The sequence below is a fragment of the Strigops habroptila genome, chromosome 6 (assembly GCF_004027225.2).
Source record: "Strigops habroptila isolate Jane chromosome 6, bStrHab1.2.pri, whole genome shotgun sequence".
NCBI lineage: Eukaryota > Metazoa > Chordata > Aves > Psittaciformes > Psittacidae > Strigops > Strigops habroptila.
The window spans coordinates 19,106,330-19,250,508 of record NC_044282.2 but is presented as its reverse complement, the minus strand read 5'-3'; the positions used below and the strand labels follow the sequence as shown (position 1 = coordinate 19,250,508).

Here is a 144,179-nt window from a genome sequence, read left to right as displayed (position 1 = left end):
AGCAGGCTGTTTCATGATAACAACTCCTTCATTTTTCATGTAATTTCATTGCCTTTTCTCTAAATCTGTTTTTGTCCTGGTAACTGGATTTCATCTTTTGGTTTTGTCTTTAACCTCTGTGTTCACGTAGAGTGCCTGCAAAAATTAAATGCTAACTAAATGCAAATATTAAATAATAGCAATAAAAAAAAAAAGTAAGTGGTTTCTCAGAATGTTATCTATCTTGCCTCCAAGATACTCTGGTCCAAGAAGTTTATGTGATGACATCATGTTAACTTAAGGACCCACTTCCAGGATAGCATTTGTTCAACTTTTCTTAATGTGTTTGGGCTCTCTGTATTATCAAAATCTATACTACTAGCATTGTTTTGACAAGACCAAGTTCAATCATACTGCACATCAGCAGTACATCTGTTATGTCTTTTGCTTTTAACAGAACAAAATTTATTTGCTATGACTACAGAGATTCTGGGACTTAAGTTTATCTATCTACATACTTAGCCTACAGGCCTACCTACCACATTTTCTTTGGAAGCTGGTAAAAACCCACAAGCAATATCATAAATCAATTAGCTATTCTTAAACTGTTGCTCTGAAAAAAACACTACAAGGTGTCTCTATATTTTAAATGGAAGATACAACGAAGTATGGTCTTTGTAACAAGCTATCCATGGCCAAATACATGCTAGATGAACCACAGGAAGTCTGGTTCTAGGATATAATTGAATGACCCAATTTTCCATCTGTTATTAGGATGTTGGGCTCTTAACACATTGTAATTAATATTGACATCTTTGACACTAAAAATTGAACAGCATGAGCTTTGCTTGAATGTCCTAAATTTTACAGACTTTGATTTTAAGCAGGTTTTATATATCTCACTTGTTTGTTAGGAAAAGGTTATCAGAACTAGATAATTGATCCTGAGCCTGGTGAGTTGAGCACCCTACTAGTGGCACAAGTCAATTTTTAAAATGGATGCTGTCCCTTGTCATCCATTTTTCATAGCAACTCATTATGAAAGTGAGTGAATATGCTATAATCATGACACTTATCTAGCACCTTGCCCAGCAGAAATGAAATTAATGGGAATATTTACAGAATATTTGGACTGGTAAATTACAAGAAATCGTATGTGTTAGTCCACACTTGCCTGTGTTCCTCAAGGCTCACTCAGGTATGATACAGTGGATTTTTTTCATTAACTATATATATATCACTGCACTGATTGCTATATGAAGCCTATGTTCTCGGCCTCCTAGGCAAATGCATTTTATAATTTTGCTGTCTCTTTTTAAAGTGACAAATGGCTTTGTGAAGATAAGCAGGATAAACAAATGTAGCTTAAGTTATTTATTTTAAAACATGTTAAAAGAAAGATCTAAAGACACAAATACATCATGAACATGTAAGTATTGATTAATCCATTGAAGAGTCAGTGTTAAGGCATTCATTAAAATTCACTGTATTAAAAGGCAGACAAGGTTGCCTATTCTTGAATGAAACATTTTTTTTTTAGCTTCTCATTAGCAATCTTTAATCCTATTTCTAAACCGCTATCAATCTCTCTTTAAAGCTGTCAGATAACCACCAAGTGGATGATAAGAGGTTTCATCAGTTAATTCTCTTAAAATTCCTTTTAAATTACCTAGATGACTCATAATTACAATTGACTCCATTTTTGTCTGCTAGCTTAATTACAAAATCCTTGCACTGTGTCAGTTTCCTTAAAGATTTTCAGATAACTAAATTATGGATAATTTTTGTTGTAATTCTGAAATAATTGCTAAAAAATATGGATTTATTTTTTTTTTAAAGTTTTTGAAGATGTAACCAATCTGCTTGTTTCATACTGGAAAGTGTTAGAAGAACTTGTGGATTGAATTTACTCATATATTTATATCTCCATCTGTTGAAGATGCAGATATTTTCTTCGTGCTCCTAAATATCTGTAAACAAAATTTTTGGTTTAACTTTCCTTGTAATAGTTTTATTTAGTATATATTTCCAGTGGGATCTTCATTACAGTGTTTGATTTCCTAACAGGCATTAATATTTATATCATTATAATGACCTCAAAGAGATCGCTTTCCAATTTACAGAATGGAATAAGTGATGCAGTGAAAAATGAGTTGCCTATATATAGATAGAAGGTCTGTGTATGCAGTTAGCAGCCTACTAAATCCTTACTTAACCTGGGTGGATTGTGGTTACATGGCCACTTGAATACAGCATAAATTCAGGTTGCTGCCAAAAGGAGAGATTCTGTTCTTTCTGGGTGGTGTTTTTTTTGGTGGCCGTATAGTGAGAAGGATCTCCGCTCCTGCAGAAAATGAACTGAGAATGTAAAGGAGGCAGGAAACACGAGTTTTCAGCTCATGAGAAGCCTTAAGTGAACTTTGCATTATCACAATGATAACAATCTAGCAATGACAGCAATTTAATCTCCCCATATCTTTTTACCCCAAGTTGAGCCAGAAATACTACAAATGCACATTTCTGTACTTGAAGGGAACTGGAAAATGATGCTGGGTTGTGTCAGTTCTAGCACAACTCAAGTAACAGGAGGCCTGGTCCTGGCATCACAGGCTGGGATGCCTGTTCGACTTGGATGCTGGCCAGCCTTCATATGCACAGTTGTCTTGGGAAGAGGGGTCCTGCAGCAAGTGACCCCACAGCATCCCTGCTAAAGAGCACCCATAGTTGCTCTGCACGCTTTCCCTGCCTGCAAGGGTATCAGGTGTTCAAGTCAGCCAAATCCTAGTTTTCAGCTCTGCTCATTATGAGAATTCAGTTCTCTCTCGTTTGCAGCTGTAGCACTGCTGTGAGTGGGGAAACTGCAGCAGAGCATGGGAAAACCCATGATATGTGCTTGGGTTTGGGACAGAAAAATACATTTAAAGCATCACCACTTTGGAATGGCTTGAATCAGGATTTTCCTTCTCTGTACCATCTTAAACATAGTACTGTTTTCCAAAGTAATCATCACCTATCACTATTTCAATTCCTAACTTGCATAGGAAAGTAGGGCATGTGATGGAACATAGATATTCACATAGTGGAACACAGATATTCACAAGTACAAATAGTATACATTCCTGGGGAAAAGAAAAAAGAAAGTCTCTAACAGTGCTCAAAAAAGTATGTTGTTAAATTGCCTGGAGGTGCAGTTTTTCAGATCATATTTTTTGTTGTCACTTTATGTCTCCTTTTCCCTGGTATTTATTCTTCTTCCTTTATCACTGTAAGAGAGAACTGTGAACTGTGGAAAGCTCACTTTTATTCCATATCTGTTTTTCCTTAGTATCTTCAGATTCTGCTATTCAGATTCTCTCTGAGATGGAAATGTAGCAATACATATTTTTTTTCAGTAAGGACCAGGTGCCTCTCTCGAGTTTATACTGTTTTTCCTGCTATTATTCTCCTAGCTTGAAGAACGGTTCTTTACGTTAATATGGGTAGCCTTAGTTTTTCTGAAGCTATATTTCAGTTTACGCATAACAATGCTATATTTGCCAGACAGAAAGGAAAATCTGTGTCTCATTTATGCAAAACCAGACAAAATAGTGACACCTTCTGCAACAGTAACGTAAAGTGCAAATCATTTTGCAGTTGTCCTTATGAGAAGGTCGGAGTGTTACTCTGTGTTTCAGTTTCTGTGCACCGAAAAAATGAAATCAATACTAAACAGATTTAAACTCTGGTAATAAGTGGCTCTATTAAGTGACACAGAGAAATCTTCAGGAAATATGATCCGCCAAACTATTTCCACTTGCAATGTAGACATGTCAGACTCTGACCAAAGTTGTGTTCACTCCACCCAAATCTGCCTAACACTATAATCATCCATGCAGTTTTCCATTTCAGAAATCCTGATGTTGATTCAGCTTACACCAGTCTGATGTAATCCTTATGGTCTCAAGGCGCCTGTTTCATAAATCAAGCTTTGTGCTAAAAACAATTTGTTCATAATCAAGATTCAAGAACATGATCCTTTTTTATTCAAACAGTTGCTGAGCATCCCCATCTCCCAGGAGGATATTAGCTCTTTTTCAGCCCTGCCATAGATATTCTGGAATGGAAAAAGAGCCCTATTGCCCCGTATTCACAGAGCTCTAGATAGACCACAGGCTAGAGAGAGTCGGGAATTAGACTTCTGCATAAGCTCTGTATTTGCAACATGAGCCAATGGCAACTGTTGTGGCTGCCAGGGCATGGGACATCTCTGCTACAGAAACAGCCAAAGCCTCTGCCCAACTGTGATCTTGGAAGGGAAGGACCTGAAAGTGCATTTGAATTTTCATGATGTTTCTTATTACTTCTCTAGTTAGAAACATACAGGAGCTTCACCTTAGAATGGCAACAAAGGGGAAGACACAGGTTAATGAGATTATGCGCATCACCTACAGAAATAACATGCAGAGGTTGACCAGCCCTGAGTCCCTCCCCACCCGTCTTCCTTTTTCTCAACCCCTGCTTTTTCTTTTTCCCTTTTCATTTTTTTCTTTTTTTTAATTCTTCCTTAATTCTCTTATTTTCTTATTCTTTCTTTTTACCCCCCTATTTCATTCATTTTTTTTTTTATTTTAATCCCAGTAAAATTCTATCTATCTGATGTACTGTTCTGTCTGTGTTGATATCTGTTTGCAAGCTGCATTTTGTCATTTGTAGATTTTCCTCTTTATCCTGGGATGCTTGTGCTTCCTCTACTGTGAAGAACATTACATTCATGGAACATTTATTTGGCACTGTGAAGACAGATTTTTGTAGCTGCTGGGCAGGGAGGGAGTTAGAAAATGAGAGTGAAAAGAAGAATCAACATCTAATAATCTGTCTTCATCTTCATTTTGTTAGCTCAATTCTGTGTAAGTATCGTCTGGGGAAGATAATAAGTGAGAAAACATGCCATGAAGGGATCTCCTACAGGAGGGGTTATTACACGATCAAAGACCTATTAGTGAATAGAACTGGCTTGGTGTTATTTTCATACTTACTCTAAAACTCTGCCCATATCAGTGGCAGGGCAATAAAATCACTGAACTGCAGCTGGTATTTTTAGAGGCGTCTGACTCACACCTAAACATTAAAATATGTAGCTTTATATTTTCATTTGGGTCAGCAAGGCAGGAACAGATGTAATGGACCCTCTTGTTATAAGAATTTTAGCTGCCGAATATGTGGTTCTCTTAATGGTCCTGAGAAGCTTTCCAGATGTGAACTGAAGGGGTGATATCAAAGAGCAGAGGAAGATAATGTCGGATATGGGATTGCAACATGGGGAGTTCTGGTTTAGCTTGGATCATAGCGGATAAAACTGCTCTTTGTGAGAGAATTACCACAGGAAAGCATGCTGAAAGCATTTAAGCTCTGACTTAAATGATTTGAACAGCACTTAAAAATCTGTTCTTGAACCTCATTCCCCGAATGCAAAACAGCAAAGATCAAGAAAGCTCTGTTCTACAGGTTATCCAAATAGAGAGGTTTTCTCATTCCTGTTTTTAGCCTTCTGTTGTTAGGCTGTACACAATCTTAAAGATGAGCCATAGGACAGAAAACTTCTCCAGCTTTTGTTTTTAGCTTTTAACAACATAATCTGCATACTGTTATGAAGACAATATTTTCATATTATACTCTTCGCATTTTGTAAACACAAATCATCCATGGTTGACCTTGTCCTTGACGTTTTTAGTTCTCTGAAATATTTCTGGCATATGCTTTTTAAAAACAAAGGGTTGGCAATTGTGTCCATGATGCTTGTTCTGAGAACACACAGTTTTCTTCTATGAAGCTTGTCTGATTCCAAAGAGACATGTGAAGGCAAGTGAAAATATGCCACTGAAGCTGTAGGACAGATACCTTTTCTTGGGGAATGATGCTGCACGGAAGACAGCTGCCAACTGTAGCAAAATTGCAGTGAAGAACATTTTAGTAGCATAAGGAAATGCAGTATCCAGATCTATAAGAACAAAGTAGAGAAAGAAAAAGAAACAAACAAAAAAAGAGTAGTATTGTCTCTGCTAATTCACTTCATGTTGGTTTTTAAGCTTCCAGACTAAACACTGTATAGCAGGGCTGTATCCCATGAACACGACTGACTAAATACTGGACAGAATCTTTTACCTTCTCACCTCTTCTACCAGAGTGAGAATAATCTCTCTTTTATATGGATCAGTTTATTGCTGCCTCTACAAGCTAGCACACAGAAGTCATGTGTTCCTCCATTCACTAGTTCTCTTTGCTTCTTTGCAGAATGGAAGGATAAAATGAAGAGCGTTCTTTGCTCTCCTAAGCGATTTTGATTTCCCCTTTGGTCTCCTATTCATCCAAGACAGGACCGTGACAGTGTAATCTTAAATCATCTCCCTGACAACTGTAACTTAACAGAAGCTGAGAAAATATGACACAAATTAGTTGTATTAACATTTAAAGCTGGAACAAACCACTTATATTATTTTCCTAATTTTATTAGTCCTAAGTCTTCTTTTATACAAATACAAGAGAACAAATGGCTTAATTTGTCAATGTTTTAGTCTACTTGGAATTTGCAAGCTGAGTTTTGTTAAAAAGTTTGGGACAGTCTCTGACAAAAATGACTCTTAAAAGTGAAGACCTATGCTCTGCCTTGGGCTGACAAACGGGGTTTTACAGGGTCTGACATAAAAGGTTGCAGTTATAGCACTGAAACAAACTACAGGCAGTTTAACAGGTTAAGAAGAGGGAATAAGAGCTTGGTGAGTGTTTGAGATTACTAGAGCTTTGAGAATATCCTTCAGACTATAAAAAGCTATCAACACTCCAGAGAACGTAAATATAAACCATGACAGTGAAAGTGTAAATTAAAAATGAAATTGGCAACAATAATCTACAGAGTTTTGGGATTAAATATTTATGTTGTTTACAGAACCCGACCCCCTGCTAGGTCTTTTAGAGAAAATATAACAGACGTGGCATTTTTTCTTACTGCATCCTCCCTTCCATTTTTCTTGTCTATCGTTGTTACTGGAGCCTTGGAAAAGGAAGATGTGATGGAACTTGCTGAATTCTTTATGTCTATCTTGATATTCCAGTGTGTATTCCAATGTATGTGAAGGTATCATTGGAAGAATAATTAAACAGTCAGAGTAAGACACCAGTTTGCTAAAAGGTTTTATTTACCTTTGTGTGCAGCATATAAACTCAAGTGTGTTTAGACCGTAGGTATTTGCAGGAGCCATTTTCTAATTATTCCATTTACATCCAATTATGCTTTTTGTGGACTTCACTGAAACAATTACCATAACCCAGAGAACAGCCTTTTAGTTAGCTACACAAAAGTCTGTTATTATCATTCACTGTTAACAGAGGCAAGCTGAGAAAATGGCAACAAAAATAACAGCAACTGCTCTTGTGACTTTGTGGAGTACTGTTTAAAGGCTCCCTTTGCGTGAAGGTTATTTGCTGACAAAGTGCCAAATCATCAGGAAAGTAAGGGAATAAATGACACAGATAATGGTTGAACTTGGGTATTCTGAAAAATCAGGCAGACGTACACATGCAATAACCAGAATAGTGCCAGGAGGCAGGCTGGTGACTTGTGAAGTTTTGTTTCCTCAATACCATGAACCAGTCGACGACTTTACATGATGTGCACACCCTGCTGAACCCCAGAAAATGTAAAATTTCAGCCCAGTTAATTATGGGTTTAAAGCTGCAATATATTAAAAAAGAAACAGCAAGGACCTGACACACAATGTGAAATCATCTTTGCTCCAATTTCCCATCTCTTCGAAAAAAAGAAAAGGTATGGAAAAAGATGGACTGTCTGAATAGCATATAACACAATGAGTGTAATATCCTAGGTTGTTCTAAGTTACATTCTCTGTGACAATGAACAATAAGTGCTAATATTTACAGACCGCGACGGTGATTATTCCATAAACCCCCCACTGTGTGCTTGTGCTTCTGCAGCTTCCCTATCCAGGCTTGCAGCACTAACCTACCAACCACTCTGACCTTCCATGTACTTTCTCATAATGCAATAAGGTAATTAAAAAATGCTAATGTTTGAGCATTTTATGTGTTGTTAGGAACAGTAAAACTGTTGTTATCTATAGCAAAGAGTTAATTAAAAAAATTGGTTATTGGGAGGTGCACATTTTCTGTCTCGGGATCAAACGTTATGTCCAATGACCCAAGTGAGAGGGTTGAGTTTTGCTTCAGTGCCTGTAACTTTTAATGAGGCAGCAGAGAAAGCTAAACATAAAGGATATACTTTAACTTTCACTGTAGCAGGAACAAGAAATAGTTCTGTATTGGTTAGCTAGCTGATGTAGAAAGACAGTTTGCTCTAACCATTGAAATACTGCTACTTTCAGTAAGGGCACACTAAACAACAGGATTGTTCTTATGTGTTTGGTTTTTTTTTTTTAATAAAAAGTTTTCTTCTGAAGCATAAAACAATGAAAATTGGACTTTTAATAGCTTTCTTAGTTATAACAACTGTGTGTGCGTAGCTAATCATGCTATCCTATACTAAAAATCACTGGCAGGTGTTACAGATCCTCCTGCTTTGTTTCAGTTGGTGATCACACAGCCTGTCCCCATACAGTGTGTCCCTCCTTGTGATGGTCAAGAGCCCCTTTTTGTGTTTGTCTCAAAAAACCTCAAAAGATAGAAGGAACTGGCAGCTCGTTACCGCTTGGGCAAACGGGGGCGGGGAGCTGAGCAGGGATCTTGCTCCGCGAAGGTCGGGGATGTTTTCCTGTATTGTCTGTCCTGAGGCCGCGAACATCAACTGCCCAGGCAACAAAGTGCACGCGGACAGCGGCACAGACACTGCGGCGCCTGTCAGGGCACAGCTAACTGCGTGTTGGGGGTTTACCTGATCCGTCTCCCACCACCTGGAACCTTCCAGAACAGCTCACACCGCATGGGCAAGCGTGCAAATGAGTCTCGCCTGTGGGAGGGGTCCAAGAGACCCGACCTCATAAAAAGACATCCAGCGTGCAGCGGTGTGGTGTGAGCTCTTTTGTTTTTGGTTTCAGTGTGGTTACTGACTGCAGGGATCACAAGGACTGCAACTGTAAGAATTTCCACTCACTGACCGTGAAGGCATCGCTGGATCCACGGGGTGGTAATTCTGCTTCTCAGTTTTCTTTCCTTCCTTATTTGTTTTCTCTTTCTACTTGTGATCTTTTATAAGAATAAGAACCTGCCAAGAATTTTGTTCCTCCTGACACAGTTTTAGGGATGGTTATAATAAAATTAATTGTTCTTTAATTTTTCAACCTCTGAAGGGCCTGTGGTGTCTCCTGTGAGCTGCTCAGAGTGTGGCAAAAGATTAGCTACCCCAGACCCACCGCTCAGTATGGGACACTATCAAAGCCAGTATGTTCCTGTGGTGCTGGCTAGCAAGAGAAGGGGTTTATTCTCACTGTAATTCCAGCTCTGTTTTCTGGCACAAGAATAACGGAATTCTGTTACGCAGAAATACTGCCTGGGGTTATATGAGCTCTGCGAACTTTCTGGTGATGGAGGTGGGAGAATCCCCATTTGTGGTCAGTCTGTGACCTCGATTCTCATCTGTGAGTGCTCCAGTTAGAGGTGAAGCGGCAGTGGGGCCTGGCAGGAGAGGAGGAAAATGAAGGTCTATTTGAGAAGCCTCCCTTTTCCTACGGTCAGAGCTCCTTAAAATAACTGCAAGCACTGTCTTGCAGACGAAAAGAAAATAAATCACCATTTCTGTGTCATCTATTTACAACCCATGGTTTGAAATGTTATGAAAAATCTCTGAAACACAAAAAGAAAAGAAGTCTGAATCTTGGTATTGGAATTCAGCCTGTGACACATTTTAGGAGGTTCTACAGATTATTCCAGTAAGAAAAACATTCCAGGCACTGTAACGTGTTAATTTGTCAGTGCTGGACCAGAAAGCTGGTCGTGTTTTTAAACTTAACACATAATTCTAACACAAAGTTATGTTACCTATGCAAGAGTTTTTCTCTCATATGTAACAGGATTGAAGGTCCACAGACATCAGAAACACTGACTGAACACGGTCTTTGTGATTTTACACTAAATAAAATACATGTACTTTTCTATTAACCATCAGAAAAGAGAAAATCAAGCAAACCAAGGCTAATAACAAGGTATAGTGAGACCCAATACTGAAATATTCATATATGAGTTGTGATATACTAGGTTGAGGAAATAAATTAGGAATTCTGTAAATATGATTTGACTCTTCCGGCACAGCATAAGGAGAAAAGGTAGCTATGAAGAGTGTAATGCCATCTCTTTTAGTTTATAGTGTGAGGGACATAGGAGTGATTTGTGTCAACAACTCGGAAGTCTTAGTGATCATTATGTGGAAAGAATATGATAAATGTCCCTGTCGACACCACAGTGAGAGGGAAAGAAGAGACAAGGGAATAATTCCCTTGGTTAATCACACAATTGCTAAAAGAAATGCATTGTTCCTTGTTTGGTTGCTTAGATGCTTTTAAGGGGTTAGGAAACCTGGAGATGTATTCTGTTATAGAATGTTGTGGAACCTATACAGTGAACAAATAACCATATAAGAAGTGGAATGTGTGAGGGCTAAGATGGTGGTAAGACTCGTGATAGACATCTTTAATGTATATAGTTCCTATGTTCTGCAAGGTCTTTTGCAAGGTCGTCTAACAGGCATTGCAGCATACCAGCTTAAAACCGGTTGGGCCGGTTTTGCTGCTAGCCGACGCGGGAAAAGTTGGAGACACGCCTATTCCTGGAAGATGTATAAACCAGGAGCGGGAACTGTGGGGTGTGCGTCTTGGTGGGCAGAGACTCCCGGCGCACCTAGCGCTGTTTGCTTGCCTTTATTCGTTTAATAAATTCTAAAAATCCTATTTGGGACTCGATTATTTATCACAATAGCTAGGACTTAACTGAGACCTAAGGACACTAAATTTCAGCAGAACAAATTTTGGAAGTGTGCACGAAATGATGGGTGAAATTGAATGATTTTGAATAATGGAGAAAAATTTAGTGTTTAGAGATAAATTTCTTAAGCACAGAGATTATGCATGCCACCTAGCAATAAACATAGTGAGCAGTGGGTATTATGCTGTTATTTTCCTCCCCCCCCCCCTTTTTTTTTTTATAGCTAATGTAGATGAACAGGGAAATGAAAAAAATGTCCAGCAGTAAGAAAGATGCATACAGTATGTGAAAGAAAGCACAGGAAACTGTTAAAAAATTGGCTAATTGTCTCAGAAAAAGAATAGCAGATAGGGCAGATACTGAGCAAAACTTGAGATTTGAGTATTTGAACTGCCTTAGTTGTATAGAATTCCTGTGATTTTTATCTGAATTTTAACACCCTAGTGAATAATTGCTATTATGTTGCAAAAGACATTGCAGTAACCTGTGTTACCCTTTTGAGGATTTCTAGGCGTTCAAATCAGATGTATTTCACTCAGCTGATGAAGAGCTGATTTTGGTACTTTCAAAACTGTTTGTAAAGCAGTATTATTTTACAGCAGAAACCTTTCCAAGAGATGGTACAAGTCCTGAATTTCCAGCGCCTAAACACTAGACTACATAATCATTCTTTTTCTTGTTCTTCCTCTTTCATTTGAGCAAAGAATCTTGATTTTATTTTCTCCTTTTAAAGCTTCTTCTGAGTGAAAAAGGGATGAGACAGAAGAGGCTGAAGGGTCTTGCTTTCAAGTTGCATTATTTTTGCTCTCTGGACTGTCGCATATTCGGGAGTTAAGGGTTTCTTTTCTCATAGATCTCCAAATTGGAGATTTAGAAACAGAATTCAGTAAGGTAGTGTTAAATTCACGTTTTTCATATGGAACATTCACATTAAGCGCCTACAATCTGTTTTATGTGTATCCTGTATGGAATGATGGGCTTATGATCTCTTTGGTTCTTCCTCTGGGACTAAAGGCTTTTCCTCTTCCTAATGCAGTTAGATTATTTTTTCTTTTCCCTACTGATTTTTATGCTGATATATGGGTGGTTCTGCTTGTTCATTGGAACATGATTTAATTTACTTTGATAGGACTTCATCCTGGTTCAACTGTGAGACTTTGAAGTACTATCTCACAAGAGCAGCAGTGCTACTCATTCAGTGTACTTTGTTAGAAGGATTAATTTTCAACTAACATTACATAACTCTGTCGATGGTCCCTCCTGAACTAGTCACCCTATACTCTTTTGAAACCATTTGTTTTCCACAGAAGTACTAGGGCTTTAGAGGAAGACTAAGCTTACTAGTTAACACAAGGCTGTCTATGCTGCAAGTAACAGCTGATCAGCAGGTGCCTCTCATACTTGGTGATCCTTCACTTTTCTTGATGACGCATGATGAGAGCATATGATAACTCATAGCACCCATGTGCTATGCCGTTAAACAGAGAAAGAGATTAAAGTGAAAGATGAAATTATTCTCAAGTTAATTGAACAGATATGGTAAATGAGAGAGTAGGAAAATGCAGTACATGCAGAAAGCAGAACAAGATCATACTTAGCATTTTAAAAAGGAGTACAGTTTAGTTAAAAGGTTAATTTATCCAGCTCTGTGTCCAAGAGTTTAAAAAAAAAAATTCAGTGTTGTTAAAGAATTGTACTAAGATTAATTGTACTATTTTAAGGAGTTCTGTACTGTTCAGTCTTGTGAACAAGTAGAAGTATGATATCATCAGATACAGTAGGTGCTCAAGAACATTGGAAATTCTGGTACTGGAGGAGCTGGCACAACATTTCAACACCTGTCAAGTGTGTTTGATAGCTGTTATACCAAACATGTGACCAGTACTTTTTTGAAGAAACCTGGTAGTTGTTTGGTTGACTGACTTCTCCACAGCTAAGAATTACTCTGCTGCTCAATATATATATGTGTAAAAATATATACCTAAATATTTTTATGTAAAATAAAATTATTGTACAGTGTTGTGAACTTATTTATAGGTATCTTGATTAAACAATTAACCCTTACAGCCCTTGAGGAATTTTATTCCTTTTTTAATAGTCTACTGTAGGCTTTATGGATAGAGATTTTGCTTCCAGATTTCCAAGCTAGTTGTGTTAAAATTAAACCCTTTGGCTACATTCATACTAGTAATTTAAGAAAACTGCTTCTGAGCGCACTAGAATATAAAGCTCTCTGGGTCTAGTAGTGTTTTGGGTGTGCTGTTAATACTCTCCTTCCATAAATCCTGATCTTGATTGAGGACTGGAGGGAGGTTCTAGTACAAAGTGGTATCTTGCTTTAAAGGAGGACAGCTTTGTGATGGTTGTTCTCAGTGCCAGAGGCCTGTCTCATCACATGTTTAATTAATCCAGTTAGTCTCCAAGGCTCTTTGTATACTGGTAAATTAAAGTGATGTGCAGCTTTGTATTATACAGTACTACTCACAGTGGTGTGGCATTCAAGTTAGTATTGTAATACAGCCATCTAAGTCTTGAAACACTGATAGGCTTAGAGTAAAATTTGCAAAACTCTAGATACTTCTAACATATCCATTGCAGCCTGCTGTTTTAGTCATGGTCTTAGCATGAATATTCTTATACAGAAAAAACGCAGACTACATACGCAGCTCCCTTCCATGCTTTTTCCTTATTCTAAAGAAGCAGTGCAGGATGTGGAAAGCTTAAGTTCATGTGCCCCTTCTTTCTGAGGATATGAGTTGTCCTAGAAAAGTATAGCCATGAGACTAAGTAACTTGGAGGTGGGAGGGGTTTTCTCAGACTATTGTGTTGAAATTTTTCAGTTCAAGCTGCCATAAGAATAATAACTAGAACCATATTGAATGTCCTGCTTACTGAGTCCTGCTGCAGAGTGCCATTTGTCTGATGAGGCAGGATGAATGACAGAAATGGGAGAGAGAAAGGGAAAATTTAACTTCAGTACTGTAGGGCACTGCTTCAAAAACTAGTCCTCCGTATTCCCTATCAAGGCGTAATGAAGTGGCACTTTCACTGGATAATGTAGCTCAAAAAAGATGAGGCAGGTTTGGAGAAATATTCTTGAAAATACCTGTCAAATATCTAGCCCTATAAAGAAAACAGGATTAATTCCAATTTTTATAGTACTGCTTTGGTTGAAGATATGAGGTAGTGAGAGTATGAATATATGTGGTGGTGTATATTTACGAAGAATTAAGATAAAGCTGAACACCAAGAGGTTTGTTGGATTTCTCTGTTTAGGGGTCTATATTCTTTTATTAATGTAAATCTTGCTAACTGAAGCCTCACTGAAAGTCAGTGAAATGTAGTATGCCAGGCAAGTCTTTTTAATGGATTTAGGGTCACTAAATTATAGCACAAAGTCAGACATTAGAACAAAGAGGAATATTGTATCCAAGCTCAAGTTATTTGAAATGCTTATGCTGCTTTGTAGTTATGTTTGAGATATATCTTATTATGGGGCATTGCAACCCGCAATGCTTTCAAGAGATGATGTGGCATCCTTTAATTCTTCTTTACTATAGCTAGATGCCATAATATAGTTCTAAAGGCTAAAAGAAAAGCAGTAATAATTCTGATGGTGAATAAAGCTGTACTCTGGTTTTATTTTGCTTTTGTAAATTGAATTTTTAAAGATATGATTCTATAATCTTCTTTCATGGGAATGTTGCTTTTCACATAGATTCTTAACTGTATCATCCAAGAATAAAATACCACTTAGTAGGTATCCGGACTCTAAAATACTCACTGATTAATAACCAAATAGAAGCTAAAGCTCTAATAACAGCAAACGAGCAAGATGCCAGCTGGAAAAACAGGGCTTTACCAAAATATACTCCTAAACTCTGTTTCTCAAGTGGTATGCATTATCTTTTTTTTTGTTAGAGTATATTTTCAGAGCACCCCGTGGTACTTCATACCTGCCAAGGTTCTGATAGATGTGACAATTTTTTTCTTTTGGCGAGTTCGAAACTCATATACACATATGAAACTTCTATATATGAAATATTTGTCTCCTTGTAATTTAATTGCTAATTTGAAAAGCTACATGAACATAGATTATTTCTTTAATTAAGATGCCATGTGGTTTATTGAATATGGATTGACTGATTTCAGGAATTGATTAAATGGCTTATTTAAAAAAAAAAACCAAAACTGAAACAGAACTTAGCATTTTGAGGTATTTCATTCAGCTTAGTACATAAAAATAACCTAATAATAAGGTATATTTACATTGAAACATTGCAGAAGAATATAATTGTCAATAATGTTGAGTAAAAGTGTCAATGATTGCTGAACTGTTTATGATTAGTCATTTTTTAATGATGTATAACTTTTCTGTGAATGTTACTGGATTAGGCTTGCAGAGCCAGCCAGTCAAGTGTGTCTTCTTTTATTTGATTGGGTTCTATTTTGCTACATCTCCAAAACAGAAGCAAAACTATTTTCTTATGATAAGAAAGCATAAATTCCTATTTTCTACTCAAATAAATACAAAATCCTCCCTATTCAAAGGAGGATCTTTGTGAAGATCCACATGAGAATCCTTATTCAGCAACTTAATGATTAAAGCTTTTTTTTGTTTTTAAATCCTGTGTAAATGCATAGAAGTCAATCTGACTTCTTCAGTAATTATAAAAGCACTTTGATGAACGAGTTTAAATATGTCATCAAAATGAAACAATGTTTTGTTGAAGACAAGCTTCTCCATTGGAAATGGAGAACATATTCAGAATTCACTATATGTTGTGAAGCAGGAAGTTTGTGAAAGAACTGACAGCAAAAAAAATAGAATCCCTTGAACATTTTCCTGCATCAAATGATACAGTACGTTCGCATGGTATTTTTCTCCCTTATTGTCCATTTCCACTTGTCTATCCCATCTGTCACTAACAATACCAGACATGTTAACACCTCTGTTTTATGTATTCAGTTGAGGTTATAACATAATTCGCCCTTCATCATCCATGTCTTGCTATAGAGCAAAACAAACCTTTTTGAAACTACTATAAAATAAAATCTGCCACTCTATGATTGTTAATATTCTAAAGCAAGATACTTTTCAAATAGCCAGAATAAATTCTAGTGTCAAATACAAGATGGTTATTCATGTTGAAATTGTTAACTCAGGCATTTATAATACTGAAAACATTCTAGGTGTGACTGTCTATAGAATATATCTGTCATGGACAGTAAAGTACACTTGGAAATACGTGATTTGGAAAACAACAGAAGTTTCCAAGATGAAAGCTTCAGACAGAGATGTGAACCCTATGGGCAATATGCTTTCAAGTTTGAATGGATATGCCTCATTCCTGGAAGTGTTCAAGGCCAGGCTGGACAGAGTTTTGAGCAAGCTGATCTAGTGGAGGATATCCCTACCCATGGCAGGGGGGTTGGAACTAGATGGCCTTTAAGGTCTCTTCCAACCCAAACTATTCTATGATTCTATGTCTCTCTAACTAGGGATGCTCCTGTGTCTGTGCTTTAGTGGCAGCTACAGCAGCAAAAAAACCACAAAGATTGTCTGATCCAACCAAGCCACAGCAAAACCCAATCACTTAAAAGTTTTGTTGAAAATACTAGTTTTCTTACATCTTTCTTGGATGTTACTGTTAAGAAATTCTGTATTTTGTAGGCGTGTTGTAATATACAGACTTCTTGCAAGATACCAGTATTATTAAAAGAGATAGTCAGACTGAGATAAATTCTGTTTCTACAGAAGGTAATGTTCCTGAGTAGTCTCCCTTAGCTTTCATACAACTTGACCTTTTCCTTAGAACTGCAAAGAAATACGGATCATGCCTGGAGTACTGGCTTTCTCACTGCACTGTCAAATCTGTCATTGTCTCTGTTGTTCATGGCTTTCCTGATTTGCAGCTGGCTAATAACTGGCCAGTTTTATCCATGGCACAGTAATTGAGAACAACAGATTGAAAAATGGCTTATTTCTTTGTACCAATGGCGCTCAGAACCTAACCATCAGCATAACATAAAAAAATCAAAATTCTCTCAGGATGTTGTACTTTTCTTTAACTGTGAAATGCTCATTGTGACTAGCATTCCCAAATATGAAATGGAAGTAAAATTTCTGAATCTATTACTTTTTTGGGGGGGAAAAAATCAGATTGTTTGTCAGGCTTGTGACTTCAAAGGTTATGCTCATAATTTGGAATGAGTTTCACAGTTCTGAATTACATAAATTAAACTCTCCTCTGGGAAAAAACATAGGCAACTGCAAGAGCTAACTGAAGAGCTTTTCATAGAGACAAGGAATGTGCATTTAGAGAAGAAGAGCAGTACCTACGGGTACAAACACAACCTAGGATTTCAGGTACCAAAGTCTTTCAAAGCAATTTTAACTGCTTATCTGTAAGCACCATCTACATCAAAAAGGTTTGCAAACCCAATAGAAAACAGAAGGCTTCACACTTCCAGATTTTAGGTTGCTTTCTTTCTTTTTTGTTGGCCTTGTTTAAATACTGTGGCTGAACAGTACACCAATAAAACGGCAGCTGTTCTACAGGTACTTAATGCCAGGTAGGGTTCCATCATAATGTAAACATGGATTTAGGGAGAGAAAGACACGTGGGAAGAAAGAATACTCAGTATACATAAAAGAGGGAGCAAATAGTGCAAAGTAAGGTAATAAGAACAGAGTGCAAGGTATGGAAAGAGGGGAAAAGACAGTGCGGAAGGCAGAGTGAAGGTTAGAGATACGAAAGGGAACAAGCAAATATGCCAGAAGCTGCTATCTTCTTGCACCAGAGAAAAGTAATATTTTCCAACTTGGCTAGTAATTCTGTTATGTTTAAGTGGTTGGTGTATGCTTTTGTAACTTTGTGATTGGTTTCACCAATCACAATACAACCAGTTGCCTTCAGCCAGTTCTACAAAAGGTCTAGCTTGTATCTAGGCTTAAAGGAATGTTATTTATATCATATAATTCTGGTATTCAGGGACCTCATTGTGCTACATACTCTGCAATAGTAGAACTAAATCCAGGTTTTTGGAGCTGGCTGTCTAGTTAGAGAAGAGACATTAAGAGCAAAAGTGACAATAAAACTAGAGTTTAATCATCAGAGATACTAGCAAAAGTAATTTTAGTAGAAATTTATAAATATGTGACTCAACAGAATTTAATGGAAAGGCTAACTCTCCTACCTACAAAAAGAGATTTTGTCAGAATTGACAATGATTTATATATAATTAGACAGACATAATGTGGCTAGAAATCGAAGATACAAAGGAATAAGGGAGACCTTCCTGTTAAGTCATGATGTTCAGAATAGACCCCCTTGCTTTCTAAATTCCTGATGGAGCCTAGGTGCAGCTGGATCTAGTCCTAGTCTCGGACTTGGACAACTGTTCATATCTAATGGAATGTGAAAGGGAAATTGAGGTAGAGGGATTGAGGGTGAAAAGGGTAAGAGAGACCCTCCCATTGAGTCATGAGTTTCAGACTGGACCACCAGAAGGGGGAGGGAACATCCTCCTGAGTAGAATAAATCTGAAGATTAAGACTTGCTGCACTTTTTGTTTCTCTGTTACATCAATTCTCATTGTAATAGTAAGAACACTGAAGTCATATTGCTGTCAAAGACATATATGAAGCCTGTGTATCAAATACATATATATAATATATAAATTTATCTTACCTCCTAATATCATCAAAATCTGTTCACCTACTTAAACACACAAATAAATAAACAAAAGAGGTGTCGTGACAGTGCTTACTGATATTACTGTTCACACAACTTTTCAGACATATTTTAGCCTTTGGGAAAAGAAACAAGCCATTATGAGTATTTCTGGAAATTTTTCTCTATGTTCTTTTTATTTTTATCCTGATGAAGTTGACTAACAACTCCATACGCTGTGACATCTCTGTGGTAGGCTTTCAAATTTGCGTTAGTCAGAAATGATAGTTTAAGGTTCTCTGTAGTAAGCTACAATTTCACTCTGGTAATAACCTGTTTAAAAAAATCCAACATAAAGATTCCGCAAGTTACTACTTTACAATAACGTCCAACTATTCTTGGCTATTATTTCCATTTAACTCATTTAACATCCTTCTTATCTAGTTTCAGTCAACAGTGACTTTTGTTGCTGTTAAATCAAAATATGGTTTCAGCTTCTATCTGCATTCCTCTCATAGCAGGTTTTCGATTCCTTATCCAAATAATGACTCACTGGAGAAAAAGATTTACCTCTGGATCATCTTTATTATTTACTTGTATTTCAGAAATAGCTTGAGTGCCTACTGAACTGGTGCCTTTCTGACTAGGACAGCTTCATTGATTTTCATCATGGTTTCCCTGCTGCTGTTCAGACAGTTTTCTCTACAGAAAATGCTTTTATAAATCCCTTTCCATGACTCAAACCATTTGTAATAGATATCTTAATGACAGTTTTTTGTATATACACAGATTGATGTGGGTAATTAACAATGATGATGCATTTTGCGAGCTAAGTAAGACGAGGTTTTGTGGGGTTGTTTTTTTTTTTGAACTAGACTTCCACAGGATTTCTCTCTTAAGGAATTCTTACTCTTTCTCAGTCCTCGTAGACAGTAACAGTCAGGAGTGGGTATTTTAGCATGAATCATCCTCTTTGTTCCCAGCTAATTTTATACATATATTTTGCACAGAAAAAGCCAAACATCTGTGACAGCAACCCAAAGGTAAGACACCAGTATGTGAAATCCCATGTATTCACGTGGAATACGGAGAGAACTACTATGTGCATCAACATTTTATAATTTGATAGATCATCAGCAACCTGTTTTGTCAATTTTTGTGACTAAGCCTCTGAAACTGTTATATTAATTTTATTAGAGTTTTTTTTTTTTTTTTAGGAAAGAGTCTGTGGTAAGGCAAAATAAAGTGACTTTTTTTTTTGAGAGCTGCTATAAGCACCATGCAGTCTGTCAGCAAAGACGGTGAAATTTAATTGCTGAAAACAGGCAAATATTTCTAGATGGACTTAATTACAACTAATACTGTTATTAAATATTGGAATGCCTCAGACTTGAGTCAGAAATTAGTGGTGTTAGGTCAAACGTACAGGTGCTTCTTTTCAGGGGATTTCAGTTACTACTCTAAAGTAGTCTAGAGGTACAGTGAAAGATACATTGTTTTAAAGCTTGAGTGGTATAGAAGAAACTTGCTCTTGTTCACTCACTTTTTGGTTTTGACATTTTGCAATGTTGTGGGGAATGCTCCTTACATATAAACCAAAGAACAACTTTGGAAGTGGTGGAATCTGTCAAATAGAGTAAAGAGAGCCTCTGAAGCCCATTGAAAAAGGACTGCCTTGTCCTTACTTCTTTCTTCCAATTTCCATGAAAAAATAACTGAGACTCAAAGCTGTGAATAAATTGGGATTTTGATTCGGGTAAAACCAAGTAAAAGCTAGACTGTAAAAGTAACTTGTTGCTGTGTTTGCACTTCCAGCGTGGAGCCTACAACAGGCTTAGTAATAATTGATTAGACCACTCATAACCAAGTTTTTGGTTTTTTTTTTTTTCCAGTTGGGAAGGCCTGCAAACAGCTGTCTTTGCAGCTGATGTTACTGTTTCTGCTAGGCTGGAGAGGCTTTTATCCAAGCTGGTTGGCTCAGTCACATTTTCAGCTGAGTGCATCTTTTCCATAACCCTCAAGACTTTCCACCAGCTCACATGCTTCATCATTTAAGTGATCCTAAATACAGCCCAATTCTCCCTTCAACCTTTATTAATCTAGTTTTGTGATTTGGGATATGTCTCTTAACTAGTTTTATTGCTTTTCAGCTATAATAAATTTTATAACCCTGTAAAAAATCATAGAATCATAGAATTATAGAGCAACCCAAGTTGGAAGGGACCTCAAAAGATAATCTAGTCCAAACTCTAAAAAAAACCAAACAACCAACCCCGCAAAAAACCTTATTTTAAGCTCTGACTGTTACTATTATATTACAATAAGGCATACATGAAAGTTGGAAAGTAACTATGCAAGAGGCAAAATTATTCTGTAATAAAATCTTCGGTCTCATTGAGCACTGTCTCCTTTACAGAGAAATGTAAATATTGTGCCTTAAAAAAAAAAAAAAGTAAAAATTACAATATCAAAATTACATAAATGCATAAAATGAAAACAAGAGCAACAAAAGGCTGTATAAAAACATGGATTCTGTAGGCTTTCTTGGATTTTTTTAAAATGTGCTTAAACATTCAATATGAAATAATGAATCTCTGATGGAGTTCACTTTAATGTCAGTAATGCTTTTGCATGCATAGTCCATGTGGGAGGTACTTTTTTCTGCTGGGGCAGGACTGGAGAATAGATAGAGTTGTTATACAGTATGAGATTCTTCAAGGTTCAAGAGTTCGAGCAAACAGTTTGAATTAAAATTATAGAAAAAGTTAAGCTTAATTCATAACAAAGTTTCTCTTAAATTTATCCTTGCCATACAAATGGGAAATAAAAAAAAGGAAAGATTAGTTGATGAGAGCATTTTACACAGGGATGAGAAAGCATACTCACAGGTTTAGATTTATCAATCCCAAATGTATTTCTAAGGTATTTCTTCATATTCTTTATGGATTTGAGTTACTGCATAGCCACTTTACTGATTCTGTCTTATGTTAAAATGTTGGAAAGCTAAAATATAATACAAGTTACAACTCTAGGGAATATACCTGACAAGTTCTAGTATCATTGAAAGTAAATTTGGGGCTGAAAAATAATATTCCCTATTCTTTGCCTTAGGCTTAGTCTACATCATGAAGATAAGGCACCAAGAAATTTTTGGTTATTGCAAAATATAATAGTTTCTGTTCCATTTTCTTCCTCCCCTGGTCCTTAAAGCAAAGAGCTGGTAGACACAATAATCTGGTTTTGTAGCTGAATAACCTCCATTTCTGTCAAGAGCCCTTTGGGCATTTTAACAAAAATATTACTAACACTTCTAAACGATTGATCCACTAACTTTAATACCAAAGTTGTTACCCTAAACTTACATTCAAGAAGTAGAGCTCTAATTGTGAGAACCATGACAGTTTCACTTTGTACTGTCAGTTAACACTTTCTCTATATACCATAGTAACAGCAAATTCCAGTTCCCCAGTTTTTATTAAAGAGCTTTAAGGCAATTTTCTGCAACAGGTCCTCAATAATCTCATGACATGGCCCTTCAGGAGCTGAAAGCAATGAAAATGTTGTCAAGATGGAAAACCTGTAAATGAACTAACGAAGCACCACCAACAGCCCTATTTGAGACCTCATATATTACAAACATATACTAAAAGTGATACGAAACTTGCAGAGGTCAGATTTATAAATTTCCTTGAGTCATTACATTACTAAGGTTAATCCAGATGGATAATTCAGAAGTACTCTAGGCGCTGGGTTTGTACAGGTATAGCTATGAAAAAGTCATTTACCCACAACTTTGTATTGCTTCAATGTCCTTTAAGAGTTTAGAATAGAAAGTACCTCTGGTGGTTACGTAACACTATTTAGTAAATGATGATTTAAATGGTTTCTACTCAATGTTGCCATAGTTACATTAAAAAGATGGCTGTGTTTGAATACCGTCTTCTGGAAAAAATTTATTTTTAATTATCTTAAACAGAAATACTTGATACTTTTGAAACAAAACTTTTTAAATTAAGATTATTTTTTTATTTCAAAATCTATTTACATAGAAAGTTTTGCGAAGTTTTTATTTCTTTAAAGTGTTGGCAAATTTAGCACAATCCTGGGGTTTTTTATATAATCTATAAAGCATTTTTGCTGTGTTCTTTTTCCTGTAAAACCTGCACATATTATTTGACATGGATGTCTCTGTGGATTCCAGATTAACAACACAGTATTCCCAAATTTTCCAGAAGCTCAGTTTTCACTAGATGCTAGATTTTGTGTTATTTAGGTATACTATATTTTTTTTGTAACACATCTGTGTTGCTAATCTTTTATACATTTTAAAAGAAATCATTGAAAGGACACTTTCTACTCTTACTACCTCACAGCTCATGATTTGGTGCATGAAGGACTTTGTTGTTGTGTAGCTGGGCAGGCTGAAAACATGCAACACAATAAATGGTAAGCCTCTTTCATCTCAAGAAAGGATGCTAAAGCTTTCTTTCCAAAATTTAAGAGTCTGTAAGTTCTAAATCAAGTTATGAAAAAAACCTTTCCAATCATTAAAATATCCAGTCAGAACCAGTAAAAGTAATGGAAAAAAAAGCTCAACCCATACCTCATTGGCTGTTGAGAAATTGTTTGTAAGACACAAGCTGCCTAACATATTAATTCCCACTAACAGGTTTGCAGAAAAAAACCGATAAAAAAAATAAATAAATAAAAACCTCCCTGCTTCTGAGAAATATGTATTCAGCCTGAAAAGAACCTTATACCAAAAACTTACTGACAAGTAATTCACTTGCTCTCAGTGTAAAAATCTCATCCGCATTGATGATGTAGTAGGCTATTATGCTGAACTATTTTAGAATTTCAAGTGTCTGTGAGGCTGAGTCCTTAACAGCAATTTATCATTCAGTTAGGCGGTTTTTATTTTTTATTTGATATTTGTGTTTAAAGTAACTTTTCTATCTTTCAGACATATGCATTCTTCCTCTGCATACAGTGTCCTAATCATTTTATGTACATCTGATGCAAAAGAACTAATAAAGTTTAGTGAGGAAAGCTATGCTCACTTTCAAACCAGGGTGGAAATTCTGATTTTCCTCTATAGAAGTGTCCTTACTTATGCAGGTGACATTTTCTTGGAATTCTGGAAGAGAGAAAGGCCTAAATATTTATCCCACTTATACCTGTAAATTACTTGAGTAAATTAAAAATATAAAATATGTATAGAAGTCTGGCTTTGATTCAGTGTATTGGAAACTTGTCTGTAGCCATGTTGACTGATTCATGGTGAACTACTTAGCAAGTGACTTGGGAATAACAGTATGTGTTTCATCATGTTGCTTTTCATTAGTTTATACAGACCAACTTATTGGGAGTTGCATAATGGCGATTACAAAGAACAAAAAAATAAATTGCTAGTGGATATTTAGGAAAACATTGGCAATTGTTGAAAATAGAAAAAAAACCTACTCAGAAAAAAACGTTAAGCTGTTTTTTTTTCCTGTTTATGATAAAGGAAATCGTTACCTGCCTTTGCTGATGAATGTTTATTGATAGCAGCAGGTAGTCCAAACCTCTGGACTTTTATTAATAAGAGCTCCTGGCACTACTGACTTTATTTGAAAGAAAAATAGAAATAAAGAAATATCTGTATTAACACTTTCCCATTTCACTTGTTTGGTTTTGAAAGGTGCTCTTTAATTCATTATTTCAGACTGTCAAAGGAATTTAGATTAAAGCATATATGAAAGCTAGGACCTTAGCTCCTGGACCTTTTTCCAAAACTCACTTTCATTAGTGGCAGAACTAATGTTAACTGCTTCCCAAATATATATGTTTCATTATTTTCAGTAAATATGGTCATCTTTATTCCAGTTCCAGAAATTTTTCCAGTTTAGAAAGGATCTCTAACTCAGTCTCATACTTCCCTTAACTCAGTCTCTCCTCATACACAAGTCATATCTAAGTATTTTTTTAATTATTTGCTTAATGTTTTTAAGAAGTTAACTTTCCTGTTCAGACGCAAAGCTACTGCTCTATTCTGGGATCTCATTAGCTCAACTTCCCTGCTTTACAGATGAGAAAGAGACAAACAGGGAGGTGAAATGAGTTGCCAAGAACTGCCTGGACAGGCACCAAGCTACCCAGTAGTAAAGCTAGATACAGAAATACAGTCATGTGGAGGGGTTCCTATTCTTTCCCACCCAGCGCTGCCTGAGTGCTGGTCTGTATTTCCCATTTATGCCATTATTACTAAACACTTGAATCATAATGACATGTATTTGTCAAGTCAAATAAATGTTGATTTGTTAGGTTTCAAAGCTTTTTTTCCTCCTCTTTCCCCTTGGAACAGCATTATATCTGTGTCACAAGAAGAATGAAAACTTCTTTCTTACATTTTAACTGGATTGACTAAATATAGGCTTCCTATACTACGGCTAAGTTGTTTCACAATGAGCATGCACTATTCCATTTCCAAATTACATACTCCTCAATTTACAATGATTTAAACCTCAAGGAATGGCTTTCATTGCTTCTGCTTCATTGATTGCTTCTGCTGCATTCATTACTTTGGGTCCCCATCCAGATCTTTTTATACAATAGATAGATACCTGGAATATTTTTTTTGTACCTATTTTTAAATAGATGAGATACTTAAAAATGAAATTGCAATGAACTTGTATTTGTTGTTCCTTTTTCAGTGAGTTAATGTTATCAGTGAGGAACATAATAATTTTCCATAACAACATTACACGGTTCTGAATATAGAAGTAGTAAGGAAAGTACTGAACTATAAAAGAACTTTTCTATAAATTACAATCCGTAAAGTTTTACTCAGCTTTTTGTTTAGTGAACAGTTATCTTGATAAATAAAAAAAAAATCCATATTCTAGTATCTTGCACCAGTGTAGAGTTCTTTATTCATATTTAAAAAAAAAATGACCATAGCTTGCCCTTCCTGTGGAGTGGAGCTCAGCTCAGTGCTGAAGTACAGAAGCTCCTCTGTATTCACCTAAATCAGCTAGCTGCAGAATAGAGAGGACCAAAAGTCTTACTCTTGTGAAAATGCACAGCGGACAGTACATAGGGAGAAGACAGTTTTTGTCTCCTCCCTACAATATGTCAAGTCATTTCAAGTGTATATATGAATAAAAATATTTTCAAGAGAAAGTGATAAGAAATTATATCTGCCCTTAAGATAAACTGTGATTAGACAGCAAACTATAAGAGTGTCTGAGCTCAATCTTTAGTACTTTCACAGAGCAGCACAGTGGTTTTGTATTTTTAAAGACAGGGTTTAATCCAGTTTTCCTTTTCATACTTACCTAATTTAATCTCATTTTGTATATAAGGTTTTCTCTTTGATGGTTTGCTCTTTCCGGGAGAGCTGATATATGCACAAGGAAACCAACATACTTTTCTAAACTGAAATAGCAAGAAATATAAGCCAGAGAGAGAGCTTGAAAGAAAAGCACTTAAAAAGTTTGCAACTTCTTCCTCTTTCAATAATTTTAACATGCTACCCATCACACTGAAGAAAAACAGAATTGTGTAAAAAAAATGAAAAGAAAATTGGTTTTATTAAAGCAGAATAAAATGTTCTGACCAAGTAAACTCTTACAGATATGAAGAGCCTTAACAACTTACTGAGTTGAAACATGTTAATAAATGATATATAGACTTCTAAAGCTGAAGTTGATTAAAGCCATTTCATGTATGAAATAATTTTCTCTTACTAATAGTTTTTTTTTTTTTTTTGAAAGAGCAGTTAAATTGTGTGCTTTTTTCATTATTGTAATTATAGTACTGAGGAGTTATTCATTTAATAATATTGAGATACGCCAATTCATTAGTTCACTTAAAGTTAGCAATCTAATAATATGTCCCATACAGCAATCCATAGTTTTCATCCTTAGGGAAAAAAATCAGGAAAATTCAGTTATGCTTTAAACTTGGTATTCAGAATAAAAAACCCATTCTTCTAAAAGAAGACACTAAAATCTAGTTTTGCAGTCAATTTCTTCTTTCTTTTTGGTTCATTTCTATTTTAAGTAACTGTTTGCCTCTGTCTTTTATTTCCCTGAAAGGTTATGAAATCAATAATAAAAAATGGTAAACATTGCACTTATTTCCTGTTAAACAGACTTCTAGAGCTTGCAGCACTAATAATTACACCACATCCTGCTTCTCATTTTCAATTGTCCTGTTCCAGAGCCATTTTGTGCAACACCTAGAGGGGTACTGCTTGTAAAGCTTGATTTTAAATACAGCACAGGAAATTTATGACACTGCTCTCTGCACACTAAGCTAATTCAAAAGTTTACCCCTGTCTGCTCATCCAGTAGTAGCCAAATAGCACATAAAATTTCAGATACAGCCGAGGTGACTCTGCTAGTGCCCTTCCAAGTGCAGAGAGTTAAGAGAGTTATTCAGATTTTATTTTTGAACAGAGGATGACTTCTAAATTCTACCAATTTTGGTAGGAAAATTAGGCACCTCTTTTTCAAACTTTGAACAGTTCAAATTGATTAAATCTTGAGAGTATTCTCATCTTCCTAATTCAAGTTTATCAAAGACTATTATTCTACCTAGTTTTAGGATGTTCAGTTTAAAGTTTTGCTTTGCTTGTTGATAATAACAAATGATTGTATGAAAAATGTGGAAAAGGGAAATACTTTTTCCGAGAATTACAGTTTTGTACCTTTTCAGAGTTTAAAGTCATTGCTGTGTTGTACTTTGTTTTTCTTGGTGCTGTATTGAAAACAATTAGCAGAACTACTCTATCTTAAGAGAGAACTGTGAAGTAATAAATGCTTCCTGTGCTGCTAACAGAAGAGGCGTTGGAAGGCTATTTGTTTTTGTAAATAATGGCCAGAATAAATCACTGAGGAGATAGAATAGTTTTACAGATTACCAGGTTGACTTGTCAGAGGTTTGTTTTATTGACTGCTATTCATGAATAATGTGAGTATAAATTAATATTTCATATTTAAAAAAGCATGTGATGTTCTTTATATGCAGGAGAAAGTTTTGCAGGCAGCTGGAAAGCAAGCTTCAGGAGAACACCTAATTAATTGTTTTTTCCTATCAAAATTATCAAAAGCTGGTAGCGTCCAGCCTGAAGTATATGTTCATTCCCTTATTTCATTTTTAAAATATATACTAGATTGAAAGACATGAACTTTGAGACATCTGCATTCTCCTGTAGGTGCTACCAGTAATCCATCAAGAAAGATCCTTTCAGAAAGTTTAGTAACCATTAAATCACTTGAACGGTTTAAGATGTATAATAAATAAATGCAATGTAGACTTAAAAGAATGTAGGACTTAAACTGTTTTTGCAGTTGCTTGGGACTTTTTCTCTGTTTGTTCAACTGATATATAGGACTGGAATAAATGGTCCATCAATACAGGACTAGCCTACATTTCAGAGACTCAGTAGTAGTAAAAAAACCCCAGAACATTTCATTATGATGAAACTATTATATCTATGACTGTTAGGAGAAACATGTTTTTACATTCAAAAATCATCAACACCACAAGAAAAAAAAAAAAAACTGGATTGGGGGAGGGTGGAATAGTCTTTGTAACAGCATCCCTGCATGGCTCACAGTTGTAAGTATGTGCCTAGAATGAGGCACTGGTAGATTGATAGACTTGTAGATTGATAGACTCTGTAAGGATGCAGGTCTCATGTTCCTCCAGAGGAAAGCGTAGTTCTGCCAGCTCCTGTATTAAGGTTCTCAGGATGCAGTTGTGCTTGTGCCAGAGCCTCTGTTTTAATTTTTCTTCTTCTAGAAGCTAGGTGTTTGGAACACTGCTAGAATAGAGTTTTTAAAGAGGTAGTTCAATGCTTTGCTTAAAGAAATGTGAAGAGAGCATATATGACTAACAGTGCTTACTAGAACTGCCCACCCTAAAAATAAAATGAAGAAGTAGCACCGACAAATATGCAAGTCTTACTGCGGGCCAACTTCCTATAATTTTAAACCTGACCAGGCATTTTAAAATTATTTATTTTGGCTGAGAGATACTGTGTCTAAGAAATTACTTTTTTTTTTTTTTTGTGGTGGTGTACTGAGAATGGGCTGTAAAGCATAGCATATTTTTTTGATGTCTCTGGTTTCTTACTGGCTTCATTAGATTTATTGGTTGGAGAAGACAAGTGCATTCTGCTCCAAAGTTTGTTGTTTGTTCACGTGTCTTCTATATATGCCTTTGCATATGCTGTACTCCATGACACCACATGTAAAATGGAAGACTAGAAGCCCTAATACGCAGTTAGCTGATAAGTAGGTTGGCCATTTACTGTGTCATAACATTGCCTCCTCAGTAACAAGATGACATATGACATCATCATGTGAATCTAAATTATAGTGATGCGTCCTTTTGCATCACCAAGGGGAGTGTGAGAGAGTTCAGAAGTCTGGAAGCGAATGTATACAAGAGTAACTCTTCCTTCTTTATGACATGTTTGTTCACTTAATCAAAAACTTGTGAAAACATCTGATATGTTTCTTACTTGTTTCTTTGAATTGCTCATCCATAACTGTGACAGATAACCCTTTTTCTTTTTCCAGGAAACTTCACATTGAAGAAGTGAGACCTATTCACAGTTCAGACATACTGTAAGTAATTCTTACACTGTTACAGTGTATGCCATATATCAGGCATTGTACAACATAGAGCGAAGTTTTACATCTGCATGGTGACATCTTCATCTTATGCAATTTATTTTCTGGTGTCTTTATAGCCAGGCATACATCTCTGGCTCTTACGAATCTTATAGAAAAAAACCACAAAAAACTGACCAAACCATGTTATTGTGATCAATATCCAATATTATCAATAATAATACTGGATAAAGCTGAGTTAGATGCTGGGATGTCTACAGGAATACGAACAATGTCTAAATGGTTAGAAATGGAAAAACAGGAAACAAGGATTTTTTTAGATCTATTTCTTATTCTGCTACTGATTCTGAAGATTTTGGACAAATCTTTTTAAGAGTGGCTATGAATCTGAAATAGACTAGAAAAAGAAATAACCCAATTGCAGTATTGCATCCTGTCATCTCTAAGACCTGATAAAAATACAGATTTTTAGAGTGAGGATGTCTTGTCACTCTTTAATATAACTCTCTGTATTTCTGTGTATGTATAAAATAGATTTGAATATAATACTGTGTCTTATCATAGAGATCTGTTTTCATTTCTGAATGTAAAATATGTTTAACTTACGCTCATGAGTAGTAAAACCCACTCATTTTAAATTTATGGCATATATGAGAAGGTTATGAATTTGCTAACATAACATCTTATGGTTTTACCAGCTTCTGGAATTTGCTATACCTAATATAAAACATGAAGAATTATATTTAAAATAAACTAAAATGAGAACTTGAACTTATATCACAGATTATTTTACCAGATGTGAAAGGCAGAAAAGACCGTTATTGGTTACTTTTCTGATACGTATAATATAACCACAGAATACCATCACTTCTTACCCCGTAACTAGTTGATAAATAGAAATATACCTGTCAGAAAAGGTACTAGTCTTCATTTAAGCTTGTTAGTTCCACCCTATCCGGAGTCTGTGTTCAGAATTAGGGAATATGTATCATCATGACTACAGCTAAGTCAAACATGTGTTGTAACTGCACACAGATAGCCAAGATGCATGCCAAATACAAGCATGCACATGTCCTTTCTGTCTGAGAGATATACCATTTTATTTTGTTTGTTCATTTAAAGCCTGAGAAAACCTAGTAGCTTCAGTTTGAGGTACATGTGTCTTTTAGACTAGTATAAGGCAAAAAAAAAAAAAAAAGCCTTTCAAGAGAGATTTCCTACCTTCTTCACTTCTTGTCATTTTAAAGATACTGTGCTAAATATTTGAATTGCTCACTCAGCAGGCACCATTGTGTGCAGAAATAGCTGGCAGTGCAGCCAAAATATGTAAGGGAAAAATTAGACGAAAGAACTATCCTACTTCCCTGAGCTGACTGAAGAAGGAAGCAGTGGAATATTTCAGTGGTAATTTGGAAAGCTGGAAATGGCTTTAGTTAAACAGATTGTCAAAGTTCTGTATAGAAAGATTTTTCCAGAGTAAGTTTCAATGGAATGAGGAGAATACAGATTCCAGATGTTCTTAGTGATCTTAATGATCTGATCAGTCTTGCTGCTAAGGATCTGTGTTGTCAATGTGGCAGTAAACTAATCAAGTTTGTTTGCAATTTGAAAGCTATTTAGGTTTTGGAGAGTAAACAAATTGTGGTGATGATCTATACTGTGAAAAAAAACAAAAAAATCTGACTAAATCTACTCACGGGTATTTTCCTAGCCATTGTTCTCAGAAAGTACTGACTGATAGTTAATTCTGTTTGACTCAGTTCACCTGAAAAGATGATCGCTTTTCTTTGTCTTACTTCTTTAGATTTTTAAAATTTTATTTTTTCAGGTTGATACATTTTTTCTTCTTTTTTTTTGCAATAGCTGAGAATGTTGTTCTTAACTGAAAATAAAATCCCAGAAAACCCCAAATCAACTAACTCCAAAACAAAGAAAAACCCCTTCATCAGTGAATTCAGTGTGCAAGCAGAAGTACTATGTAGCTATTCTACTTTAAAGGAAGAAAGGAAAAAAAAAAACTTAGCCCAGCTTTTGAGTTTGATGCTTGGGTAATTTTCTAATTGTTGAAATGCTGCTCCAATTATCACCAAATGCAAATATATAACAAACATGTCATTTCTTGATGATGATGACTTTATTCTATCACACTCACACAGTTGACCACACTTTCAGCAGTAGAGATACTGACAGTTAAATAGTAAAAAGCCAGTTATGAGACCAAAAAAAAAAAGTCTTTGGTAATCCTGAAATAAAATTCATCTATTAGCCAATGATAATTTTACCTGAGAAAATCCATAGAAGCTTCATTTAGGCATATTTTCTACAGTAATGAGCTTTAACAAGTCCAAGTCTTAAAAACTAGCAAAGCCCCCCAAAACTCCTTCAGCTCTCCATTAAGTCTTCTATCAACATTTCCAGTATGACAGTGAAAATCATTATATTAAATATTATCAAATACATAGTGAGAGTTAATTCTTGTTGACAAAAAAATTGAAACTGAAATGGTAAGTATCTGAAAAACAAGCCAAATATAGATAACTCCTTATTCATAAGACACAGGTAATTCACCCAAATTTTACAAAATCCTGCAGGTAAGCTTTAGAAAAGATATGGATTAAACCCATCTCTGTGTACCTTCATCTAGTTCCTTACAAGCTTATGAGCTGCAGCTGATCTCTTTGAACTTACCTATGTCTACTCGAAGGCATATAAAATATGGTTTTGCTGTGTTTTTAAGTTAGATACCATATAATTTTCATAACAATTTATTGTTGCAGAGGAATAAATGAATACTGATTTTTTTTTTTTTTGAGACATCACATATCAAAGGTACAGGTAATGAAAGAACTTCTTTGGTGTGTTAACGAGGATCAATGATAGATAAGCAAAACCAATATTAAATCACAGAATCACAGAATGATTGAGGTTGAAGGGCACTTCTGGAGGTCATCTCTTCCAACCCTCTTGATCAAACAGGGTGACCTAGAGTCAATTGCCCAGGACCATGTACAGACACCTTCTGAATAGCTCCAAGTGTGGAAACTCTGGAAAATACCCAAGCAATTTCTGCCAGTGCTCAGTCACCCTCACAGGAAAAGAGTGTTTCCTGAAGCTGTGAAATAAGAAAAAGGCCTTGTATGTTCAGAAGCTTGTAATTTTTTCCCAGCTATTCTACAAATACAGTATCTAAACCCAGATGGTTTTCCAGATGCCTTGAAAACTATTTTCATGCTAAAACCATTCTAATACCTCCCTGTTAAAACTGTTGTTTGGTTTCGGGTTGGTTTTGTTCTTTATATTTTCTGTTTTCAGTTTTTTTTCTCCCCTAAACCAAGGTTATGGATTTTGTTCAGATGATCTCAGCTACTCTTTCCATGCCATCTCCTTCTCCATATGACCCTTCAGAGAACAGCTATTGACTTGGACAAGCTGTGTTTGAATGTATGGCTGTTTAAATAATACATGCCTCCCACTTTAGTTCAAAGATGCAAGCCTTATCTCACTTGGAATTTTCTGCTGAATTTTTATCCGAAACTCAAATGTGTAATTCCGGCACTTTATTACTAGCTTTTCAGACTCCTGTCAGAATAATGTTTTTAATGGAACAAGCCATATAGAAAATAACTTCTAGCATTTTTTTTAATGTGGAAACAAATACAAATCCTTCCAGTACTCAGCCCTAAGTGGAGATAGTATCTGTCTTTAGAAATAGCTGCTTCAAAGAAGTTTAGAACACATTTGCGTAAACAACTGTCAGATTGTTTATGTTCAAGGAGATGAAAATTAGTTGCAAAATGCCATGTGGGAAGTTCATATGGTGTCCATAGGGATATAGAACTTCATAACTTGGATTTTACATAGAATCGTTCAAAGGACAAATTTTAAAATAATATTTCCCCTCCCATTAGACTTAAGAGCAAGGGCACATATCAGCAGAGTATAAATTGCTTTTGTTTGCTTAAATTCTGCTAATAAAACTTCCCCTAAAGGGGTGCACGTTTAGTGTAATTAGGTAGTTGGCTCCTATGGTAGTAAATGGAGCACACAGCAGAGGAAAAGGCTGTGTTTCACAGTGTTGAATTAGAGATGCATATCAGATATGCATTCAGTGTGATTCACTGAAATTAAAAATAACACTCTTCTCTCCTATTTTGCAAGCTGATCAGGAAAAAAGAAAACAAAATTGGGTGGGGGTGAGGAGGGAAAGGCACTGATGGGGGACCTATCCCAATCATGTGAGTATTACACATTTCTGTGAGGACGACAAAAAAAGAAACTATAAGGCTTGTTGAATAGAGAAGTTAAGTATATTGAATTGAAAGGAGACACCAGAAAGTGAGCTTCGCTTACAAAGGTTTTCTATAGGGGAACGAGATCCACCATGGCTGAAGTGGTGACATCCCAACAGTAATAGACCACTGCAACATTTTGGGTTATATTTAGGAGGAGCTTGTTCAAATAGGAATCGATTTGAGGAAGTACTAAATATTTGAGGAAATACTAAGATTTGAAGATCACTAAGTTAAAAAATAATTTTTATGAATTTTTAGGCTTACCCTATTTCCTGTATGAATTGTTCAAGCTTAATATTTCTCTAAGTTATTAGTCTAGGAGGGCCATTTGCCTAAAATATCACATAAGGTAGGATGGACCATATGTTTGTCACTCTTCTGGTGTTTCACAGGCCATAATCTGCTCTCAGACATCAAACAGATGTCGTATGCTTCCATGAATAAATTGAGGTTACTCTGGACAATGTTTATGCTGCATCTTACCATACATTTTATACCTGAACAGAACATTGCTGCAAGAAAAATGCATGTGGATAAGTATACATTCTAGTTTTAATTCAAACTTCAGTACACAGGAGTGTAGGTATATTCTTTCTGTCTTTTAGAAAATGATGCGCATCAGTGTCATTTCTTCAGAACATTCTTTTAAACTGGAATAGAAAAAAAGAAAATACTCTTTTTTGCAAATATTAAAAAATTAACAGAGGCAATAGAATGATGTATTGCAACTAAAAAGGTATGGATCAATAGTGAAGAAACGGATAGCTGAAAATGAAATAATTTTAAAATTCATCAAATGATCTGCAGATAGGAAGACTGTGGAGATGCCTAGGGAAACCAGGGCTATTTTTGGTTACCTAAACAAATACTGATCTTTTTTCACAAATAACGGTGTTGTACTATCTTTTAAACAGCTGTATTTTGAATAAAATTAAATTCCATAATGCCAGTACTTACGAAGTGCCAAACTCTGATTTTGATTGGATTTGTTATGATCGTAAGATGTATCCTTTTTATAAACTTCTTTTCCCCAAACTAAAAGGAAGTGTTCTAATTCTCTTTATTAAAACAAGTACAAATTCGAAATACTCTTAACAGCTATAGAACTACTGTCTTAGCTGATGAACTGAATCTGCTCGAGCCTGAATTTAATTTTTTCATCAGTTTTGTCAATTGTGCAGTACATGGTGTGTACCAGAATGTCCGTTTGCATAACAAAGTTCTTATCAAGAGCAAGATGACAAATTCAGCTGTATTGAAAAGAATCACTATATTTACTATTATTCATGTACAGTCATTGTATGTGCATGATTTATGATGATATAAAAAAAATTTTGTCTTGGGTCAGTAAGATATAAAACTCGAAATTGTGAAATCATTAATCTTTGTAGGGTTTTTGCTGCTGTACCTGTTCTGTGCTGGATGTCTGTTCTAGTCCTTTTGCTGCTTGCGGTCTGTAGATCTCTCACACAAGTAGATGACTAGAGGCACAGTTCATGAATGACTAGTGTGGCAAAGCAGAAAGACTTCCGAATTTCTCTGGCTTATGCCTTGTGCAAAAGATGAGCCAATATGATAGACACTATGGACCTGGCACCTGTCTTTCTGGGGAAAAATACAGATTTGGAAGATTGGCCCTCAATAAACATAAAAAGGCAAAGAATACATGATAGTTTCATAGCTAAACAAAAATAACTGATGTGGGATGAAAGCTGAAATATAAGTGTAGAAAAAGGCATATGACAAATAAAGGATTCATATCAATATTATTTAAAAGATCAGCCAATAATTATTAAAGAACAAACAACCAAACTCAAGCATGTTTACTCACCAGCCAAAATTAGACTATAGCTGTAGCCCAGGGCAACGTTATATTTCTGTGCAAGTCTGCCAACATCCAGTTGGATCTTCAGTTTGCAGCTGTCCATGATGCCCTACAGTGATAAATGAATACTTGTGTGTTAAATTGGAAGTGCAGAAAACTGCGTAATTTAAACCAAAATTAATAAATAAGGATAGCCTTAAAAATTGCTCTTTGTATAAAATCTGTAGCTTGGAGCTGCAATGATAAGCTTCCAGTTATTTTTTTTAATAGTTGTAGCTTGAAAGCACAGCAGCTAAACATGAACATTGTTTTGTTTGGTAAACCACACATTTCCTTTCCTTAATTTGTCATCTCATGCTAACTCCCAGATATGTATTCAAATGCAGCAGTTTCTCCGACATGTAAAAAGTGTCACTGGCCTTCTTGGAATAAAGGGCATTTTTTACACCTCAGAAATGTATGCTACCCGAGACCTTTAAAATCTGCTGTGTGATGTGCCAATGGCTTTTCTTGGAGGCAGAATCATTTCTGCACCATTGTGAAGAGAGTCCTTTGGTCTGGATGCATTTTGTCAGCTGTCAAGCTCAAAATCATAGGGTTGCTTGCATATTGATACAAAGAAAGGACCAAAGGTGAAGCTTGATTGTTGACTTTATTGTCTAATAAGACTGTGCAAGTCAGGAGTGTTGGGGTATGACTGATCATTACTTTTGAGTCCCAGTTAGCATCAAACTGATCTCCTTTAATTGCTTTTTCATGTGATGCTTTGGTGATTAAGATACGTGATGCCTCGAGGTCTTAGATGAAAACCATTTTTTTTAAGGAGTGTCACTTTGCTAAATGGTTCCATCTTTTTTAAATTTATATTTGACTTAGTCAAACAATGCAGTTTCATTTATCTTCACTTCTGAAAGACGTCTGCAGTCCCTGAGTTTCTGAATTCATTATGTAAGGTGAATCTTCAAAAATCAAGTCTTGAACAGGATGTGCTGCTTCCAAAAGTAAGTCTAACTACTCCCTGAAATTGTTGAAAAAAAACATTAAAGAAAAAGAAACCCTTCTATGTGAGTGTAGGGAGCTTCACTTCGTATCATTTCTAATGTTTACAACATAGCTTTCTCGCATGCCAGTGGAGGAAAAGAAGGCGTTTCTAAGGTATTCATGTGTAAGGTTTCAAATATTTACTCTAGGGTAGCATTAATCACGGCTTGAAACTTTCTCTCTTGTGGCCATGAAAGCAGCTTAGGCTTTCTTGCATAGTGGTAGACATGTAGAAATTCACATCTGGTCAGATGAATTTGGCCTCCAGTTTTCAAACTGAGAATAGTTTTAATTACAAAAACCTAATAGGCTGAAAAGAGCTTGCTCATTGTGGGAAACTGGCATAGAGCCTTCTGACTGTTATTTTATTTTCAACTCGTCTAATATAGTATGTAATATTTGAATGTGTAGATGGACAGTAAGAGTCTATAAATCACAACATCATTATTTTCTGTTTTAATCTCCGGAGAAATCCTTAGTGCATCATGTGGTTGCTGAATATGTTATTTGGAAGCTGAGTTTCAGTACTGATGCTTAGGGGCTGAAGGAAGTTCATTTTAAATATGTAAGGTAAACATGCAAACAAATACCGTTATTCAATAGTTATTAGAAAATAAAAAAAAAATGTGACTGTGAAATCATCTTAGACAAATCTGTCAATCCAGCAATGTTCCAAACATGAAATACAATCTTTAATTCGTTTCAATGTGAAATTAGTTATGAGTGATGTTCATTTGACAGGAATGGATATTGATTCGGTACATTCAACAAAGACTGAAAATCCCTGATGAAACAGGGAGTCTTTGACATCATCTGGTCTGATAAAGACAGGATTTTGACAGCTTTAAGCCAGTTTTATTTAAATACACTGTTGAAAGGGGAGCTAGCTCTAGAAAACACTTGAGTAGATTCAGAAAGCATCCTAATCCCAGCATTCAAGGGAGTGTGGAACTAGCTGCCAAAAATCAGAAACGTTGTAGACTAAGGAGGAGAAACTTTGCTTTTAATTTTTTTTTATTTTATGGAACATTAAGCCATTAGACTTCTAGAGAAGATAGACTGGTCAATTTAGTTATCTTCCACTTCTGTAGGAACAAGAACTCATCTTCTAGGAGTAGACTAGTAAACTAGGAAAAAAGAAAAGTAAATGTTAATTTAATGCAGAATTGCCAAGAAGTGAATTAATAAAAGAACTGTGAGATGTGCAAAACAAAGGTTGTTTGAGGTTGTTTGGGGTTTTGGTTGTTTTGGGTTGCATCCCGACTAGAAGAAAGTGAAGCAGGAGGGCCAGGAGACCTCCATGGATGGACAAGGAGCTGCTGAGGAAACTTAGAGGGAAACAAGAAGCTTATAGAAGGTGGAAGCAAGGACAGGCGGCCTGGGAAGAATATAGGAGCATTGCCCGGGAAGCTAGGGACCAGGTTAGGAAAGCTAAGGCCCAGCTAGAATTAAGTTTGGCAAGGGATGTAAAAGATAACAGGAAAGGATTCTATAGATACGTAGCAAATAAAAGACAGACGAGGGACAATGTGGGCCCTCTCCGGAAGCTATCAGGAGAACTGGCTACCATGGATTTGGAGAAGGCTGAGGTTCTTAATGACTTCTTTGCCTCAGTCTTCACCAACAAACGCTCTGACCACACCACCCAAGTCTTGGAAAGCAAATGCAGGGACTGTGAGAATGAAGACCTTAGGCCCACTGTAGGAGAGGATCAGGTTCGAGACCATCTTAAGAACCTGAACGTGCACAAGTCCATGGGACCTGATGAAATCCATCCACGGGTCCTGAAGGAGCTGGCGAATGAAGTTGCTAGACCACTGTCCATCATATTCGAAAAATCCTGGCAGTCAGGTGAAGTTCCTGATGACTGGAAGAAGGGTAATATAACCCCCATTTTCAAGAAGGGCAAGGTGGAAGACCCGGGGAACTACAGACCAGTCAGTCTCACCTCTGTGCCTGGCAAAATCTTGGAACAGTTTCTCCTGGAAGACATGCTAAGGCACATGAAAAACAGCGAGGTGGTTGGTGACAGCCAACATGGCTTCGCTAAGGGGAAATCCTGCCTGACCAATTTGGTGGCCTTCTACGATGGAGCCGCGGAACTGATGGACAGGGGCAGAGCAGTTGACGTCATCTACCTGGACTTGTGCAAAGCGTTCGACACTGTCCCACATGACATCCTTGTCTCTAAATTGGAGAGACATCAATTTGATAGATGGACCACTCGGTGGATAAAGAACTGGCTCGATGGCCGCACGCAAAGAGTTGTGGTAAATGGCTCGATGTCCAGTTGGAAACCTGTAACGAGTGGTGTCCCTCAGGGATCGGTGTTGGGACCGGTCCTGTTCAACATCTTTGTCAGCGACATGGACAGTGGGATTGAGTGCACCCTCAGCAAGTTTGCCGACGACACCAAGCTGTGTGGTTCGGTTGATACGCTGGATGGAAGGGATGCCATCCAGAGGGACCTTGACATGCTTGTGAGGTGGGCTGATGCCCACCTTATGAAGTTTAACCAAGCCAAGTGTAAGGTCCTACACCTGGGTCGGGGCAATCCCAGGCACTGCTACAGGCTGGGCAGAGAAGAGATTCAGAGCAGCCCTGCAGAAAAGGACTTGGGGGTGTTGGTTGGTGAGAAGCTTAACATGAGCCGGCAGTGTGCGCTTGCAGCCCAGAAAGCCAACCGTATCCTGGGCTGCATCAAAAGAAGCGTGACCAGCAGGTCAAAGGAGGTGATCCTGCCCCTCTGCTCTCGTGAGACCTCACTTGGAGTACTGTGTACAGTTCTGGTGTCCTCAACATAAAACGGACATGGAGCTGTTGGAGCGAGTCCAGAGGAGGGCCACGAGGATGATAAGAGGGCTAGAGCACCTCCTGTGTGAAGACAGGCTGAGAGAGTTGGGGCTGTTCAGCATGGAGAAGACAAGGCTGCGTGGAGACCTGATAGCAGCCTTCCAGTATCTGAAGGGGGTCTATAAGGGTGCTGGGGAGGGACTCTTCCTTAGGGACTGTAGTGGTAGGACAAGGGGTAATGGGTTCAAACTTAAACGGGGGAAGTCTAGATTAGATATAAGGAAGAAGTTCTTTACAGTGAGGGTGGTGAAGCACTGGAATGGGTTGCCCAGGGAGGTTGTGGATGCTCCATCCCTGGCGGTGTTCAAGGCCAGGTTGGACAGAGCCTTGGACCACGTGGTTTAGGGCAAGGTGTCCCTGCCCATAGCAGGGGGGTTGGAAGTAGATCTTAAGGTCCTTTCCAACCCTTACGATTCTACGATTCTATGATCCTTTTGTAAATGTCTCATATGCCAGTGCTAGAGGTCTTGCTAAGAAATGAGAAGAGTTGGAATGACAATCGCCATATATCCTTCTGGGCCTGCCCCCTCCCCCATCATATTTTTGTTGATTATCCCAGTTAAAAAGCTGCTGAATTAGCCATGATCTGGTAACGTGTGAGAGCAAACAGTATACATTCCATTGTAAAGTAGGAAGTAATATCACACAATTATGAATAGAGGGTATAAGCCATATGGACACAACAGGGCATTCTGTCTTTGGAAGCAAATTTTGAAAAAGTTGTCACACATAACTTGGTTTCAGTGCAATGCTAGAGTAGGCAAAGATGACTTGTTCCTTTTACCTATTCTTCCTGCCTGTTACTTCATATTCCTCCTACTATTCTACTATTTAATATTTTTCCTATTATTCTACCTGTTCTTCCTATTATTCTATACCTAGTCTTCCTTTTACATATAATTGCAAATATTTACTAGGAGAGAAAAAAGTTATAATACTAATATAGTCTGTTTTATTGGAATTCTATATATAAATTAGATGGTAACACTGCAAGAAGGATATTGAAACAGTTAAAGAGGTTTCAGAGAAGAGCAGTGAAAGTGATTAAAGTATTGGGAACTGTGCCTTAAGAGAAACTATCACAAATCAATTTAGCTGCTAAGTAAGTCATCACAAGGAGGATATGATCACATTACAAACACCTGTATGGATGCAGAAATCTGAGGAAACTGCAGTTAACCATAAATTCCAACACTTGTATTGTTTCTACTGTATTTTTGTCTTAAATGTCATGTACTAAACAAAAGAATACAAAACTGGATGAGATAGTAATTTTAAAAATTCATAAATTACTGTGTAGGTATTTTTAAAGAGAACAAGAGAATGCCAGTGGTGAAATTTTTTTTCCTATAAAGTTTCCTGAGAGCTTGATTTGCAGCTGAGTTATTTATTCAGCCATTTAAAAGCTGAAAGCAAGAGAAAAGAGAAGTTATTTATCACTTGACAAATTGAATCTCAAAACTGGAGATCATAATTTTTCATCTGCAAAAATAAACTAAACAACAACAAAAACAAACATAGGAAAACCCAGAACACAGAAAAGAAATCCAGAATCTTGAAAAGATTTTGAGGCACCTATTAAATAATTGGTCAGGTGTAATGAGAAAAATGAGGAAGAGATTCATCTGAAAGGGCTGTTTATGTTGCTGAGGTATAGAAATACCCTTTAGTTTCTAGAAATTCATTCAATTTGGAGCTTCAGCTTTGCTTTTGCAGCACAACTTTTCTAGTGTGATGCATTCAAATTTCAAACAGGAGATCCCAAAGAAGTGACCACGGTTGCCTATGCAATAAGGGAGATTAGCAATGATTCTCTGGTCACGGAGGTTGTTCCTAGGAAGTGCTCCAGGTGAGATGCTCTGCCAGTGGAGCTAGAGACCGCTGTTGGACACATATCTGTCACCACGGCTGCTTAGGAAGCAAGTGTAAAAATTCAATCACAGCACCTTGTGTATGAAAAGTAATGCTCAACCAGGCAGGCATTATAGAGATTAGGGAATGATTTTATGTCTGTCTGTGAAGAAAACAGAAGTCTGGCTTGCCCATAAAATAAAAGATGTAACAAGTTTTCAAAGGCAAATGAAAGCTAACCATATAGGGCTACTGATAATACGTGCTAACCAAGGTGATAAGTAATCATTGAAACAATTCTCAGTAGTTACAGAATATTCTTATAAACTCTAAATTTTACCCAGAGGGTTGTGTTTCTCTAAAAATTAAGCTTTATTTTAAACTAGCTATTTGAGTGAGGAACAGAATCATAAGGGTAGAAGTGAGAAAATTCGTGGGTTGAGATAAAGACAGTTTAATAGGGAAAGCAAAAGCAGCACACACGAGCAAAGCAAAATAAGGAGTTGATTCATTACTTCCCCTGGGCAGGCAGGCGTCCAGCCATGTCCAGGAAAACAGGGCTCCATCATATGGAATGGTTACTTGGGAAGACAAACACCATCACTCTGAACATCTCCCCTTCCTCCTTCTTCCCTGCATCTTTTGCTGCTGAGCATGATGTCGTATGTCATGGCATATCCCTTTGCTCAGCTGGGGTCAGCTGATCCAGCTATGTAACGCCCAATTTCTTGCGTAACCTCAGCTGAGAAGCAGAAAAGACTTTGATGCTGTGCAACCACTGTTCAGTAATAACTGAAAAACCAACCTGTTAACAAACAACACTGTCTTCATCATGAAACCATAATGTAGCCCCATAGCAGCTACTATGAAGAAAATTAAATCTGTCCCAACCAAAATGAGTACACTTAGCAAGTCAGAGTCATCAGAACATGCTTGGCTTCAGCTCTGTCAATATAGTGCTGGGTTTTGGTTTTGTTTTTTTTTTTTCCTTATGTTTATTTTTGCAGAACTAAATTTCTAGAAGAAATTAAATGCATAAAACAATTGTTGAAAGAAGGCATGGTTCAAGGATATATAGGAGCCTCTGGTGAACTGGCTTGGGTGCTGTTCTGGCCACCAGATTGTTTCCTTCTGCTCTGCAGTGGAACTATATTGTGTTGATCCTGTCATTTGTGGTAGAGGAATAAAACTACTTTAACTGAATTTTCAGTTGACAACAGTTGTTGAAGGCAAAGGCCTTTAAATCGTGAGAGAGGTATGCTACCAGTTCTTTTCCCTTCTTCTCCTTATGCTTACAAATTTTGGTCTTAATACCATTTATTTTTGCTGGTGTTGTCAAAAAATGTTTCATTAATTTGCATCAACTAAAGATTCCCCTTAAAGAATCCTCTGAAATTAATAGGATTTGATTGCTCATAGTTCTACATGTAAGTTAATATGATCCAACAGGCATTGCTTCTGTACATAAATAAACAGTGTGAAATTATAATTACAGCTAGTAAGTAGAGCAAGAGAAGCAAATTCATCTAATATTCCTGCAAGCTTTATGTGTACTTTTTTTTTTTTTCTCCTCCTATTAATTTCATTTTAAACACATAATTCTTTCTGCTCTGGCAGTACTACCAAGCATGAGGGAGCAGTGAATAATGCTGAATATGGTTTGGAATACATCAATGTTCCGTATATTAACGTGTCATAGAGACAATTCTAAGCAAGCCCAAATAAAATTGAATGTTACTTAACCTTGCCTGGTCCTCATGCCTAAGCTGATTTATTGATATGCAGCACCACAGTGTAGCAATAGGGCAAAGTTTTGCAGGTTTAAACCATTCTAAACTTCTTTCACCCACTTAGGTACAGATAAAAAAAAATTGGGTTTGGTGAGTATGGTATTTTTTATGCATTATTCAGTCATGCTCCTCCTAATGTGAAGCTAAATAGCAGTGATGAAGAATCTGTATTTTCTTTGCTGTTGTTGCCCATCAGGTCAGGTAGAGCCACTTAGGAAAGAGACTGCCCTTCAGGAACAAACATAGAATCACAGAACCAACTCAGTTGGAAAAGACCTTTAAGATCAAACCCAACCATTACTCAGAACTGCCAAGACCACCACTAAACCATGTCACTGAGGGCCTCATCTACACAGTTTTTGAACACTTCCAGGGACGAGGGACTTTGCAGAGTGTGGTGGAGCAGGCACTTACTTCTTCAGTCTAGGAAAATGAGTTGTCAGAATAGTGAAGGCTTGAGGTGGAGCTGGGGGGAGCTTTGCTGAAATGCACTCCTCGCAGTCAGAGTAGGCTTAGTTAAAGTATGCTTAGTTTGTAGAAAGGTGGTGGCAGATCTACTTCAAAGGTTTGTTTCTCAGGATATCAGAGAAAAACTTTGGTATCAGTACTCTACAGTTAGACAATTTATCAATGCATATCCACTCCACAAATTAAAGCTTAAGCTATTTCCTGAGCTTGAGCCTAACAATTCATCAAGCAAATCTGTAAAAACATTCTACAAAATAATGGTTACTGTACTGTTCCTTATCATTGTAAAAAGCTATGATAGATTGATTTTAAACTAATTAAGTTTTTGTAATCAAACCATTATCTTAGTCCGCAGTCTACTAAAATCACATGAAGCAAACAGATGTATTAAACAGATCTTTCAGCCTGTTACTAAGTGTTGTCCAAAGAACTATTGTGAAACTCTTCTGCAGTGTTTTTTCCAGACAATTTTTTCTCAGTAATTTGACAGTATAATAAAGTGATTTGTTCAGGGATGATCATTCATTTATAGAAAAAATAATTTGATTCAAGATTGTCAAAAGTGACGAGCTAAACAGACTTTGATAAAATGTGACTTCAAAAACTCCAGAAGAAGCTAACTTTAAAAAGTGAGCTCTTCATATCACGAGTGCACTCTTCAGCTCCGAATTCCTCAAGCTTTCACCTTCCTCTTAAGGGGACTTCTAAAAGGAGCCAAAATTAAGATGGCTGTCATTCGCAGTATTCTTGAATGCAGAGTGGGTAGAGGAAAGTAAAGATTCTTATTGGCGAATTACATTGGATTTGCATTGTATCCTGATCTGAGTGAATAAAAATAGATACACAGAAGACTTTGCAATTTCAGAGCAAAGAACAGTTTCAGTCAGCGGGGGGAAAAAAAGAAGAAAAAGAGGTTGCTCGGAGCTGGAATTAGGGAGGACTGCTGAAGTCTCTGCTCCTGAAGGGAAATTGTTCTCCTCTTATGTATCAGCAAAAAGAGTGGAGAGAGAAAGAGCTCTGCTTCAGAACAAGCAGATTTGCTGTGAATCCAGGTTGATTGCAGAGCAGTGACAAAGGAGTGGAAGCAAAATCCTGCCCTGCTTGCTGAGTGAAAAGAAAAAAAACCAACAGGAAAACTGCAACAGCACTTTATCATTTCACCTTTAATACTTGATTGTCATTCTTTGCACAAGGTCAAAAGCAAAGGGCAGTGAAATCTGGAGGAGATGGTAAGTGTTAAGTGGTGATTGTACTTTAACTGTGCTAACTTCAAAATGGCAGTATGTAGCCTCCCAGTATATTGAACACTGTGATTCAGTGGAAGAGAGCTCCACAAATGTCACCCCAGGATCCAATTTACAGAAGGAAAATGGGGAAAAAACATCATATGGAAATTTATTCTGCCACATTGCTGGAGCAATATGGTAGGGGTTGTCATTCATATCAAGACAAGGCCTGCAGAAATAAACTAGATAAAGATTATCACAGTTTTATTGAACTTACGGATTAAAAATATTTTTGGAGGTTGGTGGTTTGTTTTGGGTTTTTTTTTTATATGTTTATTGTTCTGTGAAGATCTGTTGAGTAACATGGAGATTATTACTGCCCCAGTACTTTAATTTCATTATTTAAAAGGTCCGTACAAGATTTTTTTAGCTGAAACAGCTCCGAATTGTCATTAAAAGGTTAGGTACATTAAAAGGTTAGTCTTTTTAATAGACTTTTTGGTAGCAATAGGACACAGGTTAATGGTTTTAAACTGAAAGAGGGTACATTCAGATGTGACATCAGGAAGCAGTTTTTTATGAGAGGGTGGTGAAACACTGGAACAGGTTGCCTAAAGAGGTGGTAGATGCCCTATCGCTGGAAACATTCAAGGTCAGGTTGGATTGGGCTCTCAGCAACCTGATTTAGTTGAATATGTCCCTGCTTACTGCAAGGGGGTTGGACTAGAAGGTCCCTTCCAGCTGAAACTATTCTGTGATTCTGTACTTTCATAGAAGTATTTAATGATTTTCAAGGAGAGCATGGGAACCCATGAGGTATGAAGATAACAGAAAGAAATACTGTAAGAACCTTGGTTCTGTTCTCTTAGCTGTAGATAAACTTCGGATTAGACAATGCAAAGACAAAATGGGAGGTTTAAAAAGGGAAAATATAGAAAGAACAAAAAATCCAATACAAAAGTCCATTTTTAAAACAGTAGAAACACAGGATAAGCTTGTTAGCATCACTGAAGTAATTCATAACCCTTTTAGTAAAAACTTACAAATAACATTGGTAAATACTCAAGCAATTCTGAACCTTCAAAATCTTCTGGATATATATAATTTATAGTAAGCGTGCTTGAAATTTGAAAAAAGCCAATAATAATAATTAGTCCCTTTTAAATATTAGTTCTATTTGCTTATTAATTTTCAGAATAGTAATTTCTTATCTAACTACCCATCTTGGTCAGTATGTTTGGTAATTATACTGAAATAAAAGCCTTCTATATATACCAGACTGAGATATTTTTTTTTAGAGAGGCTGGATACAGCAAAAGGAGGGAAAGTTGGTTTCTTGTTCACAAAAATTGCTGAGGTTTAAGTTGATGCCAGGCTCTTCAAAGAGAAAAAAGAATGGTACTAGACTGTGTCTGAAAAAAATGCACATTTTGGGGATCAAAATTACATTAGATGGAAGAATACACTTAATATATTTCAAATGGTGTTACTTCCCTTCTGACTCAGTGAAACTGAAAACAAATTCATTTTAAAGTCAGTTGCATCCAAGGTTAGTCACATGGTCTGTGGTGGGTGTTTTCATTGATTGCGTAAACAGAAATTGAATGTATGTTTAATATAGTGTCTTTGTCCCCAGGGAAATCCCAAGGAAGAACATTTTGTTCTCAAGTGCCCTTTTCAGTTTACAGCAGAAACCAGTGTGGTTGTTATTCTAAACATCCACTGGCAGGATGGAGGAGAAACAGAGAAAACAGAATCAGCTTAAGAGAATGCAAATGCCCAGGGTTGTAGATGTTGGCATTGATACTGTGAAGACTTGCTCCAGAGCTTTACTTTATGCTTTGCAAGCATTCCTGGTAAATTTAGGTGAAACTGTTCAAAGGGCATAAAGTTAAGTGAAGATGCAAAGTTTTGCAGAGTAATGTGTTTGGTTGCCTGTTTTTGTTTTGGTTTGGTGGTTTGGTGGTTTTTTCCCCAAGTTGCAGCAGACCATTAGAGTGGATGTCTGATTGAAAGGGCAATGGACCTACCTGATTTAAAGCATAGCTTTCCTTTTTCTTCCCTCATATTTGCACTTCTTATTTGTTATGAAGTGTATTTCTGTGGGTTTCAAAGTAGCTTTTTCTTGATGAAACTTCGTCAGCATTTATTGCTTTGGGATTTTTTTGCAAGCAAGATTTCAGAAGTATTCCAGTAGAAGTATAGTTTAATTATTTTAGAGTCATTCAAATTATTTCAATATTAACCAGAAGTGGTATTAATAAATTTTTAAAAACATTTCCCTCAAATTTGATGCCAGTGATAAAACCAATGAGTCAATATATATCTCTTCCAAAACCTGAAGTCTAGAACTTGACTTAGAGTTGCCTAGTTTCTTCTTATATCTGTATAAGTGATAACTAGCGGAGATACAAGATAGGCATTGAATCCCAGTCTGACTGACTGAGCTACCCTTCTTGGATCTAAATATTTTTTTAATGCATTGAGACCTTTCTTACTAAGGTGACTGTCCTAAATAACGTACACTGTGGATGTTAGTTGGAATGAATCATACTAATATATGTCAGTTGATACTGATGTTCATTGACAATGGCAACACAGTTCTACAGGCTTCTGTGAAGTAAAGGAGGGACTTTTTCTGCTTTATTCACCTCAGAAATACTACATGATATTGTAAAAACGGTTATTTTGTAAAGCTTTGAGCATAGCTGTCTTGTCAGGTAGGTTATTAGATAGGCTAATAATTGGCTAGGCATGTGTTTCAAGCTGGTTACCCATCTTTGGTAGTTGCATTTCATTTTATGTAGTACACACAGCAGTGTACACAATACACAAGGTTAGAGTGGTTACTCTTGCCTGTAATTGGTAGTATTAATCACATTTTTGGGTACATACTGCTTCAAGTGAGAAGGCTTGCAACAGGCTAAGAAACTACAAAGCTTTTCTCAATAATTGTAATATTTACATCAGCTGCTTTATTACTAGTGATGTTTTTCTTGTAAACTAGACATACTAGAATAGAAAGTAAGCATACGCCAGACGTATCACTACAGCGAGGCCCTGCTCAGATTAAACACCACCTATGGCATGTTTAAGTTTACTTTCCTTTTTGGCTTCAGTTGCAGTTTTAATACCTGAGATACCTATCTTTATTCAGCAAGCTGATGAAACGTTTCTGTGTAATTTTGTTTAGGCAGTTCTGCTTTCTTTACACTTGCTTGTGGCTGTGTTTCAGGCAAACTTCAGGAGATGGATTGCAACATGTAAGCCTAAAGTCTCAATCAGGAATTAAATTACCTTCTTTCAATATCTGGACATATAATCAGCAAGGCAGCAGCAGCAGCGACTGAGCTAAGCCTGGGGTTTGAGCTTTAGATCCAAGCTGTACAGGGGGTTCTAAGCCTAGGGACACCCAAGCAGTGGCCCTGGCAGCTCTCAGCAGCCAGTCAGGAGAGCCGGGGTCCGGAGCCAGGAGCTTATGCGGGAGGTTTAAATGGTGCTAAGGAGCATGACGAACAGGACATGGCATGAGAGTTTATCTCTGTAATCTGCAAGTTGGGTCCATACCTCAGGAAAGTACTGAGTGTTCTGGGTTTCTGCCACACTGGTGGGCACTGGACTTGGAGCCAAAACCACCATGTCTGCAGAAACAGCCCCTGAGAAGTAAGACGCTTCTACTCAGAGCTGGTAAGGAAAGAGGTATCAGTACGGGTGGTAGCCTACAATGAACACCCAAATACCTCTTCTGGGGAAAAAACTAGTACCTACACAAATTGTGCACAGGTTGAGGATCTGTTGCATCAGGTAGCTGAACTACAGGGTACAGTTGATAGGCTGTGCAGTATTAGAGGGGCTGAAACAGAGATAGATACATAATCTGAGAACTCCCTTATTCCTTCTGGATGAAAAAAATAATTTCTGTAATCTGTATTTTATTTCAATTTACATGTATTGCTTCTTATCCTCTTTTTGGAAATAGATTATTCCATTTCTCTGTGCGTCAATCTTTACTAATTCTTTAATCTTTATCTTCCCTATATTCCCTTATCGGTACTAACAATAGGAATTTTTCTATTCCTTTGTAGACTTCTGATTGTGAACAATAATGGAAGATAGTGGGTAATGAAAGAGGCATAGTGGCCTGACCTAAACCTGAGGAAAATGTCCTGATCCACTTGAATAAGGAAAAAAAAACCCAACAATTGCAGTATGGCAGATTCTGATGTGAGAATTTGTTTATAGAGATCTCAGCTCTGAAAGTCTTAGTGGGGTCAGTCTGCCTGGAAAGGTGACAACTTGTATGGACAGCACTCTTGTCTTCTTTTCCTAAGAAAAGGGAAACATTTAGAAGTGAAAAATGAATCTTCAGGTAAAAAATAATGTAAATGCAGTTAAGAAGAAATACCAGTATAGCTGTGTGTCATACATGTTGCAAGAGGAAAAAATGTCTAAAATTTCATTTGATGGAATAGGAACCAAGAAAATATGGTAATTAATGGAGTAGAGACATCAATAGCCACATAGGTTGGGAGTGAGAAATATTATTTTGATTGGGTTAAAGAGATTTGGGATGAAACAAGTTTACTGATAAAGGATAAGAAATGGAAAAGTAGATTAGGAAAGAGAACTGAAAAATTAACAATGCAGGGAGAACTCAATATAGAACTGATGGACTGAGAAGCACTTTGTTGTAATGAATATATTTAGGGTGAGAATGCTAAGCTGATAAATAAGGCAAAATAAAAAAAACTCTGGTGAATCGCATGAGATCAGCCAGAATGAATCTGATAAACCAGTGGTAAATACAAGGGGGAAGATGCTCTGGGTGAAGAAAAAAGCTTGGGCAACAAAACTTTTCTTTTGCAGGAGTAAATAGTGGATTAATTCGGGTACAAATCATAGAATCATTTAGGTTGAAAAGGAACTTTAAGATTCAGTCCAGTTGTTAACCTAACACTACCAAGTCCATCACTAAACCACGTCCCTAAGTGCCAGATCTACAAATCTATTAAATACCTCCAGGGATGGTGACTCTTTTACTTCCCTAGGCAGCCTCTTCCAGTGCTTGACAAACCTTTTGGTGAAAACATTTTTCCAAAGATCCAATCTAAACCTCCCCTGGCACAACTTGAGGCCATTTCCTCTTGTCCTGTTGCTTGTTACTTGGGAGAACAGACTGGCACCTACCTCGCTACAACCTCCTTTCAGGTAGTTGTTGTAAGAGACTGTGTCAGTGAAAATACAACCGAAGAGACAGCATGGTCGAAAACCGACATTGCTGACACCACTGCCACAGCGGATGTTTGTGCAGGATGTTTGTCTCAACATTGCTATGGCAGGAAAACCACTGACACTTCGGAACAACAAGGGGGGCAAACTCAGAGAAACTCAACCAAACCGCTGTGCATGTGGACAGACCCAGGGTCAAGGAGACCGAGGGGCCTGGAGGCCCCTGAGGAGTACCTAAAGCTTCTGGAAGACCCCTAGTGATGGTACTGGGCATGTGCACCACTGCTGGGTGGAGGATGTGGTTAAGCAGAACAGGTGATGACAAGTCTAAAAAAAGAACAGCACCAACCAGCATCGAGGGGAACATTTCCCCCGCCAGACTTGGAAACTAATCGGACTGTTAGGATGGTGCAGCCCCGGGGTGGTAGCTGTTGCTGTGAACTCTTTAATTCTCTCCTCTTGCTTTCCTTCTTTTCTCTCTTTATCTCTCTTTCTATCTCTTTGGAATTTGCAAATTTGTTGTTGGGCAAATAAAATTCCTTGACACTTGACTCCATTTTGAGTCTTAATTCTCTTCCCGAGAATATGAGCAAAACCACACTCTGACCTTTGACCGGCATGCAACAGTACGCAGGAAACAACTGGTATTATTAAAGACTGAAGTGAAAAAAAGCATTAAGTATCTCAGCCTTTTCCTCAGGCTTTTTCACTTTGTTTCCCCCTGTATCCAGTAAAGCATGGAGCCCTCCTTTTGTTGCTCATGTATTTATAGAAACATTTTTTATTGTCTTTTACTGCAGTAGTCAGGTTAAGTTCTAGTTGGGCTTTGGCCTTGCTAATTTTCTCCTTGCATAACCTCATAACATCCTTGTAGTCCTCCTGAGTGGCCCGCCCTTTCTTCCAAAGGTCAAAAGCATTCTTTTTTTTCCTGGAGTTCCAGCCAAAGCTCTCTGTTCAGCCAGGCTGGTTATCTTTCCCGCTAGCTGATCTTTTTGGCACATGGGTTTGGCCTGCTCGTGCACTTTAAAGATTGCTTTTTTGAAGAATGTCCAGCCTTCCTAGATTCCTTCATCCTTCAGAACTGCCTCCCAAGGGACTGACTCAACCAGGTCCCTAAACAGGCCAAAGTCTTCCCTCCAGAAGTCCAAGGTACCAGTTCTTTTTATTTACTTCTCCAAGAATCAAATGATGTCATTGGTGATCGTTACGCCCAAGGTAGCCTCCAACCATCACAACACCCAGAAGTCCTCCTCTGTTTGCAAACAACAGATGAAAATGGGGGCTGAAGAAAGAAGGAGGAATAGAACAGTAGAATTCTAGAAGGTGATGAATAGGCTTTCTAAGTGTAAGTTAAAAGAGGAGGTGAACCATGAAACCGAGAAGAAAAAGTGAAAGAAAATTTTAAAGAAAAGAGAATTAACAGTGATATGTAAATAAAGAGAAAACTCCATGTCTGTATGTGCAGGTGTGTGTATGAATTCTTGTATGTTTAAAAGGAAAATTATTTTAAATTGCTTTATCTTCTCCTCTTAAAATGTCTAAATGGCTTAGCAATTGGACAGATCGAATGAAAAAGATGTGTGTGTTCAGGAACTTTTACAATTACAGAAAATAAAAAATAAAAAGCTCACTATAAAAAAAGTGACACAGTATGTATTACTTAGACCATAATCAGGTGACAGTATGCTTTTCAGAAACCCCAAGTTGTAATGTATACTGTATACTGCAAAATAAGTCTTTTCCACTTCAAATTGTTTTGCTACCTCTGTGAGTGGAAAAGGCTCCTTAGCTAAACTGTGGGCTGGGGTGTTTTTCAGAGAAGAATGTAGTGATATTGCTGAAGGCAAACATTTTTCCTGTTGTCAAGCCCTTTGGCATAATGTGTTCACCGTGCCAATTTCTGCATTGTGCTAAAACTCTTTTTCCCTCTCTAAAGCACTTTAGAGAGTTTATGTTCAACCATGAGGCCAAGATTGCCCAAGCATATGTTTGGGAGGAAGGCAGTTTTTCTGTCAGCTTCAATTTTGATACAATGATTGATGAATTGCACTCGGAGGAATATAAATGGTAGCCTGGTTTCACTATGACAGTAGAGTTGATTTCATTTGAGTAAATCTAAATACAACAAATAGTGAGATAACAATATCTGAAAAGCTCTAGGGTAATAATCTTCTATGTTCTCTTTGCCAAGCAGAGAATATCTCTGGCGTCTGGTGGTTTTCGTTGGGGTTTTTTTTTGGGGGGGGGGGAGCGGTTTGGCAAATAGTCACTAAATACTTCATATGATATGGAATTTAAGAAGAACAGGTTTGCAGCAGTATGACAAGTGTAATGGTGCCAGTTAGCATTTCAGAACTTAGAGATGACTGGCCATCTGGGAAAAGGGGTAATTTAAGGTCAACACAAGAATAGGAATAAAAGCTGAAACACACTTTCTTCATCTGCAGCAGTTATGCTGCCAGAAGATTGGTATTAATGTACAATCAAGTATTGTATGTTCCAGAAATAATTCCATCATAAGTTTCAGTAGGTCTGTCATATTACTTTTGTTCCAAGCATATGGCTAAACTGGAATTAAAAGCTTCTCTCAAGCCAGTGCCGTCTATTTCAAAGGAAAGACTGGTATGGCACTGTTTGAAACATAATGTGGTGTCAGTTACAGTTCCCCGTGAACAACAGAGAATGAAATTGATAATGTGATAGAAAATTAATCTCCTTAGTAGTAGCCTAAAATTGTGAAAATTGTCTGCTGCTCAGAGGAAACAAAAAATCTTACCCATGCAAATTTTGCTAAGCCTGGCTAACTTCATCAGTTCAGTATGGATTTCATTCTGGGTATTGTTATATATCTATTTACTTGTTTGTGACACCAAAATATACTGGAAACTAGGCAATTTTCCTTATCAAGGTACAGTACTTTCTGGAAATTTACATGCACTACATATGTGCAAAGGGACACATGCAAAAATTAGGTACAAAACTGTATTTTTCTGTTACTGTTGATCATACATCATAAACATTGTCTTAATCAGGTTCTTCTATGCCTATCTAAGTGATCATTTTTATTTAATTTGTTTTCATGAAATCAATTCATTTGAAAGTATATTTGAGCTTTATATTTAATTGGAGAATGTAGTAAGAGCCTTTCCCATCAACGTCATTATTTAAACTTACATGAACAATGATTGGGTTTTTTTATTGTTTTTGTTTTGTTTCTCTTGAAATCAATTTAAATGAAAAGAGAAGGGTACTCCAGTTCCTCCAAATTAAATGTCCATGTTTCCTAAAGGGAGAAAACTTTGTCTAATAGGTCATTTCTTAAACTTTAGGAAATAATTCCCAGTTTCATAGATACATTGCAGGTACACAGTCATCTTTGTGCATACTCCTTATATTATGAAATGTTAAGTTAAAGCTTAAAAGAGTTCTTTCATAGATCTTCTTTAAAAGCCTAATGAAAACAACGTTTGACTTACAGAGAGACAAAACATCTCTCTCACATATTCCTCACAGATTTCTCATCTCGATATCTGAAGAGAAAAATCAGTATAAATACAGATTTCATTTTTAGAAACAGAGCAGATGAGGCAACTGTCATCTCAGTGCAGCTATTGCTAGGCTGCTAACAGCACCTGAACTGTTATGAAGCTAGCTTCTATGTCTGTACCATAGAAAAGTTTATACAGGTTATCTAGGCACAATGAACATTTTTTTAATAAATTCACCTAGGTATTGAAGAATTGGGGGAAAAGGTATCACTAAGTTTGGAAGGTAAAGTTGACATAGGAAGAAATGTTTGTGGATTCATCAAGAATTTTGTCTGTAAATTAGAAAAATCTATTTCCAGAATATGAAAGACCTGGAATATATTTTCAGTATTAACAGCAGAGATATGAAAACCCAGTTGCATATGGGTCTGGAGGACAGAGTCAAAATGAGCAGACTGCATGTCACTCAGAGTAAGGAGATTCTATTTGTTTTCATATTCTTATGAGTCCATAATAATAATTCCACTGTAGTATTTTATTATTTCAGTGCATATGCATTATGTCATATTCATTATTTCAATGTGAGATTTACTTTCGTGTTTCTATATTTTAACAATAATAATTACACATTGAATGTGATTCTTAGGAAAACAATGACAGGAACATACACTGCGTAAGACATTTCAGAATGTCTGTGTGTATTTTCTTTGGAGCCTTCCTAGAAAATACCATCAATGTTTAAAAGACTTGCAGTGGTGTTCATTATTCTGTTACAAAAGCTAAAGCAGCATGCATGCATAAAAAACTACATACAGAGTGCAATTTTCTGAGATTATTTTGGAGTCCACTGTTACCTGCCTGTTTATTTCATTCACCTTTTGTATCTTGCCTTTTATGCAGGAACAGCACCTGTCGTTTTCTATACATATAGAAATAAAACATAAATATGTCTGTTCTTCTTTGAACTTGCAGATGCCTGTCATATATTTTGGAAGTCTCAACAAATTTCTGAGCCCTTCTAAGACGTTTTTTTCTGTGAAACACATTCCCTCTGTAAGAAGATTCCTGAAAGTAAAACCAAATAAATTAGCCTCCCCCAACAACAACAACAACAACAAAAAAAAACCAAACCCAAAAAAACCCAAAAAACAAAAAAACCCAACCCAACCTAAACCAAAACAACCAAAAATAAAAAAACTATAACTATTTTTCAAATTTGCTGTAAGATACTCTTTAAAGTTCAGATCAGCCAAAGAATGCAGAAGAAATCTTACAGCATATTAGAATGGTGATCCCTCCAGAGTACCTTACAAAGTCTGCAGAAACTCTTTGCTGGGACCCAAGTTCTGCCAAGAACTTCCAGCCTTGCATTTAATGAGACTTTTCAATACACAGCTAATTTAGCTTTTATTCATGTGCAGTGAATCCTTTCTCAGTTGACACTTTATGAGCTTAGGTAAAAGTCTACTGTGTATTTTCAGTCCACAGTTTTCAAAGGCTTATCATTCTGTCAAATCAAAACAGATTTCCTATAGGACAGTAAAAGGCACCGCTCCTCAACGAAGGTTATTTTGTAAAGCTTCAGCTTTCAAATGAACTTCAGTTCTTTTGGCTACACACCCCCTGGAAGATAAATGGCTATGAGATTTACTTCTTTTTAATGTAACAAAAAATTTCCTTTTTCCTACTTATTTCATGTTCAAATGACTAAGTAATTATTGCAGAAAAAAAAGGTAAAATAGAAAAATTTGGCACTGGACAGGTAATTCTGGAGAGTGCTTCTGATAGTTGGGCATGAGTGAATATCAGGATTAGTACAGAAACTTTTTTTTTATTGTGCTAGTAGGTGCTATGTCTAATAAATAACAAAAAATCTATGAATATCCATGTTAAATAACTGAGAGCTCCTAAAATATAGTCTTAGGCTTTATAGTGTGGTTTCTGATTCACATATGGGGAAACTTCGTTTTCTTGCAGAATGTTTTCAGCCATCTATGAAACTGTGTTATAGTATTGGAAAGTGCTGTTTTTCTTATGGTGCTGGAGAATGTTGCTTCACTCCAACTTTGAAGCCACTGTCTAATTATACAGAAGGTAGCTAGCTAGAATGGAGTTAAATGATAATTGCGGAACATTTACACAGCAGTGAGGAAGCTCTGTTTTAAAATGGTCTGCTGACAAGGGGGAAAAAACATAGTCAAACTTAACTATTGCATGTACAATATTCTGCAAAATCAGAAACAAAGCACTAAAAAAAATAAAAGCAAAACAAACATGCTTATTAATAAGGCAATATCAGTTTTGTGAATAGAATGAGACAGAAATCACTGGGAAAATAGCTTATATTCATGCAATTACATGCAAACGTAATTGTGATCACATATTTAAGAAGAAAATTATAATTCCATCCTCAGCATAAAAAGGACATGGAGCTGTTGAAGCAAGTCCAGAGGAGGGCCACGAGGATGATAAGGGGGCTGGAGCACCTCCCATATGAAGACAGGCTGAGGAAGTTGGGGCCGTTCAGCCTGCAGAAGAGAAAAGGCTGCGTGGAGATCTCATAGCAGCCTTCCAGTATCTGAAGGGGGCCTATGAGGATGCTGGGGAGAGACTCTTCCTTAGGGACTGTAGTGGTAGGACGAGGGGTAATGGCTTCAAACTTAAATGGGGGAAGTTTAGATTAGATACAAGGAAGAAGTTCTTTACCGTGAGGGTGGTGAAGCACTGGAATGGGTTGCCCAAGGAAGCTGTGAATGCTCCATCCCTGCCAGTGTTCAAGGCCGGGTTGGACAGAGCCTTGGGTGACATGGTTTAGCGTGCGGTGTCCCTGCCCATGGCAGGGGATTTGGAACTAGATGATCTTAAGGTCCTTTCCAACCCTAACTATTCTATGATTCTATGATTCTATAACAATAGAAAATAAGGGCTACACATGCAACTTTAACATTGCAATTTCTCTTTAGAACTTGACTTTTTAAGTTTAATAATGAAGATGTGCTGAAAGTATAATTTCCTAGCTAGGGTTTTGATGAAGTAAACAGAAAATATTAATTCCATAGAAGCCGATAGAAAATGCAGATACATGATGCTGACATTCAGAGACAGTAGATACGTTTGCCCCTTGAGCTCCAATCTTGTTCCAGAGTTCCAAACTGTGGAACAAGATGAAGTAGAGAATGGCATGAGAAGATGATTTCCTTACAGAAGCTTGAGCCACTTTCTTCATTGGTTTCACGAATTTTTCTAATACCATATTGAGGATTCAAGCATTTAATTTTATCTTATGAGTAGGATATGCTTAAATAATCACATTGTTGTGTGCTTTCTCTGTTCCCTGCCACATCATATGCAGAGCATAAATATATAGGGATATGCATGTGGATTACTTTTTCTATCATTGCTTATTTGTCTCTTTTACCTTATCTCTCTCCTTATTATGTGATGATTCCAACACTTTTCACTTTACTATGTACTATTCCTAGTTCTGAGAAATTTTCAAGAGAATTTCTGATGCCACTGCACTGATTCCCTGTGAGTGTCTGTCTCCATCATGGGGAGAAAATGTGATCTCAGCATTTGATTGAGCTAAATTTCTGCACTTGGGCTGTTCAAAGGAATTCCAAATTAGTAAAATGAGACAAAATATCTTCTTTGACCTTCAAGACAAAACAGAAGGAAGTAAAGCAAGACCAGTTTTTTACAGTGTTTGCTGAAAAGTCCTAGACAGCACTGATAGAGGTGAATCAAGATGATGCTTTTAAGGATGAGGCTTTGTGCTAATTTATGTTAAGACGAAATGTTACATACTGCATAAATAGAAAAGGAAGTTGCTTTCTTGCTGCCATACCATTTTATATGCACTCAGAGAGGAGGGAGAGTAGAAGACTAAAGCAAGCTCTTTCTCCTCATGACTCAATCACAAAATGGCACAGTAAATGTTTCTAGTCTTTTCTGAGCTGATGCCTTCTTACAGACAAGTTGCATCAGTCCAGTTTAGGTGCTGGATGCAGTATCAGTGCTTGTCTATTGAATAAAGTGAAGCAATTTCAATTGTTATTAATAGCTATGAACTTTTTCAAAGGCAAATGGCTGAACAACACTCAGGGAAATATTAGTGATTTATTTCCTAGGTTTTCAGAAATAAGTAGCCATTTTCAATGTCTATTTCTGTACTCAGAGTAGCACTCAGTGGGAAGTTCTCAATATGTTCTGAAAGTCATAGTTTTTAAACTAGCTCAAAATAGAGAAAATTAATATTTTAAGTTTTAAGAAATCCAAGATATGAATATGCAGAAAAAAATAATGGCAAAGCAAGGATCTCAAATGATTACTAAACAGATAGGAAAAAATTGCGTGCTCGTAGGTGGCATGCATTTGGTGGCTTTACTTCTATTTCTGATCTATCCCACACTGATTATTCTTTAGCATTCTAGACATGAGCAGTTGTTAACATGTCCCAACACTGTAATTCTTGTTGTCATTAATACATACATTCTTTCAACTGGTAAGTTCCTTCATAAAATAAAACTACCATGCCAAAAAAACCCCCAAGATCCTATTTACTCTTGTCCATGCATCAAGGTGGGCACAGTAGGCTGAGTAACATAGTTTGATCTATTCAAACCACAAAATAATGGTCCCAGCATACACACAGAATAAGTATTTAATTTGTATTTAGAAACACTTGTTCTTTACTGCTAAGTGGAAGTCTTGTATGCCAACTGGTATACCAGGAGTAATATTCTAACATACTCTCTAGTGTTAATCATTATAATTTTAGACTGTGCTTTTTTTGAAGGCCTTAAATGTTGTTCACCTTTCCATTTTCAGAAAAGATGATTGACTTCCTTCTCAAAACAAGATGCTTTGCAAATGACAGCTCTTTTTATGTTTTCCTTTGCTTATTGTGTGCATGACACAAATTGTCAATATGCCTTAGAATAAAAATAGAAAAAAAGATACTCAGGCCAAATACTAGCTCATGCTAAACTTTTAAAATTAATGACCTGATATTTATGACCTTAGGCTTGTCATAAAAATAATAACTACATGCTCTAAATATAATGGGTGTCTCCTTTAGGTTTCCTAATAAAATAAAAAAATTCGTTCTTTCTGATTTTGGCTTTCATTGTTGCACATAATATTTAGCAAGGGAAAAAGAATGGACACCAAATATAGTCCTTTTAAAATAGAGAAGGTGTAAATACTCTCTAAGCCACCATCAATAGTGAATACAAATCTTATATAAAACAGGAAAGCCATGGAAGACAGAGATTATTTTTGCATTGGATTCCAGCCCGCTCACACAGGGAAAGAAGTAGAAAAGGATCTGTAAACAATCTTTACCTGAAGACTAGATTTCAACCTTACTAAAGTAGGAGGACAGGCAGGAACCTAAGGCCCTGTGCTTTTTAGGAAACAGATTGCTTGCAGAATTGTTTTTCACATGTTCTGTAAGAATTTGCATACTGAAGTAGCTATTGATGAGTGCAAATAAATTATTTAATGATATGTTATGCAACCTGGATTCAGACTACTAACTACATGTTACACAACTCTGAGGAAAACCATACTTAAGTACTGTTTCCTCATAAGCCCTTTCACAGCATTCAACTTGCCTCACTGTGAATCTGGTTGCAATGCAAAGTGGCTGTAGGAGCATCTGAGAAAATGACTTCAGAGCTGAAGTTTATTTCTAACCGAACAGGCTTGACATCACAGAGCTCACCACGTTAAAAGCACACATTAAACTAGGTTAAACTGAAGCTAGTTCCCAGATTAGCTTATTTCAAGCCAGTTATTTCTAGACATTTTTGCTGTCACCATTGTGATTTTTCACACAGTCAATTGCATTAATCCAGTGGATAGTGAATTAGTCATATTAGTGAAGAGAATTATTTGCCTATCCCAAGAGTTTCTTTGTTGATTCACAAAAATGGCAGGGTTTTTCTGTTATTAAAATGATTACTAAATCAAAATGACTGACCAAACATGAATTTTCCATTTATAATATTGGATTTAAAGTGTAACTTAATTTGGCTTAAATATGATCGGTTCTGCCTTTAAGCAGGGAGATAGAATTAAAGACCTCTTCCAGCAGCACCCAGCATTTCTGTTTTACAACATGGCAGTCAATAAAAGATTATCCTTGAAGATACGGAAGTGTTCCGCTATCAAATTACATGGTATTTATTTGTTTGACTCCTGAGGTGAATGTGCAATTTAAATCTGCATGGGGAGTTTTGTTGTTGGGCTTATTGTAACGGTACCTAAGATAGTAACATCACTGTTCAACACTGATGCTTTTCTGGCACCAGTGGCATTTCAGAGTGGCATTTCACTTTTTCATAGTGGCATTTCTCTGTTTAACCTGAAAATTTACAGTATGTTCCCAGTGGCTTATTTCTATTCCCATTGTCTACTTAGCATTGTTTTTATTTGAATTGTCTGAAATTACAGAACATAAAAGCTATAAAATATTATAGATTATGACAATTATTTCATTTTGTCTTTTGTATTTTCCTCAGTTCACTGTAGCTGATAGTTATTATAGGTCCTTTTGTATAATTAAAAAATTAATTAATAAAAAATGTTGGTTTAGTTTTATCATCATGTTCTTGGACACTAATACTTTTATGTCCCTAGAGGTCTCTCTGTGGAAGGGCAGCTGCACTAACTGCACAGCTTTGGCAAAAGTAACATCCAAATATGTGATTGGGCATCAAAATGTTGCAACTTCAAATGCAGCTAGAGATTCTTCTCCTTTCTCATTACAGAGGGAATCCAGTGCTGCTAGCATGTCAGTTTTGATACCCAAAAAAGTTGTCTTGTCAACCTTTGCTTTTGGAGCTATTATACACTTCTATGTGATGACATTTTCATGGATTAAGAAGAATAAAACACAATTTGATTCTTAAATCACATACTGCTTCTGTTGAGGAAGTCTTCCAGTTGATTTCAGATCCTTAATAATTCTATGAAACAGGCAGCATTTACTGCAGATGCATTGTGGCCATGGTGTACTAGCAAAACAAACAGGAGACAGCTCCTAAATAGAATGTGGGGGATTCCTGAGTCTGCTCAAGAAATTTATGGTTCAGAAAGGAAACAGATGTATATTAGCAAGACATTGCAACTCAGCAGAGTGTACCTGATGGTCATTCCCCTGTAAGTACTGGTTCTTTCAGGAATGTTTCATAGGTCAGAACAGGTCGTACCATTTTCACTATAAATGCCAATTCTGAAAGTTTTTGAGCTGACAATTTGGAGCTGAGAATACCTCTGTACAAACAGTTCACATTTCAGAGGGCAGTATGTGTGAATAAAAATACAGTTCACCAGAGTCCAAATGGGTATTTCTGATTGCTGTTCAGGTACTTATGCTTTTCATGATTTTAAGCTGATGAGGATGATTTCAGTTTCTCTATAAGGCTAAGCTAGTGATAGTGGGAAAGAGACCTTCTTCATGATTTCTGATAGAGAAGCCACTTTGATGACAGTGCTTTTCTGATTTTGATGGAATTTTTGATGCTTGAGTCAGTGTATGACTAACAAACTAGAAACTTCGTAATCCAAAACTAAGTCAATGAAAATAGGAATGTAGAGGAAATGACTTGTCTCTGTGTGCATGTGTATATCTGTGTGGTGGAAGTTTGGGACTGATCCTACCGAGCACTGCACATTCTTTTTCTATTCCAGCAGAGCACTGAAGCACACACATGATAAATGGAGGCTGCACCTTTCATGATTGAACCCTTAATGCAGTACTGCTTAATTTCCAGAGGGTTCAGTTTGTACCTGGTCAGATCACATATGTATTTTTTTTGGGATTCAGTCAGTTCTCAGATATTTCTCTCAAACCACATCTCCTTCTTCCCCTCCAGAAACGAATATGAGACAATATTCAGAAGTCCCTGTAAAGTACTGAAGGAATTATTAGTAATTTATGTATGCATTTAACCATTTTAACTTTCAAATTAGTGTTATGTATCACATTTTCTCTCTCTCACCGTCACTGAAAAAAAAGCAATTCTTTGACTATCTAATCGTTTTTCTCTTGTCTGTATAGATTTTTCCTTACATGTGCTCTTACCTGATGTTAATAAATTACTCTTTTATGTAAAATAACAATATTGTTGCTTTAACATTTTAATAATTTCAAAATACCTTGAAGACGTTATTCCTCCAAAGCATGTGTCTGACTTTCAGTAACTTCTAATGAGTTACTCTTGCTCATCAAGGTGGAAATATGTCCTGTAGTGTTGCATCTAATTTTCCTTCTTTGTCCTTTTCCTTAGCTAACTGCTTAGCAATGAGATGCTAATGAGGATATGACAGAATATTTAAAATTTTTAGAAATCAGAAATGGCGTTTGCTTAATACTTAAGTCTGTCTTTGAATATTATAATACAGCAAGGCAAGATACAGTGCACTTACAGCAATAATTCTTACAATATTTAGTGTAATTTTAGAACTCTTCATCTGTCATGTTCACCATAGGAAGAGAATTGCTTCTTCAGTCCAGACTGAGTTAGAGTGATCCCAGTACTGGCTGTGCTGTGTTTGAAAAGGAACACTTCCATTTTGATAATGTGTAATCTTTAACCTAAGAAATGTCAAACTGATTGTTTCTTTCCCAGATATTATGCAGGTGAGGTTTTCCGAGTTCACTTCTAACCTTGCTTTCAGCTCACTTTAATGGAATCTTATCAAACAATCTTCATGCTCTCCTGCCCAGCATGTGGTCTTCCTTCAGTTTTCTTAAAAACAGTGAAATTCTTTGTGGTGTTTGGCTGGCACCTGTCTTCTGAACTGACACGAAATCAAACCCAACTATTATTTTCACAACTGTAGCAAGAATTAATGGAAGTGTGCAAAGTGTAGAAGCTATTAACTTTCTGATACTTTTTTATTTTATATTTATTTGCTTCAACTTCAGATCTGAAGCTAAGGTTATATGTAATAGTTGATACGTAGGTTCAATCTGTTGGATTTTGCAATCTGTTACCGCTCATCAGGCCTATTTGAACTTTTTCCAAAGCCCAGATGAGATCAGCTAAGCCATTTGTGTATTTTCATGATCCTGTCTGGGTGCACAGGGCACTGTGACGTACAAATAATTACAAAGATAATAATAGCATATACAAACACATATATTAGTCTACAGATTACTTTCACCCTTATGTCTGAAGCACTTTCAATAGTGTGGATACTTTTCACCCAGATAGTACCAGTTTAAGGACACTAAGTCACTTCTTTTCATAATGTGTTAATAATAGCTCATCACACTCATCTAAGAGAAGACTAAAGATTATAATGTAGAGCTAAACTGCCTTTGTGAAACTTTTCAGAAGATCTCCCTTTTCTCCCCACTCTTTCCCCATGATTATTTTTAAATAGGAAATAAATAATTTTCATTATGTCCTCTCTATCTAAAGCAAGAAATTCTGTACCAGTTGTTTTTTTCATCCCTAGCTATTTTTTTCAAGAAGGTATCCCACTATCTCGCATGAGTTCAACCAATTAATTTTTATCATTTGTAGGTAAACCTTGTCAGCCTTTCTTCCCTAGCCCTGAACCCAGAAGGATACCTTCTCTACTTTATTTTTCTGTGTTGTTTTCCTTGTAGCACTGTGTCCTTTATATTAACATTACCCAACATTTTCTTGACACTAATGCTTGAGATCATTGAAGATGCTGTCTTTTTGCTGTTTCCCAAAGACTCATCTTGTGCTTGGATCCAAATAAAGGGATTTCAGTTTCTTTGACCTGCCACTGACTTGCTAAGTTGCCTGATATTACTTACTTAATCTTGTATGATCTTCTATTATCTGTCAGTAAAACTTGTAAATAACTAGATCTGTACATTTTTCACAAATGCAGTAGAAGTCTTGAAATAAAGAGCCTGAGTGAAGTGCCTGAAGGACATGGAGCTGTTGGAGCAAGTCCAGAGGAGGGCCACGGGGATGGTACGGAAGCTCAAGCATGTTCTGTATGATGACAGGCTGTTCAGCCTAGAGAAAAGAAGACTGCGTGGAGACCTCATAGTAGCCTTCCAGTATCTGAAGGGGGCCTACAAGGATGCTGGAGAGGGACTCTTCATATCAGGGACCTTAGTGATAGGACAAGGCGGGATGGGTTTAAACTTAAGCAGGGGAAGTTCACATTAGATATGAGGAAGAAGTTCTTCACTGTGAGGGTGGTGAGGCACTGGAACAGGTTGCCTGAAGAAGTGGTAAATGTTCCATCCCTGGCAGTGTTTAAGGCCAGGTTGGACAGAACCTTGGGCGACATGGTCTTGTGTGAGGCATCCTTGCTCATGGCAAAGGGGTTGGAACTAGGCAATCTTAAGATCCTTTCCAAGCTAACTATTCTATAATTCTATGAATAGACTTCAAAGGGGGAAAGGAATAAAAATTGTTTTAAAAATAGAGAATGGGTCTCAAACTTATGTAGGTGAGAACAGTGAAATCAAATGCTTATGTGGCCATACAGGACAGACTGCTTTGTGGCTGTTACTACGTTCATTAGCTGCTTCCCTAAATGTGGCATTTTGTGGAGATTATCCTTTTAATGGGTTTTTTGTAATTTGATCCCTGGAACTGACTTGTTTCCTGGAATTGAATTCAAACACACATATATGCACATATTTTTTATATGTACACACACGTATATATACACATTGTACATATGTTTGTGCGCGTATATATACACACGTGTATATATGTATATGTAAATGTCATATACATATACATATACATATAGTTTCTATGAAAGAAGAACTTCTGAAGTACTGCATCTAAGCCTAAGACGCTAACATTGTGTCTTAGGCTGAAGAAGATGTGACTAGAGGAATTGGCAAGTAGCACCGTTTTGCAGCTCTGGAGCTATGTATCTTTGGGATACCTCACCATGCAGATCACTTTAAAAGGCAGAATGGAGATGCCCGTAAGGTCTTGTAGGTTCTGGCTTTGTTGCATAGAGCTTGAAATTTCTGAGATCATCTTAGACCCTCAGAGCTTGCTGCATTGTGGCTCACATGCTCACAGACTGGAGGCTTTGGTAAGACCATCAGCCACTCTGTGCAGAGTCTAAAGCCACAGAATCTTGATTATTTGTCAGTTACCAGAAAATTCATTCCAGAACTGGGAACGCCATAACCAACTGCTGCCAGGGTCAGTGGCTCCAGGGCAGATTATCCTGCAGACTGACCCAGAACAAATAAGTTACGTGAACCTGCCCCAGCTTTTGACAAATAAAGCTTTCAGGTTTCCTGTTCTAGAAGTAGTCTGGTTAATCTGTCCCAGACCTGCCAAACTTGGCAGCAGTAAATTGACTGCTCTGAAGCAGCCTGGCAGGACTGGCCGTTTTGCCTTGGATTTGGCAAAATGTAGCCAAACCTGAGAAGAGTCAAACAAAGCATTCAGGCTCAGTTAGACATTTTTTAATGGAAATATTTCCCTGGGAAATATCTGACCATCTGCACACAAGTTAATAGAGCCAGTTCTCACTAAGGTCATAAATATGAATTACATGTATTTCCATTAGCATTATGATCTAATCACAGTGTTTTTTCCTAAATATAAACTCAGGGGTTTTGCTATGCACATAGTGTTTCAGGTTTTGACCAGCAGCTTTCAGCAGTCATTGTGTTATGTTTTCTTTTTTCATACATGGTCTATGTGTACCCTAAACTGAGCATGCACTGTGCAGCTGTTTAGAATACTGTCAGTATAACTTTTTTCCACAGGACCTAATGCTTCCTCCATGGCTGTACCTGCAGTGAGTAGCTGCCTTACAAACCAGAGTTATTCAGGTTACAAAACAATCAAAGGAAGTCCAGTTTGTATCACCTCTCTGATGGCTCCTGGAGACCCCAAGTCCATCATGGCATCAGAACACAAGATGTATGCATGTTCCTCCTTCTCCTAATTCAGTCCATCAGAAGGAATCATTGCATCCGATTAAAGTGCAGATGAGACTGAAATAGGGAAGATGGACCTTGCTATATTAATCTGAAATTATGAAATATATTAACAAATATAAAAGTATGATCACTAAGAAAGTGATATTAGCTCGAAACTGATTCTGAAAACCTCATTTGCTGCACTGACCTTTACATATGGTAAAAAATCCATCAGTTTTTAACTGGATATTTTGATTCACTTCTCTTGCTCATGCCTTAGGATTCATAAATTCAGTGTTTCTCAGTTCATTTCTCATCAAGAGTTTTACTCAAAACTGCTTTGAAATTTTCCTTTTCTATTGCACTGTTAACCTAGCAGGTGGGAAAGCTGATTTTGGTTGGTTGGTTGGTTTGGGTTTGGTTGGTTGATTGGTTGGTTAGTTGTTGGTTGTTTGAGTTGGTTTGTTTGCTTTTTCTCTAGAGGAAATCAATCTGCCATCTATTTACTAGATAAAAATATGCGATGTGCCCTCTGCCCCCCACCTGCTCCTAATTCTAGGGAAATAAACTTGCAAGGATTGGGTGAAAATAAGAGGCACCTCTTCTTCCTATTTGTGTAATAGTAATGCTTTCCCTTGAGGATGAGGAAGTCTTGTGTATTCATCCTAGCCATATAGGTTATACTTTTATACTAGTAAACTAAGCGTCCAGGCCATGGAGTTCAGTACATGATGACTACTTAACCATTAATATACTCCCTGAAAGTTTTAGTTCATGACAGCAAACACCTTCCCAGCCTGTACAGTGTAGTCTGGAGAAGAGCAAAGAAGTTTTGAGGAGAGCTAAGGATGTTCCTGTTAAGTGGTATGGATGAGGTCTCCTGCAGGAGGGATAAATGACAGTTTAGTCGTAGCAATGTTAGTCCTATTCCCTTCTGTTTACCAACATAAACATAACCAAAACATCTGTGTGCCAAATGAAAGTCAGTGACTGAAATGCTGAGGTAAACCTTGGATAATACAGCTTTTAGACTTTCTCACACCTTTCTTGAATGCTCTTGTCAGAAGATTAGAATCTAGCAGACTGCTCCTTCTGGCTGACTGATATTTGTTACTCTAAAGTGGAAACATTTTCAATACATATCTGATGTGTTCATCCTGGTATCTAGAACAAAGGAGATCAAGCAGTCCTGCTGAGACATGGCAAGTGAGAGTCATAGACTTTTATCTTCTTAAAATGAAGAAGAAGGAATTAAATGCAGTGTACACAGATCCCTTTTCAGCATAAACATTTTTGCAGATCCTATTTTAAGATGTCTACCTTCTCTAATGAATCATATAGGGAGCTTTATGTTATGATTCCATCCTTCGGACCACGGCTTAAAAATTAGGCATTGAGATGCTTTAGCTCCCAAATTCCCTTTGAACCTAAGCCAATAAAACTTAGCATTTCTAAATCTCCACTGAATAATAGTGAGACAGGAGAGGAGAAAGCTGAGTTGTAGCCAGTCTGCCTAAGACTAAATCATAACCCTGAGGATATATACTTATAATGCCTCTAACAGGAATTAATTGTGACTTTGATGAGGAAGGGAAAGACAGAGAAGTAAAATGCATCAAAGTATATGAGAAACCTCCAAGGAAACAAATAGAATTGGAATTATTCAGTGTGATTATACATATTCCAAAACCCTCTAAATGTAGACTGGTCTTAAAGCATACGTTATGGCCCAGTGGGATAACTTGGAAGAAAACCAAGCTTCAATAATCATACTGCGCCTATAAAATTTACATTTAAATAATATTAATGAATTAAGTGTCAAAGTCATTTAAAAGAATTTAAAAAATCCTTCTTGGTCAAAAAAAGTAAGTTACATTTTTAAAATAGAGTATATAAATGCCTGGTGAGTCAAAAGACCTGAAATTGCAAATATAGAATTTCTTTAAGAAAAAATATTGAATTCACCTCTTTACTAAACTGTCGCATGCATTTGCAAATTCCAGTTCTGGTGTGAATTGGATGTTGCAATTACAACGTGTTCTTTCAAAAGAATAGGATTTCAAAACTGGTGATTTAAACACACAAAATGTTATCTTTAAGCATTTGTCAATGAATTTCCTTGAATAAATCTGAACTTCTGTGAAAGGAACTGTCCTTTATGGAGGAAAGAAGACTATTTCACTTCTCAGGATGGTACCAGTTAAGCACAAAAGCATTTACTCTGATAATCTGTTTTTGTGGAACAGAACTCCATTAGCCCTCAGCCAGAACTGCTGTTCATCCCAGGCACACTCCTTTACCCTTCCAGGAATCCTCCAGTTCCTCTTCAAGTATTCTGTTTGCTAGTGAGGATTCTCCTTCTTACCATCTGTCTATAGCTCAGAAGGTGAGTAAACAGGCATTCCCTTTATTTTTTAATCTTCTTTGAAAGTCTGTCAACTAGTTAGGGGTTTTTTTGTGTTTGGGTGGCTATGTGTAATTTGTTACATTGGTATCCTGAAATTCTGTGCAGCTGCAACTTGTCTGTTTTTTAAAAAGGGAGTCGCTGCTGTTGTTGGAACATGTGTTTTGGTTGTTAGTTACTAAGACTATGCAGGGTAATACTTCAATTAAATTGAATTGGGGAACTACCAGGCATCTGCTAGAAATAGAACACAATACAGTGGATAGTGAACAGTCTGGCAGGTTCCTGGGGAGTGTGGAAGGTAACTTGCTGACAAAGCTGGTGAGTGAGCCAGTAGGGAAGGCACCCACTGGACCTCTTGTTTGTGAACGGAGAAGGACTTATGGGTGATGTGGTAGTTGGAGGCTACCTAGGGCATAGCGATCAGGAAATGAAAAGAGTTTTTAATTCTTGAGGAAGGAGGGAGGGGGTCAGAAGAACTGCTACCTTGAACTTCTGGAGGACTCTTCCCCAGTGGGATGGGGGAGAGAAATGGAAAAAAGGTAAAAATCATGGGCTGAGATAAAGACAGTTTAACAGGACAGAAAAGGAAGGGAAAATATGCCATTTCCCACAGCATGCTGCTGGAGAAACTTGCTCCTCATGGGTTGGATTGGCACACACTTCTCTTGATAAAAATCTGGCTGGGTAGCCAGACCCAAAGATTTGCAGTGAATGGAGTTAACTCTAGTTGTCGGCCAGTCATAAGCGGTTTAGTGGTGGATGACAGTGTTAGGTTAGCTGTTGGACTCAATGATCTTAAAGGTGTTATCCGACATAAATGATTCTATATTCTATCATACATTTTATGACTCTCAACAGATTTCTCTGGTCCATGTTGTTGCTTTGCTGGAGAATTTCAGTTCTAGATATCAGTTCTTGTGGTAAACTTTCTTGTGAGTTATTTGTATTAAGACTAGAGAATTAACTTCTCTGAAGTGTTTGTTTTTCAGTTGATAGTAAAATGAGAATGTACGAAAATTAGTATTATATTTTAAAAAAATTCTTCTTTTGAGGCACAGGTGATTCCTTCAAGATCTGTAGTAGTTTCCTCTGTGCTCAGCCCTTATTAATACAGATGATATTATATATCAGTGCAAAGAAAACAAAGTACCTCTGGTACCGTGGAGATTTTATATAAAATTTGTTTCAGAGAAGAAAAGTTAAGTGATTAGGCATTTCTGTAATGTTTTGTTTCACTGTTTCCTGAATTTCTTATGCCAGGTTTCCCTTCAGAAAAATTTATCACTGTACAATGCAAAATATAAAATACGAAATTTGAAGATAAATATTTAAATTGAGGCAATACTTAAAAAACTTGAGTGGTGTTTCTCAGTCTTTTTATAGGCCATGCAATACTTAAACCAAAATTCAAAAGAATCATCTAGCTCTTCTGAGAAAAGAAACTGCCCCACTTCCATCTAGTGCTGGATTTGTGCCATCATGCATGGTATAGCCTCAATGATCATAGAATCGTAGAACAGTTAGTGTTGGAAAGGACCTTAAGATAATCTAGTTCCAACCCCCCCTGCTAAGGGCAAGGACGCCTCACACAAGACCATGTCGCCCAAGGTTCTGTCCAACCTGGCCTTAAACACTGCCAGGGATGGAACATTTACCACTTCTTCAGGCAACCTGTTCCAGTGCCTCACCACCCTCACAGTGAAGAACTTCTTCCTCATATCTAATGTTAACTTCCCCTGCTTAAGTTTAAACCCATTCCACCTTGTCCTATCACTAAGGTCCCTGGTATGAAGAGTCCCTCTCCAGCATCCTTGTAGGCCCCCTTCAGATATTGGAAGGCTTCTATGAGGTCATCATGCAGCCTTCTCCAGGCTGAGTGTTCGTTTTCACTTTTCATAAAAAAGTGTTCTGCATTTTGTGAGTTCACAGCAGTAAGCTGTTATCACCCTTTTCCATTCCATTTGTTTCCTTCCATATGACTGGGAACATATGGTCAAATACACGTTTAAAAAAAAAAAAAATACATTACAATGATTTCATATGCTGCTCCCGTGAAACACAGGCAGAGAAACATTACTGTAGCAACTTTTGATATATTTTGTTTCATTCTCAATCAGAGAACAAAGACAAATGTTGAAAACCTGTGTGAAATACACTTTTGAGTCTAACTGTAAGTGATTTCAAAAAGTATTCAGAGAAGTCTGGCTGAAAAGATAATCTTTAGCATACCAATTATGTCAGTTGTCTGAGAAGAAATACCGTGTGTATTAGATCTATATTACAGCTCATACATATCTATAAGCACACAGTAGCGTAACTTAAATTCATTTTTACAAATTATGTCCACAGAACAGCTATTTTGTTAATTGTAGCAAGCTGCATTTACCTCTGCAAGGCTGAGCAAATGAACAGCACAGATGCCCTTTGGCAACAGGAATGATAAGTGGCTTTTATGGTTCCTCCAGTACAAATCAAACTGACAAGAAGCAAAAGGTGGAAAACAATGAATCTAGCCCATGTATGTGTTAGATTTTGATGTGCTTGTCTGTACAGCAATCAGTATAAGAGACTGCAAGTCAGAGGAAGAGGAAACTAACAGCTGTCAGGGATGGCACTGTAGGACACTGTAGACGTCATGCTACATTCTTTACTTAAGTCTGCATAATGTGTCCTGAAACCAAGACACAAATGTAAGGCAAAAAGGGCAAAGGTAACAGCTAATGTGAAGGAAATATTCAGTTCTATTGAAATTCTTATTTTGTATCTGGTATGAGAAAAATATCTATTACAGTTTGTCTATCCATCTATAAGATGTGAGTTTAGGACAAGAAATTAATGCCCTAGTGACGTATAAATACTTAGGTGGCTAATTGCGTTCTTGATACACAGTATGTTAGCTCAGATTTTTTTTCTGTAGGTCCTTTTTCTGTACAGTCCATTAGAGATAGACAAGGAAGATTATAGCTTCTCTGTAAAGACAGAGAATTCCTGTAAAAGAGTAAGATTTGGAGCTGGATATTCACAATCAGAATCATGCAACAGATTACATTCCGTGGCTAGACCCTATGCTTTATGGCAAGTCAGCGTCATGATCAGAGGTCGTCATCATGTTGGAGGTTAAGATTAACACCTAGTAAAATGGCTTTTTGACAAAGCATGAAGGGAAAGCCGTATCTCAAAACCTGTCATTTTACTCTGATTACTGGTTGGGTAACCATACATCTTCCTCAGCCAAGATGGGTATTTCTGCATTGGCTCACCTGTGTTTAATTAGAAAAAAGAAGGGAAAAAAAAATTCACAGAAAACAAAACAAAACAAAAAAACCCAAAACCAAAACCCCACAGATGATAAAAAAACCCTCTTTTGCCTTAAATTTCCAAATAATTTCAGAGCTCCAAGTCATTTTAGATGGCTTAATAAACTACACATTTCTGTCTCAGTGCACATATCATAATGTTCGAAATATTAGCAGTGCTGTGCATTAGATTAAAATTACATGCTGCATCTGAAGCATTAAACTTTTGACAGGACTATGCTGGGTTAGTTGACAAGAAAGCACTCCACAGAGAAGGTACTGAAACAGTCTATTAGCTGTTCAAGTAATTATCTTCATATGCATTTGATGTTTTAGAAAAGCAGAAAATTTTATTTTACTCATACAGCTCTGAAATACAGCTGATTAAAAGACTGAGCTCTAAATATGAAATTCTATGCTGTCATTCTAGCCCAGGCTCTGAGAGAACAAACATCATTCAATAGTCCAGCTGAAAACATCAGTAAAGCCTAGATAAGTTTCGGCATAAAATTGATTAAACTACTCTGAGAACATTTATGCTATATAAAAAGCAACACATCCATGATGTCTATTAGAGGCAATTTGAAAAAGCTAACGTCATTAGAAAAAGGAAAAAAATAACGACGTTTTGATCTAGTTCATTGTTCATTGATGGTTTGAAAACTCTTTAAAAACCTGAACCCATCTGAAGCTTTAAAATACTATTTTACGTTACTTGTCATGGTCATTCTAAACATGCTGCCGCCTTAGCTAAGTTGTACTCTTCCTTTTTTGGTTTCACTTCTCTCTGCCAATAAAGAGACTTCAGAGAAGATGGAAATAGTTTATTTTGTTAAAATCCTCTGCTGCTGGGCTATCTGTTTGCATAAGGATACGTGGTAGCCATTTCTTGGCTGGCTCTGACTCATCCTGTTAATGTACTCTTTCTGTGAATGCTAGGTGTAATTACCTGTATTTTAGAATCATAGAATCATAGAATCATAGAATCGTAAGGGTTGGAAAGGACCTTAAGATCATCTAGTTCCACCCCCCCTGCCATGGGCAGGGACACCTTGCCCTAAACCACGTGGCTCAAGGCTCTGTCCAACCTGGCCTTGAACACCGCCAGGGATGGAGCATCCACAACCTCTCTGGGCAACCCATTCCAGTGCTTCACCACCCTCACTGTAAAGAACTTCTTCCTTATATCTAGTCTAAACTTCCCCTGTTTAAGTTTGAACCCATTACCCCTTGTCCTACCACTACAGTCCCTAAGGAAGAGTCCCTCCCCAGCATCCTTGTAGACCCCCTTCAGATACTGGAAGGCTGCTATGAGGTCACCACGCAGCCTTCTCTTCTCCAGGCTGAACAGCCCCAACTTCCTCAGCCTGTCTTCATATGGGAGGTGCTGCAGCCCTCTTATCATCCTCGTGGCCCTCCTCTGGACTCGCTCCAACAGCTCCATGTCCGTTTTATGTTGAGGACACCAGAACTGTACACAGTACTCCAAGTGAGGTCTCACAAGAGCAGAGTAGAGGGGCAGGATCACCTCCTTTGACCTGCTGTTCACGCTTCTTTTGATGCAGCCCAGGATGTGGTTGGCTTTCTGGGCTGCAAACGCACACTGCCGGCTCATGTTAAGCTTCTCGTCAACCAACACCCCCAAGTCCTTTTCTGCAGGGGTGCTCTGAATCTCTTCTCTGCCCAGCCTGTAGCAGTGCCTGGGATTGCCCCGACCCAGGTGTAGGACCTTACACTTGGCTTGGTTAAACTTCATAAGGTTGGCATCAGCCCACCTCACAAGTGTGTCAAGGTCCCTCTGGATGGCATCCCTTCCCTCCAGCGTATCAACCGAACCACACAGCTTGGTGTTGTCGGCAAACTTGCTGAGGGTGCACTCAATCCCACTGTCCATGTCGCCGACAAAGATGTTGAACAGGACCGGTCCCAACACCGATCCCTGAGGGACACCACTCGTTACAGGTTTCCAACTGGACATCGAGCCATTTACCACAACTCTTTGCGTGCGGCCATCGAGCCAGTTTTTTATCCACCGAGTGGTCCATCTATCAAATTGATGTCTCTCCAATTTAGAGACAAGGATGTCATGCAGGACAGTGTCGAACGCTTTGCACAAGTCCAGGTAGATGACATCAACTGCTCTGCCCCATCCATCAGTTCTGTGGCTCCATCATAGAAGGCCACCAAATTGGTCAGGCAGGATTTCCCCTTAGTGAAGCCATGTTGGCTGTCACCAACCACCTCGTTGTTTTTCATGTGCCTTAGCATGTTTTCCAGGAGAAACTGTTCCAAGATTTTGCCAGGCACAGAGGTGAGACTGACTGGTCTGTAGTTCCCTGGGTCGTCCACCTTGCCCTTCTTGAAAATGGGGGTTATATTACCCTTCTTCCAGTCATCGGGAACTTCACCTGACTGCCAGGATTTTTCGAATATAATGGACAGTGGCTTAGCAACTTCATTCGCCAGCTCCTTCAGGACCCGTGGATGGATTTCATCAGGTCCCATGGACTTGTGCACGTTCAGGTTCATAAGGTGGTCTCGAACCTGATCCTCTCCTACAGTGGGCCTAAGGTCTTCATTCTCACAGTCCCTGCATTTGCTTTCCAAGACTTGGGTGGTGTGGTCAGAGCATTTGCTGATGAAGATGGAGGCAAAGAAGTCATTAAGAACCTCAGCCTTCTCCAAATCCATGGTAGCCAGTTCTCCTGATAGCTTCTGGAGAGGGCCTACATTGTCCCTAGTCTGTCTTTTATTTGCTACGTATCTATAGAATCCTTTCCTGTTATCTTTTACATCCCTTGCCAAACATAATTCTAGCTGGGCCTTAGCTTTCCTAACCTGGTCCCTAGCTTCTTGAGCAATGCTCCTATATTCTTCCCAGGCCGCCTGTCCTCGCTTCCACCTTCTATAACCTTCTTGTTTCCCTCTAAGTTTCCTCAGCAGCTCCTTGTCCATCCATGGAGGTCTCCTGGCCCTCCTGCTGCACTTTCTTCTAGTCGGGACGCAACACTCTTGAGCACGTAGCAGGTGATCCTTGAATACCGACCAGCAGTCTTGGGCCCCCCTGCCCTCTAGGACTGTATCCCATGAAACCTTACTAAGGAGGTTCCTGAAGAGGCCAAAGTCTGCTTTCTTGAAGTCCAGGGCAGTGAGCTTGCTGCACGCTCTTCTCACTGTCCTGAGGATCTCAAACTCAACCATCTCGTGATCACTAGAGCCAAGGCTGCCCTGGAGCGTTACATTTCCAACCAGTCCCTCCCTGTTGGTGAGCACAAGGTCAAGCATGGCACCTCTCCTCGTCGGCTCCTCTACTGCTTGAAAGAGGAAGTTGTCTTCCACACAATCGACGATTGCTTGTGCCGGGCCGTACCGTCCCTCCAACAGATGTCAGGATGGTTGAAGTCCCCCATGAGGACCAGGGCCTGTGAGCGTGAGGCTGCTCCTATCTGTCTGCAGCGCGCTTCATCCACAGAGTCCTCTTGATCAGGCGGCCTGTAACAGATCCCCACCGTAATGTCCCCTGTTGCTGTTTTCCCTTTGATCCTGACCCACAAACACTCTGTTACCTCATCACCCGTCCCCAGACAGAGTTCCATACTCTCTAGCCTATCACTGACATAGATAGCAACACCCCCTCCCCGTCTGCCTGGCCTGTCTTTTCTAAACAGCCTGTAACCTTCCAATCCGACCTTCCAGTCATAGGAGCCATCCCACCATGTTTCTGTGATACCAGTGACATCATATTCCCGTAGCCTTGCACACATCTCTAATTCCTCTTGTTTGTTCCCCATACTACGGGCGTTTGTATAGAGGCACCTTAGCCGAGCTCCAAATGAAGCCGACTCAATGGCTGGGGCAGCTGGAACATCTCTACATCGCTCCAAGCACTTATTACAGGTGCTGGCAACTGACCAGGAATGTTGGGATGAATCAATGCTCCCCTCCCCCAACACATCTAGTTTAAAGCTTTCCTGACCAGCCTGGCAAGCCTCCTACCAAAACAGCTCTTCCCCTTCTTTGTCAGACCAGCTCCACCAGCCTCCAGTAGATCTGGCCTCCCAAATGGAGCCCCATGTTCTAAATAGCTGAACCCCTGACTATGGCACCAGCTTTCTAACCATTTATTAACCTGCCAAACACGCCGATCTTTTTTAAGGTCCTCCCCTTTGCCCTGGAGAATTGATGAAAAAACTATCTGAGCTCCAGAGCCCCTAACCACCTCTCCCAGGGCTCTGTAGTCCTTCTTAATGTTTTCCAGGCTACTGCTATCTATATCTCTAGTACCCACATGGACCACTAGGAGGGGGTAATAGTCAGCAAGACTTACTAGAGCAGGCAGCCTCTCAGCAACATCCCTGATCCGAGCCCCTGGCAGGCAACACACCTCCCTCGAGACTGGATCAGGCCGGCAGATGAGTGCCTCTGTGCCTTTCAAAGTAGAGTCCCCTACTACTATGACCCTCCTCTTTTTCCTGGAGGCACCAGTAGTGATCCTCTTTACTGGTGCATCAGCAGGGTGCTCATTAGGTGTGGTGGGTGCTTCCTCATTAGCCCCCTGCAGAACTGTGAAGTGGTTCTGGGTGGGGACATCAGATTTAGGAGGAAGCCCCTTGTCATTAATTGTCCTCTTCCTCCTTTTTTTCCTCACAGTTATTTTCCCAAACAGATGCTGTGGTGGTATTTACAGCAGATGTTCACTGTGTTTTGTTTTTGAGGATTTTTTTTGTTTGTTTCGTGGTTTGGTTTTTGTTGGTTTGAGGTTTTTTTGTGTGGTTTGGTTTTTTTTTAAATTTGCATGACTTTTGAAACTAGTATTATTAGGGATATATTGGTACAGCACCATCCATTCCATTCTCATTCACATGCATAGTAAACTACAAAAGTGCTCTGCTAGGATAGCTTTACTGCTTATAATATGTCAATTAATTAATGTGTCTTTATTTTCTTTCATTTAGACCCACTCTGAAATGCTACATTAATAAATGATCCCTCTGTCTAAGGAGACTCAACCCCTGAGAGATCCGATGAAGCAAAACATGGGTGGTGAATATGGCTTGCTTTCTTCTCTAAGGCTTTATTTCTATTTTTCTGAAAGCACTATTGAGTATATTGTTAAAAGTGCTGATAGCTAGAAATTATATTCTCTGTGCATGAGGATTCATACATACCCTTGTATTTCCCATATTTGGTACTAAACAGGAAAAAATACACCAATATTCAGCAAATACTTCAAAACTCATATCTTTCAGTCAATGGCAAACTGTTCTTTAAGAAAAAAAAGTGTTCAAAAAGAGTTATGGTAACTTAAAATTATCTTCATTAATCAAATTTCAAAAATAGTTGCAATGGCTATTTCTTGGCAATTCACCCATTTATAATTACTCAGACTAGGCAAAAAATCCCCAGAAAATATACTTTTATCACTGTCTTAAGGTAATTTCCCCTTGAAGGTCAAAAGATTTTCACTTTTCTTTATATATACACATTTCTTGCTTACTACACTGGCAGTTATCTTCTGCTGTATCTTGCAATGAAAACTGGCTTAAGAGCTCATTAAAATCCTTCCTTGATTGTTTCTATAGGGCTCTCTTGTGGGTTCTAATAAATACCTTTTTTGCCTTGAGCACAAAAATCACCACAGACAGACCAAAAAGACTCACATGACGTGTTACATACAGTAGTGCTGTTGTATCTTTAAGCTCAACCTCTGAAAAAACGTCAATGTCTTTAGCGGTGAGGTGTGACATTAAAAAGAGTCCTAGGATTTCTGGTTCCAGAAATCACAGTTTGAGCTACATGGAAGAAATTAATATCGGCTGTGGGATTACCACTGGTGGAGTGACACGTTTAACTTGTAAGAAAGAAGTAGCAGTATGTTTATTGATATAAAACAGCAATTTAACAAAGTTTGATAGTAAATGCGACAGTGATTTAATAAATTTGATGGTGACGTGCACTTGATTCATTACTACATAGAGGACAGGGTCAATCAAAACTGTCAGGGAGACCCTCCTGTTGAGTCATGAGGTTCAGAAGTTACCCCCTTGCTTTCTAAACTCCTTCGCAGAGTCTCGGTGCAGCTAGATCCAGACTTAGTCTCAGGCGGCTTCATCAGCAATTTATGTCTAAAGGATTATATATGTGCAACCATTCTTATATACCACCTAACTAAGATTTCAAAGTTTAGCAGGTTGGAGTTGAAAGATGTCTGTAATAACAGCAGAAGAGTTGTCAACAGGGAGAAGTAAAATATCAGCTATAAAAGTCTGGTCATATTTGTAAGTTTCTTTTTCATTTTCACATTAAAATATTGATACATGTTTGCATACAATTGTGTTTGTTAACATAACCATGTTAGAATTTATAGCAAATCTGTCAGTTGCAGTATCTCCAGCAGTACATGGTTTGTATTTATGTTAGCAGTGGAACATACTCTACTCTGGCTGATAAAGTAAAACAAATAGCCAGTTATTGCAGAAAGCTGTATTAAAGATGCTATATAATTTCCATATTGTATATTATTTTCCATCTTGGCATTTTACTACATAAATTGTACATAAACTATCTATCTGTTAAGTAACAGATCTTCCTTTCTTTCTGAATCTTTTTTCTGCTTTGTTACGAATGAAACTTATGAAAAAATCTAGCTTAGGGTATGCTGAGGGAACATTTTAAAATGCTTGCAAGCTCTAATAGCATAAACTATGTTAGGGAGAAATAAAGAAGCAGCAATAAAAATATTCATGTTGGTAGAAAAAGATATGTTTTCTAAAATGATTCATCTGTCCCTGTTGCTTCAGTGCTTCCTGTCATGGACTACTTCTTACATAGTTTCTTTCTGAAGTAGTGACTAAGTGTGGAATTTGTCATTGTCACAAAATTTGTTCCTATAGTGCATTTAAAAAATATTTTCAATATTTAGCATTTTTTGCTTTATTGTAACAAAATTGTTGAATTCATTCTCTGCTTCTGCAAAACACTGGACAGCTAGACCTTCAGTTTGCTGGTATGACCTGTGTATAGTCTCTTTTGAATGTAGCAAAAGAGTCACATTCTTTTTAACATGATTGTTTGCCACTTTAGGGAGCTGTGAAATTTTTCTTGATTTTAAATATTGTATTTCTGTTGAGCACAATGCAGATAGAGTCAAAAAATACCATATTCAACTGTGGCTTGGTGAACAACAGAAATATTTAATGAAGATACATAGAATTTACAATGTATGTTTTACTGGATAGAAGTGTTTCAATTGATATTTGGCTGCTTTCATGAATATCAGATCAGTAAATGGAACACTCTATGTTACTGATACCACATGCAGCTCAATTCTTACAGATTGTTTCTATAATTTGATTTTTTCATTCACTCCATGAGACAAGGAAGTACAAACCGAAATATAATCCTTTGCAAATGAGAAAATTCAGTTTTAGGTAACTTTAAGCTTGGTGGCTTTGTACATAACAACAAAACTTTCCAAACCTAAAAAGCCCAACCAAAAGAACATAATAAGGATCATTGTATAAGATAAATTGTTGTAGCTGACATAGTTTTTGAACCTTATGACCTTCATATAAAATTTATTGTAAGCAAAATAAGGACTGTAGATAAAGAGTGTCTGAAACTAGCAGATGTTCAGGATGTGCTGTAGCTAAGTTCACTGATAAGTAGAAGGACGAGAAGAAATCACTCACTTATGTCAGCAGTGTTACCGAACGAATTAAACTGGCATAAGCACTTATCTGTCTACTGCGCAGACCTCAAAGACTACCAGAACAAGAATTCAAGGAAAAGATAAGGTGATGAAGGGGAAGATGATGAAGAAATGACCACCAAAGACCACTACTGTAATAAAGTGTGCATGTGGGAGGAATATTCTAGGAATGTGATGTCATGTATAAACAACTTCATGAATATGTATGACTAACGACAATATAATCACGGTTTGATTGATGCTCAGATGGAACATGCTAGGAGGAGCTATGCCCCGAGTTCTCCGACGCCACAATAAAGAATACGTGCTTGTCAACTTAAAACTTTGTTGACGAGTTCCTGATGAGTTCTGTGAATCAATTTGGCGACCCAAATGGGACCCTCTCTGCTCGGCTGCAGGACCCGCTGAGAACAGGGCTCCCTTGGGTACCCCCAGGAATTTTCCTGGAGGGACCCCTCAACTCATTCGGATCACTGCAGGAGCAGACAAGGACCATCTCTTGTAAGGTATTCTTTGTGAACTATATTATATAGGTATAACAGTAAAGAAAAAGAGCTCTTATGGGAGGTTAGCTGTGGTGGGGGGACTCTATATTAGAGTGCTCTATGAGCTAACCGGGGATAGCTGTGGTGGGGGTGTTTTGGTAGTAAAGCGCCCTATGAGCTACCCTAGCTGTGGTGGGGGTATTCTGTAATAGAGTACCCTATGAGCTACCCGTTTGGTGCCTCCCATAAATCATGCAAAAGCTGCATAGGTAGAGGCATATACCTGGCTGCTAGCGTCCGTATGGTATACATTGGGGGATAAAGTGGAAATTAATATAGACTTGGGAATACAGAATAATCCTAATGGGAGATCAAGAAGGTGGGGAAATATTAAAAAGAGCCTATTGGGCTGTATTCTGAGTCACTGGAAAGAGATCGGGAGATCTCCGGGCGGATCGGTAAACAAGAAAACATTGGTAAAGTATAACAATTAATGTTATTTGTGACTTGCCAGTATTTGACATAGTTTTACGGATTATCACAGTAATGATTTTGGTATTGATGATATGATATGGTTAAGGCTGTACTATATCTTGTGATTGTGTCATTAATAGTTGTTTGTCTAATTGGATTCTGTTTGTGTTTTAGGTATTGTAGTTGTGTGAAGTGTGTTTGTGGGATCCTTTGTGTGTGTGTAAAATTAATAATGGGATATCGACAGAGCAAAGTAATGTATGCAATATGTTTTTCACATTAAGAAACCAGCAAGAGTGGCAGAAGGAATGTGGAATCAAGAGAGCTCTGCCAGATCCCTTGATTTTAGCTTTGGAAAGGGACAGGAAAAAAAAAAAAAAAAGAGAAGGCAACAGAAACCTAAGTTGGAGAGGTGGTGTTCGGGTTGTGATATTGGAGAAATGTATTTAAAATTAAGGAAAAAGGAGGAAGATAGGGTAGAATATTGTGTATTATTGAGACCTCCAAGAGGAGTGTCCCTCTCCTTGAATCCTTCTGATACTGATGAGAAGGAGGGGATTGCTGTTGCTGACAACTGAGCAGGAGGATTTGAAAATCTGAAAATGTTACCCCAATTGCTGCACGCATTCATAGTAAAACAGGACCGGTAACTCAAGCACCTTTAAGATAGGCAGTGGGACCGGAGGGTCGGACAAGAATAAAAGTGAATTTTTCAATGGGAGATTTAGATGCTTGGAAGTTAGCTGTGAAAGACTATTGAGATGATCCAGTAGGAGTGTCAAAAAGGTTTGAGTTGATTGTTAAAAGCGAAGATCCTGACTGGGGAGCTATAGACGTAATGCTGGCTGCTTTAACTGAAACGGAAAAAAAAAACCAACAGCTGGTGTTAAAAACTGCCTGCGCTCATGTGAGTGCTCAGATTACTGCAGGAGCATTAGCAGGCAGAGTGGTCCTAAAACAGTAAATTGGTCAGCCGTATTTGTTATAAAACAAGGGCAAGCCAAAACACTGACTGAGTTTTTGGATAGGTTGAGAGAAGCAATGCGAAAATTTCACCACATTAGATCCCTCCTCAGAGGAAGAGAAGCACCAAATAGCCAGTCTATTTTAGGGCAATCATCAGAAGATATTAGAAAGAAGCTTTAGCAGTTTAAAGAACCAGATAATCATGATATAGAAAAGTTGATAGAAGGAGCGTGAAAGTGTATAGAAATTGGGAACAGGTAGAGAAGAACAAGCTGGGTCATGCCATAGCTGCAGCTACGGTGGCAGATTTGGGACAAGTAGAAACCAGTAGAGGGACTAATATGAGAGGCAGAGGCAGAGGCAGAAGAGGGATGTCAGGCAGGGGTGGAGGAGTAAATTCTTCTCCTTTGGGACCGGATCAGTTTGCATACTGTAGGGAAATTGGACACTGGAAGCAAGATTGCCCTAAGCTAAAGAATCTCCAGGTCGCTCCAGTGACAGGAGCAACCTATTCAGTGTTAAATCAGAGTTTGATTCCATTACAGTTGTGGGAGCTACCGGCCACCAAGAAAAAGCATTCTTTCTGAAACCTTTAGAATATAAATTAAGGAAACAAATAGGAATATATAAATTTCTGTATATGCTAAATTCTCCAAAATCTTTATTGGGACGGGATCTGTTAGAACATTTGGAAGCAATTATAACATTTAAAGAAGGGGAAGTGGAGTTAAAAGTAAAGAAGGAGCAATAAATTGAAATTCTAAGTTTAATCCAGCAGAAAGATGAAAAAGAGAACTCCTCTGACCTAGAAGAAATCTTTAATCAGGTATATCCGGGAGTATGGGCATCTGAAGTTCCAGGTAAGGAGAAAAATGCTTTGCCTGTCAAGGTCGAAATAAAAAGGGGGGCCCATCTGGTTCGGATAAAACAGTATCCCTTAAAATTAGAGGACTGGAAGGGAATCAAAGGAATCATAGATAAATTTTTAAAATATGGATTGTTGGTTGAATGTGAATCAGAATATAATACCCCTATTTTACCAGTGAAAAACCAGATGGGAAAAGTTACAGGTTAGTTCAAGATTTGAGGGCGATCAGTAAGATTGTGGAACATACTCCTCCAGTAGTAGCTAATCCTTATACCCTGATAACCAAATAAATAATAATCAAAAATGGTTTACTGTGTTGGATTTAAAGGATGCATTTTTCTGCCTGTCTCTAGCAAAAGAAAGTCAAAATTAATTTGCCTTTGAATGGGAAAAGCCTGACACAGGTAGAAAAAACCCAGTTAACTTGGACAGTGTTACCTCAAGGATTTAAAAATAGTCCGACAATCTTCAGAAATCAGTTGGCATGAGAACTGGAGTCTTGGAAGACACCTACTCAAACAGGAACCCTGCTGCAATATGTCGATGGTTTGTTAATTGCAACTGAAACTAAAGAGGAATGTATTCTGTGGACTGTTGAACTGTTGAATTTCTTAGGACTGAGTGGATATCGAGTGTCCAAACAAAAGGCTCAATTAATCCAGACTCAAGTATCTTATCTAGGATACGAAATAACAGGAGGGGTGCAAGGACTTGGAACAGCTTGAAAGGAAGCTATCTGTCAGACACCACGGAGATCTACAGTCAAAGACCTTCGGACATTCCCGGGAATGACAGGATGGTGTCGACTTTGGATTCAAGGCTATGGTATCCTGCTAAGACCCTTGTATGAACTATTGAAAAGAAATCCATCCTTTCTGAAGTGGACTGATCAAACTGAGGAGGCGTTTAAACGCCTAAAAATAGAACTCATGAGAGCTCCAGCTCTGGGGCTCCCAGATGTGACTGAGCCTTTTTGGCTATACTCCTATGAAAAACAGGGAGTGGCCTTAGGGGTCTTGGCTCAAAAGATAGGACCCTATAAAAGGGCAGTGGCATATTTCTCAAAACAATTGGATGAAGTGAGCAAAGGATGGCCAGGATGCCTTAGGGCAGTGGCTGCAGTTGTCACTAACATCCAATAAGCTGGCAACTTTACCTTGGGACAGAAAATCACTGTGTTGGTATCGCACACTGTATCAGCAGTTTTAGAGCAAAAAGGGACTCACTGGTTGTCCCCATCACGTTTTCTAAAGTATCAGGCCACTCTCGTGGAACAAGATTGATATTGAAATTGTGGTAACTAATGTTGTGAACCCAGCATCTTTCCTTCAAGAGACTTCCACTGAACCAATAACTCGTGACTGACTGGCCACAATAGAAACTATTCCAGTCGACCAGATCTAAAAGAAAAACCTTTGGAAAACGCAGATTCCTGGTTTACTGATGGCGGTAGCTTTGTGAGAAGTGGTAAACAAAAAGCAGGATATGCTGTAACCACAACTTCATGAGTAATAGAAGCAAAGCCTTTGCCTAGTAATACATTGGCACAAAACACTGAAATAATAGCTTTGATCAGAGCATTGGAATTGGCAAAAGACAGACGAATAAATATATGGACTGACTCTAAGTACGCCTTTGGTGTAGTTCATGCACATGGTGCTATTTGGAAAGAATGAGGACTTTTGGACACACAAGGAAAACAAATTAAACATGCAACAGAAATCTTGCGATTACTGGAAGTCGCACAATTACCTAAAGAAGTGGCAATCATGCATTGCAAAGGACACCAGAGAGGTAACACTAAACAAGAAACTGGAAATGAATTGGCTGATTATGAGGCTAAATGTGCTGCAGAACAGGCTGAAATTGTGACCTTACTTCCTGATGGCAAATTAATAATTGAACAGACAAAACCTGAATATTCAAAAGAGGATAGAAAATTAATGGAGGATTTGGAAGGTAAGGAAAATAAAGAGGGTTGGGTCCAAATACAAGACGGACGAATTGTAATTCCATATAGCCAATTATGGAGAGTAGTAAAAGAAGAACATAATAAGACACATTGGGGAGCAAATTCATTATATAAACATTTAGATCGAAGAATTGTGAGTAGGAGTTCTACTGACGAGTTCTACAAATCACTCCATCAATTAACTGCATTTTAAATATTTGTGCAAGTTTATATAAACTTATCTGAGCTTCTGTCTCTTCATGTGTATAAGATGACCATTCAGTTCAACTTGATTTTCTTTTATCTTTCAAGTCTGTTCTTTGTCCTGAAATCAGTCTTTCAGTTGAGTAATTTAACATACCATTTTATTGCTTTTCCTCTTTGAACTTGTCAATTTCGTCTTGCATATTCCAAAAAATCTTACCAGGGACAGAAAAAAAGTAATACTTTTATCTTTCTGGGCACCAGTGTAATAATGATATAAAAATTGGATTTAATTGGAACACTAGAAGTTTTACCATCTTTTTTATAAACACACACAAAAAAATCGTTGGAATTTAACTAGGTGCATTGAAATCTGTCATATATTTTAAAATTATTTTACCTACATTCAGCATTTTTTAAAGAAGTTATTTTTATATCTCTGTAATGTTTTTCTTTGTTTATTATTATTTAGAAACAGACAATAATCACATAAGTTTTATCTTTCGTAAAACAAATTCAGATTCTCATTCATTACATCCGTCTTATTCCACATGATAGTTTTATTTGAATGAATTACAGAACTCTATACAATTTTCTAGGATTTCTTAGAGGGATTAAGACAGGGAATGAAGCCTAGAAGAAGGATAATGGGCATTGTGGTATTGTGAATGTCAAGTACTAGCTGCAGAGATTGCAGAATTTGGGACTGGGTGCCCTTTGGCAATGTGGAGAAAGCTTGTTAGGAAAATATGCAAACTGAAGTATGGCTAGAGAGACATGGAGTAAAAATCATGAGTTGGATTTGTTTGGGTAGAGGATGGGCTGAGATATTGAGGCTAGAGCTAAAAATAAAACACTATGAAAGGGTATTTTTGACAATATGGGAGAACTGTGGTGGAGAATAATGACTAACTAGAAGATAACACAGAACCAGGTAAAATGGAAAGTTAATCTTCAGAAAAACAATAAATCAAGACAGAGGTAAGGCAGTCTATAAGAAGATCTAAAAGGGGAAAATGTATTTAATTATATGCTTCTTGGACAAGACTTGAAGAGATTTGGTAGCAATAATGTTGTTGGGATTAAAGGGTGAGGCAGGTTGGAACCTGAGAAAGATTTTTAATTTGAAGATAGCAACAAAAGGTGAATATTTTTACTCACTGCTCAAGGAATTTGGAAAAGGATTTGAAAGTGAGAGAATGAGCAAAATAAAATAAGACTTGGAATTGGATTAGGGAGATCTGAGAACTGATCCTGATTTGTAGGGGAGTATGCAGAAGATTCTGTTCATGTCTTTAGAAGATTTTTGAGTTTCACGAATTCTACCAGCAATAGGTGAGAAACAGAATGACAAAATGTTTGAATGCTATTCATGTAGTAGATAAAAATACATTACTGATGTTTACCTGTTCATATAGCAACAGTTGTCATAACAGAGAGGTGTCTTTATAAAACTTTTTGTTAAAAAAAAATAAAAATCTAAACTTAGAAACCACATTGAAAGAACATAATAACATACTGCAAAGTCAAACTTTGAGAAATGTCAGATTAAATGCTACCTTAAATGTTAATACAATGCTGACATTGTTATTTACAAATATAATATTTTTGCATTTACTTCATTGCATAGGACAGATGTAGATACAGCAAGAAAGATTGTGTGGTGGTGAAGGTTGTCATTGCTACATTACTTGCTTCAGAATGTAGGAAATATGCAATGACTAAAGTAGAATCCTCATCAGATTGAAGGATACTCTACTGACTTAGTATTCTAAAAGCTATTTGGAACAAACTGTAATTTGATTTTCTTGAGAATTCAGGTGATATGAAGAAAGTAACCTAACAAAACTCTTTGAAAATGGTAATTCATTTTTAACAGTTGTCAAGTATGAGATCTTTCAAAACAATTTACTGAATATGCTGTATATTCACAATAGCAATTAGAACCAAAGGGACATGTGCCTTGAACATGTCAAGTGCTACATAATTAAAATTACTTAGGTGTAAGAGGTTCCAGCTGTCTTGTGCCCAAAATGTAGCAGTTTTTCAATCTTTATCTTCCTCTATTTTGGCTCTCCAGCTATGAAATGAAATTATACTGATCCCTCACTTTCCAAATATATTTTTAAAAATTGAAATACTTTAGAGTAATCCAGAACAGCCTGGGAGATAGCTAGTAATAAGTAATCAGAACAGTATTTAAATAATGCCCAGTGAATAGACCCTAAAGCTATACTTTGACCAATAAGGTTAAAGCAAAACCAATATAAAATATAAAATATTAACTATGGTGGAAATAAACCATTTTATTTTTCAACCAAAGGAACGAAGAGAGTAGAGAAAAATATGGCAACATCAGAAAACATATATAGAAGGGCTTTGAAATAAGGTTATAAGGGCAATTTTAATTTTCTTATTAATTTTTCTTTACTTGACCTTGTAGGTGCATTTCAGTTGGGCCAGTGATCCCAACACCTTTTTGGGGGCAGAAGCTCTAATTCCTATGTGACTATTTGCAGGCATTTCCATGGTTTCTAACACATCAATAGTTTCTGTCTTAGCTGTCGCATAGCTTTCATGGAAGCCATCCCACGCACCATGCAGCACTCCACTGCAGATTCTGCAAGGACCAGAGTTGCTCCCCTTGGCAACTGAGTGAATCTCATAGTGTAAAAAATCTTACACAAAAGTGTAATGTCTGGAGCGGGAAACTGCAACTGTGAACTGTGAATGTGTTTGTTTACATATGTAGTTGCTGGGTATCAGGATAATAATGCACAAACACTACTAGGTTTCCAAAGTCACTCTAGACAAATAACAGGACAATTCATATTAGCAAAAGGATGGGTAAGATAAAAGGGGCCAAAGTGGGAGAAACAAGCAAAAGAGATGTTATGGTCTAAGTTTGACCTTTGACCTTTTAACTATATATACGTACAGTGGGACCTTGGTGCACGATTCATGCTCTTGGGTTGAAAGACATAGTAAATAAGCCACACATACAGAAGACAGAAATTTTCAACTGAGAAAATTTGAAATCAATAGCACAAAGTTAGTCACTCATTTCCTGGGTGGGGGGAAGGGGGGAGATAGAAAAGAAAAGAAAAAATACCCCGAAATAACCTAAACCAAAACCAGTTACTACATATATGCATATACATGTATATATTTTAGTTAAAGAAATAAGGTCAGTATCAGAGTGTGACAAAATTACTTCATTGCACTGAAGGGTTCAGTTCCCCTGTATTTAATTGTTTGTGATTTCCATTATTTCTTTCCTATGTAATTCTTTTTGCTCTATTTTTTAGTTCATCATGCCTATGTAGCACTTATCTATTCTCTGAGCACTTGGATACCTATCTTCAGGTATCATATAATGCTCTAGCATTGTATTTGATACATGCCCAAACTATGACAGCTACGTTCTTAAAATCTTCTGATAAGGTCTCATTTTGTGTCCCCTGTTTACTTCATTTCAGTTTTGTTTATTCGTTGTGCCTTCAGTGGATTTCAGTTCCACATACTCCTGTGACAAGTCATTCATTATGTTCTGGCCAGACTCATGTACTATCCCTAAACATCACCTCCTATTGCCATTATCAGAGACAGAAGAGTGAGGTAAATAGACCATTATCTACCCCACTACATTTCTTCTGTTTTTTGATCATTATGTTTTCTTATTGAATGCAACAAGACTGAGAACCTTACTTAAGCCATGGAGCAATTTCAAAGTTTTTTTACTTGCACATTTTTCTTATGGACAACAAATGATGGAAGAGAATTTACTATTACTGTAGTGAGTGTTCTAGCAGATTAATCAAAATAGAGAGTTATTTTTTAAGTCCAGTTTAAACTGGTAATTTAACACGTATAGTCCAGTTCACCTAATTATTGCTAATTCCTCTCAATAATACAATTAACAATATTATACACTGACTTCCTAGCCCATATTTCTTTATCTGGTGTAATGTCCACCCTACTTACATGTTGTTATGGCAAGTTGTCAGCATCCCTAGTTCTTTTCTGGGACAAGTACTATGTTGGCAGTGAGAGTTTCTTCCTCCTCAGTCCTGAGGGTTATTTACTACATTTAATCCTGAGGCGATTTACTAAATTCAAATTACTTATCCAGCTATTTCCTGTCTTAGGGACCTCTCTAATGCCTTGCCATTTTCTTTGCCCTACTACTAGATTTCTGAACAGAGAAAATTACTATACTGCCCATTGCCTTTCACTTTGGTTGATTGTAGACCATTCATTATTTATACTAGTTTTACAACATAAGTAGGGGCTTATTGTCACTAGTTGAATCAAGCACATTTTCAACACTTCTCAGACAAATGCAAGAATCTCATCTCAAGCACTAGAGGATACATCTGTTCTCTCACACAAATAGATTGTGTTAGTGAAGTAAAGAACAATAAGTACTGCTTACATCAATACTCTTTTTTTTTTTTTTTTTGGTAAGTCTGGTGGTTATAAATTGCACTCTTGTGCTGATTCCATCTTACTTCAATTAAATCTTGCTTGATCAGTTGGTATTTGTAACACACTTTAGATAGTTTGCAGAATGGCTACAACAGAAGTATGTTCAGATGAACTAATTACAGGTGACTTGTAAACCATAATGTTTACTTAATTTACATACTTTATCTTACTGAGTAATCATACATGCAGCTAATTCCCTAAGAGAACCCTTAATTTCTTAACCAGTGAGGAAAGAACCACGAGGAGTTGTTTACTTATTTCCCTTCCCTTTCTCCTCTCCTCTAATAAATCTCTATAGAGATGGAGTAGAAGTCTGCAAAATGTTCCTTATTTTTCCACTTCTTAGCGTTATTGTATTACAATGTATAATTCATTGTGAACTCCTATCATTTAAATTACATGTACAATACTAATGATAACAACATCTGGCTTTCCTATTTTTTCATGAGATTTTAAAGTGTTTTGCAAAAAAATTCAAAAGTTTTATTACTGTTAAAATAAATTTCATGCAAATGGTGTTTTAAACAGCAAAATACATTAATCTGTCAAAAAAAAAAAAAATCCTACACCAAGGCATTTCCAATTTCAGACAATATTCAATGTGGAGAGAAGAGCTTTCCCCGAAATATTTGCTTGTATGCTTGGCAATTTATATATTCATTAGTTACTGGAGAGAGACACATTCTATAATTTCTTTTCCTGTTGGATTTCAGATTAAGCAATGCTGGTGCTTCTACATTTTTTCTAGGTGCTGTGAGATGTCTATCTTGAAGAAAAAGTTCAGCCATTCAAGATAGGGTAGGTATCCTTCCTGATGTCCTTAAGAGACCTGTGGGGCTTTTTTGTTGTTTTTTATAAGGCATTAAGAATCTTCCCAGGGTTTTTTGGTTTTGGGTGTTTTTTTTTTTCCAATTCCCTGGAAATATCCAGTATATTGAAGGTTTGTCTTTGCCTTACAGCAAGCTACAGAAAATTCTGTAGTTTTCTTCTTGCATTTCTAAGGATATTATGCTTCTCCTGTATATGACTATTACTGTGTCAGCCTTTCTTCCTTCATAAAATTACTCAATTAGTTGAAAACTGAATTTTATTTCTGGGTGCAGCAAATACCAGGCAGATGTTTTACTCGGTGACCTTTTTTGTCTCATGTGTGCTACAAATAAGGATATGCCAGTTGTGAGTCTCAAGGTCAAAGCAACATGGAAGAGTAACCTGAGGGGTGTTGGGTAGGGATCTGCTGCAGACCCCTGACTGAGAGTGGTGAATAAGAAATTTTATCAACAATCACCAAAGCTTCCCATCTGCAGGTACTTTTCCTCATAGGGGTCTTTGACTATTCAGAAAACTGCTGGGAGAGAGAAGATACCTTTATACAGGCAATCCAAGAATTTGTTAGGCTGTCTTGGTAAGAAAATGAATCAAAATTAAGTTAACTCAAGATTAGTTCCCTTTCATCAAATTTCTATGTGATTTTTTCTTCATTAGTAGTTTGTAAGTGAATTCAAACTTTATACATACTATGGTCACATTTTTCTTTTTTTTTCATTTTCCATCACCTTTTGTAGGATATTAAGACATGTATTTTGATCTAAACAGTGATAGCAAAATAAAGCTAAAGGACTAGTGGAAAATTATTTTTTGTAATAGCTGAATTACACATACAATCTGGTTCTGGACAAAAGAGAATAATCTATATTCAACTAAGAACTGTATTGCTAATATAAATTTTTAAAGTTTAATAGTCCAGATTATCAAAATAATATAGAAGATCCACAAGAATACACCTCTCTCCTCTCCTCTCCTCTCCTCTCCTCTCCTCTCCTCTCCTCTCCTCTTCTCTTGTCTCCTCCCCTCTTTGCAAAGCCACTGTGGCCTGTTGCGTAAAAAGCTCATATTAAGAGTGCTGTGATATACCCAAGCTCTGTTTTTATATGTATTTGCTATGTAGCTTTAAATTTCATGATTCAATTATATATATATAAAAATATAAAGTGAATAGGTGCAATTTACTTTATAATCACATTTGTCCTAGGTTTCAAATACTACCATGGTGTCTAAATGCCAGATAGGAAAAACGATTTCAAACTTTGCCAACATAGCAGAGAGTCTGTATCAGCAAATATTAATGTCTCTTGACAATTATAGATTTGATGATCTGAATAAGCCATATTTTCATCAGAATAAGAAGCATAAAATGTAGCTTTCCACTGTCAGCTGAAGGAATTAATTTGACTCTTCCCTAAGCAAAATGAAAAGAGTTTCATTGTAGCTCACATTCTTAAGAGGCAGTTATTTTTATTGATCTTCCATTTTTATTGATCACATTATTCAGGAAAAGTAGAATTAAAGTTGTTTCTATAACTGCTGCACAAGACTTTTCTCTATAGTTAGCTGTTATCAGGTTTCAGGTGTTTTTCTCACCTACATCTCTTTTCTAGTGATGGAAGTATTTTCTTTGACTTTTTAATGCATCAAAAGCAAAATTGCTTTTCACTCTCATCTTTCATGCAGTTAAACCACTTACGAATTTCAATGTAATTGTGCCCTGTAATTGTACTACCTATGTTGTGGTTTAACTCTAGCCAGCAACTAAGCCCCACACAGCTGCTTGCTTACTTTCCCCTGGTGGGAGAGGGGAGAGGATCAGAAGTGTAAAGGTGAGAAAACTGGGTTGAAATAGAGACAGTTTAATAAAGAAAGCAAAAGCCACACGCACAATCAAAGCTAAACAAGGGATTAATTTCTGTCAGCAGGCAGGAATTCAGCCATGGATCCTATGGAATCATAGATTGGTTTGGTTTGGAAGGGACCTTAAAGATATCTGGTTCCAACCCCCCTGCCATATGCAGGGACACTTTCCACTAGACCAGGTTGCTCAAAGCTCCATCCAACCTGGCCTTTAACACTTCCAGGGAGGAAGCATCCACAACTTCTCTGAGCAACCTTTTCCAATGTCTCACTACCCTCATAGTGAAGATCTTTTTTCTAATATCTAATCTAAATCTGCCTTCTTTCAGCTTGAAGCCATTACCCCTTGTCCTGTCAAAGTTTTAAGCTTCATGGTCTGTCATGATTTAAACCCATCCAGCAACTAAGTACCATGCAACTGTTCACTCACCCTGCTCCTTTTCCCCTCAAGTGGGAGGGGGAGGAGAATTGAAAGAATGCAAAACCCCTGGGTTTAGATAAGAACAGTTTAATAATTAAAATAAAGTACAAAATAATACTAATACTGATGCTGCTGATGATGGTAATAATAATAATAACAACAACAACAACAACAAGAGAAATAACAAGGAGAGAGATACAAAACTAGAAGCGGAAAGGAAAAAACAATCAAGCAACCAAAAAAAATAAAAAAAAACAAAAAACCAGTGATGCACAACCCAATTGCTCACCACCTGCTGAAAAATACCTAGCCTGTCCCTGAGCAGTGATTGGCCCCTCCTGGACAACTACCCCCAGTTTATATACTGGGCATGATGTGCTGTAATATGGAGTATCGCTTTGGCTAGCTCGGGTCAGCAGTCCTGGCTATGCTCCCTCTTGGCTTCTTGTGCCACCCCTCACTCCATGAAAGACTGAAAAGTCCTTGACCAGGTTGTTATTTAGCAAGAACTAAAACATCCATATGTAATCAGCATAATTCTCTGACTAAAAACATACTAAGAAGAAAATTAACTCTATGCCAGCCAAAACCAGGACAGAGTCTTTTGACCTTCAATCCTAGAGACAAACTCTGCACCTTGTAACACACCCTTCAAGGAAAGCAGGGCTCCATCACTCATATCGGTTACTTGGGAAGAAAAATGCTGTTACTCAGAAACTCCCCACCCTTCCTTTTTCTTCCCCCAGCTTTACATGCTGAGTGTGATGTCATATGGTATGGAATATCCCTTTTGTCAGTTGGGGTCAGCTGTCCCAATTGTATCTCCTCCCAACTTCTTGTTCACTCCCAGCCTACTCACTACGGTAATGGTTGGACTTGATTGTCTTAAAGGTCTTTTCCATAGTTAATTCTATGATTCTAAGGTGCGGAGGTGGGAAGCAGAAAAGGCCTTGACTCTGTGCAAGCACTGCTCAGCAGTAATGAAAACATCTTTGCATTGTTGATGCTGTTTTCAGCACAAATCCAAAACATAGTCCCATACTAGCTACTATGAAGATTATCTCAGCCAAGCCTAGCACAACCTGTTTGAATTCTTAAGTATGTAACAAAGGTGCTAACATTTGTTATGATATCGAATGCCTTCCAGAAAATGTCATTATGTGGTAAATTTGCCTTAGCGTTTTGGCTGTGTTATTGAACTGGGGGAGAAAACTGACTCCAAACAATACAGTTCTGAGAAAGCTCCTGATACCATATGTTACTTATATATTTTGAACTATTTCAGTTAATATAAAGGAGTAGTGAAATTGTTTGAGATTTGTCTTGCTGTAAGAAAAATAGAAAATTAATATAGCAAACATAATTTTATTTATTTGTGTGTTTTGGGTTTTTTTGTTTGGTTGGTTGGGGTTTTTTTATCTTAAGCTACCTGGACCTCCATACTGTCCATGTGGCTGAGTACCTAATCAAACAAACAGTGCTTGATTTTTTAAGTCTTTCTATTATTTCATGTTGTCTGGAATATTTAGATAGAACTCATAAACTTTTTACTATATAGTGTAAATTCCCAAGATTCGTTTCTTATGTATTAGCAATCCAGTATTTTTCAGAGTTCAGCTCACTGGTTACTTTATTCTACTATGAACAAACTTAACATCTCTGTAGTTGGTGTCTCTGTTTTGGTCATCTGTGTAAATCAGCAGTAATATGTAACCTAATTCAATTATTTATCTCTCTAGAGCCATGGAAAATTCCTCTGATTGGGAGTTTTAAATCTTGCTGCTAGTTGCCTGCATTTTGATTAGTCCTGAAATATAACTTACCAATGTGAAAATCCATTTAATGCTTTTGGTCTCACGTGCATGTTTTGCTCACAATGAATAATGCAAGTCTCTTGTTCATATTGTGCATTCAACATGTTTATTTTTAGCAGATTGAGTTTTGGCTTTAATTATTTATTGTTATTTTTCTATATCTCTCTTTATCTTTTAGAGCAGGTATGACTGTCCTGATGCAATTAATTTGCACTTTGGTCAGCTCTGAGTTGATGAATAGACAACTGGATAATACCAAAATCATGGTAGGTAACCATTAACAACTCTGATTTCTTTAACCAAAGACTAAAATAGTAACAAAAGCTTGTTCTTTTACAGTCTATTTTTAAAATCTTTTTTGTTTTTCTTTTTTTTTTTTTTTATTTTGTTTATGCTGCATGCTAAGGTTATAAAATGGGTTCAGTTGCCTTTGCTGTTGCTAGTGGCTTCTAGCAGGAGATCCCCATACCGAGGAAAGACTGCAATCTGTGGTGCTAGTACTTCCTTTGGCAAATCAAATGGGCTATATACATGATGCACATTAGTCACATCACCCAGCTCTCCTCAAGAAGGCATTTACACTTCTTTAAAATTATTCAGAGAACCTGCATAGAGTAGGGTGACACAGGTGATATTTAGGGAAATGCTGACTCTTTTAATATGTGGCCTTCAGAATATCCCTTCCCAATCTGAAGAATGAAACAGTTAAGCTGGTTAAGTGTGGGATGTGTAAATGTTAAGTACTGCTGTTTGTTGATGTAGTTCGTTTAATTGTAATACCATCACCTTCAGTGAAAACTCACTGTTAAGACTGCATTTTTTTTCATCCTCAGTCTCGCATCCCCATGGTGCGATATTTGTGTGAACAGATCACACTATCACATCTTTAAGCATCTGAAACATTTATAATTCTATTAAAGTTGAAACCCTCACATCACACTTTCAGAAATAATTGCTGTTTAAAGATAAATACAGACCAAAATAAATAGTTATAGTTATTTTTGCTGCATGATAGACTGCTCTGTCATTTGTTGACGGTGCATAACTCTTAAAGATAATTATTTTTCTTCTAAATTTGAGTATGTAAGCTGAAATTACATAAAAAAAACTCTGAGAAGATAAATATATTCTGAAGTTTGAAAGGGTATTTTGGATAGGAAGTTCAGGATGTGTTACCTCATAATGAAATTAAATTCCCTAGATAACAAACTAAATTTTCAAATTTGCATTGGCCTTTATTTCTGAATTCTCATGTAGCAAAGTTTGAATGAGAGATACATTTTATTTTATCGTTTGCATTGCAGTGAGTACCTAAACAAGAAGTGAGGCATAGGCTAAGGTAAGTTAGTTGCTATTTCTTCAGTCCTTACGGAGTGATGGGAAGTTAAAATGTGGATCTACCATAAAAAAAACCACATTAGCTCATTACGCTAAAGAAAATAAGAAAAAAAATAAGTAAAACTACTGAAAATTACTGATTATCTCTATAAATATGTCTTAAATTGGAAAAAAATACATTCCAAATTTAAAAACTAACCAAAACATGTTAACTTTGTCTTACAAAATATAGATTATTCAAACACTACCTGCTAGTATACTTTAAACAATGTAAGCACTAAAGAACCAAATTACTGTAACAAAGATAATCCTATTCCTGAAACCTGTTTGTCTGTAGCCAGCAATAGTCAAGAAACAACTTAAACAAATGGCATTTGTTGCCCCTTTTCAAGTTTTCAGTGCAATAAGGAGCTGAGGGTCTTCTTGAGGAATTCAGGGACCCATCGTCCATGATCCTCCTACCTTGGTTGATTGATAGTTTTATTTAGGTTTGGCATTCTTTTGGATTCCATAATTCACCTTTAAGCCATTTAAAGGAAGTATTAATTTTTTGTAAAATGGAAGTAACTTTTCTCATATTTCTATAGACTACATTTCCTTAGGCAAAATACATTTTTATCTAAGTTTCTTTACTTATCATACCCTAAAAAATTTTTTTAGATTTTTACTATCTTCAATATTTTGATTTCCTTCAAAAGTTTCCTTCATAATTGTTAATATCTTTATTTCTTATGTTTTTTTGGGGGAAAGATAGCTTGAAAATCACTGTAGCTACTACAAAATCTGATGGTTTCTCTATTTCCAATATATTAAATATAATTTTTTTGTTCTTTTGTACCTTTCTAGTTATCAGTTTGAAGATAACCAAAAAGGTTAAGAAATCAAACAGAAGAACAGAAGGAAATCCATGCCTAAGAAGTATGTTAAGAGAAAACATAGTCTGAATATTAGCAAAAATATCATGACAATGCAGTGTGCTGTAAATTTAAAACAAGACGATCCTTAATTGTTAGTAAAGCATAAAAAAGTATACTGTATTTTTCAATGTTAAATTGTGGAGTAGTTTTTTTCTGTGTCAATATTACTCTTCCACAGACAAAGTATCCTTGACCTGCATACTGGGTATTTAGTCCTTGCTGCCAGTTCATAATACACGACTGACCAGTGGGCAAAACCTTCACTCATTCAGAGATAGAAAGAAAGTACAAATTCTGGCATTTAGCTGTTTTTCAAATGTATGTATTAAAATGATTGTCACATGCTTGTAATGTTCTGTCTTATTTTTCAGGTTATAAATTAAACTTGCTTGTTACAACTCTTCATCTTCTACCTCTGTACACTCTTGCATTCATGCCTTACTGATTTAGAAGCAGTTATAATTTTCTAATATTAATAGCTGTGAGACAATTTTACCAAATTTCTATTTTCAGACCAGATTTCACTTGCTTCATATTTCTGTGGCTTGGGATACAGAATATAACCTTTCTTCTTCTCCTTTACTATTTTGAAGATATGTTGCTGTTTTTCCAAATTATTCCAGGTAGAAATATCTTTTAGTTTGACTCTTACTATCCAGTGTATCCTAGACTGTTCGTTGATCCTTGACTTCATCTTTTCTGTTATCCACATTTCCATTTCGTAAGGATTTTTTTCTTGGCTTCAGCCATAAGAGCATATCCTAGCGTACTTTTAACTGCCTGGTAATCTTGGATGGTTGGTTTTCTAGCAAATTTCTTTATCAAAAGCTGAGATATAACTTCACTGATGTTAAGTCAACTCAGCTAAAATGATTATGCCTGCAGGCCCTTACTTTTAGCCAAGTTTTCTAGGTTACATTTTAAAAACATTTATAAAATGGAACCTTCCTCCTCTCCCCAGTTTTTTTCAAAAAGTTGCTTGTGTTAGAATGTTTTTTTACAGCTGTAGTTAAAAATTGCGTGACTGTACAATAATGTTTCCTAGTAATTTTCAGAAGTGAAAATCTCTGTATTTTAATCCATTTTAATTGGATCCATCAATGTCTGTCTGTAACGTTATGAAATGTTCTCTAGCCTGTCTTGCTGTCAGTTTACTGTAGCTTACAAGCTCTCCTGCTTGTAATCTATGGCTAGATCTCCTGATCTGCTGAACAGGTCAGTTTGCATTTATATTCCAAGTAATTCACATTACTCATGCTACTAGAAGTGGCAAGTGTGGATCTTTAAAATTCTAGGGAATACTTCTGATAAAAGATAGTGTGAAGAGAATAGACCTCTCATTTCAGTGCTACCAATTCCATTTTAAAATGGTGATTAGTTTTTAGCATCGTTAGTCTGAACTTTCCTGAGCCTTGGAACATACAGCTGTTCCTAAAATGCCATGTCCTTGACATAAAGATGACTTTTGCTAAGAATTCCAGTAGGGTGTTTTTTATAGACAAAATGTAATACTCCTCCCTCCCAAAATCAAGTAAACTCATATATATGCGAAAATAAAGAAAACTATAAAAAGTTTTGTCTGGTGGCCCCTGGCAAGCTTAATCATCTGGAAAATGAAAGCCGTCTTATGTATCTTAATAGGACATAACAAAATGAATACAGCATCTGTTTCTGTACGCTTAGGTTGGAACTTTTTAAATGCAAAGTAATTAGTTTCTGGGTTCTCTGGAAGCAGCACCACTTAGAATTCTGATCAGGGTTATAGCAAACATTGCAACTAACTTGGAAATTGAAGTTTGGAGATTCAGAAAGAATACTGAATTGTTTGGAATATTACAGTGATCTTTACAATTCAGCCATGGTGTCAGTTCAAGCTTGTCTTTAATTAATCATTTCTATTTCTATGCATAGCCATGCTTTTGGAGTCATTATAGAAAATTTGAAGTTTGATGTAATTTAGTGAAACATATCAGCAAGATTTTATTGGAGAAATTGGCAGACATATTCTGGCTTATTGGCTATACAGAGTAAAAGTCTTTAATTTGGAAAGATACGTTACATCAGTCACAGATTTTGTAATATATAATTTGCTTACAGGTAAGTGCAGGCTAGCAGGATAACATATCCAGGAGTTCTGTTCTTAAAGATCATAATGCCTTCAGGCTTCCTTTCACAGGTAAAAATAGAGCCTAGCTGGAAAATTTCATTGCATTTAAGTATGTAGATATATGTGTTATACAACAAAAGAACTCTTCCCAGGTCATTAACCTAGACGTTGATTCATTCTGTGATAATACGAGCAATTGAGTTCATGTATTATCTGAAGTACATGTTTTAAATGAGAGAAGAAAGCAACTTAGAAAGCCTTTCTAGCTAAAGGTTTTAAACGTGCAAGGTGATAAAAACTAAATTAATTACAAATGCTTATGGAAAAAATTCATAAGTGTGTATTGTGTTCTTTTTTCAAGAGCACATTTAACCTATGCCTTGGTCTCTCATAATTAGCTCTATTACATTTACTTGAAAATGCTCTTTAAATAATAATGTCACAAGAAAAACCATATTAAAAAAATACTATTAAAAAAAAGTAGAAGTTATAGGACAGTCATCTCAACACATAAATATTTACATCTGCTTTAAATACTTAGAACAAAGGGAAAGCTTTACCAGGCTATGCAGTTTAAACAAATCGAAACAGAATTTTCTTTCAAAACGACAGATAATTTCTTTGGTTTTCCCCCATTGGTTTTAGTGGGAAAGAAGGGAATTGAAAAATGTGCTTATTTTACTGAAATGTAGTGATCATTATTTTAGCAGGAGAAGAAGATTAATTTTAAGCTTCAAAACCTAATGTGAGTTCCAGAAATCAAACTGCCTTGGACACTCATTTGAAGGACTTCTTAAGAAAACAATTGATTTATTTTCTGTGGTTTAACAAAATAAGAATACTGTAATCATGAAATGTGCACTCTATTTTTAGCCCAGGTTTTATTTCTATAGTTTTGAAAAAACAGAATTCTTAAAAGAAGCATTCTTGTCCACCTGTCCCCTTTCTTAAATTCAGTGTGAACAAAAATGTATCATTCCTGCTTCACCACTGATGTAAAATCTCTCACGCTTTATGAAAGTATATATAAGAATCTTTCTGCCTTTGCTAGAGATAAATTAACTTCAAGACTCAAAACACTCAGAAGTTTAAATACAAATATAAATATCCTAAAAGCCTTTGAGTCTGCAAGACTAGATCTGGAGTTCATGTGAATAGTTTCCTCAGATTTATTTTAATTTTTTTTTTTTCTAAATGAGATTAATCTTTTGCTATATGAACAATTGGCCATTGTTTCACTCTCAGGTAAAAAATCATACACTGAATACAGTAAATTAATCATAGTTAAGACAATATTTCTGTTCTTACTGACAGAGCACCATATAGCTTTTTCCTCCCACACAGAGGTATTGGAAGCATAAAGTATTATTATTTGTAGTTCTTTGAGACTCTCTGATTAAAAGAGCTTATAGAATGAAAAGTTTTATTTCATACTTTTTATTGCTTGTTATTATATTACCTTGCACTGCTGTTCTTCAGAGAGTCCATGTTCTTACTAGCAATCTCTCCACTACAGAACTTTGCAATGGAGAAATCCTTAGTAGTTTTATGTTAAGATGATGAGACACATGGAAGATTTTTTTATCTTCTTCTGTTTGCATGAGTAATGGGTGCGTACCACTGCCATACACATTATTTTACTGGACACAACATCAAAATTGCCATTTTTTATAGCCTAAGTGAGTTTTGGTGGTATGCACCTTTTCTGTTAACTAATATATTTATTAACAGCTGTTTTGTTATCTCTGCATGTAAAAGAAGACTGGAACGGTGGGCATGAATAATGGCTATTAATTTTAGTGGAGTAAATTATATCTGCATAATCTGCTCGATAACCTAGTGCTTTTCAGATTTACAAATCATTATTATGAGATGCATTCATAAGAAATACTAAGGTACTTCATTGTCTTTCCATGTGTTTCAGTTTAAAAAGATAAAATCACCATTATTGATGTCCACTATTGATTATCCAAACGATAGTGGTCAGTCAGTCAAAAGGTGAATTGCTATCATCTGTCACTTTTGACTGGAACAAACGTAACTTACTATTTATCTTTTGCACATCAGAGATTCTAAACCCATGATCTATGGATCTATGAGTTTTTCAGTTTGTTAGTTGGGTTTTATTTTCAAAAGGAACCTAAAGTAATGCTCTACTTTTTCTAAATGAACAGCTAAAACCACCTCAGATTTCAAATGTTTTGTCCATATATTGGCTGTCGTGGAGCAGCAAGAGCAAGAAAGAGAAGAGGAGCCAGAAGCAGAGCTGACAGGGCAAAGACAAGATCGCCATTTGATGACAGACTAACAAGGGAAGAGCAAGTCTAGTGATGATAACCAGGGTCAGTCACAGTTCAGAGATAGCCAGAAAAATCTACAGTGATGAGGCAGATCCAAGGTCAAGCCAGGAAACTAAGTCACCAGATAAGGTCAGCAAGGTACCTGGCTGTGCACACACGTATGTGTTGGCACAGGCATATGTAGATCAGGCAAGGATCAAGGGTGAAAATCAGAGCTTCAACGTGGTGAAGCTCACAACAGTCTGATCCAAGCACTAAGTGAAACTTGAATTTCAGTGCATTTGAGAGCTAGCTAAACACCTAGAATGCAGAGTGGGGGCAGTGAGAGGGGTTGCAGAGCCTTTTCATGCACTCAGCTCCATGACAGCAGCTTCAAAAAACGAGTTTTTGATTTTAAACTATTGACATGGTGGCCTAAGAACTATATAGGATTTGTTTTAAAATTCCAGGTCCACCCACGCAGCCTGTAGAAACAGAAAAGTTAAAGCTAAGGAATAGGTAAGTGAATAAAAATAAAACTCTTCAACAATTGCTTAGAAATTTTACTTTCAGTTTCTTTTATTTATTTCTGTTTTATCATTTTGACTTTGATAATGTCTCTAGGCAGCAAGTTTGAATGGGTAAAGCTTCTAGGAAGGGAGCTACAGTGAGGTGATTTGAAACGAGAAGTAATATTGCTGAAGATACAATATTAGCAAGAGGCTGAGAAAAGAACAGTAAACACAAATAAACTTTGGATCTTTAGGTGTGTGACATTCTTTCATCTTGTCCTAAGTGCTTATACGCCATTCATAGAATGATCACTGTAAAACATGGTATGCACAGGCATCGAGAGTAGCATACTTACCTTATATAAGTACTGTTCATAAAACGGAAATAAACTGCCTCCATTCAGAAACATTAATGTGCAGCTGGGATGTGCTAACAAGTCTCATCTGCCAACTCCAGCTGTGGGCGGAGCTGACATGACTACCTCTACTTGACATAGGTAGACATGGCCAGATTTTCGTAGTGTGTTAAGTTCTGATGTAGTGACTCATTGCAGTAAATAGAAAGAAACGCACTGTAAAGCAGACAAGGCTCAGAAAGGACTGTAATAAGATGGAGTGAGTTCTCAGTAAGTATGGTAGATGTTTCCAATGCATGTGTGATCTTTCTGTGCTTACTGGGTTTTCTGGAGGGACAGATGATTCGCACAATCAGAATTAATATATATTCTTCTTATCTTCTCATTCCTACTTCCCCCTGTGTCTCATCTGTTTTACTGTTTGCCTTACAGCTCTTTCATCACAGAGCTCCCTGAATATCAAATAACAGCTAAATCTTCAGCTAATATAAACAGATTCTTTTGTCTCCAGTGGAACTATGCTAATTTCCACCACCTGAAAATTTGGTTCTCCTTTTTATCACCTGATGTATTTTATAACCCTATTTCATATTTGCAAAGAATTCCACAACTAATACTTTTTTTAAGGGAGAAAAGCACTTCACTGGAGGCATCATTTCCCTGTAGTTTTTTTTTTTTTTTTTACAGTATTTACAAGGCAACAGTGAAAATCGTGATTATGTCATGCTGGAACACACATTTCACTGAGCATAGAGGGAGTGTTTGTTTTTGTTATCTGAAGTTCTCTTAGATAATCTGGAGTTATCTCTGGAGTTAAAATAAAGTTAGAAGAGAGTTTTTAGAACATTCACTTTTTTTTTAAATAAAGTTTTTGCTAATATAGTCTTATAAAATACTGTTCTATCATGACACGCAATGAGAGAACCAAGTCTTTTTCTGAGTATATTGCTTAATTTCAAGAAAATATGCATTTAGGCATTATGTAATTTTGGAAGGAAGCCGGATACCTTTATGTCATCAAAAGGTGTGTATGAGTTGTAGGTAGTTATGAGGTATCTCCTTCTTTGTCAGAATGTTGGCTAATAGGTAAATCTTTAAATGAGATGGCTGGAGAAAAAGTAAGAAGAAAAAAATATTATATTTTAAAGACTTTCATCCTATGCTTTTAAATATATACAAATATGTATATTATCACTCATCCGAGTCATAGTATTCAGGGAGTTCAAACTGACTCTTTTCTCCCGGTTTGTCCCAAGCTGTGATGCTCTGTGGTTTGGTTTTTGTTTTGGTTCTGTTTGTTTGTTTGTTTTGTTTTGTTTTGTTGTTTGTTTTAAATCAGATTCCCATATTTATACAACAGTATAACAGTTGTAGAATTCATGTAGGAAGTGCAAGAGCCAAGACCCATTCGCTTTTCTGCAAAAGTGTACAAATCACCTATCTTCCATATTCCAAAACACCTGGACAAAGAGGAGGAAAATCTCTATCTCTGCCTTGAATCCATTCCACAGTTAATGAGGTCAGAAGAAGAAAGTAGTACACTGTCTGTAGTACATTTTCTGGTGGAGTCAGACATTATCACAGGAACATTATCATGGGACTACCACTTACATTAGGAAAGAATGTTTGGGAAAAAAAAAAACATTTCATAGGAAGGGTTAAAGATTATCTTTGCAAAAAAGGTTTCACATTATTTAACTTTACTGAAAAAGAAAAAAAACCAACCAACCAAAAAAACTCCAGAGGTACATTCAGGCGCCATTCTGGACTCTGGATTGGCCAAATAATGTCACAGTGCCTAATATTGTGGGGTCTGTGTCTATTTTGCAGACTTAACCATAAGCCACCAGGCTGAATTTTCTACTGTTGCTGAGAGGGTGTAAGATGATCATTTATTTTCTCCTCCAAAGCAAAACAGTTTTCTACCTTGTCTGAACTGCTGAATGAAGATATGAGGCCATTTGTAGAGGTCAGTGTAACAAAAAGAAATTACTCGTTTTAAACATCTTGTTCCATTTCATGGCGGACTTCCAGTGTGATCAGTGATCCCTGGCATTTGGCAGGTTAGGAAGTGTTAAGGACAGACAGGAGTTATTTATGTATTACACTGTGCATCTAAGGTAGAGGTCTGATGCTTTGTAGGCCAGGGAAATTGAGAGAATCACTAATCAACCTTTCCGAGTATGGGTAAGGAGAAAGTATCTGTTTCACCAAGCTGTCAGCAAGTTCGTACAGTCTCACTGACTGCCTCCAAAAGATAAAGAGAGTTTATTTCATATTATGCTCACGTTTCTACAGTATATGCAAATTGATCAGCTCCCAAATATAATACACTCTGAACAAAGGAAAAATTGTGTCTTCCTGTGATAATAAGCAATCATTTCCCTCTAAATTGAAGTTTGAAAAAAGTTTTTTTTAGTTGATTAGCAAGCTCAGACACAACTTAGAATTGTTTAATCATCAATGTTCTCTTGGTTTTGTGTGAGCTGTCTTATTTTCTAGTTCACAGAAATCGAAAACAGCTTAAAGAAGATAAATGTTTCAAGTATCAAAAAAGAAGTAATAAAGTTCAGAAGTTGCTTGTGTTTTCTTTCTAAAGATTTATATTAAGACAGGATATTTTTTTCCTTCTATTTAGCCAGTCACTAATATAATAAAATATTAACCAGAACATCTTGGGTTTTGTTTTTGGTTTTTTTTTTTTTTTTTTCTGTGAAGTAGCAGTATTTTCAGGGTAGGATTGAATTTAGATACTGTTCTGTTCTGTGAAAACTTAATTCTTGTGTTTGGACGTAACTCTTTTTTTCTTTTTATTTTTTCACCTCTAAATGAAATAACTTATAAAATTGTTATATTATTTGGTGGCTTTCTTTGTAAGATATGAGACTTGCTGTATGATCTACCGTATCTAGTTTCTTTTCTGCAATGTGAAACCAGGATGAATTACTAAGTGATTTTATCAAGAGTCCGCTCCCAGTTTGGTTGCAGCCAGTAAAATTTGCTACTTATGCCTTTGACCATCCATTTCAAAGTGTCATAGTTTAACTCCAGATGGCACCTAAGCCCCACACAGCCACTTGCTCACTCCTCCCTGGTAGGATGAGGATGTGAATCAGAAGAATAAAAGTGAAAAAACTCATGGGTTGAGATAAATACAGTTTATCAAGTGAAGCAAAAGCCACACACAAGCAAAGCAAAACAAGGAAATAATACACCACTTCCCATTGGCAGACAGGTGTTCAGCCATCTCCAGGAAGACAGGGTTCCATCACATTTCATGACTACTTGGGAAGACAGATGCCATCACACAGGAAGTCCTCCCTCTTTCTTCACCCAGCTTTATATGCTCAGCACGACACCATATGGTCTGGGATATCCTTTCGGTCAGTTGAGGTTAGCTATCCCAGTTGGGTCCCCTCCCAGCTTCTTGTGCACACCCAGACTACTCACTGGTGGGGAGTTGTGAGAAGCAGAAAAGGCCTTGACTTTCTGTAAGCACTGTTCAGCAGTAACAAAAACATCTTTGCATGATCAGCACTGTTTTCAGCACAAATCCAAAACATAGCCCCATAACATAGCTACTGTGAAGAAAACTAAATCTATCCCAGCCAAACCCAGCACAAAAAGACAGTGAATTTATTGTGAAAATAAAGTGGAATATCAGAACAAAAACATTATTTTTGCAAAGGGGATAATTTAAAAGTCCCTTTCAAAGCAATAACTATTTTTTTTTTTCTTTCTTCTATCTCAAATTTTCTTACAGGAAATTAATTCCCTTGAAAATTTCTGTACTGGTTACACCTGAAGATAATACATAGCCTGTTTTTAAAGTTGGCACTGAATTTGCTTTGAACTAGGCTAAGTTCTAGCTTAGTGGATTCAGCCTTCTGCTGTACATAGGAGCTACTGGGAAGCAGGTATTTGCTTCAGTAGTACTTAACCCCATGCAGTTGGCTGTGACTCCAAAGACCTAGTGTAAAAGCTAAATCCTAGTATTTTCCAGGAAATCTGTATGCCGCCTGGATAGTATTTAAAACAAAAAATCCCAAAATAATACCAAAAAAAAAAAACCAAAAACACCACAACCCAAACCCAAAACCCCTCACAAAACCCCCAAACAAACAAATAACCCCAAACAAACAAAAAAACCCAACCAACCAAACCCACAACCAACCCACCCAGCTTTGATTCCAATTACTCTATGGACTTTTTCTAATTTTGCAAATTAGGTAGTTTTCAGAATCAGTAACAAACCCCTGTTGTGCATATTACCATTTGCTGTCTGCAGCTTTTAATATTCCAGCAGGGATGAATCAAACAACGGTAAATGTTTAGCCTGTCAAGGGCAGAAACTTCTGTGATCTCATAAAGAGAATACAGAGCTGTTGATGGGGGAAACTGACACTGAAGAAAATATTCTGGGCAACTGAAATGCTTGTAGGGTAGGGAAGGGTTAGAGCTTCCCACAGAAAGGTTTGGAGGACACTTGCATAGAACACTGCACTTTTCTGTGACTAAATATCCTCTTAAGGCTTTTTGGAAAGGTTAAGTAGATGTATGAAAAATGTTTATTCAAACTAAAGGTAGGCCAGAAGATTTGAACCAAGGAAAGGGGGCCATTGAGTCCCAACATTACTTATTATCACCTTTCAGGGTACTGCAAAAATTACAAGGAAACTCTAGGACAGCAATACTTCATTAATTAAAACAAAGTCTATCTTAGAATTTATAGGATACAAAATTATCTGATAAGGAGCTAGTCATCTCCTCTTCATCTCCTAACATAGATCAGATTTCATTAGTGCTTTCAACAGCCACTATAAACATACAAAATGTATTTGCAGTTTGGATGTATTCTTTATGTATTCAGGTTAGAAACAATAAAAACTGCCTATCAGTTGTTGTATTAACATTGTTAGACATATTAATAAGATTTAGTCAGCTATAAAACCTTTTATTGTTTGTTGTTATACTAACTGCACATAAATGATAAGAATTGAATTTTTCACAATGTTTTTTACAAGATTAGGTCATCAAAGTAAGGACTAGTATACTTTTGAACCTTTTAATACAGTATGTGTGGGGTTTGCTAGGAAGAGAAAGAAGCACCCTCCTCACTAGTGAGCTATATTCCTTAAAAAGCTCCAGTAACCTTGAATATTTGTTTGACATTTTTTTAGGCTTGAGAACCTAAGAGGTAACCTTGAGAAATGGTTACCCTAAATTTGTAACCTTTCCTATAAAAATGAAATAAACCACAAAGTGTTTGGAATGTTGCTTTTTATTAGCTATAATTAGTTCTAAGCTAATTAGCAGTGTTGTCAAAAATGTGGCTTAGAGCTGTAAAATTTCAACGTTATATCCACTTGTTTATTCAGCATCTTCAATACTGGTAAATATATAGGGGCAAAATTTGTTAAACTAAACTGTTCTTTAACAATAGATTGCCGAAGTGAGTATCTCCAGAGAGGACGCCTTTAACACCGGAGCGGGGGGAAGCACAGCGTCCCGGAGCCTCAGTTCGGAGCGGCAAGAGCGACCGAGGGAGCCTCAAGTCCTCGACAGGACTTGCCCAGGAGCCAGCAGCTCAGCTCACGCGAGCAGCTGACTCACAGGGGGCGGTGCCAGGAGTGACGGCACCAGCCTTCAGTGGGGAAAAACCCATCCCAGGGAGCGCGGCGAACAGGGCGGGCAGTCAGGGCGTGGCGCGGCAGTTCGCGCGGGATGGTGAGCACTCGCTTCAGGACCAGGGCCCGCTCTGGGAGCTCTGGCCCGATGGTGGCCAGCGTAGGCACCAGGCAGAGCCGATGAGAGGGGAGGCTGCGGCGCAGACCTCGGAGTGTAGAAAGTGCCTCGACTGGTCTCTTGAGGCGACGGTGCACAATGGACAGGGCTGCACTCGGTGCGCCCTGGTGGAGGTCCTCCTGCAGCAGGTGGCTGAGCTGCGGGAGGCTGTTGGAGAGCTAAAAGATGCCGAGGAAGCTGAGAGGAAGCTGGGCTGCTTGCTCCAGGCCCAAACTGTGCAGGGGCTGCAAACGTCCAGCATTGCTCATATAGGAAAGAAGGAGGGCAGCAACCCAGGAAGCTGGGAATTAGTTACGAGAAAAACGAACAAAAAAAAGGAGGAAGAGGACAATGAACGACAAGGGACTTCCTCCTAAATCTGATGTCCCCACCCAGAACCACTTCACAGTTCTGCAGGGGGCTAATGAGGAAGCACCCACCACACCTAATGAGCATCCTGCTGATGCACCAGTAAAGAGGATCACTACTGGTGCCTCCAGGAAAAAGCGGAGGGTCATAGTAGTAGGGGACTCTACTTTGAAAGGCACAGAGGCACTCATCTGCCAGCCCGATCCAGTCTCGAGGGAGGTGTGTTGCCTGCCAGGGGTTCGGATCAGGGATGTTGCTGAGAGGCTGCCTGCTCTAGTAAGTCCTGCTGACTGTTACCCCCTGCTAATGGTCCATGTAGGCGCTAGAGATATAGATAGCAGTAGCCTGGAAACATTCAGAAGGACTACAGAGCCCTGGGAGAGGTGATATGGGGCTCTGAAGCTCAGATAGTTTTTTCATCGATTCTCCAGGGCAAAGGGGAGGACCTTAGAAAGGATCGGCGTGTTTGGCAGCTTAATAAATGGTTAGAATGCTGGTGCCATAGTCAGGGGTTTGGCTATTTAGAGCATGGGGCTCCATTTGGGAGGCCGGATCTACCGGAGACTGGTGGAGCTGGTCTGACAAAGAAGGGGAAGAGCTGTTTTGGTAGGAGGCTTGCCAGGCTGGTCAGGAAAGCTTTAAACTAGATGTGTTGGGGGAGGGGAGCACTGCTCCATCCCAACACTCCTGGTCAGTTGCCAGCACCTGTAATAAGTGCTTGGAGCGATGTAGAGATGTTCCAGCTGCCCCAGCCATTGAGTCAGCTGCATTTGGAGCTCGGCTAAGGTGCCTCTATACAAACGCCCGTAGTATGGGGAACAAGCAAGAGGAATTAGAGATGTGTGCAAGGCTATGGGGATATGATGTCATTGGTATCACAGAAACATGGTGGGATGGCTCCTATGACTGGAGTGTCAGAATGGAATGTTACAGGCTGTTTAGAAAAGACAGGCCAGGCAGACGGGGAGGGGGCGTTGCTATCTATGTCAGTGATAGGCTAGAGAGTATGGAACTCTGTCTGGGGACGGGTGATGAGGTAACAGAGTGTTTGTGGGTCAGGATCAAAGGGAAAACAGCAACAGGGGACATTACGGTGGGGATCTGTTACAGGCCGCCTGATCAAGAGGACTCTGTGGATGAAGCGCTCTATAGACAGATAGCAGCAGCCTCACGCTCGCAGGCCCTTGTCCTCATGGGGGACTTCAACCATCCTGACATCTGTTGGAGGAACGGTACGGCCCGGCACAAGCAATCGTCGATTGTGTGGAAGACAACTTCCTCTTTCAAGCAATAGAGGAGCCGACAAGGAGAGGTGCCATGCTTGACCTTGTGCTCACCAACAGGGAGGGACTGGTTGGAAATGTGATGCTCCAGGGCAGCCTTGGCTCTAGTGATCACGAGATGGTTGAGTTTGAGATCCTCAGGACAGTGAGAAGAGCATGCAGCAAGCTCACTGCCCTGGACTTCAAGAAAGCAGACTTTGGCCTCTTCAGGAGCCTCCTTAGTAAGGTTTCATGGGATACAGTCCTAGAGGGCAGGGGGGCCCAAGACTGCTGGTCGGTATTCAGGGATCACCTGCTACGTGCTCAAGAGTGTTACCTCCCGACTAGAAGAAAGTGCAGCAGGAAGGCCAGGAGACCTCCATGGATGGACAAGGAGCTGCTGAGGAAACTTAGAGGGAAACAAGAAGCATATAGAAGGTGGAAGCGAGGACAGGCGGCCTGGGAAGAATATAGGAGCATTGCTCAAGAAGCTAGGGACCAGGTTAGGAAAGCTAAGGCCCAGCTAGAATTAAGTTTGGCAAGGGATGTAAAAGATAACAGGAAAGGATTCTATAGATACGTAGCAAATAAAAGACAGACGAGGGACAATGTGGGCCCTCTCCGGAAGCTATCAGGAGAACTGGCTACCATGGATTTGGAGAAGGCTGAGGTTCTTAATGACTTCTTTGCCTCCATCTTCACCAGCAAATGCTCTGACCACACAACCCAAGTCTTGGAAAGCAAATGCAGGGACTGTGAAAATGAAGACCTTAGGCCCACTGTAGGAGAGGATCAGGTTCGAGACCATCTTAAGAACCTGAACGTGCACAAGTCCATGGGACATGATGAAATCCATCCACGGGTCCCGAAGGAGCTGGCAAATGAAGTTGCTAAACCACTGTCCATCATATTTGAAAAATTCTGGCAGTCAGGTGAAGTTCCCGATGACTGGAAGGGTAATATAACCCCCATTTTCAATAAGGGAAATATGGAAGACCCAGGGAACTACAGACCAGTCAGCCTCACCTCTGTGCCTGGCAAAATCTTGGAACAGTTTCTCCTGGAAAACATGCTAAGGCACATGAAAAACAACGAGGTGGTTGGTGACAGCCAACATGGCTTCGCTAAGGGGAAATCCTGCCTGACCAATTTGGTGGCCTTCTATGATGGAGCCATGGAACTGATGGACGGGGCAGAGCACTTAATGTCATCTACCTGGACTTGTGCAAAGCGTTCGACACTGTCCCACATGACATCCTTGTCTCTAAATTGGAGAGACATCAATTTGATAGATGGACCACTCGGTGGATAAAGAACTGGCTCGATGGCCGCATGCAAAGAGTTGTGGTAAATGGCTCGATGTCCAGTTGGAAACCTGTAACGAGTGGTGTCCCTCAGGGATCGGTGTTGGGACCGGTCCTGTTCAACATCTTTGTCGGTGACATGGACAGTGGGATGGAGTGTGCTCTCAGCAAGTTTGCCGACGACACCAAGCTGTGTGGTTCGGTTGATACGCTGGAGGGAAGGGATGCCATCCAGAGGGACCTTGACACACTTGTGAGGTGGGCCGATGCCAACCTTATGAAGTTTAACCAAGCCAAGTGTAAGGTCCTACACCTGGGTCGGGGCAATCCCAGGCACTGCTACAGGCTGGGCAGAGAAGAGATTCAGAGTAGCCCTGCAGAAAAGGACTTGGGGGTGTTGGTTGACGAGAAGCTTAACATGAGCCGGCAGTGTGCGCTTGCAGCCCAGAAAGCCAAGCGTATCCTGGGCTGCGTCAAAAGAAGCGTGACCAGCAGGTCAAAGGAGGTGATCCTGCCCCTCTACTCTGCTCTTGTGAGACCTCACTTGGAGTACTGTGCACAGTTCTGGTGTCCTCAACATAAAAAGGACATGGAGCTGTTGGAGCGAGTCCAGAGGAGGGCCACGAGGATGATAATAGGGCTGGAGCACCTCCTGTATGAAGACAGGCTGAGAGAGTTGGGGCTGTTCAGCCTGGAGAAGAGAAGGCTGCGTGGAGACCTCATAGCAGCCTTCCAGTATCTGAAGGGGGTCTATAAGGATGCTGGGGAGGGACTCTTCCTTAGGGACTGTAGTGGTAGGACAAGGGGTAATGGGTTCAAACTTAAACAGGGGAAGTTTAGATTAGATATAAGGAAGAAGTTCTTTACAGTGAGGGTGGTGAAGCACTGGAATGGGTTGCCCAGGGAGGTTGTGGATGCTCCATCCCTGGCGGTGTTCAAGGCTAGGTTGGACAGAGCCTTGGACCACGTGGTTTAGGGCAAGGTGTCCCTGCCCATGGCAGGGGGGTTGGAAGTAGATCTTAAGGTCCTTTCCAACCCTTACTATTCTATGATTCTGTGATTCTATGATTCTAATATTTGTGACTGAATACATAATGCTCCTTTGAAGACAGTTTTCTAAGTCTTTTCTTGCTTTCATTCAAAAGCATCTTAAAAATCAATTTTAAACTACAACAGTGTAGCCTGAAAAAATCAGAATTAGCATAGTCATTAGCACATATACTGATTTAGCAAAGGAATAATAAAACTTTGTTATTTTTTTTATTTACAGCTAAGAACTGCTGTACTAAATTATACCAATGGTAAATCCGCTGTACAGAAAGAAGGTATATAGTGCAAATTTTCAGATAAATTTTTGATGGAGAAAATGCCTTCCAAATTTTCAGGGATTAGAGGCTGCCTAATGAGATGATGTTTTATCTTTCTGTATTGTTTTTTTTCATTGTTGTATTTCTGCATGACAGTGCTGTTCTTTTTCATTGCTCAATCTCTTTTTTTATTTTTATGTGAGGTAATGTTTGATATGATGTTAAATTTGGTTAGGTTATAAATTATGTCTCTGAACTTTGTGAGACAAGCAAAAGAGTCATGTATGTGTAGCCTGTATATGACTGTAATTATTAACTATAATTATAGTCATAGCTGTGTGCATTAAAAAGAAAGATTCCCTTTTTTTTTTTAGCTAACATGAAGAAAAATTCATGATTATGTAAAATAGGCAAGTGACTTAATTACGGTTCATAAAGAGACTGAAACCTTTGCTATCATTCCATTAATGATATTCAGACATTCATGGTACATTAGCAACAATCATGTTATTGTACAAATGTACGATAAATACTAATGCATATGTACAGTTTTAAGTTTGTTAATCACATAATAAAAATGTTTTCTAATAACGCTTGACAGAACTATATTAATAACATCTGTTTTTATTAACTAGGCCAAAACAATGAAAGGCAGGTGCAAGATCTCTATACAATACAAAAAACGTGTAGGCAGGTAGCATAGCATTGATGCAACATTTCTGTTTAAGTGAAACAAGTACTGCTTTTGACAAAGTATCATTGAGCCTTTAAATCATTGATCTAAAACATTTTTAGCAATTCTATTTCTGTCTGAAAGATATTGAGAAATTTTTACTTACAGGACAACTGCATCTCAGTGAGGCTGAAAGGTAGTTCTAAATCACACAGATCATTTGTGGCTGGAAATACAGCTGGAAATAGAATTTAAATTTCTTAGGTACAAGGAATCCTTTTCCGTAGGTACAAGGCAACGTTTATGGAATGGCATGGCTATATCTTCCTGTATCATAATTTTATATGCAACATACAAAAGGAGCAAATAAATCAGCAGCCACAACTACAGAAATGTATCTGTGTTTAGCTTTAGTGTTTGGGTCAGTGTCACTTCTTCCATTGGAACAGAATTATTGGATACAGATATTAGCTTCCTCTCTAATTAGTCCAGTAAAAAGTCACTTCTGCTTTCAAAGACAAACTAACTTGTACACAAAGAGTGCAACCCTGTAATAAAATGGTATAGTGTGCCCTGGGAAGGAATCTGAACTAGTATTTCTGGTTTAATTAAGGCTTAGTGTACCTAGATTTCATCTACAGCTCTACTGCTGACTCTGATTTTCAGTGTATCACTTCAACATTTCATGCTGAAATTAAACCCACATTTAAAATAATACTAGTAATGATTATCCTCTTAACTGTTTTGAACTCTCAGGAAGGAAAACTGCTAAATATTATTATCAACATGCTAATGAATTTATGATAGGGCTACCCTAGGCACATCTTAATTAAAAATCTGATTCTGCATGGACACCAAATGTAAACTAAGATCCCAAGTAGGCAGCATGGAAGACACTCAATCACTTCACATGAAAGGGGAAATATGAATGTATTATGCTATCCGAGAATTAGTTTAATTTGGTCAGCTCCAGCTCCCAAATGTATATAATTTTGATGCAGTATTTCAAGACTGTATTTTTTAATCCTGCATCTTTTTTCTTAATTTGATTTTCATTAAAAATGCAACAAAAAGAACAACAAAAACAATGTTAGCCTGACTTTGAAAAGCAAGCAGTAGAAATGAAAAGTAAGTAGTAAAAAAGTAGTATTCCTGTGTCTTGTAACAGAACAGGGCATTTGTAATTTGTAAGTCCATATAAGTGACAAGAATATCACTTCATAGAATTCTGTTATGGTTGTTGAACTGCCTTAATAATATGCTTTTCATTATATTGATTCCTACTGCATCCTTCGATTATGTGTCAGACTGATTTATATATTTATTTCTAAAAGTAGTTTTTGTTTCCTATATTTTACTTGCCTTAGTTAAATGAACATTAAATTTTACTTTTTTTTTCCTGAACTACTACATTTGTATTTACTACATTTTCCTGAGATATCAAAATCACAACCAGTGTTCAGTCACATCTTAAATAGAGCCAATAAACTCTTCTTAGAAATACTATACTCATAACATTCATAATCATAAAATCACAGAATCATAGAATACCAGGTTGGAAGAGACCTCAAGGAACATCTGATCCAACTTTTCTTGTCAAAGCATGACCTAGACTAGATGTCCCAGCAATCTGTCAAGCTGAATCTTCAAAGCGTCCGGTGTTCAGGAATTCACCACTTCCCTGGGGAGATTATTCCATGACTAATGTAGCATTTATTTGTTCTCTGTTTCTTATCCTAAATTGCACATGGTTTTGCTGTATTTCTCTTTACAAAGATTTGTCATTATTTGACTGCATAGGTTGAATTGTAGTATCTTTGCCGTTTAGCTTTTGAAAGACCAAAGTTTGCTCTTTCAGTATCTATAACCTAATTAAATTTTCATCAAATTATTTAGTTTCTTCTCTCTGTCATCCATGTCTAACAAGCTTCACTCTGCTCATTGTTTCTTCTTTATTTTCTTTAATTTTACAGACCACTTATCCACAGTTCTCTAGAATGCGTACATATCCTTGCATTTGGCAATTATTCAGCCAAAAAAAGTATTCAGTAATCAAATTCTGATCAGTATAGTTCAGCCAGAGGTAACATTACACATTGGTTTGTGTGCAAGATGCCACCTGATTAGTCACTCACTGTCACTAGTCAATTAAATAGTACATACACTAAGAAATACAATATTTAAACCAGCCATACTTGCTTAAAGATTTAGATTTGCCTTCAAAGTGCATAACCACATACATATTTAAAATACATGCCATATGATTAGGATGTTTTCAATTTACAAGGAAAAGAATATTTAACTTTCTCTCTAACAACACTTGGACTGAGTGCTCTGATTGCATAACCATAACCAGTTTTCCACTATTAACAAAGGTTCTGAAACTCTGGCCACTTGATGCCATTCTTCTCTGCTGTCTTCAAATATTGACCTCCATGAAAAGTTTTGGCCCACTACTAGAAAAAGCATTCTTTTTTGGGCAATGACATTTTGTGTAAGAACAAGGGTAAACAGTTAGGAATTTGGGAAACATAGTCACGTTTGTCAGGCCATTTCATATTGTTTGTACTGCACCGCCTTTGATCCAGTGAGGCCTACAAAAAACAGTATAGCTTTTTTAGCTCCTCCTTTACCTTTCTTTTCCCCTCAGTTTCTCATCCCAAATCAATCAGCATATCCAAGGGGCAGGGAATATAGGTTTGCGGACTGGCCCTAGACCTTGGACTGCTTGCTGAATGTCCCAGTCATACTCAGTGTGGGCATGGATAATTGTAAGCAAACTTGGTGCTTTTCATCTGTGGTCTGGGGTGCTTGATGTTAAAGAGAAACTATATAATTATCCTAGGCTCCAGAACTGAAGAGATTGTTCTTAATCAAAGCTCGTAATTGCTTTCCTAAATATAGCCACCCTTTCTAATTTTGCTTTGTAAGGCTAATAGGAAAGGAACTGCTTCAGAAAGTGGATAAAACCTGAACAGGATAATTCTTGTTTAGCACTCAGGGGTTGCTGGCAGAAGCAAGTATTGTGTTTCAGTCCTTTTACTCTCACTGTTTTTTGTTTTAACTTACATAATTGGATTAAAAGTACTCAATCATGGGTGAAGAGAGCAGAACACTAGTGCCCTAACTGCTCAGCTACTAGGTCTTTTTTCTCTTTTCCTTCTCCCCCTGACTTCTCCGTCTAGTATGTGTGTTTGAACAGAAAGAGTGTATGTACTTCAGCCCTCTCTCTGCTTACACATTCTTCTTGGATGTGCAAGATATGGCTTTATAGCCTGGGCATAGCACAGATCTGAGGACTTCTGTTTTCTGAATGACTTGAAGTGTAATAACATCATCACCTTTTACTGATGAGGCCGAAAAGCTAAAATGCCCACTGAAAAGAAAGCATCATAGAGAGCATTCCAGCTGCCATGGGCTGAACCTTTCTGAACTCTTCCTTGTGGCTATCAATGGACCATAGACACAAGCTCTCAGGTGGCTAATCAGTACTGAGCATGCAGAAATATGTTATTGCAGACATCAGTCAGACCTTTGTTTCAACCTTAAGCAATAACCAAGCAGTGGTTTTTTGAATAATAGTTTTGAACAAACATTACATTCTACCCAAATTTTTTTGGGTGCCAAAGACCTCTGCCAAAGTGGAAGAATGAACCTACCTGAGCGCTGACCCACACATTAAATCTCAATGTAAGGCAGTGTTACCATAAAAGTCTGTGTACTTAGCACGTGCTGTTGGCTAAATGCATTGCCATACTTAATAGAATCATAGAATAGTAAGGGTTGGAAAGGACCTTAAGATCATCTAGTTCCAACCCCCCTGCCATGGGCAGGGACAGCTCGCACTAAACCATGTCACCCAAGACTCCCTCCAACCTTCTCCTACATTACCATACTTTTTATAGAACCATTCAGAGATGTTGAATTCTTCTGTTACACTCTGTAAAGAATCTGAACACCAATTTCTATAGTGAGTATTCTTCTATTGGCTTGTTACTGTATTTTTTACAAGGATATATCATAGGATTACTTTTTTCATGGATTGATGCTCAATTATTGGGTCCAGTCTGAGGTTCCAAAAATTTTTGAAACTAAGCTCTGGAAACATGACTTCTAGGAATGAGTGAAGAATCTGGTTTAGATCACTCAGGAAAGTCCAGATTCATGACAGAACATATATTTAGGAAATATTAATGGTCCCTTTAAGCCAATGGATATTTCTAGTTAATCACCTTCCAGCAATTTTATTTTGGTAAAAAGTTCCAGGCACAGAGTCATAGGAATTTTATATGATATTTCTATCAGAAATAAATGTCTAAAGCCTATACTTGAGTATGACAACATTTTCTTTTCCGTAACATTATTTGATTTTCTTAGAACATTTACTTTTGTCCAAACCTTGCTTTTTCTACTCTGCAAAGTGACAGCTCCTTGATTTATTTTATTATCACATTATCAAGAGCTATCAAGCAGTTCAATGATTACATTAATTTTTCATAACCCCACTTTCAAATGTATTGCTTGTCAACATAATTACTTTTTATAATCAAATGAAAATATTTACATGTACTTTAAGAATCACCTGTATCTCAACCTAATTTACTTTTAAAAATTTAAATCTAATCACAAATTGCATTTCAGAAATTATAGATGTCACATTTTTATTTATTTAAGTGACAGAATTTTATGTAAGGGTATTTGAGAATTAACACACTTTAAACCAATGTAGGTAATGTGCAAATTGGAAATAAAAAGAACAAATAGGTGTTCCTAATTTTAATTATCAAAAATATTAAGATAAATAATGCCAATTTTTATATAGTCAATGCAAATAAAACCCCCTGAATTTCCTCCAAAATCCAAGGGGAAAGTAGACTTCTTAAAGAGAAGAAAGTGTAAAGGTTATTCCATATGGTAAAATTATCAGGTTCTAGTTAACTTTGTGAATTCAAATAACTTTGAGAATAAGGGTGTGGATAGCTGTGGTGGATTGACCTCATCTGTCTGCCAGCTGTCCACCAAGCTGCCCTATCTCTCTCCTCAGAAGGACAGGGGCAAAAATGGATAGAAAAGCTCATGGATTGAGATAAGGACAGGGAGATCCCTCACCAATTAATGACATGGCCAAAACAGACTCATGTGGGAAAAAAACAGTTTATTGTCACTTAATAACAAAGTACAATAGTGAGAAATAAAACAAGAACTAAAACCACCTTCCCTTCACCCCTCCTTTTCTTCCCACGCCCTATTTCACTTCTGAACCTTTGACCTCCCCAGTGAGCAACACAGGGGAAATGGGGAATGAGGATTGTCATTAGTCTTCGTCTCTGCTGGTGCTTCCTGCTCATGCTGTTCCCCTCATTCAGTGTAAGATTGCTCCCGTGGGATACAGTCCTTATGAACTTCTCCAATATGGGTCCTTCATACGTGTTGCAGTTCCTCGAGAATTGCTCTAGCATGAGTCCTTTCCATGTGTACAGTTCTTCAGGAACAGACTGCTCCAGCATGGGTCCCCATGGGCCACAGGTCTTTCCAGAAAACCTACTCCAGTGAGGAGGACTTTCCACAGGCTGCAGTTCCTGGCAGCAGCCTTCTCCATTGTGGGGTTGTCTGTGGGGCTGAAAGGTGAATAACTGCTCCAGTATGGTCCTCCACAGATTGCAGGGTGACAACCTCTGTCACCATGGTCTTCTGCACAGGCCACACGGGAACCTCTGCTCTGGTGCATGGAGCATATCCTCCTTTTCCTCCTTCACTGACAATGGTGTCTGCAGGGCTGTTTCTCTCACATTTTCTCATTCATCTCTCACAGCTGCTGTGCAGCATTTTTTATCTTTTTGCAAATATAAATGATGAATTGATGAATGGATGAAGAGCAGCCCAGCAGAGAAGGACTTGGGAATACTGGTGGATGAAAAAATGGATATGAGCCAGCAATGTGCATTTGCAGCCCAGAAAACTGATCATATTCTGGGCTGCATAAAAAATAATCATGTCCAGCTGGTTGAGGGAGGTGATTCTCCTGCTCTACTCTGTGCTTGTGAGACCCCACCTATAGTACCATGTCCAGCTCTTTGGTTCCCAGTACAAAAAAGTCATAAACCTATTAGAGCAGGTCCAAAGGAAAGGATCAGAACGCTGGAACACATCTCCTGTGAAGAAAGGCTGAGAGAGTTGGAGTTATTCAGTGTGGAGAAGAGCAGGCTCTGTGAACACCTTGTTGCAGTCTTTCAATATGTAAAAGGGTCTAATAAGAAACATGGAGAGACGTTTTACCAGAGCGTGTAGAGACAGGACAATGGGGTAATGGTTTTAAATTGAAAGAAGATAGGTTAAGACTAGACATAAGGAAGACATTCCTTACAATGAGGGTGGTGAAATGTTGGTAAAGGTTGCCTGGAGAAGTTGGGGATGCCCCATCACTGGAAGTATTTGAAGTCAGTTTGAATGGGCCTTTTAGCAACCTAATCTAGTGAAAGATATCCCTCCTCATGGCAGCAGATTGTACCTGATGATTTTTAAAGGTTCTTTCTATCTTAATCCATTTTATGACTCTACGTTTCTATGATTATCACTGAGGTTCTGCCAGTGTTGCTGATAGGCTCAGCTTTGGCCAGCAATCTTGGAGCCAGCTTAAACTGCATATGACATGGTAGCAGCTCCTGGTGTCTTCTCATAAAAGCCACTGCTTTGGCCCTCTCCACTACCAAAACCTTGCCAAGTAAACCCAGTTCAATGGCAGTTTTTGATTGCAGTTTTCCACAACTGTATCTTGAACTGTGAGTGCAATATAATCATAAAACTCACCAGAAGAAAGATAGTATACATCATTTTTTCAAGAGCCTCTTCATTCATGAGCATCTGCAGGACATACCATTTTGAAACATTTATTTTACAAATGTTAATTGTGAGTTTTCGCGTCATAAGCCAGATATTTTCAGGCAGGAAGGATTTCTCTGATTGTATGGCAGTCCGAGAAAAGCTACTTACATGCTAACAGTATATGCAGTATCAAATTAATTTACTGAAACTGCACTGTTGATAGAAGAAAATGTAAGTGTAAATGGATAAAACTTTTTTTTTTTTTGCTGACTCCCTTATCTTAAATGGGAGAACTCTTGAAGTTGTCATGAATGATTCTCTAAAAAGAATTTTCTCACCTATCTATCCTTTCATTTGGAAGAAGCAGTGATACAGAAAAAAAGAAAGATTCAAGAACTCCTCTGCAAAGCTCACTAGACAGAAGGAGGCTGAGAACACTCAGAAACCCAACTAAACCTTTATAGTTTTTTTACTGAGTAGAGATATTTTTACTGCTAAAAAATAGGTACAAGTCACAAAGCGTTAAGTGGAAAAACCGAAATACTCTGTGCTTTGACTAAGACTCTGGATATAGCAGCTTCTGAAGGTGGAGACAGTTCTAACGTAGCAGCTTAGATGAAGTGATACTAGACTGGTAAAAGTTAAGCTATGACCAAACACACAAGGCAGTAAAAAGAGCTTGTGTTTCGCAAGTAATAACAGAAGTGTGGCTACTATGGTAGCAACATGGAGTAGGCACTTCCAGTCAAGCATGAAAAATGAGGTGAAAAAGAGCAGCTTGTCAGAGGGGTAGAAAAAGGAGAAAAGCAAAACAAGACAAATAGTCAAACAGAGGCAAATGTGTTTCAGTTCACATGTTTGTTTCTTTGCACACTGTAATTTGCTTTAGCATTGTCTCTGAGTGCCTAATTATCTAGATCTATAAGCATGCAATTCTTGGAAATTCATAGGAGTTACTGGAAAAAGTGCTGCTGCATTAGTAATTTTATTTTTTTTTCTTTTTGTTCATGTAGCAGTGGAAGGATTAAAACAAACACAGGAGGGGCATCCACATTAAAAATAGTGAGTGTCATGGTTTAAGCCCAGTCGGTAACTCAGAACCACGCAGCCGCTCGCTCACTCTCCCCTTTCTTCCTCCTCCTGCTCCCAGAGGGATGGGGAGGAGAATCGAAAGAATGTAACTCCCACGGGTTGAGATAAGAACAGTCCAGTAACTAAGGTACCATACAAAACCACTACTACCACTACCAATAATAGTAATGATAAGGAAAATAATAAAGGGAGATAATACAATTGCTCACCACCCGCCGACCGATACCCAGCCCAACCCAAGCAGTGATCTGGGACTTCCGGGTAACTCCCCCCAGTTTATATACTGGGCATGTTGTGCTGTGGTATGGAATACCCCTTTGGCTAGTTTGGGTCAGGTGTCCTGTCTCTGCTTCCTCTCAACTACCCCTTCTCCCTGGCAGAGCATGAGACTGAGAAAGTCCTTGATTGGAGTAAACATTACTTAGCAACAACTAAAAACATTGGTGTTATCAGCATTGTTCCCAGACCAAAGTTGAAAACCCAGCACTGTACCAGCTACTAAGAAGTCGAAAAATGACTGCTACTGCTGAACCCAGGACAGTGAGGAAACAACAGACCAAGTTTTTCAAGGTAATCAGGCACTGAATGGTGTAGAAAAAACTGACTGCACTTTTCACAAACTCATAGACACCAATAATACCTGTGGACATCTGACCAAATTTTTTAAATCTGGCTGTAAAATGTCAGATATTCTGTACATTTTTAGGTTGATTACTGGGAAAACTGGACCTCTAGTAATTGCAAAATTTGTGTTAGTATATTCTGCATTTTCCTTCACAGAACATTTTAAAACAGCCTGTTTGGACCTCAGTCTTTGCTCTGCATGAAAAAGGGGATTTGGAGACTTTGAGGAGAGATCGTTAATCCTTTTTTTTTTTCTTTTTACACTAACTTACCTCACTGAAAGGAAGGTTATTTTATACCAGAAGAAAGAGATGACTGTCTTTATAAAGTACTTAAAAGTTAAAAAAAGTTCTGACAATGAAAATTGCTCTGTTTTAGAAAGTGATCCAAACTTCACATTGAAATTTAATCTGGATAGTAGTTAAGCTTCAGTGTTGTCCCATAATGATTGAAAGAGGCTATAATCTGTTTGGGAACCTGTGAAAAGTTCATTTAAAGGTCTCTGTCTGGTCTGAGATTGCCAAGAAATTTATTCCTCATGAAAAAATTGCCTTAAGGATTTCTGACAGTACATTGGTGTCACTTTTATATTGACCAGTGCATTTTGTTTTGGATCACTGCTCATTTGGGAAAACAGTCATCATCTCACTGAAATTTCTGTAATATTTCAGGGCATAAGGAAGAAGAGTTTATTATATTAAAATGCAAACCTAAGAAATAACTCTGTAATTTTGAAACAGAAGGTTGAATCTGAAGATACAGCTTGACTAGAAGGGTCACCCTACATTGCTGCCATACTGTTCATGCTTCTGTTCCTATTTGGGGGGAGCTCTTTTTAATGCTTGTCTGTTTGATCTTAGCTTAGTTTTTACCATACTCTTATCACGTCAGCTAAGTTACTGCATTAGAACTATTTCTACCTTCAGAAGCCACTACATCCAGAGTATTAGTCATAGTAAAGAAACATTTGGGTTTGCTCTCTCTTCAGAGAGAGCAAAAAGTAATGTGATTTACCTTATAACTATATCTGACTATGGTTTGGCTTTAGGCTTTCTTCTGTGGACTCTTCAGTTATCAGATTGCCAAATCAACCAAGATCTTGTAGCAACTCAGAGGTCATCTCTTTGTCATGCCCTAACCTCCAGCTGCTCTGTATGTATACTACTCGACATCAGGATTCCTCTGAAATGAACTTCAGTGCAATCTGCACATTTATTAATTGATGTACCTAGGCTATTAACAGAAGTCTCTTTGCCACAAGTTCTTTTTTTTCCTCACATTTTCCAGGTAAAGATACTATTGAATGGTTTTCCCAGCTGGGTGGATTAGCCTTGCCACCTGAGAGGTTGTAAAGAAGAAATTTACTCACAAGATGCAGACATAAAGGCTAGTTGTATCACTGTAGGAATCTGCCATGTCAGGTGTATGAAGCTTTAGAGCAATTACTTATACAAATATGTGGACAAAATAAATTAATGCTGTTCTTCTATCTTGCTGGAGATTAGATATGAAGGTCAATGAAAATCATTGTTAAGAAAAGTGTGTTTGAAGAGAGTGATCTTGCATGATTTGAAGAGATACATCTTGCATGGTATGAGAATTCATGGTGGCACCCTTACAAGTTTCTTACAGGAAGGGCCAAAAGGTGATAAATGGTAGTAAATACAATTCTGTTCTGCACCTAAGTATTGGGCCTTTTTCTTCAAAAAAAAGAAGTAAGCCCAGGTTTTATAAGGCACTTAATTATCTTCCACTGATTCAGTTAAAATTATATGAGAATTCAGGCTTAAGTAAAAGCATAAAAATTAAAAAAAAAAAGGCAAAATCAACAAGATATGCAATGTATTTGCACTCTGGAAGTATATTACCATGCCTTCCTCATAATTAATTGCTGACATTTAATTATTTGAAAGGATTCTTTTATTTTCTGTCTCCCCGGCAGAATGCTAGTAGGAAAATGCAGATAATTCCAGTGCGAGTGACTTCTTTTAGTATAGGTGTTTGTTATTGATATTTGTAGATGAGTGCTTTTAAAGGAAGTGGAATCACACGTTCTGCCATTAACCAGTAAGCAAGTCATAGCTGACAGTGACTTCATGGTTGATAATGCATCTACATCATAATGAAATGGAGTCTATAATGGGAAGGAGGCTGTTATTGCATAAAGCTTCATTTACTTTTAGTCCAAATGACAGAGTAATTCAGTGCTCAACAAATGTACTCTCTTTGCTTGTTGCTCAACTTCATTACAAAACAATTGTTTTTGCCTTTTTGCCATATGTACAGAGTATTAGCCGATGCATAAGGAGACCTGAAAACGTGGCAAAACGCATACCCAAATAAGATAAACTTTTCTTTGACATATCGCCTCCGGCCACTGCATTTGCAGAGCACTCTAGTAAGGAGTATTAAGGCTTAACTCCCTCTAGTGAGAAAAGTAGAAATTACACTTTTTAGTGTAGCTTTTACATCATGATGCTCTCTTCTGATTTTTTATAAGGCTTCCTCTTGTTCAGCTTCTCCATTTATTTGGAACCTTCCTGAACTTTCTTTCGCCACTTTAGGTGATGTTACTAATTAGCTTATTTTATAATCCATCTCAGCTTCGAATGTTAATGTATCCCATGTGTGAACCATTTTGTGACTAATGGCTCACACCATTATTTCTTGTGAACATATGTTATTTGTTTGTGGTATGATGTGGACAGAATACTGCATATTTCTTTGTTCCTGACTCAACAAAAATGCTGCCTAATTAATGTTTTTTTTCCTAGGTTTTTTTTTTTTTCCCCATGGAAACAGTGTTTTCACCCAGCTGTTCAAGAGTCAAAGTTCACCTTGTATACAATGTGATGATGAAGGCAAAGATGACTGTTAGCAGAAAGGAAGGATTAAAAAACTTTGTAGCCTTAGAGGACTATACTGTAATAGAGCCAGTTTCTACCAATTTCCTTCAATATTTCTAAATAAAATAAAGTCTATGTCTGTCTCAGTTCCTGGAAGGTCTTGAACACATGCAGTGTTTCAGAGGTGTGGCTATCTGATTGCACAATTTACAGTTGAGAAGATTAATACTTTTATAATTAAGATTAAAAGTGCATAATAATGCAGATAATGCTGGTATAGCAGTATGGTGTAGAATATTATTTATAGAATATCCTGGAAGCTTGTGGCTGTATTTACATCTGGTGTTTGGTTCAATAGAATCATTTTGAAGAAAATTCCTCAACCATTCTGCTTCCTGCAAATTATGTTGGTTTGCAGGATGGTTTCAGAGAGAGCAAAAAAGATACCTTGTCTAGAATGTCTCCTTCAAGATGGACAAATGTGTGCCCATCTGAGTAAGACTTATTTAGACCTCTGAACAGCTTTAAATCAAATACCTGGAGAAGACTATTGATCCATAGGGACAGGATAAATTTTGTCTGACGTACCACGCTGAAACAATGTATAAGATAGATATAGAGGCTTCACTAACCAAACTATCTATCCTACCTCCTGGGATTACTTAGTAATACACTGTGCTATAGTATAGCACAGCTCTTCAGAGCAAATACTACTTGTTCCTGAACACCAGCCCTTGGAACAGCTCAGGTTCACTTGCAACAAACAAGTGATAACTTCAGAATGAAAGATGATAGTGACAAAATACTGTTTGAATAAAGAACAATTCTGAGATAGCCATTTTGTGCTTAGTAAATTGGAGATTATATGTACAACCTCGGTTGATGAGGTGAGGGACTAATTATAATGATTATGCAATCAAGAATAGATGCAACCCTTTCCCATATGTTGTGTAAGGGAGCAAGGGAAAAAAAAAAGTAGTGAGATACTAATGAAGAGAATTATTGTGGTGATAGGTACACGTGGAGACATGAAAGCATGCAGATGTTGTCTTCCTTATGTTCATTGTATTGTATTGTCATTTTTGAATGTATTCTACCAAACTGCCTGCTCTACTGGCAAAAGGAATAGCTGTAAATATCCAAACATTCACACTTTCAAAGCAGACAAATTCTGAAGTAATTTCCCTGATGTACATAGACAAATCTCTTCCTTAAAAACCAGTTTGAGTTCAAGGTCAGGATCTGATCCCCAAGATTACCTTGCAAGCTCAAGTTTGATCAAAACTGGAAGTCAAGCTTCTCACATTATTTGTATTAGAACTTTAAAGCTATCATCTGAATAACTGTGTTGTTTGATAACTGAAACTCAACAACCCCTTTACAATCAGCTCATGGAATAAATTCTATACCTTTGCTGACAATGCAAATGCAATATAAATTATGGATTAGCACAGAATAGGAGAACTGATGGTCATAAAAAAAAAAAAAAAACCACCAAAAAAACCAGAAGGCATCAAATTAAATCATAAGCCAACAAACTGAAATGTAACTGACGTGGAGATCAGTGCCGTAGACACCTCAGACGTTCAAGAGAGCTAATATGGGCTCAAAACCTCATAAAAGCTTTCCTCAAGAACTGATAAATAATTTTGAAAATGTAATCAGTGGTCTTTCTGCATTATTTCTGATTGAAAGCAACTGATCAAATCTTGTAATGCTATGTGGAATACACTCATGCTAGGTAATAGCCAGAATCCATAGCTCTGGTTTGGTCACAGCTTTTCTGTCTTCTAAGAGACTGTTCACCTAGTAGACTCAGGATTAAATATTTTTACTTATTTGTTTACTACAAAAAGAATAAATTGCCTATAGCTTCCCAATTTTACCAAATTAACAAACCCACACAATTAGGAGTAAGACTTACACATAATTAATCAGTGTAGCTGAAGAGGTATCTTAGCTGCTTTTTATCTCTGGGCAGAAATCCATCATCTCCATGGTAATTCACTTCAGGCTAATAGACAGTATCTCTTTAAATATACTTAACCTTGCCCTTACTAATATAGCATGCCAGCCTAATGTTGGTTTGTCCTTTGAAATACAGTGCAATGCATTTATAGCAAGAACAAGAATTTCTTTTTCTACCAGAAGCAGCAGAAGGAAGACCAGAGCACCAAGAAGTAGAAAAAAGATCATAAACATGTAAATATAGCACCAGAATTTTTTCCCAGTAAATAGAGCAGATCTTCAGGAAAGCTTCTTGTCTGGACTTTCAGCTTCACAACAAAATGTCCCATTAGGTATCTGTTAGGTATCTCTTGAAAGGAATAGGTAAATATTATTTTAATAACACATACGATCTGTTTGAAAGGGACTCAAGTTTTACTTCCTGAACATTGCAAATGTATCCTAGTAACTATCCTCATTTAGTATACTTTCTTCTTTTGCTTTACTGCTACCAGCAGTTTAATTTTCCATGGTCTTGTTCTTAGTGCTTTGCTTTTTTTTTACAAGTTTGGACTTACAGACTGCAGTCCTTTAGGGATGTACCTGCTCCAAGTGGAGCCTTATCTATGAGCCAGTCTCTCCAGGGGTATGCCTGCTGTGGCATAGACTTATCCAAAGCCACAGTCACTTTGAGGTGCACCTGTTCCAGCATGGCCTAATCCATGGGCCACAATGCCTTCAGAGATATACCTGCTTCAGTGCAGCCTTCACCACAGGCACAGTCCCTTCAGAAATAAACCTGCTCCAACATGACCTTACCCATGGCTGCAGTCCTTCCAGGGGTGTACCTGCTCTGTTGTGGGCTTGTCCATGGGTGCATACTTTGAAACACTCCAGCATACAGCTCATGCACAGACACAGATGCTTCAAGGTGTACCTTTTCCAGCTTGGACTTATCCTTGGGCCACAATCCCTTCAGAGGTATACCTGCTGTGGCGCAAGTACAATCACGGCCACAGATGCTTCAGATGTACCTGCTCTGGCATAGGCTTATTCATGGCGATAGATGTTTCAGGGGCTCATCCACAGGCCACAGGCCCTTCAACTCGAATTCGCACTGGAGTTCCAGCCTGCCCGATAAAGTAGCTCAAACCACAGAGATGCCCCAGCCATCTGCCAGCCCAGGCACATCACCATTGCTGTTACTAAAATGTTCCCAGCCACAGCAGAGTCTGATGATGAGCTGTACATCAGTACAGCAAGCAGTGAAAGCAAAATCAGCCACTAACGAGCACTAGACTCTAATACACAGTAAGGCAAGCAAGCCCTGTGACAAGCACAGAAGCCTGACAGTTAATAACTAAACAGCAAGAACAGCTATAAATTTGATCTAGCACATTCCAATCAAATCTGTTGTTATCTCAAACCTTTCAGGCCCCACGCTGGGCACCAAAAAGAATTGCTGTGCTTTCACTTCAGCTGGCATCCACACAGCTGTGCACTCACTAAACTGCCCCCATTCAGATGGGGAGGAGAATCAGAAAGGAAATAAAACCTGTGGGTTGAGATAAGAACAGTTTAGTAATTAAAATAGAGTACAATATAATGCTAATGCTAATGCTAATACTAACAAAAACTAGTAATAAAAAGGGAGATAAAAAGAGAGAGAAAATAAAAAAACCCAAAACAACAGTGATGCACAACACAATTGCTCATCACCCACTGACCAATGCCCAGCTTGCACCCAAAGCAGCGATCAGCCCCTCCCCGCCAACTCCCACAGTTTATATACTGAGCATGACGTGCTGTGGTATGGAATACCCCTTTGGCTAGTTTGGGTCGGGTGTCCTGTCTCTGCTTCCTCCCAGCTTCTTGTGCCCCTCCTCACTGGCAGAGCATGAGAGATTGAAAAGTTCTTGATCGGGGTAAGTGCTATTTAGCAACAACTAAAACATTGGTGTGTTATCAGCACTGTTCTCAGACTAAAGCCAAAACACAGCATTGTACCAGCTACTAAAATGAAAATTAATTCCATCCCAGCTGAAATCGGGACACACACATACTCACAGATGCACAGAAAAAAGCTCCAGCCACTGTGAGATGAGAAAACAAACTCAGCACAGAACTTTCAAAGACAAATTTGGATCTCTGAAGAGCTGCAGTTCCTGAAAGAAGATGTGATAATCTTGGGATTTGGAAAACGGGTGTGCATGCAACCTTAACATGACTGAGGGGATGAGACAAAGTGCAGCAGCTGCAGAACTGCAACGGATATGCTACCACACTGCCTGAAAGAGGCTCTGAAGGCCCTATATCCCTGGAAGTTTCCTTCTCTCTTTCATTCCTTGCTAAATCTGTGCTTGGAAAGACAAGCTGGAAGTCTTTAAATTGTAGGGAGTCATTCAGGGAAGAGGAAGTTACAGAAATTGTAAGGCAAGAGCTTTTGGAGAGGAAAGATTGCCCAGTGGTTACTGTACTAACCCTCTGTGATGGCAATTTGGATTATCTTTTGTTTTCTACTGCAGACTCCCTCAGATTTGAAAGTTTCAGTTTAGCATTTCTATCTTTGTTCCCATTTTGTAGAGTGGAACTAATAATTCTAATATGTTTCTAATAGAGAGCATCGCTGTGACACACACAGATAGCAAGCCAGAGGAGAACTTATACTGAATTGGATGATGACTCGAATTGGAGTCTTGAATTGGAGATGATGACTCTTTGTTTTCTAACATATCTGTGCCTATAAAAGTAGGATATCTTGGATATCTGACTCAGGCCTACAGAAAAAAAGAATGTCTAAAAAAGCCTGTTTATCTCTTGTCCTAACAGTCTTTACTACTTCCTAAAGTACAGAGGCTTGAACCTCGGTTTACAAGGATTGTATTTTGTCTTACATCATATGGATTATTATATTTTTCAATCATTCACAATTTTTTTCTAGTCAAAACATAATTACTTAAAAATGTATTTTGACATTTTTTAAAAACAACATGACTTTTGTTCCATATTAGTTTTCCTAACATGTAAATTAAAAATTATAAGAAATCATCCAGCTCAGAAAAAAATCACACCAAAAGGGTCTGCTGTTTTTCAAATCTGATTGAATGAAGTCTGTTCAGCTTAACATATTCAGTATTTGTAAAACATTCGATCAGGGTAACACTGACATCTCGAATATATGCATGCAGAAAATTTTTCAATAAATTGCGTGCACTCCATAAATTGTTCTACCCGCAGCAAAATAAACTGTGGACTGTTAGTTCCATTGTGAGCTAGAAAGTGAGGGAAGGATCAAAAAATTACTGGCTGAACCCCTTTGATTTCAGTAGTCCAAAGATCTTTCTTGTCAACAGCAACACTCTTCCTAATCTCGTAAAATACAGTTTATTGTTATTTCATAATTTTATTATGTCTAAGTAGTACATACATTTTATTACATATAAGTAGTTTCATTTGAGGTTATTTATCAAATCTTCACCAATAAGCAGAAAAGAAATATTTCAATTATTTGTACAGATTATGAACCATGTATTTTAGATGGATTAGTACTCTTTCAATATACATGTAGTAACAAACATCAGTAATACTTTTGGCATCTGAAATATTGTTCGTAAATATTCCTTTCCGATTGCAGTTGCAGTGGAGAGAAACCCTGGAGCTTCCATAAAGCTGATTTGCAAAGACACTCAGCCGACAGAATGATTAGAATTCAAAGTCATTCATTTTTTCCCCTTGACTTTTTTTCAACCTTCCAGTTTGTATTGAGCTACTCAGACTAATGTTAAAAGGATGTAGATATGGTAACTTTTCCTTAATAGTATCCTTTCCCATAATAAGTATACCTTATTAGGACACTTTCCTCTCCTGGGAAGCTTTTCATTTGATTTAACAGACACACATAAACCATTTTATGAATAATGTATTTCGAGCTAGATCCCCAAACACAGTTAAGAAAGGAAGCAATAAAGAAAGAGTCTGTTTCTGAAAGCATGCAAAAGGACTCCCTAAAATCATGTCCCCTCTGTGGCTGTAAATATGCTCCCAGCTGGCAACCTCTGTCCAAAGAATAGGTGGAATAATGTTTCTGCCACTGTTGAGCAGTAGCCAACAGAGCTGCTAAGTAAAAACCTTAAAGGGGCATGACAGATTGCTCAGTTCTACATGTAAAGAATAATGTAATCTGCTGTGAAACGTTTTACACAATGCCTCCTGCTGCTCCATCTGGGCTGCTGAGCACTGATGGTTTACTCAGTTGTGTGCAAGTCAAATATGAAGGCAATTCCTGACAGCACCATCTTTTCATGAAAAGATAGACATTGAGGTGTGCAAGCAACATTATATTTTAGTTCATAATGATTCATTAAAATATTAAGCTGAATTTACTTTTGAAGTCATGAGGAAGTTAGGAGCCTAAAAATGCACTTTTGCAGCAAAAATAATACGGGGAAAATAGTGGTGGTAAGTTAGTTTAAGTTAGTAAAAGATCTGAAATAGAGTACATTCAGAAACACAAATGACTTACTTAGAGTTAAATTTAATGCATAGTTACTATTTTCTATATAATTCTCCTGTGACAAAACCTCAAAATTATTCCATTTATGTTTTCTTCGTTTTGTTACAAATAACAGAACTTTCACTGTAAATGTCTTCTTTAGTTGTAGACAATGAACAGAAAGTATATTCAAAGCAAATGTATGTAAGAATGCTAATAATAATTGTATAAGGGTATATTTTTTTTTCAACATTCCACTATTTCCCATATAAAGCTATCACCCAATTCTGCATCATAAGGCCTTGGACTTCTTTAGGTTGTTTGTTGCCTGTGGCCTCCGATAACTTTGAAGTACATATACAAACACTAAGGGCTCTGAACTTACATGCTGATTGATAGCTTAACCTTTGCCTTTGCTAGGCAAAGCCCTCATTTATGACAAGAAAAGATCTGTCCAGAAATTACTCTAGAATTCATACCTTGAGTTTTACGTGTATTTAATGGGCAAAAGAAGTTTACAGACAAATTATCATTTTCTGATTGGATAAATCTTTCTGCATATCTACATGAAGAATAAACATAACATAAGCAAATGCATTTTCCTATACTCCTTTGAACACTGTAGGCTTTATTTTGTATAACTGTGAACTATTGTGATTACTAGTGAAGGTCAGATGACTGAGTTATTTAGTTCAGTAAGTCAAAATACTAAGCAATATTTATTGATAGAAAAGTTCCTAAAACATGGGTAATCTGGTATTTTATGAATTATTAATAGAAAAGTGGGAGGGAAAATAGAAAACTTGGGTATTTGTAGTCAGGTTTTACTTTCACCTCTAAAACATTAATTTTAAGAAAATTCTACGTAATAAAGATGAACTGTATAATTACATTAAATCACACTGAAATAGTTCACGTGAATTGTTAAAAGAAAACAAAAAACAAAAAACAAAAAAAACCCAAAACAATCAAACAATAAAAAAATATTTTTAGACAGATTTTCAGGAAGAAAACTTGAGAGAAGTACTGGCCTCCTTTGCACCTGGAGACTTAGAAATTAAACTGAAACCATTCAAGGCAGAAGTCCTGCATGTCCAGAAGGATACCACCACTCACCTGTCATCAGATCTATGGCTAAAAAACGATGCTCGTGATCTCGTGAACCATGTCACTCTCTGGTTACATCTGCTGCTCCAAACTTGGTATGATGATGAACGCTCAATTGACAAGGGTTTGAGAAAGCAAAAGCACACCCTGGGATGTATCAGAAGGGATATTTATCAGAGGGGTAAACACTACTTTTATGATACAGGACACTCTTGACTTAAAGAAACAGAGATGACACTGAGTAGTTATGGAGAAAGACAACTGTCTTTATGAAGGGAACAGAGATCCCCAAAAGAAAAAAAGTTTAAAAGCCTAGTAAAACAAAGGGTGAGCTGTGATTTTTGTATCTGCAGAGAATAAAAATGCCAGGGAGGAAATGAGATATTGCAGCTAGGGAGCATAGTTTGCATCATGATGAATCAAAATAAACTGTTTGTAAATTACAAGAAGATTCCTAGTTATCAAAATAAAGAGATTTTCTAATTGCATTCCAATGGAACAAACAAGGATTGCAACACATTTAAGAAAAGGACAGGACATGATTAGTACTTGTAACAGTGGAAGTCTAGACTCTGTGATCCAAGAGATTCTTTCTAGTAGGCTCTCCTTTTTCATTTGGGCATATGTCATTTCAGGCAACTATTTGCAGAGGTAGATTAAGTAGGATTCAGTATTAAGTCATGACAAGCCAAATTGATAAAACTTATTCTTCTACCCAATTTACTACACATTTTGAGGAAATGAAAGCTCATTAGCCTTATAGAGAAAAAGGCAGATCTCTCTTTGTACAGACACTATTTTAAGAGTAGATAGAGTAAAAGCATAAACACTTGTACATTTGAACTATGGTCTTTATTTATGTGGAAATACATAAAAGCTAACTTCCAGATAGAATTATTTACGATACTCAAAGCAAGAAACATTCAGTCTCTTTCCAGTACTTTTTTTTTCTTAAACCATTCTCAATCTGAAAGTTACGAACTTTCATGGACTCACAGAATTACTCACATGGTCACAGAAGCAGCCTTTGCAATGCTTCAGATTTCTACCAGCTTACCCACAGCTTTCCAGTAAGAAGAAAAGTTACAGTTTCATCATGCTGTCCAGCTGCTATTCATCTGGAAAAAGATAATGAGAAAAAGTACAGATAGTTGTGCTACTTGCATCTCCTCATGGTTACTTGCTGTAATTTGAGTCTCATCTCACTCTCACTATACTTGTAAGACTGCTTGTAGAAATGGTGTATTAGCAGGAATTTCTGTCTGTTTCAGTATTTTCAGAAAGGCATTTCTCCTTTTAGCTAGCATATTGGAATATAATTCTTTCCAGTAAACTAGGAAAAACATCAGTGATAAGCATCTCAATATGTAAGTCTAGAAAGAAGTTCTCTGTTGAAAGCTACTTTTAAAAATATCTTCAGATACAAGTATACAAGAAAGCAATACACTATGGAAATGTTATTTTCTAGTCAGTGAGAGAAGACAGCCAAGGAAATCTCATAAAAGTTCTTCAGTAACTTCCTGCTAAAACTTTTCGTCATACTTCTGCCTCATTCTGCAGAGAATTAAGGTACCCCTGAATTCTCTAGAAAGGACTTCCTTACCAATGACTGTTCTCTTGGGGAAGAAGCATTACAGAAATAGCGTCTTTTCAAGAAAAAGAAGATAGGGCCTAGGTTATTTTTGCTTGAATATGTGTCATCAGTGTGATAGTGACTGCATAAGCTAATGTATTTCAATGGATGAATGACTAGTACAGTCAAATATGTACCTGTTTCTAAATCTGTACATACATGTATATGTAGATTTTTATGTCCCTATATCCATCCTTGCATGCAAGTTAAGAAACTTCTTGCTTAGAGCAAAGAACAGGGCACAAGCTGACTCCCTCAGTCTTTTTCATTTTACTGTATTTCTGATCCAGTTCAATACGTAGCATGGAGCATACAAAAAAATTTCGATGCAAATTATACAGATTAAAACCTCATCAAAGCCTCAATCAACCTCATCAAAATTTCAGTCAATGATAAAATTTTCTTTGGTGTCTGAAGTAGATGGGAAATACTTCTTTTTTTTTGTTTGTTTTTTTCTGTATTATGTTTATTAAAGCATTGGAAATTACTCACAGGAACTGTATCTTGTCAGCTTTCCACTTCTGAGGTTTTCGTCAGTTGGGACATTTCAGCTCTTCTCTTTTGTCCTGTCACAATCTTACATTATCCTTATTCTCATCTATTGATGATTCGTTATACACTATTGAACTACAAATAATATCATGGTCTCAGCTCTGAGTAAAAAAAAAGCACCATAAGAATTCCATAATTACTTTGTTGCATGACAACTTTCAGCTAACAAGCTAAGGCAGGACAAGATCTTTTATCACTACTTGGTGACCAATATGTGACAATAAAGTAATGAGTGCCTTGTGACATACGTGAGTGGAAGCACCTCTGTTTTCATCACTGCAGTTATCTTGACTCCGTAAGTTTTAGAACTGGCTCTCACTCAAGTTTTGTTGTGTAACTAACTCCTTTATTTATTTTTGATCACTGAAAACAAGTTCATATAAGCTACTATTAAGATTGCTTGTTTTACCTTTTCAAAGAAGACTGATTATTACTTTGACATCCTAAGAGGTGCTATTTCAAGAAGGTTGTTTAAAAAAAAGAAACGCCATTTGGTATAAAATTGTATAAGCTCTGAATATGTTTTATTCAGCAAGCAAGTCACACTAATCACTTTACAGAATGTAAAAAATGCAGAGTTTCTGCCTGAAGAACTATAACCTACACAGATAAACATGAAGAGACGAAGGGGCAAGTCAAGAGGAAAAGATCTGCTTTAGCTTATTTGGCACAAAGCATGGAGTTTCACCAAGCATAAAGAAATGGGATAAAGTTTGTAAAACATTTTTAAAAAATCGTACAAAACAGTAGCCCAAATTAGGGCCTAGATACAAAAAGTAGTATTGGAATAACAAAGCCTTTAATACAAATTGTGATACATTATGTCATACGTTATCATAGAATCATAGAATAGTTAGGGTTTGAAAGCGCTATGGTAAAATTTGATATATTATGAGAACAAAAAGAGGAATTGAGTCTTAATTCCTACAGTAAAGGGTATGAGACAAAATTGCAATATTTGACTTTTCCTCCTCCCAGTGGCAAGGCAAAGTATTACTTACTGGAAAACAATACAGCTCTTGATTTACCTGCAGAGCAATGTCAGCTCTGTCAGTCCCTAAAACAAAAAGTGGTCAGGCAGATGTGAGCATCGCAAAACCCATTATGACATTAAAGTCCTTTTATGATGGATTCTGAGTACTCAAATGCTTGCATAGGCAGAAGAAATGTCTGTACAACTTCAAAGTGGCATAGCACTTGGTGAGCTAAGAATGGCTTTGAAATTCGGTCCTTGCAGCTAGATACTTTAATTTCACCTGTCATCTTGTGGTAACTGACTGAAAGGATAATTTTTTGTGGTGATTTACAGATGCATTACTGATTAAGGACTTTTAATGGAGCTGCTTAGACCTCAGATTCATGGTGCTAAAGTTGTATCAGCTGACACAAATTGACCAAAACTGGTGCTATCCTTGACTTTTCATCAGGCTAAAAAGACCACGTGACCTAAGACCCTGTTCTTATATCTATAACTGCAGCTGAGAAATTTGTCAAAATTAGGAATGGTCGAAGTATACAGGATCTTATTTTGTTGAAGAGAATTTATCATGAAAGTATCTTTATCTTTGTATTGTGATTTTACTATATATTACTGATTTTTTTCAGCTTTGTGGTGAGATGCCTGTTGGTCAGGACCAGATATTTTCCTAAGATAGCTACTTTATTAAAAATGCAGTACAGGATTCTGAAGGATGAAGTTGTGACACTGAAGAAAGTTTAGGTGAAAAGTACCACATCAGCTAAGAAGAAATCCTGTTAAATTAGCACTACATTTATATATATATGTCTCTATATTCTCCAATCTGTTTCTAGGAATGTAATTATAAGTGTGACCTGAAGTTTATGAAATAAATCTGTGGTTTTGCTATTAAAGCCATCTGACTCTGGAAGACAGGAGTGAAAAAAGGCATAAAACTTGTAAAATCAGTATTAGCTGTCCTTGAGAAAGTGATGAACCAATAGAAAACAGGAAACATCGAAGTTGCCTGGAAAGAATGACCACCAGAGGCCACAGCTGGGTAAGTTTCAGAGGCCATAGAAGTGGCTAGGAGGACAGACTGAGAGCTTGTGCCTCTGAGTGCTGGCTTAGGTAAAGCATCTCACTCTGCTCATACACAAATAAACTTTGGACTGGTATATGTCAATTGCCGAGGTGAGTATCTGAATTGCCGAGGTGAGTATCTCCAGAGAGGACGCCTTTAACACCGGAGCGGGGGGAAGCACAGCGTTCCGGAGCCTCAGTTCGGAGCGGCAAGAGCGACCGAGGGAACCTCAAGTCCTCGACAGGACTTGCCCAGGAGCCGGCAGCTCAGCTGACGCGAGCAGCTGACTCACAGGGGGCGGCGCCAGGAGTGACGGCACCAGCCCTCAGTGGGTAAAACCCATCCCAGGGAGCGCGAGCGACCAGGAGCGCGGCGACCAGGGCGGGCGACCAGGGCGTGGCACGGCAGTTCGCGCAGGCAGGGCGAGCGGGCAGCGAGCGGGATGGTGAGCACTCGCCTTAGGAGCAGGGCCCGCTGTGGGAGCTCTGCCCCGGCGGTGGCCAGCGTAGGCACCCAGACAGAGCCGATGAGAGGGGAGGCTGCGGCGCAGACCTCGGAGTGTAGAAAGTGCCTCGACTGGTCTCGTGAGGCGGGGGTGCACGATGGACAGGGCTGCACTCGGTGCGCTCTGGTGGAGGTCCTCCTGCAGCAGGTGGCTGAGCTGCGGGAGGCTGTTGGAGAGCTAAAAGATGCCAGGGAAGCTGAGAGGAAGCTGGGCTGCTTGTTCCAGGCTCAAACTGCGCAGGGGCTGCAAACGTCCAGCATTGCTCGTATAGGAAAGAAGGAGGGCAGCAACCCAGGAAGCTGGGAATTAGTCACGAGAAAAACGAACAAAAAAAGGAGGAAGAGGACAATTAACGACAAGGGGCTTCCTCCTAAATCTGATGTCCCCACCCAGAACCGCTTCCCGGTTCTGCAGGAGGCTAATGAGAAAGCACCCACCACACCTAATGAGCACCCTGCTGATGCACCAGTAAAGAGGATCGCTACTGGTGCCTCCAGGAAGAAGCGGAGGGTCATAGTAGTAGGGGACTCTACTTTGAAAGGCACAGAGGCACCCATCTGCCGGCCTGATCCAGTCTCGAGGGAGGTGTGTTGCCTGCCGGGGGCTCGGATCAGGGATGTTGCTGAGAGGCTGCCTGCTCTAGTAAGTCCTGCTGACTATTACCCCCTTCTAGTGGTCCATGTGGGTGCTAGAGATATAGACAGCAGTTGCCTGGAGGACATTAAGAAGGACTACAGAGCCCTGGGAGAGGTGGTTAGGGGCTCTGGAGCTCAGATAGTTTTTTCATCGATTCTCCAGGGCAAAGGGGAGGACCTTAAAAAAGCTAGGCGTGTCTGGCAGGTTAATAAATGGTTAGAAAGCTGGTGCCATAGTCAGGGGTTTGGCTATTTAGAACATGGGGCTCCATTTGGGAGGCCAGATCTACTGGAGGCTGGTGGAGCTGGTCTGACAAAGAAGGGGAAGAGCTGTTTTGGTAGGAGGCTTGCCAGGCTGGTCAGGAAAGCTTTAAACTAGATGTGTTGGGGGAGGGGAGCATTGATCCATCCCAACATTCCTGGTCAGTTGCCAGCACCTGTAATAAGTGCTTGGAGCGATGTAGAGATGTTCCAGCTGCCCCAGCCATTGAGTCGGCTTCATTTGGAGCTCGGCTAAGGTGCCTCTATACAAACGCCCGTAGTATGGGGAACAAGCAAGAGGAATTAGAGATGTGTGCAAGGCTACGGGAATATGATGTCATTGGTATCACAGAAACATGGTGGGATGGCTCCTATGACTGGAATGTTGGAATGGAAGGTTACAGGCTGTTTAGAAAAGACAGGCCAGGCAGACGGGGAGGGGGCGTTGCTATCTATGTCAGTGATAGGCTAGAGAGTATGGAACTCTGTCTGGGGACGGGTGATGAGGTAACAGAGTGTTTGTGGGTCAGGATCAAAGGGAAAACAGCAACAGGGGACATGACGGTGGGGATCTGTTACAGGCCGCCTGATCAAGAGGACTCTGTGGATGAAGCGCTCTACAGACAGATAGCAGCAGCCTCACGCTCGCAGGCCCTGGTCCTCATGGGGGACTTCAACCATCCTGACATCTGTTGGAGGGACGGTACGGCCCGGCACAAGCAATCCAGGAGGTTCCTCGATTGTGTGGAAGACAACTTCCTCTTTCAAGCAGTAGAGGAGCCGACGAGGAGAGGTGCCATGCTGGACCTTGTGCTCACCAACAGGGAGGGACTGGTTGGAAATGTAACGCTCCAGGGCAGCCTTGGCTCTAGTGATCACGAGATGGTTGAGTTTGAGATCCTCAGGATGGTGAGAAGAGCGTGCAGCAAGCTCACTGCCCTGGACTTCAAGAAAGCAGACTTTGGCCTCTTCAGGAACCTCCTTAGTAAGGTTTCATGGGATACAGTCCTAGAGGGCAGGGGGGCCCAAGACTGCTGGTTGGTATTCAAGGATCACCTGCTACGTGCTCAAGAGTGTTGCATCCCGACTAGAAGAAAGTGCAGCAGGAGGGCCAGGAGACCTCCATGGATGGACAAGGAGCTGCTGAGGAAACTTAGAGGGAAAAAAGAAGCTTATAGAAGGTGGAAGCGAGGACAGGCGGCCTGGGAAGAATACAGGAACATTGCCCGAGAAGCTAGGGACCAGGTTAGGAAAGCTAAGGCCCAGCTAGAATTAAGTTTGGCAAGGGATGTAAAAGATAACAGGAAAGGATTCTATAGATACGTAGCAAATAAAAGACAGGCTAGGGACAATGTAGGCCCTCTCCAGAAGCTATCAGGAGAACTGGCTGCCATGGATTTGGAGAAGGCTGAGGTTCTTAACGACTTCTTTGCCTCAGTCTTCACCAGCAAATGCTCTGACCACACAACCCAAGTCTTGGAAAGCAAATGCAGGGACTGTGAGAACGAAGACCTTAGGCCCACTGTAGGAGAGGATCAGGTTTGAGACCATCTTAAGAACCTGAACGTGCACAAGTCCATGGGACCTGATGAAATCCATCCACGGGTCCTGAAGGAGCTGGCGAATGAAGTTGCTAAGCCACTGTCCATCATATTCGAAAAATCCTGGCAGTCAGGTGAAGTTCCCGATGACTGGAAGAAGGGTAATATAACCCCCATTTTCAAGAAGGGGAAGGTGGAAGACCCGGGGAACTACAGACCAGTCAGCCTCACCTCTGTGCCTGGCAAAATCTTGGAACAGTTTCTCCTGGAAAACATGCTAAGGCACATGAAAAACAACGAGGTGGTTGGTGACAGCCAACATGGCTTCACTAAGGGGAAATCCTGCCTGACCAATTTGGTGGCCTTCTATGATGGAGCCACGGAACTGATGGACAGCGGCAGAGCAGTTGATGTCATCTACCTGGACTTGTGCAAAGCATTCGACACTGTCCCACATGACATCCTTGTCTCTAAATTGGAGAGACATCAATTTGATAGATGGACCACTCGGTGGATAAAAAACTGGCTCGATGGCCGCACGCAAAGAGTTGTGGTAAATGGCTCGATGTCCAGTTGGAAACCTGTAACGAGTGGTGTCCCTCAGGGATCGGTGTTGGGACCGGTCCTGTTCAACATCTTTGTCGGCGACATGGACAGTGGGATTGAGTGCACCCTCAGCAAGTTTGCCGATGACACCAAGCTGTGTGGTTCGGTTGATACGCTGAAGGGAAGGGATGCCATCCAGAGGGACCTTGACACGCTTGTGAGGTGGGCCGATGCCAACCTTATGAAGTTTAACCAAGGCAAGTGCAAGGTCCTACATCTGGGTCGGGGCAACCCCAGGCACTGCTACAGGCTGGGCAGAGAAGAGATTCAGAGCAGCCCTGCAGAAAAGGACTTGGGGGTGTTGGTTGACGAGAAGCTTAACATGAGCCGGCAGTGTGCGCTTGCAGCCCAGAAAGCCAAGCGTATCCTGGGCTGCATCAAAAGAAGCGTGGCCAGCAGGTCGAAGGAGGTGATCCTGCCCCTCTACTCTGCTCTTGTAAGACCCCACTTGGAGTACTGCGTACAGTTCTGGTGTCCTCAACATAAAACGGACATGGAGCTGTTGGAGCGAGTCCAGAGGAGGGCCACGAGGATGATAAGAGGGCTGGAGCACCTCCCATATGAAGACAGGCTGAGAAAGTTGGGGCTGTTCAGCCTGGAGAAGAGAAGGCTGCGTGGTGACCTCATAGCAGCCTTCCAGTATCTGAAGGGGGTCTACAAGGATGCTGGGGAGGGACTCTTCCTTAGGGACTGTAGTGGTAGGACAAGGGGTAATGGGTTCAAACTTAAACAGAGGAAGTTTAGATTAGATATAAGGAAGAAGTTCTTTACAGTGAGGGTGGTGAAGCACTGGAATGGGTTGCCCAGGGAGGTTGTGGATGCTCCATCCCTGGCGGTGTTCAAGGCTAGGTTGGACAGAGCCTTGAGCCACATGGTTTAGGGCAAGGTGTCCCTGCCCATGGCAGGGGGGTTGGAACTAGATGATCTTAAGGTCCTTTCCAACCCTTACGATTCTATGATTCTATGATTCTATGTTAGCAGCAGCTACCTCTTTTTAGTAGCCTTGATAGACTCCAAATAGTTATCACAATAGCTACCATAATTGTTTTTCTGTGCTAGATAGTTTATATGATTTAAACACCAGGTGTAGTTACTATGTGTATGCTAAATAAAATCAGTTAACTGGCATGTGTAGTTTTAGGAGGGTGACAGGGACACAAAATATGATTTACTGCAATGCAAAAACAATTGCTTGTTTGTGCTCTATCCTTCTTGGATGTTTTCTGATCAGCAATAGCAACTCCCAGTAGTACCTATGTCTTCAGTGAGTTTCTTCCACCATTTGAGCTGGCAAAAAAAAAAAAAAAAAAAAAAAAGGGAATAATTAGAATAATTTTGAAATGAGAAATTAATATTTTAAGATATACAGGACTAGTCATATATCCACTAGCCATAAAATAATTTTGAAGTAATTCTTTCTCAGAAAAATTTCTTTCTATGAAAACATACCAATAAGATAAGAATCAGTACCCTCATTTCAATTGCCTGGAGTTTTTTATCCTTGTATCATTTCATTAGACTTTTGGCCAGTGGCTGTTGCAGTCACTCTTATGTAGTGCTAATACATTGCTGCCAGAGAAATTCTCTCTTTTTAAGTGATGCATGATGAAACACCAGTGTAAAATTAAAGTTGTCAGAGGGTAAGAATTAAGTCTCTACAGTATGAAGTTCAGGCACATTATATACAGCCTGAAGTTCTGAAATTACAGTGTTGTCTTATTTCACAAATGTCAACAGCCAATATATTGTCCAGACAGAAGGAGAATAACTTTTCTTCGGCAGTGTAAGAAGGAGGGGGGAGAAAAGGGAATAGGGAGAGGGAGAGGAGTGATTACCAAATGAGATATAAAGTGATACAATGTAAAACTCTGCATGTGAAGTGTGTGCTTCATTTAGGATTTTTTTTTTCTTTATTTTTTTTTCCCATGTGGTTTTCCAGCTGCCATTCTCGAAGAAAGTGGATTTCTTGTCTCATAAGCTCTGTTCTTTTGTTGTATCTGCCAGACCTGTGCAAGTATCTTGAATATCCCAGAAAATCTCAAATAGCACTGGGTGCCAATGCTTGGGCAACTAAATCACATTCCATATGTTGTAATTGTCAGAAGTAACTTCTTAAACTTCTATGGGAAACTGGAGGGAAAGTAGATATCTGAGAAATACACGGTGCCTAAGCATGCACATGCTACCTCCAAGTAAGCAGAAACATGTGAAGACATAATGACAATTCCTGCTAGCAATTTCTAGTCAGCTTTCATCTGAATAATTTACAGTCTAGGTAAGCAAAACTATTTGCATTTGTGAAAAATGGAAGTTGGCCATTAAATGTTCTGAAAAGCAGTACTTCCAATCATCCATAGAAATTAAGTTCAGAAAGCTCATTGTATTTTCCTGTCAGTTACAGCAGTATACACCCACTTCTGCAAGGAAATTTTGTCTGACTTAAATGGCTGTAGCTGATATTAGATTTGCAAAATTAGAAGGAAAAGCAAGCGAAGTGACAAAACACAAGTTTAGAGTGAAGTAAATTCTGAATGTGGTCAGCCTAACCTCTAATCCAGGCAAAGGAATCCCAGCCAAGGGTCACTTCTGTTCCAGAAATATGCATTCAGTTCACCCTACAGGTAAGTTGTAGTAATAGCTAGTACATTAGTGACACTTAAGATCTATTTGACCAACTTTTAGTCAGCTGACTGCACTGATTAAAATTAGAGTTTAGAAAAATAGCTCATAGGTAGAATTTTACATTGTGACACTAAATTTAAGGACTGAATTTTTCTCTTTCATCAGATTACTTTCAGGTCCTGTGCCATATCTGTCAACACAGTGTAGATGTCTTGGATATCCTTCCACATTTTAATAGTACTAGATAAGCATACTTATGCAATAGAATTTAGCTTTAGCTTTGTACATCAAAATCGATAATCCTGGACTCTCCTTTTTGTAAATGAAGAGAAATAGGGTTTTCTAATGTGCAAGTCAACTGATCTGTTATAGATATTCAAGGTGACAATAATTACATGCTATTAGGCAAGTTACCTAATTCTTTCTTTAACTAAAAGAGTACTTACAATGACTTGCCCAGGTGTCTGTACCTTATAAACCCAGCCATGTCCTTTTTTTTTTTTTTTAATATACTTCCTAAATTCTGTATTAACTCACACTTTACAGAATCTGTTATATTTATAGAATAGTTTCACCTGCAAATTGCTTCAACTGGAACTAAATTAAGACATTGCCCAAATTACCCAGGTTCCCTGTTTATACTGCCCTAAACTAAATCCAGGGGAAAAGTTGTTCACGTGGACATATGTAAAACCTACCTAAAAATAAAATATATAACTGTCAATGACTTGTCTAAGCCACCTCATAGTCAGTCCACAGACACAGGCAATGTCCCTGTTACTTCTGCCTGTTATCGCCTAAAAAAATAAGTCACTGTTTGGGCACCTAGAAAATTACCTATCATCTTTGAAGTTGAGGAGAGGGCTAAGCAGGAAAGAACATGGAATTGCCATTATTTTGACAGCAGACTGTTTTCTCTTACCATTTTTTATTCTGGCTTGAATGTTGATTTTTTTTTTTTTTCCCTCCATCTGCTTGCTAATGATGTCTTTAGTTACACTTTCATAATGCTCACTCACAGAAAAATCTCCGCATTGGTCCACAGAGCCTTAGTTCCAGTATAGGACCAGATCTAAACCCTTCATTTTAAGTTTGACCTTAAAATGTGAATCTCTGTCAAAAGAAGTGACTGCTTTGGCATGACAGCATAAAGGAGTCAATATCCACGTTTATAAAGTTAGGAAAACACATGAACTACAATGTGAAACCACATTATGACTATAACCCTTCTTGCTATTATCCTTAATTACTATTTGCAATGCTATGACTTGGTGCAACAGAAAGCATTTGGCTAGTGAATTCTTTTAAAATTGGATCAAGCAAGGTGCTGAACAGCTGGAGTTCCAGCCAGGAAAGCCACTATGGAGACTGAAATTAAAAGTGCCTGTGTGCATTTCTGATTATGAGCCAGATTGCCCAGTACTTTGCTCAGTTGTGTTAATAGAGATATATGCATTATGAACAGGTTTATACTTTTTAAGTTATTAGTAAAGCAGTAATAACAGATAATCTACAAATTAGTTTGCTCCTTTGTGATACAAACTAACGTTCTGCAAACTGTCCCAGCCAGAACACAAGGGCAGGTTAAAACTGCTCCAGTTTGTTTTAAATTTTTTAAAACAAAACTTCTAATTCTCTACTGTATAAGAATCTACATTGCTTGAAGTAGTCAACTCAAGGCTTAATACTGCTTACTTTTACAAGTAACATGCTATGACTGAATCATGGCCTAAGGGTCTTAAATCAGAAATAACTGGCTAAATAATATTTGTGGTCAAATACACTTACTCAAAGGGATCAGATTGTGGTATAATTAAGTCTTGAAATAGTATTAATATTTATATGATGTGACAAGGAAAGATAACATGTAACTGTATGAACTGAGCCTACATGTAAAATCTATTTTGAATCACCAATTAGTTTATTTTAGGAGTCATGGTGAAATTCAAGTATATTGATCAGAAGGATGAAAATGCAGCCTAACTTTGTGGAAAATTCCTCAAACTGTTTGGAAAAAGTCATGCATTTCTTAAGACTTGCAAAAGTGGAACTGGTCTGTCGTCTGCCTCATTCTGGTACTTTCTTTGATATAACCACTTCAGCACATGCCCAAAAACTAGGGTCTCTAAATTTATTTGACTTTATCCAAGGAACTCTGTGAAATTTTAGGTGAGATTTATCCAACTGTATCTTACTTAGTGTATTCAGTCCTAATTTACTTTTTCTTCCCAATTTTTCCATATTTATATCATCATTCTTTCTGGATGATTTTAAATTAAAAAAAAATATTAAAAGTGCTGTTTATTGATAGCAAAAAAGAATAAAACCTGCTTTGCAGGGGTGTTTCTGAACATCATCATCAGGTACCACTTTGAGGAATAAAAAAATCTGACACAGAAAAAAATCTCAAAACAAACGAAAACACCTCTGCATAGAAGATACAATTCTATTTGTTCTCTAATTAATATTCTACTTTCATAAAAAATTTCTGTTGACTAGTTGCTGGAATCAGTTTAACCCATGTTTTATTACTAAATCAGTATTTTGGCAAAGGGAATTGTTTTAAGGAATAGTTGATGGGGGGAAAAAAGAAAGTTCTGGATTTATCTTGTTTGTTTTCTTTCAACTGTCTTGGGTTTTGGTGGTTTAGTTTGGTTTGGTTTTCACACATTATGCTAGTTTCTTCTCTTTGTTGAATAAAATCCTTAAAAAGGTCTTGTCATGGAGAGATTTCATAACTACATTTTTGAAGACACTTCATGTACTGCAGAGATTTTTAAAGATCCAGTGCTAAGGATAAAACTTCTGGGGAAAAAAAAGTTTTCTATATATCACAAGAAAAAACTTTTCTGCTTAATGTATGCAAGACAGATGGCACTGATCTTTTCCTTCATGTGTTGTAAGCTTCTGTGAAAGTGGGCAATGAAATTCAGCTGTAAAGAAAACCCAGGCAAGATTAATTTCTCTTAGCCACTGGGCAGCTGGCTTAGCAGTCATGTTTGTAGACGTTTCTTAACTCAAATGGTGTTTGGGGACTTCCTCACAGAGATTGCTCTCCAGTTAACGCTGTTGAAAAGACTGATAGAAACGCTCTTAACATTATCAGAGACATTGCAAATATTTGAGAGGTAGAGGTGTCAGACCTCCTTACTGTAGGACTGCATTTCATTGAACTTAATCAAGTCTCTGTAAACTATTGGGATGTGTAACATGTAAAGGAAACCCTTTACAAGGGGTCAATATGCTAAATATATACCCCAACCTATTCTACTTAATATCAAGGGTTTAGGGAGATAATAGCTGCTAATGCTCATTGTGCAGACATCAGACTATTTATTTTCCTCCCTTATGAGGCACTATTAGTGTTCTGCTACATAGTAAAATTGCAGCATGAAAAAATTTATTGGCTGTGAGGGAGGGTAAAAGGTTACACCTGCCTACTTACTGATGTGCTAATAGTGAGTCTGGTCAGGTTTCTTGCAGCAAAAAGAAGAGTATGATGTGAGCCAAAGAGCCATCTAACTGCCAAGGATGATCTGCAAACTGCAAACCAATGATGCATCCAGCATTTGCCCTTAAAGACTGAGAGAATTACTACAAACATGAAGGAAGCAAGATGATATAACAGTGTTCCAATAAAGGGGGCTTATGAGAAATCTGGAGAGGGACTTCTTACAAGGGCATGATCTTGGTCAAG

The 144,179-nt window shown here is 37.9% G+C and overlaps 2 long non-coding RNA genes across 4 annotated transcripts; both read left to right on the top strand.

Moving 5' to 3' along the window:
- Window positions 1-29,151: 29,151 nt before the first annotated feature.
- LOC115609590 lies at window positions 29,152-95,495 on the top strand. 3 transcript variants are annotated; one of them, XR_003991916.1, is made up of 6 exons: window positions 29,152-29,200; window positions 75,833-75,920; window positions 88,773-88,822; window positions 93,126-93,213; window positions 94,252-94,286; window positions 95,132-95,495. It is a non-coding gene; the product is annotated as an uncharacterized LOC115609590 (long non-coding RNA). The 3 variants fall into 3 exon arrangements; XR_003991915.1 differs by lacking the exons at window positions 29,152-29,200; window positions 75,833-75,920 and adding exons at window positions 86,779-86,902; window positions 87,016-87,154; XR_003991914.2 differs by lacking the exons at window positions 29,152-29,200; window positions 75,833-75,920 and adding an exon at window positions 86,779-87,154.
- An 18,828-nt stretch (window positions 95,496-114,323) lies between these two features.
- On the top strand, window positions 114,324-125,153 carry LOC115609838. The gene is made up of 3 exons (XR_003992008.1): window positions 114,324-114,334; window positions 117,483-117,486; window positions 125,067-125,153. It is a non-coding gene; the product is annotated as an uncharacterized LOC115609838 (long non-coding RNA).
- The last annotated feature ends 19,026 nt before the right edge of the window (window positions 125,154-144,179 follow it).